At 36.7% G+C, this 144179-nt stretch overlaps 1 protein-coding gene across 1 annotated transcript; it reads right to left on the bottom strand.

Annotated features, from left to right (window-relative positions):
* Window positions 1-47786: 47786 nt before the first annotated feature.
* WDR72 (WD repeat domain 72) lies at window positions 47787-142969 on the bottom strand. Its single transcript, XM_042779679.1, has 19 exons — window positions 142817-142969; window positions 141695-141801; window positions 138796-138874; window positions 135894-136065; window positions 135320-135396; window positions 133494-133613; window positions 132287-132432; window positions 131827-131923; window positions 129309-129450; window positions 128765-129010; window positions 128029-128249; window positions 126576-126771; window positions 115361-115563; window positions 98669-99486; window positions 95770-95861; window positions 94268-94347; window positions 89549-89660; window positions 53611-53709; window positions 47787-47854 (listed from the first exon to the last, which is right to left on the bottom strand). The coding sequence occupies exons 1-19, from the start codon at window positions 142967-142969 to the stop codon at window positions 47799-47801; spliced, it is 3216 nt and encodes a 1071-aa protein (XP_042635613.1). The 3' UTR covers window positions 47787-47798.
* Window positions 142970-144179: the final 1210 nt, after the last annotated feature.

The raw sequence follows: 144179 nt of genomic DNA, 5'->3' as shown, positions 1-144179 counted from the left end.
GGAGATATTCCAAAGCCACCTGGACACTGTCCTGGGAAACTGGCTCTAGATGGCCTTGCCTGAGCAGGGTGATTGGACAAGACCATCTCCAGAGGTCCCTTTCAACCTGAACCATCCTATGAGCCCAAGGTTAATAAATCTTGCTTAAAAATTTTATTTAAATTTATATTCATTGGGAATTCAGTTCTCAGGAACAGAGTCCTACACAGTGGATGTCCGTTTCAAAAAGGGCTTCACCCAAGGAGGCTTTGCATGTTCACTCATACAGCCCCCAGAGATTATCAGCAAAGAGATCTTTGTAGACCACAGAAAGAGGTGGAAATGTTTTTCTCCTGAAAGTTCTCTGCTGGAGTCCATATATGTTTCTGAGAACATTAAGCAGAGGGTCACAGTGCTAGTCCATTTCCCCTTCCCACAGAAATACTGGAAATATTTTTTTCTTCAGGTTTACACATATTGCGAACTCTGCCAGAGCATCAGCTAAAATGACCAGCACAGTGTGAAAAACAGGAGCCAAGTCTGTTCCTTTTCTTATAGAGCTGCCACATCAACTGGTTTTTTATCTCAGCAGTAACACTATTGGGGATGCTAAGGGAGCAATAAGAAATGTTCTGGTTTTTTATACTTTTGCATCAGTACTAATTACCCTGAGTACTGTATCTTCAAAGGCAAAGAAACTCAGGAATGTCAAAATTCCAGGGACAATTCATAGGAAAGGGGAGTAAAAAAGTTATTCTCATTCTTTATTTTTTTACTAGCTATCATCAAATAAAGATTGCCATAAGAATGCAGACTTTGAATCTGAATTCACAGAGGTAACAGTAAGAACCTGCGATATTTGAACTTGAGTTTTTCTAAGGTTTGCTCCAAGCCTCACTGGTGTTCTGTAAAGAGGATTTGGAATATCCTGCTGTATTTTCACTTGCTGCTTCAAATAAAAAGACGTAAGTGAATGTCCCTTTTCAAAGTGTGGATGCCAACACAAAATCTCACACTGCAACACATTAAAAACCAATTGCTGTATACAACACTAAACAGATTTATTTTGCAATACTGAGACAGAAATTGTGATCCTAGACACTTAGGGAAAAGCAAGCAGGAGTAACAGAAGCTCGTGAAAGAGTTGCAATTAAGTATTTCCCCAAAGCCTTGACAAAGCACTGAAGCAGCATTCTCCTTTAGATTTGGGAAAGGAGTAAATAAAATCTCTATTAATTTTGTGCTGTTGGTCTATGAAGCACAGATGATTACCATTGCCTTCTGTAAGCCAGAGAGATATGAACTTCATCTGACATTCTGAGATAGTTTAAGTCAATATTATCATTGAATGAGACCCATTGATAAACCAAGTGAAGCAGCAAAAAAAAAATGGATTCCAGCTTTAGGAAAAATTCACTTGGGAAACTGCAAGCCTGGTTTGACCTGGCTTGGCAAAACTGAATTCTTTATGCATTGACTGAGTTATAACTGCAGCCTGCACAACCAAATGCAGACAACTACAGCCTAGATTTAGAACCATGCTGTAGTTAAAATAGCTTCCTGACCAAGATTCCACTTACTGAGGTCAGTAGTTGAAGCTTGACCTGGTCTGAGTGGACTGAGCCAATAATAAGGTTTGATAGAGTTATGTGGTCAGACAAAACACTAATTAATTACAGCCCTGCCAGAAGCTTGACTTTCTAATGAGAGGTTGGTTGTAGCATTACAGTTTCCCTAATCTCTCTTGCTTTTTGGTTTATCACACTTTAATGGAGAAGAAAAATAGATTAGAAGCAAGGAGGGGAAAGCAAATGAAGCAAAGGATGGAACTGAATCCCAGCTGGTCCAGAGAGCTCACAGTGGTAGAAGTACCTTCTAAACCAAGAGTCGCTCTTTGTACTGGCTGCCCAGATCTGCCTCACAGACAACACTGTAAAGCTTTTTATAATACCTTTATGGTACACAGATGGCTTATTCCTTGAAGCAGCAGGGAAAAAGGTCCATAATAAATCATCACACAGGGCTCCTTTAAGGTATGTGATAAGTATGGTGAACTAGGACTGAATTCTGGATAACAGTAGTGAGTCAGGAAACAAAAATAATGGTTACATAGCTCAAATTAATGTATCCCTCTCTGTAACCAAAAGTGCACTATGATAATTCATTAAAACATGGATATTTCTTTTAATTTCTTACCTGTTGCACCTATGAAGATGACTACTATTGATCAAGGGCTGTCCTCACGTGAAGCTATTTATTCATGTCCCAGTAAGAAATATTGTAAGCCATTTATTACCAGCTAATCAAATGAACTTTCACAAACTTCCAGTAATTTTATCCCCACCTAAAATAAGTGTTCTATTTCCAGCTTTTGTTTGACTTGGCTGAACAGCAGAGGGAGATTTCAAGCATTATCAATAGCGCAGGTCCCTAGCTGTAACAAATAGCTACCACAAAGAAAGCTATTTTTATACAACAGGCACAGGACTAGAGGTGTTTTTTCCATTTGGCAAAGGTTATATATTTCCTTCATTACCACAGCATCCAGGCAGCTTTCATTAATACATGAACTAACACTACTAACTTGCCACATGCAGTTGGCTCCTCTGAGCATCTCCCAGGAGACATTTGTGTATTCAACATGTGCATGCAACATGAGTTTTTCTTTGTTCATTATTGGCTCTCTTTACCAAGATGGTAACAATAATCTCTTGGCCTGTAATCTTAAATATTCATAATCAAGTGTTTTATCGCAAATACATCCCATTATAATCTAACCTTTAGAAACAAAGAAAATTCAATCACATTTTCTGATCATGCCCACTGTTTAAAGAAATTCCCTCAAAATTTAACTTGCTCCTCAGAGTCAGCAGACATGTCCTAGACTCATTTTTAGATGTTTCTTGTACTGAAATAATTGCAGTAACAATCTCTACAGAGAGGAGAGCCCATTATTCACATTTACAGGCTATTTAAACATTGTCAGCATTAGATAAATGACAGCATGTGCTTGTTGCTGCACATGAGCCCAAATCCTGTGTCAGGGGCCCAAGTTTCACTCTTGACTCTGCTTCAAGTCAAAGCACTGACTTAATCCAGAAAAATATTTAAAATATACATTTCAATTTTGGGCACTTTATTCAAATCTGAAGGTAACTAGTGACAGAAACACCCTAGAAGATTGATACGGTTTGAAGCGTGTTATGTATGGCTTTGCTCTTCAACTTGCAAGTCATTTGTAAAGCGGGTCTGTCCTGACTATGAAACATTGTATCAGTGTGATTGGAATCAATAGTTCCTGCACTGTCATTTGTCACATATTTACAAGCCTGAAAAATAGTTCATTTTGTCCTGATCCTATAACTCAAAAGATTGAATCAGAACCCTGGAGGGATCTTTGAGTGCGACACATTCATTACTGGTCACTAGTCTTTGGTGACGCTGCGATCACCACCACACCAGAGAGGGAACATGACTTAAAATTAAAACAGGGGTGCTCCTGTATGTGTTATCTGTTCTAGTACATTAAAAACCTGTTGGGAAGTTGTATCTCCACTGTTTTGTTGCAGTGAACTTAAAAACAAACTTACAGTAATTTCACGAATACAAGCCGCACCAATTTGACCAAAAGTTTGGTGGAAACCTGGAAGTGCGGCTAATATTCGAGGGCGGCTAATACATGAACAATATTCTAAAAGCTGCCAACACGGAAGTGAGAGCCTGTGGCAGCCCCAAGCCAAGCTGGAGCCCGGCCGGCCCCAGCAGAGGTGGGAAAGCCTGGCAGAGGCGGGGTCAGCAGTGTGGGGGGTGGGCGGCTGAGCCTGAGCCAGCAGGGCGGGGCAGGGGGGGCGGCAGAGCCCGGGCCAGCAGGGCGGGGGAGCCCGGGAGAACTGGGGCTAGCAGTGCAGGGGAGCATGGCAGAAGCAGGAAGGCCGGCGGGTGGGGCTGCCTGGCAGCGGGGGAAGCCCAGCAGAATCGGGGCCAGCAGCGTGGGGGAGCCCGGCGGTGCGGGGGCCTGCAGTGCCGGCCAGGGCGAGCAAACGCGGCGGCGGTGCAGACGGGAGGGGGCGGCCGGCGAGCCTGGCAGCGGCCGCCCCACCGGCAGAGCCTGGCAGCGGCAGCAGCCCTGCTGGCCAGGCGAGCAAACATGGCGCGGGGCGGCCGGCGTACCTGACAGCGGCGGCGGCGGCTGGCCCGCCGGCAGGACGAGCAAACGCGGCAGCGAGGCGGTGCTGACGGGAGAGGGGGGCCAGTGAGCCTGGCGGCGGCTGCAGCACCACCCGGCCGGCCCCGTCGGCAACCATGAGCGGGCCGAGCCTGCCTGGCCCCGCCCCAAGCCAGTAAAGCCCGCTATGCCGCGATCCTGTTACTAATTGGCCAATTGTGAAAGCTGCGCACGGATTCTCGCTACGAACGGAAGTGCGGCTAATATTCGGGGTGCGGCTTATCTATTGACAAAGACAGCAACATTGTTGAGGCACCGGAAGTGCGGCTTATACTCCGTGCGGCTTGTATTCGGGAAACTACTGTATTTGTACTGTATATGGTTTTTAAGTTTTAATTGCCCTTTTCCAAAGAGCTTTCAGAATTTTTGCCTCAGCTTTTTAACATATTCCAGTTCCTGAAAGAGTTTTAGGAGCAAGCTTGAGCTACGACATAGTCAAACTTGTTTACAATTCCTCTTTAACCTTTGTTTGCACTCTTCAAATCAGTTTCTATGGAAAAATTTTGTTTGAAACTTTTTTCTTTCTTGAAATGTTTTTACCATTCACTGCACATCTTTCCTTAATATTGTACTTCGAAAGCTTGGCCCAGTAGCTGAACTTCCCCTTCAATCTCAGAGGCTAAAAAAATCATTTATAACCCTTAAGACAGTGTGGTACAAGTTAGCAGTTCACTGCCATGAGGTAAACCCTCACTTTGCCACAGGAACAACCTCAGATTCACATTCAACAGTTCATGTTCTAAGAACTGCCAGGAACTCTGTGCTGTAACTCTGAACAGGAGGCAGAGGGATTCTGTACCTACCTTATGTTAAAAGGTGAACCCTGATACCCTCTGGGATACCCCATCCACCTCCTGCTGCTCAGCCTGGAAACCACCCTCTGCCTTTCTAGCCCACAGAACAGGAGGGATCACTAAGTGGTGCTCCTTGCAGATGGGGAAAGCTTCTCATGTTTATACATCTAAACCAGCATCCAGGGAACACAATTCCATTTCCCTCCATCCTCTCTCACTCTGCATATCTGGCAAAGTGTTTTTTATTTGGAAGAAAAGCCCTTAGCATAGTCAAAAATTCAAATATCAAGGTTATGGAAGTATGAAAGGCAGTACTGAGAGCCTGTGCTCAATCATTCAATACACATATGGTCTGCAAATACACATGTGGCCTAGGATGATAACAATTCACTGTTGTGTAGTTCTCTGGTAAACCACATTTTCTGATAAAATGGTGATTTTAAAACATTCCATCAGATCAAGTAACTTAAGTGTAATGCAGTAAGACAGTGTCACCTATACCTAGAAAAAAAAGCAGAGTGTTAGCTCTTGGATCAGAACTGAAAAGAGAATCCAACTCTTTGTATCAACAAAGAATTCAGTCACCATTTCAGCAAAAAGTTCTCTTGAAGTTATTTGTGCAAATTAACAAAACTATCAGTCACTTTTCAGACTATGCAGCATAAGACTGTGTAAAAACCTCAGATACAGTAGTTTTGCTTCCCAGTTAATGCATCACAAAGACATAAGAAGAGGCAGCATCTGGAGAGGCTGGATTAATAGAATCTAAAATACAATTTCAGCAGAAAGAGGAAAGATTTACAAAAAAAACAATTTCAGAAAAGCATCGCTTCATTTCTTACACATATCTGACCATCTTCAGAAGTGAAGCAACCAATCCAATGGTGTCTCAGGAGAAAAACTCTTCTAATCAGAGCTGTGAGCCAGGATTCACTGGGCAGACTTTGCTCTGGCCTTTCAAGTTAGGTTATACCAGGGGGAAAAGAGCCCTTTATTTCTCCAGCTCTAACTGTTAAAATACATTGATAACAGCACAACTTAATATTGCCTCAAAAAGTTTTGAGAATTCAGTAGTAACAATCACTTTGGTTTTCAACTTTTACTTGTTGCAATCAAAGGGTGCATAAGACTGTGTAACATTTTCAACAGTATTCTCTAGCCCTGTAGTAGTATTTTGAGTGCAAAAGAAGAGTAGGCAGAAGTTTCCACATGATAGCTACAAGAGGACACCACCTTTGATGGCTCACACAAATTAGATTCACTTTGCATTTTCACAGATACAGAAAGACTCTTCAGAGATTTTGGCCGAATTAAGCAAAAATGAAGAAGTCAGAATAAACATACATATGACTAAGAAAAGAAAATAAGCCAATGCAATCCCTGCACCCTTACACCAAGTAAGGCAGACTATCCAGACATGAAATGAATAGAGAGAGAAACCATCATGAAAACCAGGTTTGCCATTTTACTCCACTTTCCCTCCCATAAGAATAGGAGAGGGTAGCCACAACCTCTCCTCTTCCCTCAGCATTGCACCTTGCTTTGGTGTTGTTTATTATTTCACCAAAATAGCATCCAGTAATCCAGAATCTACTGCATCTCCAGCCCTGCCATGGGGGGCTTTGCCCTTTCCATCTTCTCAGCAAGAATTTCCCAACCAGTGCCAGCCTCCTCCTCCAGTGCCAACTCCTTCCCAGTTCCTTCACAATACATGCCAGTCCCCTACTAGCAGCTGCCTCTCTTACATTTACAGTCTTTTAATTACAGTCTTTTAAGTCTTTTAATGGGGAGTAGATAAAATTCCTCCTATCACATACTTTCTGTTTCTCTCCTGTCCTTTATGTCAGCCTTTTTATCTCCAAGCACATGTGCTTGCCCTTCTTCCTCCCCCAAAACTTCCAAAAATCTTTTTCTTTCAGCCATTCTATTTTTGTTGGGTTTCAAACCCAGTCCTCTTAGCATCTCCCCCACTCTTGAGACCATCTGTATGGGTCAGCCTTCTTGTTTTGGTTTTCTCCCAGAAGTGATAGAGCAGGTCCCAGAAAAAAGACAAGGTGATTGTTACCAAATATTAAGAGTTCTCAGGCACTAAGATGCTTTTAGCTCAAGAGGCAGAAGTATAACTTTCAAACAAAGAAATCTTTATATTTCTGCTAATTCTGCAAAACTTTGGCCATAGTTTTATATTTTACATTGCCTGTAACCATTTTCTCAAAACCCCATATGCCCACAGTAAAGGCCCTTTTCCTTGCAGCTGAAGTAATAAAGGAGTGCCAGGATAAGGTCTACTTCTTATGTAGAAACCAGATGACCCAGGTTTGCCTTTCAAGTCTGACTTGTGCAGTCTTAGTCAAACAGAACAGCCTGCAGGCCACAGAGTGCTTCTCATACTCTGCAACCAGTGCTAGGTGTGTAATAAACGAATTCAGAACTAATAGAGCACAAAAGGAGGGTAAATTAGAGGTATCTAAAGAGCTGGGAGTTTGTCAGAGTTAATTTTATCCTTCCAATGATTTTCAGAGCCCAAAATCAAACCAAGTAGCCCTTGCTCTACCTGTTTCCAGAAGTAGAGTTTTGCCTGTTTCCAAGGTCTTCCTCATCCCTTCAAACCACATTTATGCATATCCTTCTTGTATCACTTGTCATTTGTCAAAAACATTAATAGGATTTAGAGCCAGTAAGCTTTTCTTAATCATCACTCATGTTAATCTGCACACTTCCTAATTCTTCATCTGTTAGCCTTAAATATCTGCTGCAGTTTAAGTAAATCTGCGCCATCTTCATTTGTAAAACCAGATGCAAAACAGTTAATAAGTGCTGTTTAATATCTTATCCCTTAATCTGTACTATAGCATCAACCCCTAAGAAGATCAGGTTTTTAAATATTTGTCTCCTGACTTTACAGCAAACAAGAACTCTAGCAACAGGTGAAATGCCTTACTTTAATTATACTCCATTGCTTCTGAATTCCTAGGCCTTTACTATTCATAAGAAACATCCAAGAATATAAAATGAAGAAACCAAAGCAGGAGAAGGGCACTGCAGCCAGGGATGCAGCAACACAGTCCTGTCACCTATATTGCCACTAAATTCTCTGTATTCTTAAATATATTCTCTCACCAATTGCCTCACTCTTTTTCATCATGGAGCTGTACACTCCTTCAGTCCAGGAGGATTCAGTTATATGAACCAAATCAGGGGTGAGCACCCACAGCACCCAACAGGCTCTTAGCTGTGTCTCAGCCACTCTCTTCAGCCAGCCCAGCAGGCACCACACACCACTCTGGCTTTCAAGTGTCCTTATGCAGCCTGCCATGGAAAGGCACATGATGCCTTTTATCCATCCTCTTTTGTCAGTACAGCTCCTTGAAGTATTTCTTTTTCTGTCCCAGAGTCATTACAGTCACTAAGCTCATAAGCTACACAGAGAGAGCTCTGTCTGAGAATGGAGGAGACAAGAGGCTGCTGTTCACTTCAGTCATGATGGCCTCGGAGTCAGATGAAGAGCCTCAGCCATCATGCAGCCCCACGGCCTGGTAGAAACAGCCAGGAGAAGCTGGGCTTGCACAGCCCACCTTAGCAAAACCTTTGGCTCCTTCATGGTAGCCACCCCTCACTCTGGGGCTCTCTGAGGCCTGCCCCACACAGCTGCAGCAGCCGTGTCACACATGTGCTCAAACCATTCCTCCAGAGCACAAACCAGCTCCCCAGCACCACAGCCAGCCCTGGCAGGACAGCAGCACCTCTGCCCTCAGGCATTTTGGCAGCCTCAGGAGCACCCAAATGCCCACACCCCTCACCAGGTGCCAGCCTCATCCCCCTGAGGGGCTCCTCCCTCAGGGGCTCATCAATGTTGATGGAGGCCCATTAGCTCATTGTTTATTTCCTAACAAGGTGTGCAGGAGCAGCTTGTGACCCCAGGGCCACCTGGGGCAAAGGCCATGCTGTGCCCAAAGCCCAGTCCTGGGGTGTCCCTCAGGGCGTGTTTGGGGTGGCCCTATGGGCCTCAGGGTGAGCATGGGCCATGTCCCCACAGCTGTCTGCACACAACATCTAACTGTTCACTCACCAGGGAAACCATGGGTTTGCAAGAGAGGCAACATAGTTAGCTAATTTTAATGACCATTCGGATTTTTTCTTTTTAATTTTCTCTAAAGAAATTAGTGTTTTGAAAATATCTGAAATGTTTCTACATTTCATCCTACGGGGGGTGGCACCAGCCCTGTCAACAGGCAAGGCCTATAAATATGCAACAACTCTGGCTGTCCCAGCAAGGAATATTTTATCCTTGTCTTGGGTTACAATACAGAGTGTGATAAAAGATATCTGTTATATCACCATCTGTTGATAAGGGCAGTGATCCTTATCTCCATGGAAGATACTCTGCTAATGGGCCATCCATTGAAACCAGGCAGGGCATTGTTCTTTATCTTTTCACAACCCATCCTTCCTCCAGCCAGTCATTTTCTGCTAATGGCCATTGAGTCCCACTGTGTGACTGATAAAATTACTTCATCCCATTGGAAGTTGCTCCAGCCAGGGGAAGAGCCCAACATTTCTTATCAAGATAAAAACAGAGGTTTTGGGACACTAAAGTAGCCCCTTTCTCCACTGGACTCCAGAGAGAAACCAGATTTCTCCACATCACCACTGGACCTCCGGAGGGAAACTGCACCTTGTACAGGAGCACTGCTCCAACTGAGCCACATCTGTCACTGCAGGAGGATGCAGCCACCATTTAATGGGACTGCTACCAACACCCTGCCTGACGGGGTGTACCCTGACCTTGTCAGGGTTTGGAGTTTGTTTCTTTGTAGTACTGTATTTCTGTTTTAATTTCCCTAGTAAAGAACTGTTATTCCTAATTCCCATATCTTTGCCTGAGAGCCCCTTGATTTTAAATTTATAATAATTTGGAGGGAGGGAGTTTACATTCTCCATTTCAAAGAGAGGCCCCTGCCTTTCTTAGCAGACACCTGTCCTCCAAACTAAGACAATCCTGTGTGTTGCTTTCATGAAGCAAGACTTTCTGTTAGAACTTCCTTAAGAATAAATTTTTTTAAAGTCACTGTTTGTTATCATTGTGGGACAATATGAGCAGCTGTTGCAAAACTGTTGTAAAAGTGGCTGAAGATGGCTGTTAATATTCTCTTGGCACATTCAGAAAGAACTTCCTTCTCCATATTCTTTTCTCTAAGTTGGTATCACTCAATAGTAAACCAAGTGAATAGAAAAGAATATTAGTTTTGTCTGAAATTGTCAAGAAACATGAAGATTATTGACATAAGAAATAGTCTAATAGAGATATACCCACATATCCCCCCAGAAAAATGTCATCAATTCCTGACACAGGAAAGGAAATATTAATACTGCTAGTTAAAAATAACTTCTCAGAGTTATTACAGACATAGAAGTGACCTACTAACTTTTTTTTCCAACTGGAAAGGGTTTTCAGTAACATCTGATCTAATATTTTGGACAGTAGATGCCTGCACTGGGGAAAAAAATAGCAATGGTGTCCCATGGCACTGATGTATCTGCATAAAACTTCATTTTATGGAGAAGTAGAGCACTCAATTTATCAAATCACAAATAGCTGACAATGGCAATCATACAGCCAGACAGCCAGAAATTCAACACCCCAAGCAAGCTAACACCAACCCATGAGTAAGATGTATTACATCAGTACTTTCTCTCAGTGTGAACTATTTACTTTTACTAGCTTTAGCTGTGATTTCCTGTTCTTCACATCTGTGAAAGATTTTATTGAGTATTTCATTAAACCAGAAGCAGTGAAATTGCTGTCCCATACCCACACTTAGTCTGGGTGGGGAGGGAGGTTTTGATGAACCTGGGATGATGGGAGGAGGCTGTGACTACTCCTTCACTGCAGTCCTTCCGGACTTTAGATTCTGGTCACAAGCAGCCCCTCAAGGGTGCCAGCAAGGGGTATTTTGCTTGCACTTACTGAACCTCCATTATTTTCTTGTGACCACAGTGATAAAGCTGTGATCACTGTCATCATGGTATAATTACAAATGACATGATACTTGCTATGGCATGCCTAGTATTTGCAGAGGTAAAAAAAAGGGGGATTTTTTGAGATGACCAGATAGACTAAAATCAGTCAGGTATTTTTTTCTTTCTTTGCAACTTCAATAAAAACAGAGCCAATGGGTTTCAAAACCTAAATTTTGTCATATGCGCCAACTGAATCAGTAACAAAGGTCAGTGTGAGCAAGTGGCCTATGGCTACCTGGGTAGACAAGGAGCTGTGGTCAAGGATCATGGCCACAGTGGTAAACACAAGTGTAAACCTTGAGGTTTGGGAAAATGGATGGGCAGTTTCAAGATTGTGCTCATCCATTGTCAGAAAATGCCACCACCTGCTCAGTTCAGCCAGCCTACTGAGGAGTGGTACCAACTGAGACACGAGCAGCACCTTCTACACGTTTCTAACTTCCAGATAAGGCCAAGTGTCATGGCAAAGCCTCACACTACATATTGTACCTAACAAATTCCCAGTCACAGTTTCCAAATTATGCATTTACACAGAAAATGCAACCAGTCAAGTGGAGGGAGAGGGCATTCTCTCTCAGGTTTTGGTAGCAGGACAAGAGGTGTCTGAATGCCAGGACTCAGAAAGCAATTTGTTTTCAGATGCAGTAAACCAGGTAGGAAAACCCAGCAGAGGACAAAGCAAGCAGGAGTGTACTCCACACATTGAATGATGAGTCTACAAGACCTTGGAAAGCAAAACAGGTTTGCCACCTCCTGATCATCACTCAGTCACACAAATACACTGCATCAGACAGGCAAGAGACTTCTAATAGAGAAAGGGAGGGCACAGCAAAGAGCTTCACAGGTTCTGTTTGAGACCGGTACATAACCCCACCCAGATTCTGGTCAGCTATTTGTGAAAGAGAGGCTTTCTTAGGTTAAACAGACATTTCTCAGAAAGTTTTTGATAGGGCAAGCTCTCTAAAGGAAGTAAACAGAAAAGAGAAGACATGAAGAGACAAGGATTCATGCTGAGTTCTATTAAAGGAGCTGAATGGAAGTTTTGTTAACTAAAACAATAATTCCTACCCTTCATTACTCCTGTATTATCTAAGCATTGCTACATTGCAACTTGAAGTAGGAAAGAGTCCCTGTGCTATACAGGTTTATTGACTCCCTGTACTCAAGAGTAAGTTGTGACAGAGCCTGTATTCACATCAAAGCTTGGCTTGCTTAGCTCCCAATGGCTTCTTCTCAAGATTGTGTTTCTAGTGCCATTGAAGAAAGCAAACCTGATACGTAACTTCCTGTTCCCCTCTGCTTTGCAGCCTTCTTTGGGAGTTTGCATTTCACATGTAATCATATCAGTTGCACAGTAGCTTGCATTTTGTATGGCAGGGAGAGATTCAGACGTTTTACAGTGCTGGCCATCTGTTAGTGAAACTGCCTCGCTGAGTCAGAACCGCTCACCACGGGATGTTTGCTGCTGATGAGATGCTCTTCTCCTCATGACTAGATCCATGACAGAGGTGAGAAAGATCCTTGGATTGTATAGTCAATAATTTGAAGGAAGCCTTAGATGCAGGAGTTCACAGATTAGTTTTTACGTAGAGCTCATACATCTGCAATACCTGGGTGTTTAATAATAACGTGTTTTTATGTTTCTTCTGAGTAAATAACATAGGAGAGAGATGAGATATACCTGCCCCTCCATGAGGTATATCTTCCACCTACACTCCATTTAACATTTTCCAAACACATTCAAAGGGGCCTAGCACTCCTGTTTATACACGGTTCCCCACTTTAATATTTGTCACTTTACTATTCACAGTGGGGATTTTGATACAAATAGCGATGCTAAACGACACATGTGTTTTAAATATAGACGTGCTCCCAACAGAGTTGCAGCTAGGAAACTGCAGAGAGTATGTTAACTGAATTTTTATAAGCACATATCTCAGCTGAACAAAAACACAAGGTCAGTTATCTACCGTTTCTGAATGTCCTCAGTCTTCAAGTTAGCCACTTACTGTTCAGATCACAAATGCAGTGGCAGCATCTGTATGCACGAGAGCTCTCTCCCTCTCTCCTCGTGGATCAGGCTTCAGCACACTGTTTCTCAGCCAACTATATTTTTTCACATGAAAACAGACTAAACATTCTAGTAAAAATATTCTTTCTCCCCAAAACATGTGAAGCATTTAATGAATTTATAATAATTATGGCAAATGAATTGGAAAAAAAAATAGCTTTGTAAAAATGAAAATGCTAAAACCTCTTAAAGCCTATTACTTCAGTTAAGATCAAAATAGAAATCTTCACCGTGCAGAAAAGTGACAAAAGCCTCTAAATCTCTTGAATAAAATCTGCTTCCACATTTTGACCCAAAAATGCCATGTCCAAACCAGTATATCTTTTTCATCCCAATCCTTGTTTTGTTGTTTCCAATCTGCAGTGATGGAACACTTCAGTGTACCAGCTCAGGCCTGGGCCTCACCTAATAGGAACTGCCAAATATGCCAAATAGTGGCAATTACCTGATGGCTTTGTGATGTGGACCACTGCCCATTAGGGACTCGTCTTTGACAACCAAACTGATTAAACTTAGAATCTGAGGATGGATTATATAGACCTTCCAAATACAAAGGTCTCTGCTGTTAACACAGTTTAATTGCTGCCATAATCATAAATGCAGACTTAAAATTGTATTGTCCTATGGTTGATATACAGGATGAAAAATATCTTGAATATCATGTCTATTGGCTTACACTTGCAAAAACTTGCAATAATATTTAATGTTAACATTTTTAAACATTCACTATCTAATGGAAAAAATATTAATTGGGTAAGATATTTTCTACTTGGCCTCTTTATTCAATGTGTCATTTAGCTAAAGACATTATCTACTCACTTGCAGAACCCCTGAACATCCCAGCACTCAGCCATGGACTGCTGGGATGATGCTCCTCATAGAATGCACCCTGGGTTTTCTAGTTGTCGCATATGTTTAATTTAATTACAATTAATGAGTTACAATTTACCCTAAGGGAAAACTAGCTTTTGTTGACAAAGAGGTGTTTAGTGAATGGCATTCAAATTCTTGACCTAGACCTCAAATTAACAGGCTGTCCATTAAGAATGCATGAGTAGCTTTAAAGACTGCATTTATCTGTCATAGTCCTTTAAGTCCTCTGTGATGTCTTAAAAACAGACAATTGTAACCGTGCAGTACTACTAAAAAAGATTCAAACATTACTTTTGATGGTACTTTTTTCACTGCAGAACATTATTGAGTTCTACTGGATTACAGTCCATAAAGACACCATGGTGAATTAAGTTCTTATTTTTAAACCCTGTTCTGTTTCTATTGCTTCACAGCTAAATACTGATGCCACTTTCCTTATGCAGGAAATAAAATACAAGGACTCCAGTGAAGCAAATTATCAGCCCTGCTCTTGTCTATTACCTAAGCAGTGGGGAACTGCACTGATGTATTTTGAAGAGGAAGTGTGGGCTCAAGTGCAATAAAAAGGTAGGTCAAATTTCACAGCTAAGTTAAGCAAACAGTTAAAATTACATATCCTCAGAGATTCTCATTCTAACTACTGTACCACAAAACTGTTTTCAAATCTATTTTTTAAAGATGTTAAGTAGGTGTAAAAGTTGAGAATACAAATTCCAAATGAAAGGGGAAAATGTTTTTTAATGGGATTTTAGAAATCTATATTGTCAAGTAACAATGTTCAAGAATCTTTATGTGATGCAGTAAAAGATACAGTCTAAACAATGCCTATTTCATTCATGTATTATTTTCTTATTTCAGGGTGAAACAATATGTAGGATCACATTCAGTGTATGGAAAGCACATGCAGATGAAGGTACTCTAAAAGTGTGTAGATAACTTTGTAAAGTCTTTTGGATTAAGGTGTAGCAAACACTAGATTAAGGCACTAAAATGGAGATTTATATGATTTAACAGTAATTGCAAAATCAGTGCAAAATGGCTGCCTATGCGCCATTGGTGTTTTTGTCTCCCTAGACTGTCTAGGGCTGCCATATAATATTAAGTTTCTCAGAAGCATGTGTTTCTGATTTTTTAAAAAAATTAGTTTGTTATATAATGCTATGAAGTGGCTTCTCAGAGCCATAACTTTATTCTTTTCTCCTTTATTTTGTCTCTTTCTTCTCATTCAAACACACTAAATCATTAACACAACACAAACATGTATGTAGATTCAAGCTGCTAATGTCCTTTGGGAAATTAATATTTCAGTGTTACTGAATTTGACAAAATTTGCCTAAATTTCCCTGAAAGAATATTCCACACCCTGCTGGTGTGGTTTTCTGTTATTTGATTACTGGGAAACTAGAAAGTTAAACATTGTCATGAGTAAGGTTTGCAGGGAACAGCCATGGCGCATCACCAGCACGATTGGGAAGTACCCTTTTGTTAGAATGCTACAGAACTGCCATAAGAACAGTTCCTGCCTGGATGAATTGAGAAATGCTTTGCATTTTCTTTCAGCTCTTTCAGAGGATTCAAGTTTATTGATGCTGGTAATTATGTGGGTGTTGGCAAGGAGAGGTGCAAGCACAGGTGAGGGCAGGAGGCATTATCTGGAGGTGTGTGCTGACCTCATCTCTCTCAGAGTGGGGTTCTGGATGCACACAACTCATCATCTGGACAGAGATTATCACAGAGGCTTGGCAGTCTGGTCACAGGCACTTCTGCAATTCAGTGGCAGCAGAGAAACACACAACAAAATCGGTTTGATTTTGCCAGATATAAAGTTGATTCTAAATTTTCAGAAGAGAAAAAAAAATGTTTTGGGAAGCAGTAAAATTCCTTTCAACCTAATTTGAAATAACTTCAAAGTGTTTTACAATTTAGAAAGTTATCATGCAACTGAGATATATTCAAGTTGAATTTTCCAAAGAAGTAAAGCTGAGATGCTTTTATATAAAATGCTCAGCATATGGTATTCTCGCCCCAATATTTATTAAGTATCCATATTTTTCCTTTGATTTTAAATTACTGAAAATTAACAGTATTAACTGTAAGTTAGTTTTTGGCTGTAAAAATCAGGCTGATGATGGATGCAAGTAAGAATCCAGACACTTGAAAAAGATGGTAGAGTACTCTTTAATAGGAGAGTACTGTTCTAATAGAGAACTTCTACTAATATGTGGATCTTGAAGTACTCTGTTAAGCCTGTGTGAATGGAAAGTAATAATAAAGCAGGAAAATGAAATTCTAATCAGCCTGGGATAACTGAAAAGAGCCAGACAAGAAAACAGAGCAATTTGTGATGTACAGCATGCAGTAATTTATGTTCAGCAAATTCCTATACCTGCTATGTCACATCTTTCCCACATTTTTAACTGAAAACTACCTAATTTCCTAAATTACCTAATTCATTGGCTTGTTAAAATACAGTATCTCATTTGGATATTGCAGAGGATTTGGTAAGAGAGATCTAAGCAACAAAATTCCACCAGTTCACCCTATTTCCTACATATTCTTGCTTAGAGCAGTGCAGATTAAAAAGGAAATTCAGGAATTGTTCAGTGTGAATTTATCAATCAGTGAGAGTCCATTGTGTTTTAAGCTCACACACATATAAGGCTGCTGTCTATATTGGGGAACCATTCTGAGAAAGCTCAGGTTAACTGTTCTCTCAAGATATCCACTAAGAATCTCTAAGTGTCTGAATGGCAGCCCTTTGCTATTTAGATAGTGAGAGATAAGATTTCTTCTTTAAATATTAGCTGTCAAACTGTGTTATGTCTTATTATGTTTCATCAGATTGGCATTCAGCATGATGAGGTTTAACAGCACATGCTGATAACGCACAAACGGTGTAACATAACTTAGGAATAAAATTAAAGGGCAGAAGACTATTTTCAGCTCAAATACCTGCTTATCAATGTTTTGTGAGAGAACACAATTCAACCACAATAGGAAATTTAATTCATGTCCACAAAACTGGCAAGTTCTTTCTCACTAACCAGCTAATTTTGAGCAGAACTCATACAGACTATATTGGGGTTTGTGAATATTTTCAGTCACCACAGTACTTGCACAGTATTGTCAAGGTGTGTATGTTCTGTAGCTCCCAGAAGAAAATACTGCCACCTGAGGTGGATTCTTTAGGTTACATGTTTTGGGTGAGTACATAAGGGACATGTTCTGCGTCCAGTACAAATAACAGTTTGAGAAGAAACCAAGAGAAGTTTCTAAACACTTCAAACAGCCTACACAATCTCTCTTTAATTCTCCATTCTAGCGTCACAGATCATACAGCAATAAACCCTTTTCATCAAGAAGGAAGATTAGCAGTCCAGACATAACCTTTGAACGTGAAAGAGACAGACTGCTGATTTTAATAGATTACTCAAGTCTGTAGCAAAATTCTTCTTCTAAACCTTGTTCCAGAGTTGTAAGAACTCAGTTGGACCCCAATTTTTACTACATTGCATCCATGCTAAATTTTATTTTCTTCTAGTTTTGACTGCTAATTTATTAATGTCAGATTTTTTTTATCACCTTCCCTTTCTCCCCCAAACCTCAATTACAGGTTGCATTCCAAAAGATGAATATTTGTGCATGGTTGAGAATTAAAATGCTGACCTTCGGTACACTTTTTTTCCCTCAGTGTTTTTCCGACTATCTGCTCTGTACCTGACAAATGAGGCAGTGAGGACCCTCCATATTCTGTTTGGGGTCTATTGGCTGAGGAACTCTTGGTCATCCTACCTGCCTGACGTCTAGGATCATGATGAATTGTCTCCAACTCCAGCCTCAGATTGTTTTTTAACATTTAATTTAGTTTCTTCCTGTGCTTGGATGAACATGGCCATGTTATGGATTTCTGCTCTAATGTACACCAGCAGGTTGGAAGAACAAGCCTCAGCAAGCTGTGGAAATAAGAGAGGCTGGATCAATAGTCAAGGTCACGACCCTGGCTCTGATTCTGTACACTGTCCTGAGATTTTCTCCCCTTAAAAGCCTCTGACTGCTTCTAATGTGGATCCAAGTGCATATTGAAAAAGAAATTCTTAAAAATCAACCCTCCAAAAGGGTAGGTGTAGCAGGATCCTCTTACCTTCTGTATCTTAGACACAGAGCTGACAAGAAGTGTGCCTCTGAATTTGGTCTAAAAACAATGTCTCATTTTAAATATCTTCCCATACAGTAATTTTGATAAAAAGATAGGCCATTGCAAATTTTGTCATTTGGTGCTGTAAAAACATTCATTTATTCATTCATTCATGGAGAGATTCTGATCCTACTAGAAAAAAATTCAGATGGATATTAATAACATGACATTTCAATAAAGATGCATAATTGTTATATAAAAGAAGACAAAAAAATACTTATTTCAAAAGTATACCTTGACTTGTACCAAGTAGAAAATGCTGCCATAAAGTGTTGTGATAAAGGACTAAAGATGCTAAGTCATTTGTTGAGCCTGCCTTTGTGCTGCAGATAGAGCTTTGAGTCTTCAAATATACAACCGTAATGCAGTAAGGCACATTTCTGAATGGTAGTAATTTTCCACTGCAGGATATAGTCATGCTGAGATTTAGTGCTTAAGAAAAAAGAGAGAGAGAGAAAAAAAGATAGAAAGAAAAAAATAAAAGATTGCAAAGGTATTTAATGTATCACAACAGCAATCCCCCCCATCCTTGATACAGATAAATTGTCATATCTGTTAAAACCCAGCCCACAATGATGGGCAGTCAATACAATAAACAATTCAGTCTCCAGTAGAGATGAGCAAAAGAATTTCTCATCTACAGAAGCAACCTTTTTGTTGTTTCTGCAAAAGAGTGAAAAGAATTACTTTTCAGTTGGCCCCTGTTTCTGACTTTCACTTAGCAGAACAGAAAGCTGTATATTGCCACGGAGGGGAAGGCTGAAGGTCAGTCAAGAAATTCAGCTTGTTGCATCACACTGCCCTGGTCTGAATCTGACCCGCATGCTCAGCAGCAGAGGGACTGCAGGGAACTGCAACAAATAATCCAGAAAACAAACAAACAAACAAAAGAAATCATTGCTTACAAAGGTTTCCCATAATAACTGAAAATTGTTTACATGTTAATTTGGCATCCTAATCAAGGGAACAGGAATTTATAATGATTCACGTGGTAAAAATCAGGAGTTTGCTCAATGTGAGAAAGAGGAAGATAAGTGAGCTTTATGAATTGGCACAGTAAGGTTGTCCAGAGGTATTTAGGTGTCTCACGGGATTTTCAGTCAATGTAAATTAGATGTGTAATGGTTTTGAAAAATCTCTCTCTATGCCTATTGCATGTTGAAGTGCCAAATCACTTCTAATAATAATCAGTGAGGCCTGCTACCCATTAAAAAGTAGAGGACTCTGCCTGAGCTTTGGAATCATCTCTTTGGTTCCAACCTCCAACTGTGAATTTAGGAATTTCTCTTCTAATATGTTGAGGAGTAAGCTATCAGACTTGTCTCTTGCATGAGACTTTATACCTAGATCCCTGATGCTGGGACCACCAGTCTGTGCTCCTTAAGCAATAATTTAACATTTTACTTGCTCCAATTGCTTCATCTCTATCTACAGTCTATAGTATAAGTATGCAGCAATATTTCACCAAATCTGATTTATAGGATTAGGAGATATATCTGGATTAGCTGGCTGAGGAGAAACATGGAGAAATAAATTAAAAATCATTAAAGAAATAAATGAAGAATAAATAATTTTATTCTTATAAAAGGTGCCAAATTCTGCACTATTTAAAATAGATAAACAAGAAAGAGTATAGAGTCTGCAGTTTCCCAGCAGGATACAAAGACAGCTATAACATTGTTACAGTGGAGTTAAAGTTTCTCCTCTGCCATGTCCCAATTACACTAAGCAGACAGGGCTTAGTAACCTCACAGATATGATAGGAAATCATTTACATGGATTCACATGGATGTCCAATGCAATTTCCTGCACTGGACCTGTGTCACAGATGGAGCACTCTGCTGCAGCGAAGGATGCCCCTGGAAGAGATCCTGAATAAGTTTTCTTATTCAGTCATTCAAATGTTTTCTGAGGAATCTCTTGATTCTTGCCTTGGCTGTGCCAACCACCTCCCATCATTGCTCAGGGCAGCTCTTGTTTGCCTCATAGTTTGTTTCTCATTCACCAATGTATCTTGTTTCACTGATTCACTTGGCTGCTAAGAGAAATATGTTTTGGTAACATTATCCTGTACTGGCAAACTGCCTGCTAGGAAATATAGCTGGAAGTATTGAGCATAAAATAGGAACAGTTTTGTTCTTTGATTCTGGCTTGGAGGATCTATATTTTAGTCAGACTCAAATTTTCAGAATCAACCCAGTTGGGCAGGTCTTAGTTCTGCATATTCTGTGTTTGATTTTCAGGAGTTAATTTTTTGGCATTCTTGAAAAATTGAAAATATCTACAGATGTTAGTAAGACAGCATCATCCATGTCTCCTCATGGGATTCTCAAATTGCCACCATGTAGGTGTGGATTAGATCCTTAAGAAATAGCATTTCTGATGATGGAAAAGTATCTGAGAGAAAAAGTGGGATCTGAAAAATTATACATCTGTAGAGATATATGTAGGGAAATACAAAGGAAATGAAAAGGAAGGACAAATAAGTCTAGTAGAAACAACAGAAGATTAGAGAATGCAGATTCCATAAGGAAAATATCAGACAAATATTAAGGATGACAATGGCAAACATAATTATCTTCCTTTACAGACATACTCTAAAATGTGAACTCAAGTATAATAAAGTAGCACTTTATGAGGATGTATAAAAATGATTTTTACTTTTCCAGAATGTCAGTTTCTTATCCTTTCAATTCAGACTTTGTTTTCAAAGCATTTTGTCCCATTTCCACTATGAATACCAGTTATTTATATCTCAGTTTTATTCAAAGAAACAATGCTTTTTGTAAAACATTTGCCAGTTGAAATTTTCCTCCAGTAAGAGCTGTTGTAATTTGGTCAGAAAAACCTGGGATCTAGGTGCTTAAAGGTGATAAATTTGAGCTGTATTAGGAACATCCAATAGTAGCAGTATTGTTTGGTAAGGTAAATATTCATCTGGTTTTTCCTTTAAAATCTACCTGCTGGGTGAAACTGAGTACTCTCCAGTACTGCAAGGAACCCTGAAGAATTGTACTTTAACAACTGCATTCCCTATCTTTTTGAAAAACCCCTAAGAAATTGTTTCATGTTCTGTTAAAGAGCCAGAGGCCAAGCGGATCACAAACATATTTATTGATTTGCATACCTGTTCCTTTCTCAGTTACGGTGTGTGAGCTCTCTGAAGTGAGCACAATTGCTCAGATGCAGCTCCTGATGCTCCTGGTAAGACCTGCCCTACTCAGTCCTGAGAACAGCTGCACAATGCTACATACTGACCCAAAATGGTTTTGCATTTACACAGCAATGAACGATGCTGAGGAGTCTCCCTTGAGAAGTCCTGGGAATAAGAGCATAGTGAGTGTGTATTATGCATAACCACATACTCTAAGATTTTCAAGCACATCTAGCTCCCAGGTACTTTTTTTCTCGGAATTTCAGCATCCCAGCAGACACAGTTTCTCTTTCCTGCCCTATTTCTCACCATCCACTCTCAGCTGTAGTGGATGATTGCTCCCAGTGTTCCACAAACCCCAATTCCCAATTCCAAACACTTAACAAAGGTTTGCAAAACACAGTGCATGTAAAACACGGTTGTCAGTCTCCAAGAGCAAATAAAGTATTGGCTGCCCAGGAATTTCAGTGTTTGAGTTCTTCCTTTCACTGAGAGAGGACAGCAAAATGCACCAATAATGTCACTCCTGGTATCAATGTCACTTCAGAGTCTAACATTTTCATTCTTATACTATCTTCTGAATTAATATTAAAGAGGAGAGCACAAAAGCATGTCTTCCAGGAAGAAAAAGAAAAGCCCCATTCTAGCATGTTTCTGTCTCTCAAGTTCTTTTTATTCTACAGAGCTGGTTCTATCTGATGAGACATAATGTCATAATAAATCTGTCTGCCTCTCGCTCACTCCACCAGAAAGTAGATCTTGCTTTTTATTGTATGTTCTTCCCACTTTTGTCAGTGACTTTTTTCCAAAACTTCTAAGCAAAGTGCAGAAGTCCTTTTGTTCTTCCCTTGACACTAGTTCTACCTGTGAATATAATGTATGGGGGAACTTCTGTGCTGTACCTCAAAAAAAAAATAAAAATCAAAAATCAGCAGCAATCTCAGAAAATTTGTCCAATCTACTCTCTCATATACCATGCAGAGAACACAAAATGCAAAATTCCTCTTATAACTATGCCCTTCCAATACCAGCTCTGCAAAATGGCCTTCTTTTTGCTGCAATCTAATGCACTGAGGTTAAAAATAAATATTAGAATGATGGTTTTATAATTATGGTATTAATAAAAATACCTTCCATGTAAAAAAGGGCAAAATTACTTTTCTTGGCTTTGGGAAAATTACTGTCTCAGAAAAAGCTCTTGTGATTTTTTTTCAACATTATCCTTGTTTCATGACTTACTGCCTCCTCTTTATGTCCCTGGTGAAACAATCAGAACCCAGAATCTGAACTGACCTCCATCTCTCTCCTCTCTTGAGTACAGATGAAATAAGCAAAGAAATCAGAAGATTAACTCTTCTGTCAAATGCACATCTTCTGGATGCTGTGAACAATAAATACACAATATGCAAGGCACTTCTAAATCACTACCCTCTTTTGCTGTTAACATCATCTCAGCATCTTAATTAAACTTCACACTCCTGCATTCCTTAAGTGCTGACTGCTTGCAACATTTCCCTATTTATAAGCAAAGGAAAGCCAGGAAAAAAGCCATGTATGAAGAAATGCAGCCAAGGAAAAACTGCCAAACTCAAACTGAGTAAAGTCTGTCTCACTTCTATGAAAGTAGGAGAAAATTTCTCATTTACCTGATACTGTATTTCTGTCAAAATAAAAGCTATTCTTTATGTTTGTCTTCAGGTACCAGCTCAGACTCATAGGGTAAACTCTGTTCATGCTTTGTCTCTAGTTCCATAACTCCTTCACTGTAAATTCTGGAAACACAACTTTGGCTGGGCACAATTCCCTTGCCACTCCACAAACCAAACTGAGATGAGACCAATTATGGGAGTCTTTCATCTTGTAGAAGTGAGATATCAAAGAGTGTAGTTTGATAGAGGCAAAAACTTCTAGTGAGACATTATCACATGCATTACACTCACACATGGGACTATGGACATAAAAGATCAATGCAGAAAAGTACCAAAAGGTCAGTTTTCAAGATTTCCTGAATATTCAAGGATTCAGCATAGATTTCTTTCTGACTATTGAACAAAACCAATTTAAATGAAAAACCCTGCATGTGGGCTGCCTGGTCAACTTCCCAGACCTTCCATACTTGCTTTTGTAGAGAGTCAAAATAAAACAAACATTTTTAAAAAGTCCGTTATATATTTAAATAATTTTCAAAAAGAAGAATAATTGTTAAACAGATTTACATCTCATCAGCCAATTTTCCCTGAAGTGGTAACTTAATAAACAGGATTGTCTAATGATGAAAGAGATCATCTTTAAAAACAAACAACCAAAACAAAAACAAAACAAACAACAAAGAAACCCCAAAAAACAAAACCAAAACACCTCCCCCCCCCAAAAAAAAATCCACCCACAAAAACAGCCAAATGGTAGAAGAGATCCTTCTTTAAGGGAGAAAAAAAGTTTATTTACTGGGTTTTTTTTTGGTGTACTGTGATTATAGTCTCTTAAAAAATGTAAAATTTTTGCATTTTTAGTTATATAAATAATTCCCAAACCTATTCTTCAAAATTACACAAGAAAATCAGGCAGTCATACATAAAAACAGGTTATTGTGAAGTGTGGCTTTACCTAGAGTACTTTTTGAAAAGGAGAAGCTTGACCAAAAGCTAAAAATAGAGTCCTAAATTTTCCCTGAGAAAACAAACAGTTGTGTCCAGGAAGAATTTGTAGATTTGCAGAACTTCTTAAAGCAACTTCAATCTTTCCAAAAGCTGCTTTTTGCCTCCTTTCTCTCTCCTTTTCTCACCCAGAAACACACATGCACACAGAACAGACAGGGAGATGTTTGTGAAAACTGCGGTTTCCGCAATCAAAAGTACAACATTTACTATGGCTTTTATCAAAGATTTCAATTCCCTCATCTTAAGGAAAATGACCCTTTTATTTTGTTGTGGACATAAAATTATGGCTCAGGGAAAATTGGAAGCATTTCTGTTGAAGGAAATCAATTTTCTCACTGCCATATATGATCAACATGTCACAGCCATCACCTAGATAATAATAGTAAAGTACAAGTAAAATGGCTGGTAATACTGGCTTCAGGAAAAAAAAAAAAAGAGCAAGATAACACCTTTTTTTCCCTCAACATGTTTTCAATAAAAAAAAAGAAGAAAGAATGCAAAGGTTTCTCCTGTGATCATAGCCTTTCAGAACCAGAATGTTTTATTTTGTTTATTGATAGTCTGAAGTGTTGATGAATCTGATGAGAAATTTGGTCTTCCTGGAAAATAGTCAGCGCTTTGTGTAAGCTGTGCTGAGCCCTTTTCAATCAGCTTGTTAATGGGTGGCTAATGGTAAGGAGAAGTGACCAGCCTGAGATTACCCAGGAGTATGTTTATGTAGAGGCAACACTCAGAGCAGAGAAGCATCTTCTTAATTTGGATACTACAAACAAAGGAAACATCAAATTTGACCTTGCTGGGGAAATGTTAATGGCTTCTGCTCATCCTCCTTCTGCCACTTAGCATCTCTTGTGCCCCCACCTTGGGAAGCTTCCCGGCAGAAGTGTGCATTAGCAGAACTCTACCCTCTACAAAACACTGGTCCAGGCAAGGAAAAAACATTACAAGTGATTAAATGGTCTTTTGATGTTCACTTCAACAGATGTAACAGGTCACCACGGTTAAGCACATCTTCAGTGATGCCATAATAGTATATACAAGGTAAATCAGAACTCTGTAAACAAAAGGAAATAGTTTCATGTTTCAGGTTGAATTTTCAATGTTGTCAAGTAAAAATTAAGAAACTACAGCTGCAAAGGTCAAGGACTGCAACACTGGAAATGAGAATACATACCAACACTAACTTTAATTCATTGAAGAAATGCAAATGTGACAGAATCCTTCAAAACCTGGTGGTAACTGAGAATAAATAATTTCTAGAACATAAAATAATAATAATGTCTGCTCTTCCATCTCTGCTGTACTTTGAACTTGACAAAAGTTAGAGGAGATGATGTCATTCATATTATGCTTCAAGAATGGCAGTGGGCTTTATAGTATAGCTTTTCCTGTCATACCTTTGCCAACAGTTTCTTTTAAAGAAGCCTCTATTTCCACTCAGCACAAGTGAAACTCGTGCTTTGGCTGCTAGATTCCCATGAGAATTCCTGTGAGAGGTAGTCAGAGAAAGGACCTAATTTGTGTTCTTATTAATGACAAAAGTGAGGAAGAGACATTCTACTTGGGCTTTCAGGCAGCAAAAATATCTAATTTAAACACTCTGGTAGTTCTTCACTAAACTGCATAAAACAAAGCATATATTTATATTTGTTGAAGGACTTATTGTGAATTTCATGAAAGTCTACTATGTCCTTGATATGGCAAAATGTTTAAGAATAAAACTAGTGTGACTCCTAAATACTTAAAATCAAGCATCTACTTACTTAGGTGAGGAGCTCTGTGTAATAATTGATGAAGGTTAAATTTTAAATCTTCCAAGTCTATCTGATCATTCTAAGAATATGCAATGTCATGACATGCTTCAAATTTAAATACAGTCTGGATGTGTGTGTCTAAGGAATAAAAAGTACAACTGAAATGTGCTAAAAATACGGTGAAGACCTTCCAAATCCTTTTTTAGCCTTTAATCCATTATTTAGCACTTCATTCTTTAAAAGAAACCTGCAGAGCTATATCCTCACAAGCACAACCTTGAAACAAAGTGTTTTTAGACATGCACAGAAAGCATTAGCAGCTTTCATTGCAAAATGACACCTGTGCGCCCGTATGTCCTGATCCCTGAAGTCATACTTCAGAGTATAGACTTATTCATTCAAAAACACTTCATCCGATTTATATCAAAGTACCTGCTCCTGTCTACACAGACTAAGTAAATGTCCAGCTCAGACAGCAAACATTATTGTCTTGAAATCTTTCATTATGGTGTATTATCATACATTTATCATTATGGTGTTTCATACCCACATACACATAAATATTTGGTTTTGGTTGTAGACAGACCTGACTGTCATGGAAAGCTGATCTGCAAGTAAGTAAGAGAAAAATCTTATCTCTGGCCTTGGAGAAAGGGAGATAAAAATGAAGGGAAAGTTTGAGCAGTGTGAGTAAAACTTTTTTTAAAGGTAAATTAAGTAAATGTCCTGTAGTCAGTTATTAACTTCACATGGTTAACGCTGCTGTTTGGTCTAGGAAGGTTATCTGCTGTAACATTTCTTAACATTTTCATAATGTTATCAAGAATTAAAAAGGCAACATTTATCAAACATTCACAGTGTCTGTAAGTCAGAACAAAGAGCAGTCACACAGTTGTGATAACGTCAGGCTGTCAGTTAGAAGTGAGTCCAAATACCTTGGAGATATTTGCTTTTGGATGATGCATTCTCTGTCATGTAAAAATGTAACTTTTTAGAGTACACATGTTACTGATTAAGTTAGAGTCAGAAAATCTTATTTCCTTCTAATTACTTCTAAAGCCATATGCAAAAGATGGAGAAGGATAATCAATGGGATGATCCAGATAAAGGAGCCTTAACGTGAAGAGAAATCAAAGGGCCCAATCCTCCAAATCCTTCTATGATTAGTCTTTAATCTGCAGTGAGATTGCTCATGTGAAACAGAAGTTACAGGACCAGATCTTAAATCTCCCAACTGCATCTTCCTAAGAAAAGAGGTGGATTAAAATCCAGCCCTAATGTCTCATTGTGTCTCGCAGTATCAGAGAAACAATGGCACCAGCCATTGAGTCTAAAAGACTTGTACCATTCCAGCAGGCTTTGATTTGGACAGTTAGGACTAATCCTCAATGCTGAGAAGGGAAAATTTTGATTACAACACTTTGTATTAAGACCCTTACCAACGAAGCAATTGAACCCATGCAAGTGATCATGCCAAAGGCAGCCAAAAAGCTGAGACTCACAAACCTTTTCACTACAGCAAAGAGCATAATCTCTGATTGAAAAGCTTACTGTCATTTCAAAATAAGTGGGGAAAAAACCAGAAAAAGCTAGTTGCTCTGCCTTGTTTTTCTAACATTTCCATCAATGGTTATCAGTGCTGCCAGAATGCAGAGGCTCAGGCTAAGACATTGTGTGCTGATTATACATGTGGAGGCTATTCCAAGAAACAGCAACATGCAAGTTAGGGAAGGGAAAACATGGCTTGGAAAACATGGAACTAAACAGCCTTGACTACAACTCAGATCTGTTTTAGGTTCACCTCCAACCATTCATTCCCCTGTTCAGGTCTGGGCAGATCATGGCACTTCTGTATTAACAGCTCTCATCCAGACCTATTTCTGGTCAATAATAAATAACTTGGAGAGAGTAAATAAGTGAATAGAATTTCTAGTTACAATCTCTAACAAATTAAAAGGCATCAAATCAATATTATGTTTTAGTGGTACTCCCCACTTTCCAATTCACTCAACACTCCCTAAAATTATAATTTCACTTGTTAATCAGGGATTATTTAAATTATGTGCTAACAGTGGCTTTTTTGTCAGTGTGTCTTCCAATATGTCCAGTAAATCCTGCATCAGGAAGGGGGACTAGAAGGATGAGAGGCACCTGCTGGTGTTCCTTGGTGTGTAGGTACACACAAAGGCTGGATTCTTCCTATCTCTCCTTGGCTGGCAGCCACTCTTATGGCAGGAGCCAGCAAACAGATTGGCTCTGCCTCTGCCTCAGTAGGATGGGGATATGGACAAATAGAGCAGCATAGGACAGCTCCTGCTACTTCTACCTGTAGGCTCCCTAGGACCCATAAATGCCCCCATGTCTCAGGAAAGAAAACATACCTCTGCTCTACATTTTCCTTATTTCCTAGATTTGATAATATTTTAATGTAAAATATATCAAAATTATAGATGATTCAATGTCTTCTTTCTGCTTCGGCACAATGTTACCAAGGCTTCCTGATGTCCTGACTCCTCTGTGGAATAAAACAAGTCTTAGAATAAACCTTTTACTCAGGCCAGGAGACATTACCAATTCTGGTTCCATTCCTGATAGGCACAATACTAAACCCCTGCTCAAAATACATTGTGGGTTTTGGAGCAAAATGCAAAAGTAGTAGACCAACATTGTAAATTTATTGGGTTTTCCAATTATGGAATTGAAAATATTTGCTATTTTATTAAATACTTGGTATTAATTATAACTATCTATATTCTCATTTGAGAGCTGCTAGTCCAGGGTGAGCAATCAATTCCAGGCCAAATTCTGATTCAGGTTATAACCAGCAAGTACAGGATGATATTTTGATTACAGTGACATTGCTCTACTCTAATCCAACCAAGATCATTACCAGACTTTCTTTAAAGACATTGTTCTCTCAGATGCCTTTCCAGATTAATTGGCACAATTACATCTTTCTTTCTCTCTTCCCCCTCAGGTCAATCTGTATGTCAGAGGGCTACAAGCCCTGTTGATTCAGAGCTCAATGAGTCCTGTAGGGAAATGAGGTACAATGATCCTCCTCATCTCTAAAAGCCAAACTCTTTTGGTTTTGATGTAGCAGTCACAAAAATACAGTAATACTTCATTCACCCAGACTTCCTTTCCTTCATTTGAAGGGTGACAGACACTTCCAGGATGCAATGGGCTGTCTCTTCACATGTGAAGCACCTCACGAAACCCTTACATGCACTTACAACTTCTTCAGCTTCCAGAGTAAAAAGACTATTGGCATTTACAGGCAGAAGGTAATCTTTCAACAGGAGAATTGCTAGGCCAGAGGGGATAGCTTAGTGATCTGAACATCGAGGATCAAATTAAGTCTTGGTGCAAGAGAAAGCATCTCATCTGACTTCGATGGAACTGAGCACATTTACATCAGAGGTGCATTTGTCTGCATGGCAGCAGAGATTCCAATCCCAACAGCCACAGATAAGTGAGGAGCGGATTGTCAACTCAGCAATATGAGAGAAGATTTCTTATGAATGTTATCTTAGGAATGGCTACAGTGAACAGAAGTGGAATCCTTTTGTGAAAGATATGGCACACTCAGGAATGAAGAAGGCTTGGCTTGGAAATATTTTGCATGGCATATCATATAGAAAAAAATTCCACCCCCCTTCCTTTCAAAATTTCTCATTTCTTTATTTCCTCCAAATATTATTTGAAGATATCATTAGCTTTCAAAAATGTTTATCAAGACATCTTACCTAAATGTATTCTAACAGGGATTGCTCTTGTATGAAAAGTTATTTTATCTAGTAAAAAACCTCAACAACTAAGCAACATGAAATGTAAAGAGACATTTACAGTTTGCCATGTGTTTGCCTAAGTCTAAATAACAGCAACCAGAAAGATACTTCTGTTAACTTTTCCTGAAATCTGTTAGTAATGGGCTTGTGATAATAGTAATTTTTCCTGTTCTGTTTTATCACTCAAACTCATTAGCTAAATAGCTGACAAATTTTCATCAGAACAGAAAACACTGCTAGATGTATTTCAATTGACCATCTCAGGTGGATTGTGAATAGTGTCAATTAAAAATCCATTAAATAAGCATTTCTGAACATCCCCCACTTTTCTGTACAATTTTTACGCTGTTGTTTCCATTATGTTAAAAAATGAAATAAAATCTTCTTTTATACCATAAGGGAGCAATTAATACTGCCTTTTTTTTTTTTTTCACTGCACTTTGACTACGACTATTCATTATTTCATCATGGCTAAGTAATCAATATTTTCATTTAAAAATAAAGACAAAAATCTTTTTATTAAGAACATAAATGCCATTTTTAGACCTGCTGTATCAGATAGTCTGAGGGAAAGCAGGAGAAATTAATGGCACCTCCTATTCTCTCCTCTGCTGTTTAAATTTCCAGGGGAAAAGGCTGTGGGTTAGTTGCATTCAAAGACAATGTTCCAATATTAGAAATCTCCCAACCAGAAAGTTGTATTTTGGGCTTGTGTTTCCCAGACCTCTGCAGCAGCAAAATCCCTCATTGCTCTTAGATGGCAATTACACTTTAAGCAAAAAGATATTGCAGATCATTGATTCCTGCAAATCTCTTCCCCTTTGAAGCAGCAGCACTTGCTTATGAATGAAGATACACACACTTTCACCTTGAAATCACATCAGCCTATTTTCTCCATTTAGTCCTGGAAGCACATGAATTAGATGTGCCAAATTGGATACATCTCATCAGAAGAAAAGAGGTTTGGTCCTGAGAGCCTCCCCTTAAGCAGGTAAGATACTTGTGTGAGGAGTCTTAGCAGCATGACTGACACTCTTTGTGGGAGTGAGAATTAATAACAGGAAGCTTGTCTTGGACCTGAACACTCCCAGCTCCACGCAGGCAAGGAAGATCCAAGTCCTGCTGAAGCTGTCTGAATGTCTGTGTGTGCAAGGATTCCTTGCAGGAGGAAGGCTTGCACTACTCCGCTGTGTGAAACGACGTAGTTGATTGACAGAGAAAAAATAGTTGAATTAAGCTCTTCTTTGGTTTTACAGAACATTGACTTCTGCAAATGTGACCTTAAATTCAAATTGATTTGATCTTAAATGCAGAAGATTTCATCTACCTTCCAGGCAAATATGCTCCATATGTTAAATACCAGTAAATATAGTTAAGTTCTCCATTGTCTATGAACAGAATACAGAACAGCTTTTCTGTAAAGACCAGATTCTCCCTTAGCAGCAGAAGATTTAAAAGGTCAGAACTGGTAATGATCAGCTGAAAACAAGGGCTTGCCTGAAAGCTGTTAGAGTTTGCATTTCCAGTAGGTCCTAAAGCCCAGTGCTTGACAGTCCTTACAGAAAAATTCAGATGAAATGGCACCTTGTGGATTTTTTTTATCCTGGGGATGATTCTTTCTTCTTTACCTTCTGATGGTAAACAGGAAAACTTGAATGCTGTTTTTAGGACACACCATCAAAATTGAGGTATTTCCTCTGAGAAACTGCCACAGGTTCCATATTTAAACTGACCACTACTGCAAGGGGTAAGGAAATAACTTTGATTAGTTATCTCATAATAGCTTCCTGTAAGGTTTTGTAATTTTTCTTAAGGGTATTGCACTGCTTGACACCCAAAGAAGATTTTTTTCAACAATTTTGGCTACTTATTTGTTATGCAGCTCTCTGATATTGTTCTGAATAGCCTCTATTTTTAGCTCTAGGACCATACATCCTGGGGAAGGAGAGTGATTCTACTCTCTCTCCCAAAGATAGATTGCCCCTGAGTGCCAAAAGCTGGCAATGGAAAAAAACAAAAACAGCAGCAAAGTGCTCATGGCAGAAGGCTTGATGGAAGCTTTAGGGGACTAATTCTGATATGTTTACTTTATTTTCTTTTTAATGGGTTGTCAGCTGAGGAGAACAAACAGCTCTTCCTGCATCCAGAAGCATAAGCATTTATTGGTCCAGATAAAGCACAGAGAAGAAAAATTGTTCAGGGTGTACTATAAGTCATCACCATGTCTCTTCAGGTAAAATGCCAAAGTATTTCAGCTGTACAGTTTTCACTGTTGCTCCTTTCAGCACAGATTAGTACCAGAATGTACCATGGCCATTGGAACAATGCAGAGTTGAATACTGGATATAACCTCTGAATCTCACCCTGCAACAGCCTCTCAGCTGGAAACACTGCTGATATCATTAACAGAAAAAGCAGTTCCCTTGAGTGTGTGTATATGTGTGCTTTCAGGAGAAGGGTATACAGTCCTGTGCACACTCAGAGCCCTCCTGGAGCTGGGAGGGGTTTGGGAAAATTTGAAGAGTCAAGGATTGTAGTGTCCCCACTCTGACATGCCTATATTGGGAAGCCCCACTGTCTTCATATTGTTTAAACCAGTCCTTCCCATGCAAACAGAACTTATATTGTCCTCTTCACAATCCATATCACCAGTAAGTCCTTGATTTTTACACTGGCACTGGATCAAGCAATTGGAATACATAGAAATAACTTTCAATAACTTTCATGATAAGGATTTAGCAAAAAACCACAGGATTGTTTTCAAAATGCTTGTGAAAGAAAATCACATTGATACTGTTTAGCTGTGTGTCAGTAAAAATGCAAAATTACATTTCCCCATGCCCACACAGGAGGTGTCTGGTAAATGTACTGCTGAGCTGACATTCAGTGTCCTTGTAATGAATCAAGTCTGTGTCTTTACAGAACCTGGGGTTTACAGCAGTGCTCTGAGTTTATAGCTGAGGGTAGTCTTAATGATCCATGTTTCCTTTATGTATTTCAAATTGATTTGAACCATAAGCCTTTCTTTGCAAAGAATTCTCTAGAAAGTAACCATCTTAATCACCTTGTATATTCTGGACTAGGACTTCAGCTTCCTCAATAGGTTTTATTACAACTGCACCTGTGTTCCTGTGTAAAACTGCCCAGAGGGAGACCAGAATGGAAAATAAATCTCATTGCCCAAAATGACTGTTCTGGTTGGCTTTGGTGTGGTTCTCTTGAACTGGCCAGTCTTGAAACTTCTGGACACTGGTTCTTTTTATGACCACCAGTATTGTGCATGTCAATGAGTCAAACACTCTGAGCAGCCTTTAGCTATCTGATGTGCCTTTTTGGTGACAACGACATTACCCCCAAAGGCAACCCAAGGACATTCCCAGAATGTCACTACTTGAGCAAACAGGTTTTGATGGTAGCCTGAACACATGCTGGTGTCAGGCTCTCAGTGTCAGCATACAGGGAATCCAGGGAATTGCTGGAAACTTGTCAGAAACAGAGAGAATACAGCCAACAGAGATCACCAAAGCCAAAAACTGGCTGAGTAACTCTTGAATTCCACTGTTTTAGGGATGTGATTTATCAACAGCATGTCCAATAATTCCAGTCCCAGATTCTGCTCAGACATAATCATTCATCTGTATCTGTTAATGACAATTTAATTGCATATCCTTACCTCATAAATACGGAAATATTTGTATATAGTAATATCTGCTAAAGAACACATTGAATTTCAGTTTGCCATCAATTTCAGTTTGCTATTTATACACAGCATATGGATTTCAAGTTTTCCCTTGACACTGGCATTGTTGAAACAACCACTTGATCTATTAAATTTTTTGAGTAGCTCTTTAAATTATAAATAGTACCTAGTTGTTTATTTCAAGTGCTTTCAGTACTCCAAATGTGGTTTAATTGTATTTGAAAACTGCCAAATATCAATGGAGATCAATCCTGTCCCATTGATCTGTTTATGCAGTTAAACATGTAGAATATCAGATTCAGGCTCTAACATATTTAAATACTCCTCTATTGATCAGCTGCTGCCATGATCCAGCACAGATGATGGCATAGATGATTACAGGAAACTGCCTGCTCTGGTTTGCTCAACTGATACCTCCATCTTTCAAAAGGCATCATGGAAAAACTGACCTACAGCTCAAAACCAGAGGGTGAGTCAGACGGACACACGAGTTTTCCATACAAAAATGTTTAACATCCATGGAAAGATTTTAGCATTTGATATGGGAAAAAAACATACTGAAAAGCAAAGTACAGTAATTTCATGACCATAAGGCGCACCGGACTATAAGGCGCATCTCTGGGAGTCAGCAAATTTCACAGCTTTGTACATTGTATAAGGCCAGTGGTGAGGCTTCAGTGGAGCAATCAGTTTGGTGTTGGTATCGCTCAGTCAGCAGAGGGGAAAGAATCTCACATATCCCTCAGACATTCAGAGAGCTAAATAAAAGCTGCAAAAGGCAGAGGAACACAAGGGTTTAGATCTTGGGAAAAGAGGAGGAGTGGGATGGATTAAAAAGCAAAATTGCTCTAAAGGATTGGCAGAGCCTTTCTAGGTAAAAAAAGAAAGGAATCTCATTTATAGTTCCATAAAGTGCCCCATGCATGTGACAATACTGGAGAGAGAGGAGTGATTCAAGGAAGTGTCAGGAGTGTGGTCCTCCCATTCTTAAGCACAGGGCCTCAGAAAAAAAACCCAGCATTGCTGTGGATGAATGAGCAGAGTTCAGGCAGTTCAGTAGCTCTTTCTGAGAGCTGAATGTTTTATTTCTTGCGTTTCTTTTGAAATTCCAGCTAGCTGTGTAATACTATGGTGACAGTGAAAAACAAATAAATATAAATTGCTCTGTGGTGTTTCAAATGGTGAGTGAAATGCTTGGAATGCAACCACCCATCATTATTATTATTGTGCTTTGTCTGCTAGTTAAGGTAAGTAAGAAATTGTCGTTGTCAAGTTTTCTTCAAAACTGACCCTTGCTTCAGGCCTTAAGTAAACAACCTTTCTGGGAAAGCTGCACGTGGTACTGTCGTTATCAGATAGGTACTTTTTCCTGAATTGTACACAAGACAGTGTTTGAACAAAGTCTAAATGTTTTTCGACTTCTCCTTATAGTTCAGAGTAAGACTAAATCTAGTTTAAGGTAACTTATATACACAGTATGACATTCTATTAACTAGTCCTGAAATTAATTAATATGGTCTCAGATATGAAGTAAGAGGTATTGTCATTATTAGAAAATTATTGTTTTGATTACAAGTTTTGAAGACATTACTGCATCTGGTTTAGACACAGGACTCCACAGTTGATGACTGTCTTCAGCAGGATTTACATATTTCAGCAGCTGGTGAAAATGAATTTTATCAGAGATACACCAGAAGTATTTTGCACATTAAAATATGAAAAAAGGAAAAGTAAGATTGTGTCGAGTTTAGAAGACTTCCTTCGTATCAGGAGTCAAGCATTGCAGGCAATACACTGCTGGTAGCAACAACTTGAACCAGCACTCGTGAATATTTCTAAATTACTAAGAAGAATCTGGTTAATCATTAGTTTCTTTACACCTTCTGGCAACCTTGCAAAGATTGCTATGAGTTAATATAAATCCCATAAAGTTCAAAAATGTCCTGTGACTACTGGAACTTTGTGGGAAACACTAATAACCAACCTAGGGGTTACACTACAGACCGTTTGTTGAAGGTACCTTGGTATCTGTGTGTGACTGACAGGGTGATGAATGATGATTGCTGGGCTGGCTTTGAACAAGCGTTCTTCCTCCAGCAAAGTCAAACACACCTTGCAGAGGAAGTTATGGAATTTGCTTTCTGTTAAGGCAACTCAGAGAGTAAAATCCATATGCCAACACTTGAAAACCCAGAATCCAGTTACAGGAGGGGATGATTCTTCTCAAAAGAATCTCCCTGGAGCTCTCTTGTCATTGTTATATATTAGCTAAAAACTTTGATACCCCTGTGCTCACCAGCAGAGATGTCACCAACAAAACGCAGCACAGCATTCAGAGAAGAGATGCTGCCCTATCCTACCTGCCTATGATTGCTATAAATATTTGACTGTGTGCTCAGCAGATTCTTTGCTGAGAGCTTCAAAGTGGGCAGACAGAACATATGTGAATGAATGTGTGAATTTGAAAGCCTCAGTTAAAATTCACCATTTATGTTTAAAGGCTTAACATTCACATGATGCCTTTTCTTAACACAGCCAATACACATCATAGGATTCATTCATAAATGCAAGCAGACTGTCATAGAAACTGGAAAAAATAAGGATGGAAGAGGCTAAAATATGCAGGAAGCTATCCTATCCCCCTATGGCCTGAAATTTGCTCAGGGTATTATACATGTGATTAGCAACTGCCTGTCAACTAAAGGAAAAAAACTTGGGAAATTTAAGGAGGATATGGCTTTTCCTGAAGATGCAGTAGTCAAATAATAATGAAATATATAAAGCAGCATTGTAAATTTCAGCTTGAAAGATGAAGTCTTTGAAGACAGGAAAAATAAGTGGTAAGATTCTTCTATCTTTTGTTGGCATGTTTGTTAAGACCTGCTTCATAATGGGTTAACATTTCAAATGTGAAGCCAAGTCTATCAATTGTGTTGTTGTGGTCTGATTGTCAGGACCAAAATGAGACACACTTATCTTTAAAATACTTCTAAGACTGCTAAACATATGTGTGTATATAAAAGTATAGAAGAGTTTGATGAGGCAATAGTATTGGTGATGAATGGACATGGGCTAATACACATAAAGATTGGTGTGCAATATGTATGTGCAGAGGGAAGAGTTAAGCATTGCCACAACCTTTCTTTCTGCGGTCCTAGAGCTGACATTCCCTAATATAACTGCAATCTTCACGTTCACTATTAAAAAAGGGATATGCAGTAGTGCATATAAATAAATGCCTACACATACACAGGCTGTACATGGATACAAGGCTTGACTCAAAATACTTTGGAATCAGTAAGCCTGTTCTAGTGGGCCACAGCAAATAAATGTGATGTTGTTAATGTAAATTTGCAACTTTAAATTTTGATGCATTTTAAAAACCTAGTAAGCATTTTAATTTAGTATCTCTAATAGGAGATATTTTACACCTTCACATATAAGTTTCATAAACCAGACATTCATCATAAGCATGTATAATTTTGTCTCTCTGGCCACAGGATTTTCTGGATTTATATGCAGGATAGACTCTGATAGTCTATTCACACTCTAAATTCTTAAGATGCCACTAGAATACCTCATAGTGGATTCACAGTTATGGCTATTTCTTCAGGCTTTACTCAACAGTTTATTTCAAAAGTACAATGAAACTTCTTAGGAGAAGGAAAATTAGATTTAATCTCTTAATATATGAATCATTTTACCTGCATTTGTGCCATTAAAGAAATATAACAGTTTAGTTTCAAAAAGTCAGTAACTTCTGAAACACTCTTGATTCTCTTTCTTGTCCGTAGCTGAGAAAGAGCAGCGACCACTCTATTCTCAGCAGTAACGTGGTTCTGCCTACTTAGCTAATTTCCCCACACACTCCGTAGTTCACTGGTGACATATGTACAATGTTTCTCCAGATTTAAAAGAAAAGGAACTTACATTTTGCCAAAGAAGAGCCAAGACCACAAAGGAGATGAAATAGAAGATAAAGTAGTAACACTGCAGTGGAGTGAACCCAAATGGGACCTTGATTTTTTTTAAAGTGACATATTACAGACATAAACCCAAGTTGGAGAGATCAAATCTATATCAGCAGCAAAAGCTAAGCTCTTCAAAATTTAGCAGGGCTCAGATCTCCTGGCTGTGCTTGCTCCCATCCTTCTGTGAGATGAAAATGTAATAGGAATCTCTAGCAAGAACACGTATTTCCAGCTCCATGATTTGATTAATATTGGTAGAGCACTTTCAAGATTACTCATATTGCATACCATGCATTTCTCTTGAAGAGGATTCAATCCACTTTTATACTGAATTTTATCACATTCAGAAATGCACAAATACTATGCTTTACATACATTCCATCATCCTGTGCATACCCTTTGTATATATATCTGTAATAGCAGTGACTCTCAGACAGTTTCCTGGCAATAAAGTCAACTGCCAGTAGAACTGAAAGTACGTAAGTTTGATTGAAAAATTATTTTTCTCTCCAGAAAAGCATGGGCATGTTCAAACACTTCCTCTCAGACACAGTCATCAGGAGTGTATTAGTTGTTGTAGGCCAAGAACATGGAGATTGTTCCATCATTTTATCAATTTATGTAATTTTCCATACCTGAGAATGCTACTTCACTCTAATTTGCCAGTACAGATACAGCATCTGTTTCTAGAGTCAACATACATTGAGTCATACCTACTCATATAAATACACAGCTATGGTACTAAAACCATGAAAAAGAATAGAAATACCTCATAAGGAAAAAATAGATCAGTACTTAATTTCACAGTGTTGGGCTCAATAGACCAAGGTTGTCAGAGAAGCACAGTTATAGATTAGTTACGCCCATTTTTGTCCTATAAAATTTTAAGCATTTTATTTTTGTTATTACTTTCTAAGGATAACTCCAGACACCAGGTTTACTGGTGTGATTTCATTAATAGAATTTAATTCATTGTTAGCATTTCAACTGATAGTTGTAAGAACAGAAACAGAATGGAAGTGCTCTTGCTGGGAAGGAAGTGTCTGAGGGCAGAGAAAGATGAGTACCTGCTGTTTTTTTTTCTGGTTGCCACTGCAAAGTTTTAGCCAAGGACTGCCACAGAAGACCTTATGATACTTTTCACAAGAACAGTTCAATGCATCTCACTTGGTTGTCACTTTTTTCAAAAACACCGTTGTGCAATGGCAGTGGTGTGGAATAGAAGTTGAATTTCACTGTAGAGATAGCTACATTTCAGTGGTAGCTGAAGTGATCCCAGCAGACTTTGTAAAGCACTTTGGGATTCTTACAGATGAAAGGTGCTATATAAATGTCAGGTATTGTTATACACCACTTAGGAAAAATGTTCCCATTTATTCGTCTGGATTTACTGTTCAGCATTTAGAGATAATCGTCATTGCTGATAATAACAGTAAGAATCGTATCTTGAACGCTGCAGACTGTGCAGATTGTTCTGTATTCTCCTTGTCTGTAGCAGGAGGTCGCATACTGATAAGAAGGAGGAATTTTTTGACAATGTGATTATAGAGAACAAGTTATTTTTCATATTATATGGTCAAAGTGCCATTGTCAGAGTTATTTACATGGCTGCATCATTTACAGTCCAGGATTATTGAAAAGACTCAGCTGAAAGGTAAGCTGCTTTCATGACGATATTCAAAACAGCATAGTACAACAGCTCCCTTAGTAGGGTCATTTGTTTTACTGTATTCCCTCTCTATACTTGTCTAAGTTCTACTCATTCATTTTATTAATAGATTTTATTTAAATGCATGATGAATGTTTCTAACAATGCTTACCCACACACTGATTAGAATTTGTTAGAGGGATTCCAGTGTTTATCCTAACATGAGCACCTTCAGATTTTGGTGCTTTGTTTAGGGTTGGGGGGGCACTTCTTTTTAGCATAACAGAGTTCCAAATGTAGTTCAGTATTGATTTTAACAGGAATGTAAAAGGCAGATAGCTTTTGCCAGGTAGATGAGTAATTTCAGCAGGGCACTAACAGATCAAATGGTCTTTACAGTACTGGAAAACAATCCTGCCCCAGCAATCCTCTCAACTGAGTAACACCTGAATATAAAGAAACTCACATTTTCCCTTCCTCTTCTGCTTCCCAGTTGCTCCTCTCAGATTTCTGTCCTCCAGTTAGGGTATCTCATTAACCTGCAGGCTCTATCCCTGCCTCATTATCTTCTCCTGAACATCTGAGGGAGGCAGAAGTGAGGCTGTATTAACCCACTGATTGCTGCTGACCGAGAGATGCCCCTGAGCCCTTTTGGAAGCAGCTTTGGCTGAATAAAAACTGCTGCAGGATGTGGTCCAGGACTGGCTGCTGGATAAGTAGAGGAGTAATCTACAGTGGGGGTTCCTTTTATTAAAACCTTGGCAAAACCTCTGTGTGGAAGGGAGCTGAGTCAATCTCTGAGGAAGGCATGCAAGCTTCCCTGCTATTCCCAATGTCTTTTAGTACAGAAGCTGTAAAGGCATTAAAATTTACAGAACTACCTCCTCTCCTTCCTGCTAGCCAGCAAGGGCACTTTCCCAGCTAATCCAGAAAAATTACCCTCTGGAGGAAGACTAAATGCAAAAGAAAACTTAATGTTGCTGACATTCCTTTTACAATCCCATACCCCTGTCAGAAATGCCACAAGAGAGCTCAGTGTCCAAATCAGCGTGGGCACCGTACCCAATACCTCCAGGATTGTAGTTATGGCTCTATGTATCCTATGCAAATTCCCAGAAATTCCCAGTCTTCCCAGAGTATTGACATTTACACCCACCTTCAGAGCACTGTTCAGAATTATCGTAAAAGATCAGAGTGCAGCTTGGAGGCCAGTGTAATCATAATTTGACCATGCTGATATATTTACTCTAGATAATAGAGTTTATTTCTTCTTATTTTTCCTTTTTGCTGCTTTTACCTTGGTCTCTCTCTGTGGAAGTTTAACCACTGACTACCATGGGAGGAAGAAAAACACAGAATTCTGGAAAAAGATAGATTTTTCCCACACACAAAGGAAAATCAGCCAAATAGCAGGAACAGAGATTAGAATATATAGATTAAGAGGGGTAACACAGGATGCTACATGTTCCATGGACTAAGCAAAAATTTAACACCAATTATATGTGCTTAAAGAACTTACATAAGAGAAGGCATTTTAAAATGAAAAATCTAGAATAAAACGTGAAGAACTTATGCAGTTAGTCAGGCATGTGACTTAAGATATGAGGAAAGACATTTCTAAAATCTCATACAAAAAACACCAACACAAAGTTTAAAGTTTACTCCAACAGTATCATAAATTCTCCTCACACAGGGTTAGTACAGGAGAAACCAAAAGCATGGAGTGTCTTTAAAATATCAACTCTTTCCAAGTGAGGTAATATTCTTAAATATTTAGTCGAATAAACATGTACACAGCGAGGACACATGTTCATCATATGATAGGTGGTAGATCCATCTAACTCTTTCCAGAGATTTCTTTATGGAAACCACCAAAGAACCTCTGCAATTTAATCACTGGCTGCTGCAACTGGCTGCCTGCCTGTTAATTGCTTGGACAATACTCAAATTATCAGACCAAAAGACCACCCAGTGATTCATTGGGCTGTCACTTCGTATAACCAAGGCAACAAATATAAGAAATGCCTGAAATGAGTCTTTGCTTGTGATGTCTTCTCTGATATTTTCTCAGTATCCAATCCATTAAAATTATTTATCATCTTCTTTAAAAAGCTTGAAATGTTATTGCTGCAAATCTCAAGTAAGGAGCAGTTATACTCCAAAGTGATTCTGCAAAAATATCTCTAAGGAAAGGCAGTTTGGTAGTCCTAAGAGCTTTTATATTGTACTACTCAGGTGATTTTGCTGCTTAAGCTCAGTAAGTTTGGGCAGGGATAACAAAAATTTACCAACATTTTATTATGGAAATTTGCTTTTGTATTAACTTACAAAATACCATGACCATCCTTTTATATATCCTTACAAAACTGCTCCAATGTACTACACAGACATTACACTTACACAGTGATGGTTATTTTAAATTCCTAGGAGCTTTTAAAATATATTTTCATTATAGGTCATGAATAATCAGCACTAATATAAATTCTAAATGTATGCTTGATTGCAATGCATAGAACTCTCCCAAAACTACACTGAGTATACTACCAGTGAAGTAGAGGGAAGGTGAAAAGATACTTTTTATTACTTAAGCAGTGGCATAATTTTGAAAATACAGGGGGAAAAAGTAGATTTGGGAGACCTTGAAGTAGTTTTTTGACAAATATATGCTCAATGGAATGAAATCTAGCATTGATTTAATGGATGCTATGAAGTGAGAAGTAAAACCCATCAAATCTTCAAACTATATCCTAAAAGCAGCAAAAATATATTTGCTCTCAGCATGTATTAGTCTGGAAGACATTTAAGAAGAGAAGTGCTTTTCCCATTACCAATGTCCAAGGCATTGTACTCAACAAGTGTAGGAGAGACAAAAGCTGCCTACCCCAGTGCTTTGATGCAACATGTGTCCAGTTGCTGCTCCTTTCTCATCACTCATCTACTTTTTCTGTTGTCACACATTTTATCAGCCAAGAATTTCTGCTTTCCCTTTGTAAATTCTTTGTCTGAGGCAGCAGTTAAGGAGTGCTGTCACTCCAGGACATGTATCATCACATCTGTACCATGTTTTTGGTCATAGCCCCATTAGACATTAGAGCATTGTTAGGTCAGAGCCCATCCACTGATTGCAGTGTGAAGTGGTGACAGACCCATCCATGTGGAATCCTGGCCTCTGCAGACTGCCTGACAAACAGCTGGATGATCCCCAATGCCAATAGTTGCTATTTCACACCACACAGCAAGGGCAGTTGAGGGATATCAGCTCCCCTTTCTTCTCAGCTTCTGCAGAAGGTTAGAACAGACCTGCCCAAATCTGCAGCTGTGGCAGTTGGCTGAGGGGGGCTCAGTGCCACAGTCTGCCCACTTTCCCAGTTATTTTAACTGATCCCATAGTCAGTGTGGATTAAACCCCCACACAATGCAACCTCAGACAGGATCCTGTGGAATGAGACGTGCTGTCCATTGGATATTTCATCTCCTTCTTCAGCTGCTGCTGGTTTAGAAGTATTGAGGGAGCTAGTACTGATCTACTTTGTATGACAGCTCACTATAACACTACAGTTTGCCCCCAGCATTTAAACAATATTTTCTAGTTCAAGTCACTACCATCATTATGCTTTCTTGTGCTAGCTTTCTCTCTGTGCACAGTTACACGTGTAACACCTGCTTTTAATCTCTGAGGGCCTGGAGATGATCCCATAAAGTCTCCCTGAGGTTTCAGCTGATGCTGCAGAGACTAAGACTGCTGGACAGCCTTGATTCTGGGTCTCAGTTTTGTTGCTTCTCTTTCAAAATCTCTCTACTTCTTAGCCAAAGTAAATGTTATGCAGACAGTTCTACACTATGCAAAGATAAAGATATTTCGACCTTCAAAATGCTTTTTTTCCAGATAATTCACGATGCTTTCTATAAAGCACTGTAATTAGTAGAACCTGTAGCACAAAACCTTACACTGTGTAGCCCACTACCTTTATCTGTCCTTCCTCTTTGTATCTTTGACAAGGATGTCCACAGTCAACAGCTTTCCTGCCCAGACTGTTGCTCATTCTGCAAGGAAATACAAGTTTGAACTTTCAAAAATATCCTGTGTGTCTTGCAACCCAGTGCAGTAGGAAGAATTATAGAAATTTAATATACATGGAAAAAAAATCAAAATGCAGAAAAAATTAATAGTGGCAATTACATTAATTCAGACTGATATGACTTACTGTCTTTTAAACACTGATATTACAAAGTTAAAAGCTTCTTTAGAGGCACATGTTACTGAACTGATATCCATCTTTAAAGTAATCAGGCTTTCAGTTCAGTCTCAGCAAATAATATTCTTAAACATGTTTTTTTTTAACAACTCAAGAAAAAGCTGGAGTGAATTTCAAGGCTTGAGTGCTGCTGCCATCTACATGGCAGGAAGACTATAAACCAAAACAAACAACAAAAATCTGTATGCTACATTTACTGGTCAGAGCTGCAAGTCTGCAGATCAGTGTCATGATAGAAAATACAGTTCTGAAACAGAATAGGATCTTTTACTACCCTGAGCTTCTGTTTGAAAAATTTATGATAATTTAGGGTATGATTTCCTCACAGCCATATTATCAAAAAGATCATAAATTATTTAGATACAATTTAAGCATAAATAAGGAAATTATCACTATTTTACTAGTTTTGGACATTGTTAATATTTTCCTGATGCGTATTATGTTTTCAAATGCCAAAAAAAAAGGAAAGAAAGAAATAAAATCTGCCAGTTGATGTAAAACCAGAGGGACTAATGTACTCGATGAAACAACATATACTACTTACATATACTACTTACTCCACTGAGACTATTTTTCACAACTATCTTATTAAGAGTATTGCAGAGGAAGAAAACCAGTTTTTATTGCTATATTTGCATGGTACAATGTAAATTCAGGCAGCACAACCCTAATCTGAAGTAAAACCTTCTTGAAATACACGAAGGAAAAAGATAAATGCAATTAAATTTGTACTAAGAAATTTTGTCACGTGCGCAGTCTGCTCTAAAAAAACTTTACAGATGTTTGCTAAGTTTCATAATCTTCCACATTGTTTAACAACTCACAGTGGCTCACCTTGGCAGCTCTGTTTCTACTCACCCATCACAGGCACAACCATCAGAAGACAGGGAAGGCGCTCCTGCCGAGACGTGCCTCTGTCCCACAGCACAGCTCTCAGACACACTTTAAACTTTCCAGCAGGTGTCATTCAAGAAACAAACTGCTCATGAGCTCCAATAAGACAATCTCAGGTTATTGTGTGAATCTTATGTTGCATGTGAGTTCAGAACTACTTCTCCAAAAGTAAAATTGATGGATTTTCAGTTTGGAGATCGATGAATTCAAATGATACCTCAACTCAAATGCTAACAGTAATGCTAAGATCTTTGTCCAGCAGTTCAGACTACATATTCAATGAGGAGGGAAAAAGGGGAAGACCAGTCCTTGAAATTCCGCTGCATCCTTTTCTCATCCAAGAAGTATGGCCTGCAAAATTCATTACAATGGAAATATCCATTACAAGAAGCAGGACTTTGTCTCCACAGATCCCCCATCATGGATGTGGGTACAGTGCTACTCAGCATTAGCACAACGACTTTGGGGTTTGTGCTGGAGCTCACTGTCCTGTCTGCCTTCAGATAACTTGGTCTTTCAAAAGGAATAAAATCCTGGGCAGAGGTAATGCTGCTAACTGAACTGTCCTCTTCTTTTCTGAATTTTCAACACTTCAGCTCAGTCAGACTTGCAAAACCATTTCCCTTGCTAATCTGCAGCTGTTTGGAGCTTGTAGTCCCATTGCATCATGGTTTTGTTGAAGTGTCTCTATTTCAAATACAGAATCTCAACAAGTTCCATGCCAATGTGCTTTGAGAACATCTTTCATTGGATTAGGGAAGAGCATTACTCCACAAAGTACAATTCCAAAATGGAAGCAGTTTATTGCAATTTAAAATTTAAAATATGTAAATGGCACAAGAGATTTCAAAATATAATGTTTGGATTTGGAGAAATAAACGAACAGTTCAAAGTTTAGGGAGGTTACCAGACAGAAATCTAAGTCAGTGACCACTCAGCATGACCAGTCAGACTAAGTGTTAGTTATTTGGAAAACTTTAAATCCCTCAAATAAAAGAGATGCTGAAGACTTTTGATTTCATCTTATACTAAAGCAGTAAGTGTCTTTTTTTTTTTTTTTAATAATATAATGAATTATACATATAATGTAAAAAATGCTTACAGGATGTGAAAGCCTAAAGTCTACGTTTAAGTTAAACATCTGCACACAGCACACTTAACTTCAATTTCATGCTCATTTTTTGTGAACTGTCCACATTTCCACTCTGGTTTGCTTGTTCCGCCTCTGGTCTTTGCACTGGGGCCAGTGCTTGCCTTGGCACAGCCTGGGCACTAAAGCAGTAGTGCAAACAGAAGTGAGGAGACACAGAAGCCTGAGGCTGGAATGGGGAGAAATCCCCTTTGACTGTGAAACCACACCTTGAGCTGTACAGGTCATTGGGCCCTGGGTTTCTGTATGGGAAAAAATTCATGCCAAAACAAAACACCACATTCCTTAAGCAGTTTAGGTATTCATTAATTTTTTCCCCATATATAAAATTTAAGCAACTACTGAAAAATATTAGCATTCCTTTTGACAGGATTCCTTCAGAGTAACACAGTAGAAAAATATATTCTTAATTGCCTTAAGACTTTTTTGTAAACTCCATCTCCATAAGCATGAATGCAGTGTACGTCAGACCACACTCATAAAGTGCTTCTTCAGTTTGGCATACAAGAAACTATTGCAGGAAGTTCATCTGTATTTGTGTATTCAGCTCTGAATTTGTCACTTTGTTGCAAAAAGATTTTTCTGAGTGAGTTCATTGCGAGCACATATTATAAAGTTGGTTGTTTGAAAGGCATCCAGAAGACAAGGGGAATATATTTGCTTTACTGGGATATAAATGTACCTAATAAAAAGTTCCTGCCTTACCTTACTGATCTTGTAATGATAATTAGCACAAAGTACGCACAAGCATGTGCCAAACACCGATCATCACTGCACAAACCATTCCAGAGGGCTGGCTGTATTGGCAGGCTGCTGATGTGCACTGCTTTGCAGAATTAAAGACAAGCAATCAAATATCATGTTGCACAAATGTAATTGCTACTATAGCAGTACTGGGTGTTATGGACAATGCCAATTCCTCGAGCTATGAGACCTCGGTGAACACATCCATTTTTGAAATACCTAGATGAAAGAGTTTTCAAAAGATTTGTTATCCTGGCCCAAGTGAGCAGATGCTGAATCAAAGCAATGATGCTTGTTGTGAACAGACTTTTAAAAGTCCATGGAAGAGACTCCTGCAACAACTGCATGTGGCTGTTTATATGGAAGAGGAGCAAAGAAGGGAGTCAATCCTTTGTTTGCAATTTGTTCTACTGTCTGCAAGGTTCCTGTAGGGCTACTGAGTTCCTGTGGATACAGTTACAATTTTATTTTTACCTTCTTGATGTTTGCAACTCTCATTCAGCCACAAAACTTAAGAGGAGGATATATGTCAGCTAAAGACACGTTCTGCTCTCAGTTATGTTGCGCAAGTATAAATACACCAGAAAAAATACCATTAATTATCTTTATCTTCTCTGGATTGCAGCAAATTTGAATTACATATTCTTTAGTTGAATAAAAATTGGAATACTTTTCACAATACCCTTCCTTCACCCAGTGTGTTGGAAGACCATGCACTGCACTGAGGGATGTGGAATTAAGGGATATAAAAAACCAGAAGGAAGAAGTTTTCATGTCTGCTTCATTCAAACCATATTGTGGCAACAGAAAGCAGGTTTTATCACTCCTGCAGCCATGACAATTTCCCATAAGGAAAAAAAGAGATTCATTGCCAGAGAACCTTTCCACACTGAAGAAAAATCTCTACTCTCCTAGTTAAGGGATCTTACAGCTAATGTGACAATTAGAAGGGCTCAATCAGATGAGCATTTCCACCATGAGGTACAGATCCATAAGGAACACCCTCAAGACCCTTTGCCTTCAGTAGCACTCCAACTACTGGCAACAAAGAAAGTGATTACTGCTCTGAGCAGCCATTATTTGTCAAACAAGCTTAAGTCCCACAGAATATCAGGTGATAAATGGGTCGAATCAGCTGCATATATTCTACAAATACAACAATATAATTTTTTAGGGAAAAAAAAGGTATTGCTGCTTTTTCCAATGAGCACAAGTTAATATTCAGTGAAGTATATCATTTCAGAAGAGGACCTCAATGGGCTTCTCCAGTTCCCTACTGGTACTGCATTTCTACAGATGATGGTAATGGCAGTTTATTGGGGAAAGGAAAATTTGCATCCTAGACATGACCAGATTTGACAGCAATTTCCAATTTTCTCCTGTGCACAGAACACTCTTTGTATTTTAATTATTTCTAAATATTTTATGTTTCATTCAAATTGTGAATTAATTTTACTCTTTTCAGTGAAAACTAATTTTCTAATTATTTGAAATGCATATGGTTTTGCTGAGTGTTAAAATGCTATTGGTAAGAAAAGTCAGAAGGATAGAAAGAGAAAAATTAAAATTTGACATATGTAAAAAATACTAAAATTTATATAATTGTTTAATGGCAAAGTTGTAAAGATCACTACATAAACAAGTGAATGACTTCTAAAAATGAAGAGTTGGTATCTTCTATATCAAAGCTACTCAAATTTAGTTGAATACAAATGCAAATCTATTAGCAATGGAAACATGAATTGAAGCCAATAAATCAGCCAAAAGTAGTTGATCTTGTGGAAGGTATTTCTTCTGAAAATGAATTGTTAAAGGTACCATAATAAATACAAAAAGGCATTTCATGTCTACCACACCACATATGTCCTCTTGCTTGGCTGTCTTCTACATCTTCTAATTCTTTCATCTCAGAGGGTTTTTTCTAACACACCTTACAGGAGCACACCTTAGATATCCAGGGATGTGGCTTCATGTCATCTGCAAGAGAAATGAATGATTTCTTAATAATTTACAATTTGAGGCTTAATGAATTTACAATATGAGGTAATAGCTGACATTTTGTTACTAAAATATGTGTTATTTTACAGTCTTTTTATAGAGTAAAACACTATAATTTTTGTAACTTTTCAGCACCCTCACACTAACTTTAAAAGATCCAGAAATCTACCTCCAGAAGACTGTTCACATTATGACTGATATGGCACAGGAAGCAATACAGAACCTGAAACAGCCCAAGAGATGTATGGATTCCTCTAAACTCTTCTCCTGCACAGACTCTGCTTCTTCCTTTCTTTTCTTTTAGAGGAAAGCGCTCCAGTGGATCAGCAGAAAGATAATATCTATCTTAAACTCATAGGATTTTATGTTTCCTCTACAAAAATTTTCTCTTAGCAGAAATAATCCTACAATAGCCATAAACAGAAGTAATGTTATATTATATTCATGTTATATTATATTTTAATCCTTTCAAGGCATTTTAGAATTCCACATAAAAACTTTCAATGACAATTTTTACCTTCAAGATTTCTTTTAATTTGATGTACAGTAATATTTACAATCTGAATTTTAATTGTAAAATTATTTTTAATGTTGCAACCTGAATTTTTATTACTTGCACTAGAAACACTGCTCAAACAGGTACCACCACATCTTCCATGAGTATATGAATACTGAGAAATCAGCGAGCATTATTTTATTCCAGTCTAATGAATATTTTGTGAATTTATCATATTATCTATGATCTTTCTGCCTATCTGTATCATAGACACAGAGACATATGCATTTTCTTGATGACAATTAGGCAGTCTTCTGAATTTACAGTTTAATTTGCTATTAAAAAAACCCAACAAAACTGAAAGCAAAAAAAGAATCACAAATCAAACCAAAACATATGAGTCACGATTCCAGTAACCCAGAACACTGAGAGGATACGACACTACATTGACTGCAGTGAAATTATGATGAATTTGTCCATGCCTATGCTGGAAATTCCAGAACTTCTTTCTGGAATAATTCCTGGGCACTGACATTTTATATACAGTCCCCAGGCCCATCAGTGCCTGTGACCAGTGGGCTGCCCCTACATTGCATCTTCCTGCTTCATGCATCCTCACCAGCAACAGCCTGCAGCACCCCATTCCCAGGTCAGTCCTCATTTACTGCCTCCTGCTTCTCATGAGGATGCAAACACAGAAAATCATTTCTTTCTGGGGTGCTTCATACCTGGAAATTTACTGATTATATATTTTTACATTCTGCCTGTGTTCTGATCAACAGCCGTAGAGATGACACAATGCTGATTTTAAAAACACTCTTCAGTGGATGGAACTTGGAGCAAGTAAGTGAGTATTTCATGCAGTAATTATAACTTGCCGGATAACAAAATAGTCACACTTTCAGTGCTGTATTTTTAAGCACACTGTGGCTAATAAGAATCTGCTGTTCTTCATACTTTTTTATTTCTATTTGCTGCAGTTCTATCTCTCACACCCTGTATTTCAGGGACAGACAGAGACCTTTGCCATCTTTGTGCCAAGGTCTCTAAATAGGACAAGCAATTAAACAAGACTGGGGAAAACTGCTATTATCTGTTATGCACCCAGAATTACATTCTGTCCTGAAAAAAAATGAAAAATTGAACAGAAAGAATTTTTAATATATGCAATGGTTTTGGAATGAAGGGATGGGAGAGATCATGAGCTGCAGAAGGGACTAGGCCAAGACTAAGGCAGAGATTGTCTGATACTTAAGGCCATAAGCAAACAGGGGTTTTACCACTTACGTGGTTTCTATCCAAAAGATGGAAAACACTACACTTTCCATCTACAGCTTCCAATTCAATCTTCCATTAGTGAGGCTCAGTTTCCCTCTATTACCAAGTGAAGTAATAGTCTATTTCCTATTCTACTGCAATGTGTCTTTTGGGGAAAATAAGAGGGAAGAGACATCTGTGTCTACATGGTTTCTTGTGACTTCAGCTCAAATCTATTCCTTTTTCCCCCAGGAGCTGTACTTGCAGAACCTTCCTTAGTGGGATTGCCCCACATATGAAAGCTAAGATACTTCAAGCTGTGTTTAGACCCACTTCAATCCTCTTAGATTTTGACTTACAAAATTCAGAGCATTTTCAATCCCCCTAGGAACCATTTCAAGCAACTCCCTTTGGACAAGAGGATCTGCATCTGTAGGTGTAAATTTTCCACCGCTATTTGTACAAGAAAACTCAGGTGAATAGCTCAGACCTAGAAGTCTAACTAACAAACACATCTCAGCTTCTTTTTCAGTTTCCTTAAATGTGGAAAATTTGTCTGATAAAATGGAAAACTGCTGGGAATATTTATTTAAAGAAAGAAGCACTTTAAGGGATAGTGCACTCTTTATGGGAGATTGATATGATTAAAAGTCAAGTTCTACAGAAAACTGTTGCGATTCTTATCTGATTATTATGTTCAAGGCCAGAGCAGAGACAAGTTTGAAAAGCCAAGGCTTTGCATATCAAACAGGAGTAGTCCTCAGCATGTGGGGGAAAATGGCAGTGACAAACCTACTATTAGGCATCTGGGAGAGAAGCCCAGCATCTCCTCTGTGTGGGGCCTAAAATAGACATGAGCCACTATCACAGATAATGGCAGCCTGTAGCCACATGAAGGGAGAAACTAAAATCCATTTCACTTAGACAAGAAACTGCAGTCTGATATTTACCTGTGTCCATCACTTGTGAAAAGTGTTTACTGTGAATTATCCAAGAGAAAAGTGCAGGTTGAGGGGTTTCATTACCTATCTGAGAGTAGCTCAGATCACACATTAAACACAAGAAATCACAGGTAAATCTTGGATTGGTGTCTTGGGTAGTCAAACGGATTCCTGCTATTCATCTGAGTATCTGCCTCCTACACTTGCTGGTGGCCCACGTGCAGAGCACTGAGAACGTGTGCAGACACAGAAAATGTGAAAGTAAAACAGAGTAAGCTTCATGTGATTTTTGATAACAAAGATCACTTTCAAAATAAAGCTCATTCTAGTGTCAAGGAAAGACACTGTGCCTTTCACCACGAAAAACCACAACGTACACATAGATGTGTTAATGGCTGCTCTACAGCCTTCCTGAATCAGGCAGAAATTGTAATAAAGAACCCTTTCTAGGAATAGTTGGAACTCCTTCCACATGTATTGTCATATTTTCACCTTTTCCCCATCACAAGAGATAGTAAAATAAATATCTTTCTTAACATCACTTTTGCACCTATGACAACATCTTGTAAGTGAAGCACAAGAGACTCTTTATAGATTCATTAATAAAGTCTTATAAATTAAATTTGTTAGTTTGCCCAGACTTTAAATATGTGTGAGAGAGATTCTTAAGTCACAGGTTTCACCAAACCAAATGCTGACCTCCCAAGCATTCTCAGGTTCCATGATTCCAAGTTAAAGCACCTGAGAAAATCACAGCCAACTGAATGTCATATTATTGTTTCAATGTTTGCTACTAAAAGTAAATGGTAAGCTTTAAGTAAATGTATTGTGTTACCAAATCTTTCCTTTCAAACAAGCACTTCTGTCAGAAGTGTCTTAATTTCTTATCACAGAATTTCATCCGCACAAGGAGCAATAAATAATTCATGTTCCTAGCTCTTTGTTGTGTGTCCCTGAACTGCACAGAGCTGGAAGGCTGACAGCTGTGTCAGGACAAGCACCAAAGATCTGACATGACAAGTGACTAACAAGTTTCTTTCAGTCTATAGTGAAAGAAGACAATGGCATAAAGTGCAAAAACGAAATCCTGAAACAAAATGAAACTGTTTCTTTCTCTTTACCTAAGTGTTTGCTATGAGCTTATTTCCGACCCATAACCTCTGGTCATTTTATAGTACTGCCCAACCCCCTTTACTCCTCACATTCGCCTGGCCATTTACGCCTGTCCACGGATCAATATGAGCAATTCTTGGAGAAATACGATGTCTCCATGACAACCAAGCCACAAATTCTCAGTGGAAAGCAGTGAGACCAGTAGTGAAATCTCCTGAGGTTTTCAGACCTATAAGACAAGATGTCTTAAAATGCAGGAATGGACAGAAACAAAAGCCAGAGTAATTCATTGTTTATTACTAGTTTAATGATGTCAGATGGACCGATTGGAACTCAGTTTTTAAGTTTGGATGCTTTATCAACATGTATTTTTGCCAGTCAATATTCACCTCCTGACAGGCTTTTATTATTTCCATTACTTTATCTAGATATGCAGAGTGTAAGTGGATATGTAAGTTCCCATCCAAACATGTACACTTTGTGTGAGAGAATTAATTTAAGGTTAAAATTAGTGTTATCTTTAAGATACATTAATTCTCCCCTGAACACTGTAGTGCCACCTTGCTTTAATCCTTTCTCCCTTCAAACCTGATCAAATCTTGGACAATTCATATTTTGGCCATAATTGTTGTTGAAGGGACTACAGACGGTTTCTAAATCTCATGTTGGTTTTTGCTGGACAACATTGAGTCCAAGTCTACGTGGCTTTAAAATGAATAGATATTTACAATTCATTGGTTTCAATTATTGTAACATATACTGGTGTTCATTACTCTGGAAAAGATGAAAAGGGAATGTAGTTCAAATCAGGTATATGACAGTAGTTGAACTCCCAAGGAATCTTGGAAGAGTGGAGTGTGCTGAAATATAATCCCCCAGACATGGGTCCTATCTGGGTTCTGAGATGACTTAGGGGACCTGACATGGATTTCAGACTGCACCCTTTGACTGAAAATTAAATCTCAGCAGTGTTCCTTGGGGAAGGATCAGGGGACTGTTGGCAGCTGCCCCCTGTCAGCACAGGCTGCAAGATTTGGAAATCTCTTAACTAAGCTGACAGGCCGCAGAGACGATGAATCAAAAATATGATACACGGATCAGCACACAAAGATGCAGGAGGGTACAGAGAAACCAGATAAAGCAGGAAGGAAAATACCAAGTGAAAAAAGATGTTTAACTCTTTCACTAATGAAGACTATGTGCAGGTTATGTGTTTTGTGTATATGGTTCAAGCTCACAGTTTGCTTAAAAGATTGTAGTATTTAGTCGCACAGAATGTTTTTAATCAGTTGTGACTTGATACAATTTATATTTAATTGTTTCCTTTTGGGATTCATTTAATAAATTTCGTAGATGTTCCATAACGAGAAAGATAATGAAACTACATGAAGATAAATCTTTCGGTTACCAAAAAGGATGCACTTTATGGATGTTCCTGTATTTAGCTGAATCAATGTTAAGAGTCATTAAAATGAAATAATGATTGTGAGCTGATTTAAAGGAAAGAATCAAGCTATTTAATGCCACCAATTTGCTTTCCTCCAGAGATACAGTGTTTGAATGTCCACTGCTGCATTCAGCTGCAGTATATACAGTACTTCTAATTTTTCATAATCTTACTCTACCTTCAAAGGGTCAGACATTGTACATATATTAAGTAAGCAGTGTAGTCCAAAAGTAATTATAATGAACTAGTAGTGTCAGCTTTCTTTTTGGTCATAAAGCCTTTATCCTTTCTAAGACCTGAATTCCTGATGAAAGAGGAAAGGATAACAGCTCCACACTGTGACCCCTGGAGGTGACCATTAATTTGACATTGCAGCTGCTAAAAAGGAAACAGCATTACAATGTGCTTTTTTTTTACAGACCCAAAAGCTGTGTCAGATTTATCACTTGATACTTGGTGGCTGTCTTTAAATGCCTCTCACCTGGACTCTCAGACTCTTCCAAGACACATCTGTCAGGCATATCCTCCACATCTTGGAAGTTTGCCGAGTTGGAGCTCTTGTCATGCTTCAGCACACTGACTGGAGCAAGAAAGAATAAAAACACAGGGAGGGAGAAAAGTAATGTATGCAGAAATCAACACTTCCTGGTTTTCTGCAGAGCTTTCAATGCTGAAGACATAATTTGTAAACACAAATAATAGATTAAAAAACCCCAGAAATACAAACTACTTATATGCCACCACAGGACAGTTGAAAAATTTATACACAAGAATGCATGCAGGGTGAAGTCTGAGGCATCAGCTTAAATCAGATCTCTTTGAAGTAGAAAACCAGTTTTTTCTTACAGAATCCTAAAATAATAAAATTATTTAGAAGTCATAAAAAATGCTTGTCTGTTTCACCAAAGAAGCCAGTAAACAACATAAAAGATCAATTAGATGGTTTTGTAATTACTGGAGTCACTCAGCAGGAAGAGAAACAGTGTACGCTTTAAGATGAAAATATGTTGTATACAACAAGCTGGAATGTAATAAAATTACTGATAATTCCAAAGTGCAGTGAAACACAGACAGAGTTGCAGTTTAAAGATTACCAATTTGGTTACATGTCTTACTTAATTGCTAAAATAATTTTCATTTCAGAGCATACAAATATTTTCAAGTAAACTATTATCTGTATATAAATGACTTTTTAAATTCACTTGGCTTTGGAACAAATCCCACATAACTTTTCCTGAGCAGAAGAGAGGTATTTCCCCTGTCAAAGTCCATTTCCCTCTCTTCTGCTTCATATCTCTACATGGAGCCACAAATGCAGCTTGAAGATGCAGTACCATTATTAAGCAGTATTTTATAGCATAGCACAGTAAAGACTAGATCTCGATTTTTCTGTCCTGTTAAAACTCTTAGCTGATCCTATTTCCTAAGATAATAGCAGTGGCTAGAAAAAAATTTCTCTTTTTTTGTAATATCTAGAAAAATAAGCAAAGTTCCAAACTCTGGGGATACCAATGGCTATGCAGAATCTTAATGTTCTTCTGTGTTCTTTCCAAAAAAGGAAATTATTTCCCTCAAAAATTTTGATGGATTTTTTTTTCCGACAAAATTAATATTTGCTGAAGGATTATGTAATTTAAACACCTATTTAAATTTTCCTAGATTATGAGTGAATCAACAAGGCCTCAGGGAAGTATGCAGACATGAGGAGCTCAAAAGACACATATTCCACTTCAGTGCTCTCTGCTTTCCATGGGTTTGCAGCTATTGATCCCAGGTCACCAAAAGGTTCCATCATTCTTGACTCCTGCAACTACACAGTCTGTTTGAAGCAATCTGGGCTTCAATATTATTGTGGAATTAGAACCTTTAAAACGTAATATTAAAATATAATAAATAATAAAATATATGACAGTGACACCATGCATTTCATCTGAAAAAAACCCAAAAAACCCAGTAAATTTTGCTTAAAAGGTTTGCCTTGGATAGCAACAAATCAGTATGTAAAACCCTGCCCAGGTAAAGCAGGAAGCATTGACATGATAATCTCCACAGGGCGTGTTGACATTGAAGAACAATTGCAGTAACAAATAACAAATGTTCTTGTTCACACATAAAAAAGTTACAATATGAAAAGGAAGAAAAGTCTTGAAAGATATCTGTGCTTTTCTCTTTTTACAACATTTTAATAATTTTCAAATATACTAAGTGAAGATTCCCCCTTTGAAAGAAAAATTGGAATATACAAATACTCATATTATATTTAAACACAAAATAATCTTATGCCAAAATTTTAGAGCACTTTTTTCTAAAACAGTTCTTTATACAGTGGAGTCAGCTGCATTGTTCTGACTGATAGATTGAGTGATGAATTTAAAAGTCAGAATTACTCAGAAGTAGAACAATAGGAAAATTTCCAACAGAGTGCCCTGTGATGAAAGAGAGAAAACAAAAAGTACAGCTATACCTTTGGAGAGAAAGCAAAAAATCACAAGGCCTGTCTGTTTTTGTCTAATAGTAGTCACCAAAAATTCAGAATCAGCCTTTCAAAATGAATTGTGTATTCTGGTCCAGTCAAGAACTCTCATAGTGAACCAAAGAGGGAAGACACTTCCACAGCACCAGAAGCAGGTCCAGATAGGAGCTGGCAGACTTCCCCTACTGCCAGTCTGTGCTGGAACTGCCTTGCATGGGACAGACAAACCTGCTCAACTGCTCTGCTCCTTCCTAGGCCATGGCAACACAAGTCAGATAATTTCAACTGACCAGCTGGATTTTACAACACAGCACTGAACAGTGTTCTTAGTGATGTACCAGATTCAGCTGAGAGGTAACTCAGAGCATAACAAATAAAACCCAACTAGAAGCAGGTCCATACACAGATGAGGTGCCTCACATGGAAGATGTGAAATGAATAAGAAGGAAACCAAGACAGGACAACAAATGCTTGGACAAAGCAGGAGGATTTACAGTTAATATATCTGAGTAGATACTGCAGAGATTTGGGGAAATCTGGGAGAGGATGGATTCATTAAAAGCCAAGAAAGACAAAAAATGAGAAGAAAAGGAATGACAGGCAGAGCTGATAGAGCTGAAAAATGCCAAAAAGCATGAAACACTTGCAGTAATAGCTGGCCATTAGGAACAGTTTAAAGGAAGTGGAAAGCAGGGGTGAAAAAGGTTTTTATGGGGATAGAGAGACAGAACTCTGGACAACTTGTGCAAAAACAGCTGTCAAAGGAGGCAGTTCAGCAAGCGTGAGTGAAGGGAGGGAAGTGGTTGTTTCATTAAACCAGGAGACAGGCTGGGACGGGCTGGGATTGGGTCACTGGTGCAAGCAAGGCAAGTTTCCCTCAGCTCTGTCACCTGTTCAGAAGTACACACACCTCCATAGACAAAACTAGGCAAACAAACTTCACAAGACTCTCGTTTATGAGGTTACATAATGAGTGCATGCAGTGAGCAAGGAAGGGACCAAGGCAGGAACCTTCAGATCTTTCTTTTCTGAAACATCACATTATATGCTCAACTGGAAAAGAAAGGTTTCTTAAAAATATCATAGAAGAACAAAGGGAATTGAAAAGTTAAAAATAAGGAAAGTACAGTCTGGCCCAAATAAAGAGTGACAGTAAAAATGGCATTATGTAATCAAGGAAAAACAGAAAAAAAATCTCAGCACTAACGCCTACTTTACTGCATGTTCTCTTAGGGGAATAGGATTTTATGTAAAAATATCAATAGGAGAAAGAGTGTTCTGAATTGCTTACACTGAGGATGCTAATGGAATTTACGTTATTTAAACATAAACAGTGTCATCTTTATTCAGAAGACACTCTGTCCTACTTTGGGTTAAAATGGACCTTAAAATTACTTTTGCTTCCTTTTGAAAGGTAATCTCTGTAGTCAAAGTGACATAAATAGAGTATAAATGAGCCCCAAATCTATGAGTCATAAGTGAGTTAAAAACATTCATGATATTATAACTCCAATAACATTTTCTTTCTCTTCAGTGCAGTGTCATTTCCATTGTTACAGGGACAGAAGAGATTACCTTTGTTAGCATGGAAATAAGGTAAAAGGACATATTTCATTGAAGCAAATGACCTTGAACTTAGCATATAAAGATGACATAAATCTTCATTGCACAGGATCAATCTTGAGAATTGTAGTATTTTTTTCTGATGCATCCTAATGAGCTCTTAGGACTTGTTTACTGAACTTGATACCATTCTCTTACATTATTGAAACAGAAAAAGTCATTAAAATAGATATGGGATTTAGAATAGTAAAGGAATGTCATAAGATCATAGTATTTAATGAAACATTTATGTATCTAGTTTCAAAATATTTCAAACAATTCCATACAATAAAAACAAATAATTTCCAAAGAGGTACCACAGACTTGTGATCAGTTTTTAAAGAACAATCTTTGAACACATTGTTGAAGCTGTTCTTTGTGAATGTAGCCTAATCATAAAATACAGCAACAACTCATCATGATCAATTATTTCTACATGTTTGGTTGAAACTCTGAAAAGCCCTGTTCCACTCTGGAAATATCCTACACTAAAGTCCAAATAACGTGCTCTGCACACCAATTTTTAGAGGGCAGACATACTGGAGAAAGAAGTTTGCATAATTCAGGCAAATAAAACATTTAGCATTTTCTGATAAGACGTCTGTGTTATTGATAAAGTGGATTAGTGACTTAAAGACAGTCTGTCTGCAGGGAAAACAAGAATTTATTTGTCATTCAAAACAACTGAATAGGGCAATAAAAATTATTTTTCATTCTAAGATGTTAGGCAAGACAGGATACAGGTGACAAATATGTTTACGGTTCAATATGGAATACAAAGCAACCTGAATCTAAATAAGACTGCATCAAAAAAACAACAACGCTGTAAAGGGAAACAAAATGGTGGTAATTTTTGTTTTTTGTAAAGGGATAAAACAATTGTGTGCAATGTCACTTCTAATCTGTTTGGATTCTACAGGCACTTATACCTTATACCTAAGAAGTCTGATGGGGCAAAAAATGCTTTCAGTACTATTTTAAAAGTACATTTCATAGATATCATAAAAATATTATGAAAAGTATAAGAACAGCCATATTTGCTGAGACTAAAAAATATCAGTGTAAGAATCCAACAAGAGTCCAACAACCATAAAATAATACTTTACTAGAAATTTCTCTTAAAGTCCAATTTGAAACTCGAGAAATTACAAAGAATTTTTCTTCCTCCTGTAATAACTCACAGCAAATTTCTGTTTCACTAATTTCTTAATTTTTCCTAAAACGTGGAATTTTTGCAACCTTAACATCCTACACCCTAACTCACTTTGTCATGGCAAACTCCATAGTTTTATCACACACGAAGGCACCAAATTTTGTTTGTATGCCATTCCTTGTTAGCTTAACGTGCAACTTCTTGTTTGAGAAAAGGCACAGTACGAGCCCAGCACCCTCTCTCCATGACCCCTGTGGCTGAAATCCTTTGTTTTCTCTCTTTTCCAGACTGATGGGTCCTAATCTACTTTGCTTTTTCCATGTATTTCCAGCCAAACTAAAAGGGTAAGATTATTTGATATATTTCATATATCAAATATTACAAGAAATGCAGAACATATTCATAAGCTGCCAAGAGAAATATCAGCAGAAACTCCACAATGCCAGCGACAGAGGAAGGGCAGACGCGGAGGTGGCACCGCGCAGATGGAGCTCCCACCCTGCCCCTGCGGTGGGTGACGCTCCTGCCCAGCAGGCAGGAGTCTGCCTGGATGGGGATGTGCCCCTGATGGCACCAGTGCTGAGCACAGCTCAAGGATCACTCACAGATTTTCCAGGTGATACTCCCTGCTATGGTGCTTGCCTTTGTTGCCACACCAGGAATGCTGCCAACTCATGCTCAGCTTGCAATCCAGACTTTCCTGAGAAACTGTTATCTTGCTTTTTCTCCCCCATCCTGTCCCTTTGCAGAAGATTAATCCTACCTCAATCTAGGTGCCTGTCCTCATCCTTATTGAATTGGACCCTTTTTTTTTTCCTAGACCATTTCTCAGGCTCTACAAACCAAAATTTCATTTCGCTGACAGAAGACATCAGATGCCAGTTATTTCATAAATTTTAGTGTCACTTGAAAAAATCTGTACAGATGTATGTAGTTGTCATTTAATTCAGAATAGCTGGTTATCTTCTGATGATTAAATATCACACTGGCCCAGTTTTCATTACATTTTTATTTTAAAAATAAAGATGAAGATATTAACCTAGAGAAACACATTATTATTCTGCAGTGAATGCAGCAGTATATGGAAGATGAAATAAGCCAGCATGGAGCCAGTCAAACTGGAAGGTCTTGTAACTTGAATCCATTACAATGAAAGCAGAAGTAGAACCTGACATGACGTGTCAGAGCTCAGTTTGCAGAACAACCAACCTATGTGCTTGGGTCTTGCACTTCAAAGGCAAACAGGCAAACCTGCAAACAGAACTCGTTCCGCTCACCAAGTGAATTGCAGCTAAACATTTTTCCTTCTGTATGTGAGAACGGTTTTAATATATCAAAAAACCTCTCTAAAGTCCATTTTCTTCTCTCCCTATATCTACGAGGGCAGAATTCCTACAGACAGAAAAATTGAAATTTTCACTTATTCTTTTCCCAATATACCTTGAAGTTTTATTCACCCAGAGGGACTTCCCTACTTCTCTCAACTAAAATGTAATGGCATGTAACAAATTATGCTCTCAAAGGACATCCCATTTTTGTTTCATTAGTGCAATGAAACATTCACTCAATTTTAAAGCAGTTGTCTTGATCTTAGTTGTGATTTATAGTGGATTCTGTCCATGTATTCTGTGTAGTATATATTATAAAACACCTAACTAGTTAAATTTGTCTCTATGGGTTCTACTGCAAGAAATAAAATACTTTCCCATAAAATTCCACACAGCATCTACCACATCTCCAAAAAGCAAGCTTCTGTAAAACTTGGGAGGATTTAAAAAAGGAAAATGCAACCTGAAAGTGCCTTTTATTAATTCTTCTGTTGTTATATATTGTTTGTTCTTCTCAATGTCCTCTCTGACTAGAAAGTCTAAATTACGCTTTTCCAGTTTCCCTATGTGTGTCTTTTAAGCAAACATGATCTAAGACTGAATTATTTGATCAACATTATTTATCCCACTCTCATTTTTTTTTCCAACCAGTGATTGGGTGACAATAGGGAAGAGTAAATAGTTACAGAATTATTAAAGAAAGCCAAAAACTGTTAATTACTAGATAATCAGTCTCTTATAAAATTAAAGCATATAGCATTTTCTTGCCTATCCAAATTTCCAGCAGTATCACAGAATATGCTGAGATGAAAGGGACCCACGAGGGTCATTAAGTCCAGCTCCTGGCCCTGCATCCGAGAATCCCACCCTGTGCCTGAGACCATTATCCAAATTCTTCTTGAGCTGTTGGTGCTCTGACCACTTCCCTGGGGAGCCTGTTCCAGTGCCTGCCCACCAACCATCAAGGATGAAGAACCTTTTTCTAAAGAAATGCACCTAAATTCCCCCCAGTTTCTGTACATTGGACCAATGGTGCTGCAGAGCACACAGTGCAGATGTGAATCCTATCACTGTGTCATTAGCACCTACAAAACCAACAAAAATACTTCTTATCTTTAAAACTGCATATCTGACAGCATTGACATTATTATTTTCTTGATAGCAGATTGATTTGGTATTCAAATACAAAATCATTAATCAGGAAGCTTGCAGAGGATTCTGGTTCAGTTCCTTTCTTGCCGTAGATTGCATCAATTTACTTTTAAAACCAAAACTAAATGAAAGTGTGCAGCATGGTTATGACACTGACACATCCCTGTGCATAATATGAGTGTTACAGTTTTCATAGTCTTCCCATCTCTCGATCAAAGCTGTCCAAATAGCTTAATCCATGGGAAAAAAAAATACACAGAGCCTCTTTATTAACCTCTTCTGGCCAGATTATTGTTATTCTTTTGCATTATGGCCTTGGAGATGTATTACTGATAGGGAGGTAAAGCCAACTGCAGCACAGCATGACTCTGCTGAATGGCTGCTGTAGGAAAGTGGAAGTACTTATTTCCAAGACATTTCTGTGATGCTCCCTACTGTTAAAATGTTATCTGACTTTAAAAGATTTTCAGTTCAATTGTAAGCAATAAGTAAACTCAAGCAGTACAGAACTGTATACTGAAGAGTTTCACTAGCTGGTCAGACAGGCATTATTCCAAGAAACTAATGTTGTATAGGACTGCTTCCTGGTGGCTGAGACCTCTGATTGGCAAAAGACAGTGGACTTTTCAGTCAGCAAGCTAGTTACCCATGGATGTGGCTCAAGGCTGACACACAGATTGACTGGTTCACACTAATTTACTTCACACAGATTCCATTTATCTCCTAGAAGATCCCCTGGCAGCAGCTTATAATGGCATATCCTAGGATGCCTGCCTGCATGAGTTTTTAAAGCGGCAGAGCTTGATGAATCTAAGTCCAGAAAACAGTTCACAGATTGAGGACTAGGTGCAATCAAAAAACATCAAGTAGCACAGCTGGGACTTGCTAGCTTGCTTGACTGGTTTGAGCAGCTGAGCATTAACTACGCTTGCTTTCCTGCTGGCAGCCCTGTGTCACTAGGACAAATCGGAGCAATACCCGACAGAGGAGGAGAAAAAGAAAAGAAAAAAAAGAAGAAAGGAGAGGGAAAGGAGAGGGAAAGAAGGAAAGGAAAGGAAAGGAAAGGAAAGGAAAGGAAAGGAAAGGAAAGGAAAGGAAAGGAAAGGAAAGGAAAGGAAAGGAAAGGAAAGGAAAGGAAAGGAAAGGAAAGGAAAGGAAAGGAAAGGAAAGGAAAGGAAAGGAAAGGAAAGGAAAGGAAAGGAAAGGAAAGGAAAGGAAAGGAAAGGAAAGGAAAGGAAAGGAAAGGAAAGGGAAAGGAAAGGAAAGGAAAGGAAAGGAAAGGAAAGGAAAGGAAAGGAAAGGAAAGGAAAGGAAAGGAAAGGAAAGGAAAGGAAAGGAAAGGAAAGGAAAGGAAAGGAAAGGAAAGGAAAGGAAAGGAAAGGAAAGGAAAGGAAAGGAAAGGAAAGGAAAGGAAAGGAAAGGAAAGGAAAGGAAAGGAAAGGAAAGGAAAGGAAAGGAAAGGAAAGGGAAAGGAAAGGAAAGGAAAGGAAAGGAAAGGAAAGGAAAGGAAAGGAAAGGAAAGGAAAGGAAAGGAAAGGAAAGGAAAGGAAAGGAAAGGAAAAAGGAAAGGAAAGGAAAAAGGAAAGGTTATTGCATTGCATTGCTACTATTTACAGATGCAGGAAAAACTCATTAGAAGATTTGATCTCTTTTCAACCCTAGGATTATTAAAGAAAATAATGCAAGTTTTGAGGTTGGAAATTTGGAAAATTTTCTTTTGGTCACAGTGACAGTTCCTGGGAAAAAGACCTGAATGAAACTAAAGTTGTTCTCATTTCTTTCTTATCAAAAACAAAATATATTCAAATCTAGTAATTCATGTACAACTAAAAATAGTTACCAATATAGTTGATTATTCATTACAGCAATGTCAGCTATATGTCAGTGCATTGCCTTGCCCCCATGGAGAACAATAGACTTCATACACTCAAGTCTGTAAGCAGTATTTTTAAAAGGACTGAAAATATAGTCTTACACTCTAGCTCTCCAAACTCAGATAGATAGAGCCTATTCTAAAAAGTATTTTTTTTAGAAATGAAGCAAAAATTAATATTATCAGAAAATAACATTTGACAGCAAATGTATTGTAAGAGATCCAAAGCACATTTAGTACTTAGAAGGTTAAAGACTCAGCTGTAGTGCTAGTTGATGAAAAAGTAGGATTAAGGCTTTAGTATGAGTCTTGACATGATCATGTTGTCTGCCTGCTGTCTTAAGCTTTGAAAAACAGCTGGGATCATCTTCTTATAAGCTCCAACTCAAAGATGTTTAAGCAGTTCCAAATCCAATTAAACAGAGGTAAATATAAGGAAGGGCCCTACTGAGCCAAATCATCTTATTTTTTAATGACAACCAGCATAATTGCAGGTTACACAACTCCTTAATCTCACTTTAAACCTAACAGACTGCTGCCTTACAGTGCACATGGCAAGTCTAGTTAACCCAAGCATTCTGTATTGGTGTGCTTAAATTTTGATCATTATCCTTTATTATGTTACTTGTAATCCTAAAAGCCTATGATTGTGTCCAGATATTTGGCAAGGATTGTACCTGGATATACAGGGATTCCTCTTCTAAGAGTAATGGATTAATTGGATAGCACTGTAGATGGTTTGCAGTGAAACTGCTGTGCAGTTTTTAATTTGTGAACTCCACTACCTTCTCCTTCTGTGCCCATCCTTTAAACAAATTGCCTTTTTGAACATTAGCAGTATTGCTGGAATAGCCTATCTATTCTTGCCCCTAACATGACAATGGATTAGAAATAACACTGCCATTTTGAGTGGGCTGCTTACTAAAATCCTCTTCATAAAAATTAATGGAAGGTATGGAAATTATATTTTTCACAGGGAATTGAATATTCATTTTAGAAGTGGCTATCTTATGAACATGACTTAATCAGACTATGATTGCTTAAAGGCTTAGAGCATTAGACCTTTCTTTTTCCATAGAGTCAAAAGATTTTTGAGGTGATCATAATATACCAAGGTATGTATTTTTGACATTAATACATTTAATACCCTAAAAGCAAAAGACACACATCAGTAATCCTTCTACTTTGTCCTATAAATATGTACAAGGACATTCTCCAAGGATGAAAAGGAAAAATCTCATCAGGGACTACTTCAAATACAAGCTCCTCATGTTGGTAAGAGCAAGAAGGAAATTTAAATGATCAGGAGCAGAGTGTTTGCAGTAGTCGTGTTACATTATGCATGATTCTTGGCTGCACAGGATTTAATTAATGATTTCCAGTTACATGGATAAGATTTGTAGTGAATTGGTGTTCAGGGCAGCAAACTAACATCTCAGACCATAATTCTGTGTTTTTTCCCAAACACCAGTTACTAGGGGTTGCTGTCCCCTTTGTTATTTTGTAGCAGGAAATCAATTTTGTATATATGGAAAATAATTCTGGGCTCTGTTATAGAAGCATGAGTTTAGATAAATTTCAAGGCAGTCATTCTCCTGATGCAACTTAGAACTAAATTTGGTCTTTTGTATTCTCTGAATTAATAAACACTATCTTTTGCTATGTGTAAATATCAGAAAGGTGCTTGTTGAGCTGATGGATGATACATACTTGTATTGGTAATGAATGTGGATCATCTGTCCCAGTTACCACAAAGCGGACAAAGGTCTTGGAAACAGGCTGTGCACTTCAAGCAGCATTGGATGTATGTCCAGAAAATGAATATGGCACTCCCTCAAATGAACAGATAAGCAAGAATCTGTGAAGTACTTAATGGGCAGAAGTTGACCACTGCCAAATACTGCACTACACCTACACTCAGCCCTATTCTTCAGGCTGGAGCCTCCCCTTTGAGACAGGTAATAAAGAGGCAAGACAGACACCACAGGCACTTCCAAGAAGCTGGACATCGAAGGAGGTGACTGACAACTGTCACTGTGCTCCAGAGGCTGTGTGAGACCACATGTGTGAAGAACTAAAAAGTCTTGCCAGGTAAGACATTGTACAAGACTACATTCTTACCAGTTAGGGACCATGGTGGGATAAAGAGCCAAGGAATGTGAGCTTTTCCATAATCTTTTTAATGCATTCAAGTGCCATACATGTGTGAGGCAGAAATTATCTAGATGGAGAAGTGGCAGGATATTTTAAAAGGTCAAATTCACTGCACTTTGCTTGAATAAGTTTGGTCAAATGTAACAGGAAGATGCTGCTCAATGCTGCCAAACTTAAAGGTCTGTAATCTGTTTTGGTATTGCCCACTTTCAGCATAGGATTTAAACCTACAGAGGTATGAGGTTAAAAAAAAAAAGAAGAAAAAAGTTTCCTTTAGGTTCTTTTCCCCACTTTTGTTTTTAAGTGTTAGCATTTTGGGGTGTTGAGCCTTTATTCCTCAGGAAGAATACAGTAATTTCATGAATACAAGCCGCAGCAATTTGACAAAAATTTTGGTGGAAACCCGGAAGTGCGGCTAATAGTCGGGGGCGGCTAATATGTGAATAATTTTCTGACATTTACAACCCCAGACGTGCCAGCCAGGGTGCCGAGCCAAGCACCTGCCAGTAAAAGCCGGCATTCCGCGATTGTTACAGTGTTACTGTGTTGCCCTGGCTCCCTGCAGGCAGCACGGGGGGTGGGGAGAGAGGCAGGAGAGCTCTCTTCTTCCCTCCTCTGCCACAGCCCAGGGGAGGACGGGGGGGGGGGGGGCGCGCAGCCATTGCCGCGGCGCGGGGAGGAGGCGGGGTGCTTTGTCCGCGCCCGCCGCCGGCGCCACGGGCGCGAGAAAGCTCCGTCCCCACCCGCCGCCGCTGCCGTAGGAGCGGGGGAAGCTCCGTCCCTGCCTGCCACCGCGGGGTAGCGCCGACCCGGGGTGACCGAGCCCAGTGGCAGCGGCGGCCGGCCCCGAGCGGCAGCACCGGGCTGGGCCACCTGGCCCCGTCAGCGGCCCCTAGCGGGCCGAGCCTGCACAGCCTTAGCTCAGCCAGTAAACCCCGCCCTCCCGCGGTTCTGTTACTAATTGCATGCGGGTCCTCGCTGCGAACGACAGAGCGGCTTATATTCGGGTGCGGCTTATCTATGGACAAAAACCGAAATATTTGCCAACACCCAGAGATGCGGCTTATACTCAGTGCGGCTTGTATTCGTGAATTTACTGTAACTTGCTACAGCAATAATTGCATATTATCACCTTGCCATATGAACTGGGACTTTGGGGAAAGAAAAACAAGATATCATAAAATTATGATGGTTACTGAAGCATTACATTCATTGGCTGTATTTGTATTACCATGGTAGCCAAATCATTGATTAGAATTTGATTTTTCATTAATGACTGATCATTAGTTTCTTGTTAGTTCTGAAAGCAAACATTTCTATTGCTTTTTGTATTATACCTTGTCAAAAGTATCTGGAATATCTTTATTTAGGCATTCTGAAACTTAAGTCTACTAGGGTGTTGTTCATTTGTGCACACCTGTATTCCAATTCACACATGGAAAACGTAGGTATACACTGACTGACTATTGGGAAATTATCCAGTCCTCCATGAGAAATTCCATATGGAAGTGTCCTACCAGTCTGCTGTGGATACTTCAAATTGTATTGCTGGTATTCTTCTCTTTTACTGGTTGACTTGTTTCTGTTCATATTTCAACTACCAACTTGTCTGCACATTCAGAGGTGAATCTAGGGACAGACATATATATCCTTGTTCATATGGAAGGGTAAAAACAAATTTAATGTTTCAGGATACAAAACTGCCAGTTCAGGAGATCACTGAAGGTTGCACTCCGGCTTGTAAGATGAGTGAAGTGGAAATGCCAAAAGGGCTCCTGCACAAAAAAGGTACAAATGTGCAGCAGGACCTTGACTGCAGTTTCAAAAGCACTGTGCAATGGCTGTAGCATAATTAACAGAAAACACAGCAGTCTTGTAAAATAAATCACAGAATGCTCACTCCCTTCTTCACCTCTGTGTTGACTAGGTGCACTTTTATAAAAAGCAATAGACCTGCTCTTGATTTAGCACAATCTGAGTTCGGCCAAGGTGACCGAGATGAAGCAAGCAGTGTAGAAATTCTAACAGATATATGAAAAGGATTAGAACAGATATTGTAAAAGTAAGATGACATTCCATAACTATGTTCAGAAGAACAGAATACAAGTTCACTTACAACTGGCACTCAGGAATCTGCACAATATTTTCCAAAATAACTCAAGTAAACTGTGAGCTTCAAACAGAGCTTCAGACTTCCTATTCCAGTGATTTGAGACTGCACGGCTGTAGCACTACAGTGCAACTGCTTTCAATTGTTCATTAAATGCACAGAGCCCATTGAAGCTCACAGGCACCCCTGTCTTTGCACATCCTTTTCACAAAGGACAAATGCAGGTGAACCTCTAGCCACAAATTGCTCCCATAAACCAAAGCTTTTTCCAGAGGAGAATAGCTTACCTCTGGCAAGAGAGCTCCACATCTTTACATTGCTGCAGAGGTTCCAGAATTTTTGTGGCAGTATGTGAAAAAATACCTACAGTGCATGTGGCCTGTTGGACTTCAATAGGGTGCAAACAGATCCACAGCTGTGTAAGGCATTAGTACTTAGGGGTACTAACTTAATTAGAGACACTATTTTTCCTAGAAAATATGAAAGGCTAAAGAACAGATGTAAATAGTTCTTACAATGGGAAATATTAAATTTGGTATTAAAAAATTGGGTTCACAGCAGTATTTACCATACTGTATTATAAAAAGCATTGCCTCTATCTACCTGATACTTTTATAGTTGCTGCCACTTCAGGTTCCATTCCCAGGGAATTACTGATTCAGAGCTAAAGGAAAGTGAAAGTATGTTTTAGAACAAATTACTCGATTTGTTTTAGCTCATGAAAACAGCTACAGGTTACAAATGAATAGGCAGGGCTCACTTTCCTTGTCCTATTTTTCACTCTAACAATGTCACCTTCTAAAGAGCAGATTTTTTATTGGTTTTTTGAGGCTGCACCCTCTTTCGGATACATACTTATTTTCTTTACTTTTGACTTCTCAGGGAGCTTCACTTACCACTCAATGTAAAGACAGTACAGAGGTTCTCCTTTCTCTTTGTTCATTTGGTTGGTACTTGTAAAGACAGGTCAATCTTTGCTCAGTTAAATGTTTGTTTAAAAAGGAGGATGAAATTTATTTTTTCATTAATATGTTAAGTAATGTTTTCTATGTATTTTTCTGCTCATTATATGTCTGCAAGTATTATTTGCTTTTCACTTTAACTAGCAGTATTACTTTCTTTCATCCAGTAATTGGATGGCATTCTCTAACTTTCTTGAACCTAAATTTTAGGATCTTTGAAGTGTTTTTATGACACTATGAAATCTAAATTTGGTCCCTTCTGTCCATCTGCAAATTATCTTTCATGGACATGTAGCATTCATAATATGCATAAGGAAGAATGATAAATGCCTTTTTTCACTTTGAAGGTTGGAGTAGGACCTGGGGTTAACTTGCATATGGCAGCACATTGCCATGTCTCTAGAAGATTCAGAGGGAACACTCAGAACTCTCCACAAAGCTCATCTGTATTAAAACTAGGTTACTTGTTTGGGAGCACAGTGTGTAGGTAGAAGCAAACGAGTATGATATATAAAATTACAAAATACCTGCAAGATACATAACTCGTAAACAAGAAAAACTCTGCACTTCGAGCACTCACGGGGCTAAATCCTGAATTTCATTAATACCAAATGGCTTTAATTTTCAGTTTAAAACAACCCAACCACAAAACTCTTAATGTGCCATCAAGACCATAAAGATATGACTGCTCTTAAAGCTAAGGAATTTGTTAAAAGGACTACTGCACCATGTTACAACTCTCCCCACAACAAGTAGACTTTCAGCTTATCATATTAAGAAAACCTTCATTCCAACCAAATGTTATGCGCACCTTAACAACTCACTAGTACACATTTTTTTTCTCTCCTGCTGGAAATACCAAAAGAGAAGAGCTGATAACCTTACTGAACACTAATTAGTGACAGAGCTGCTTTTACAAAGGCAATTGACTACAGGCATTCGAAACACTAAAATACAGTTGGTATTTCTACATTTCTAAATTTACAACAATTTGAGTATCTATATGAATACAGATACAGAGGTTTTTTTAATATAATTTTAATTTATCACTACTTGTTCATAGCAATTTTCATAATTTATGTACATATGATTGGTCATATTTTAGATAGGTAAAAATTCTGTTACTTAAAGAATTTATTTTACAGCAGCATTTAAGAAACCATAAATTTATGACAGTATTACTAGAGGAAATCTACTTCTATGAAAGCTGTATATTTGCAATACCTTGTTGAAGTATATATTACATTAATACTTCACTGTGCTTCTAAACGTTAATATAGGTTATTTGTTTATTGCTACATCAAGGTTATTCATCATATGCAGTGTCAGAAAGCACAACCTGACATCTCATATTGTCTGCTTCAAGGGCAAGACCAATGTGACCTTTGGCTCCTTCTTTTAAAAAGGATGAAATCATTCCAGAGGGATAATGCTGAACTGCACAGCTCCCTTTAAGAATCAATCTGCCATTTATGGTTTCCAATTTTCCATACTGTAGTATGGCTTGTTAAGGTCTCATGGCTAATTTTCTCTTCAAAGTTCAGTGTTCTAGAATTCACCAAATATGTTTCTTACTGCAATGTCATTTATGCTTCCTATTTTAATAATCACAGAATTAAAATTCCAGATCAATAGTTCTTTTTAATTTTGCCAGGGTGCTTCTGGATTGTGTTTGAACTAAAGTTATGCTGGCCAGTGACTTCCTAGATCTAGATCACATCTTGAAACAAAAATGTTTTGAACTCCATGTATTTTCTTTCCACATTCTGTTGTAATCACCAAGAAAAAGTGTTTGTATTTATTGACTTTTCTTGCTTTACCATGCTTCTAAGTTTTTCCTACATTCAACTGATACAGGTGTGCAACTGAAGGTAGAAGATACAGTTACCAGGGAAAATACACTAAAAATACAAACAGTTAATAGGTAACAGTGCAAGATGTATAGGAGTGATAAAAATGAGAGGTAATCAGTTAACTAGAGAGCTCTGCCTTCAGCTGCCTCTGTACCACACCAGGGGAAAGCAGATGCACAATCATATCATGAGCTAGATTTGAAGTTACATGTGTTATTTCACAAGGATGACAAGATGCCTCCATGATCTTGAAGCAGACATGTTTGTACAGGCAACTCTTCCAACTTCATCAACCTCAAAGTGAGTACATTTTGGAGAGAGAGGGATGAGATTCACGTGTATTGGTAATTTTATTATCTGTGCGTGACACTGATTTCAGTATAAAATTCAACCAAGGAGAATGCAGCATTCTTTGACCTAGCTGATAAAAGGTCAGAAAGCAATTTTGAATAATAAATGAGACCTGCTGACCTCATGACCCAAGTCTGGCAGGGTCAGCAGCAGCCCTCTCACCAGATGCTGATGGCAGATATACAAATGCAGACAGCTCAACTAATGAGCTTCCTGGATAAAGGTTTTAGATCCAGTGACATTTAAGTGCTATGCAGTATATAAAACAAACTTACAAATAATCTGTGCTATAAAAAATTAAAGTGATATTTACAGTGAGGTGCAATATGACACACTTTGTAATTGTCACTACAATGATTATTTTACTGCTTCTCCTAGGTGGCCATTAACCAGAAAATATAATACCTGACTAGCATTTACTCTCAGGTCTTTTCACGCTTATACGGTTCCCATTCAGTGGACGTACTTTGAAAAGACAGAATTTGATAGCGTATTTTCTTGGCACCTCATTTAATAAAAGTCAACAAAAATTACTTTTAAGACAAGTTTGAATTCATTTTATTTAAATTCAAACTAACACATTTCTTCCTAGTGAGTAAAAGACAAGCTTAGGGTACGCAAGACCAAGAACTATTTTCTTCTCATTGCTTCATGAACACTTCCACACAGAGATGAGTTACACAGTACACAGTTCATGAAGAAGAGAGGGAAATGTGCCAGAATTCAGTCTCTCACCTACCTTACATTTCACTCTGCAAACGTCTTACTCCATTTCAGACCTCAGAAACCCTGATTTTCAACTTCACCCTGGGTGCTGGGTCTGAGACCCACAAACTGTCATCTCATTCCTCAGGTATATTATTGCTGCTTGCTTGAATTCGTAGGAATAGAACTATACATTTATGTTCTGCATGCATTAGCAGTGAAAGACTGAATTTCTAAATATCATTTTTGAGAACTGATTTGTAAGGAAAAATAATTGATTAGGTTCTCTTCATCTGCAAATAACTCACTGTGAATGCAATTAACTACAGGAACCACAAACACCAGCTTTTCTGCCCTTTTAAAGTCAATATTATTAATTCTATGGAAGATGTCTTTTAGCCACTTACTGAAGTCTAGAGACTACATTAAAAATGCTACAGAAAAGTTATTGTGCTCTATTCAATTCTCTCTTCCTTTGTATAACTGATTTTAACTTACACAACAACTGGTATTTAAGAATTCAGAAAAATTAAAATATTTGCTGCAGATACAGAAAAAAATACTGTCCCATTTCATTGAAAGAGGAATCTGAGACACTGGGTTACATGAAGAAATACTTTCTTTTAGACTTCCTAAAGTTTCAGCCTTTCAATTTAATTGTATTCCTGCATGTTCTTGAATTGTGAAAAAGGATAAAGAATTTATTTAATTTTGTCAAACAATATGTATACTTCTACAATATTATTTCCTGTTTATCTACTCTTTAAGCTAACCAGCTTTAAAAATTACACTTTTATTGTTAATTTTTCTTGCCTGTCTCTAAAGTGTCCTGTACTTAAACCATAGCTTTTCTGACTTAGTAAAAAAGAACATGACCTCTCCAAAAGGTCTCCCAATCAATGTACATAATAAATTTGTAATATTTGCAGTGTTATTTACATTCTTCTTATATTTTCACAGTACATCAGCTCTTCTGAATGCCACTGTACAACTTTTGACTGAAATGTTACCCCTGACATTTATAGATGGAATTTACCTACCCAGTGGTGACTGGCATACCACTAGGGAGAGAGCATCTGTATCCTTCTGATCCAGGGGCTGCCAGGAGCCATTTAGATCTTTTTAATCAGTCCTGATTAAGGCAAGTCAGATGACTACCCTCAAATTTATCACTGCCTCTAAAGACCTTGTAGGCACCGGTAGCTTGGGTAGCTCGCGCAAGGGATTGTCTTGGCCACTCGCCTTTCCACTGCACTTATGAGGACTTTGCAAGGGGAATTACCCACTGCCTCTACATAATCTATCCCAATTTTTCACTGAGTCAAGTGTGTGCCCAGAATACAATTTTGGGACTTCAGTACTGTGTGTAGATACCAATTAAACTCATTGTTAGTGAACCCAGCTTCTAAATCTTAGTGCATTCATTTAGGGAACCAGTAACAGTAACCAGCTCCTGCACTCTCAGCCTGCATGCAATTGAAATAGAATTTGATTATAAATAAATTAAATTATAAAAGTTGCTCAAAAATCTGCCTGTAGCTTTGCCTCATTTATTTAAAATAACAGTAGCTTCCACTACCAAGAAAGATTTTCTTACTGCATCCAGTGCATCAGTAAAATGTACCCAGTCTTGCTGCTTTAATTTCTGTCTTGCCACTAGACAATTATGTGTATTGTTGTAAGTCTGCTAGATTTCCTAGCATTACATTTAATCTGTCTTAAAACAGCTTCTCCATTTCATAGCTATGAGAGTATAAGAAACTTTGGAAATCAAGAGTTGTTCACAGTAGCTTCATATCCATTTTCCCCCAAGACCCTACAAAGCTATGCACCAGTGGAAGCTTCTGCCTAGCAGAGTAAATCTTCCATTAAACAAATCAGCTGGACTTATGCTAATAATTTACCGGTGAAGGAGTGTGAAGCAGAACAGTACAATCTGGAGTTAGATTCAGGATTTGGAGATACATCTCTTAATGAACACCTGAAAATGTTTTAATTGAAGAGAGAGAGGAGGACTCAAGAGATCCACCCAGTGGGATCACCTCTAACCAGAAATTTAACTTTGCTCAGCAGGAGAAAACAAATGCAAACGACAGAGTGGATCTCACTATAGGTTTGCAAGGATATATGTATGAAAAGGAGAATCAGAAAAATTACTGTACCCAGCTGGTACTGTAATAACAGGAAACAATTCTCTTGCAGAAAATTGTCCTAGATAGGTTCTATACAGTAAAATTGTTAAACAATTCTAGCTGTGCTTTGATGTACCCTCTGCCCTTGGACCATTGTAATGACAGCTAATGCATGGTGGGCTGCTCTTTTCCATTGTTTGCCCTGGTTTTCATGCAATACAACACCAACATCCCATTTCATTTTTTATTCTGCACATTTATGCTGTGACTACATCCACCAAAGGATCCATTTTACCTCTGTACTCTAAATGAAGAATGTGTAAATTAGTACTCTTCACTAAAAATCAACGTGCTTTTCAGAGTGTACAATATTTATTCTTCTTAGCCTGGAATAGCGTATTCCCAAAAGCAATTAACATGCCTTATGCTCTTTCCTCTTCTCCTCCTAAAATCACCACAAAGAAAACTAGAAATTAGATCTTCATCTTGGTGTGTTTTATCCAAATATCAAGTCCTAGTTGCAAGCTTTTTAGCAAAATTATGCTTGATAAGAGCCACATTCATATATTCCAGCACAGTTTCTGCTACCTGTGGTTTTTCTTTTGAGCAATGAAATATGCCACTTTTCCTTGAAAATATTGTTTTGTTCTGAATGTGTACTACAGTTTTGAAACTTGAATGAACTAATCAGCTGTGAATTTTCTAAGTAGAACTTGAACATTACCACAGTAATAAGCATGCTGCAAATATTTTTTTTAATTTCAAAGAAATAATTTCTCTGCATATAAGCTCCAAGACGTCTACCAAATGAAAACATAAAGCTTTTACTTGTAATCTTGTTTAGGACCTTAATTACTATGACAGATTTTACAAGCATTTTGTCATAAGTCATCATATTTTCTCAATCCTCAAACTGCACTTAATTTCAGTCTTCTTTTTTGAATTTCACTTAAGACTGGCTCACAAATCAGAGGCAAAGAAACAGTGGTCTTCATACATACTTGTCTAAAAAGGTATTAAAGATTAATATTTCTTGTTCATATAGATTCCCTTTAATTTTATTCTTAATACTAGGCAGCTTATTCACCAAGTAAAATCTAGTTTTCTAACAGTCCATTGAATGCAGGGCAGCTTTCAAACATTACCATTGACACAGGATAACAGAAAAACAAGAGAGATAATCAGAGCCCCTGGAATAATAATTGGCAAAAAAAATGTTTCTGATGAAAACAATTAGTTACAAGCACTACGAGTTGAAATTCAGTTCAGTGTTAAAGAGACAGTTTAGAAGCACATGGTACATTTATCACAGCTCCACAGACAAGTTATTGAGCTGTCTGTGAAAAACAGAGCCAAACAGGAAAGCTTTCAGCAGAAAGCAGTGGTTGAGGTCCTTGATTGATAGAGTTAGATGATGCAAAGCTGTCTGATGGCCTTTCTGCAAAATAAAGTGAAGGAACTCAAGGTCTTTCATGACGATCTCTGACCACAGATGAACAGCTACTTTATTACAGCGCAGATTGAGGTTGCACCTTAGTCCATATTCTGCCACTTTTGGATGCACACGGTTAACTTTACCAACAATCCACTGTGTTTAACATAAGTGTCTGCCATCTTTATACGATTTTAAAAGGGCAGCAGATTGCAGTAGTTAAAAGCTTAACCTCTCTTCTGTTTAACTGTGGTGATTGAAAAAATAGAATCAGCTTTATCACAGGGTTCTTATTGCAGTAATAGGGCTGATTGTTCAGGGAGAAGTACCTCATTTAAAAGATACAGCAAAATCCCTGCTATGCATAAGAGCCAAAATCTACTTGTGCTGCCTTCCTCAGAAATGAACTGATTTACTTTTTCCAAAATGTAAATCCTATCTTCCTAATGACTTGGGGGTGGTTCCATTCTTCACTCATATGATGCTACAGAATACATAGAATCATCTATGCATATCTATCATAGAATACACCTTTGCAAAGCCTGAGGATGATTATTAGCACATCTACTTTTAGCAGAAATTGAATACTTATCTCCATGCTTGTGATATTTAACAAACATTATTTTTTAGGAAAAAACACTAGGCTATCAGACCAATATGAAATACTTACAGCCACCTAAACAATCCTGACTTGTGGGGCACAATTCGGCATGAGCAGTGACTTCTTTTCACAGCTGAAGCTATTTTGTTTGGGGTTCTCACTGTCGTCTGTGATTCACACTGGCTAAGGCTGTACTGCCTCTTTCACTTGGAAGTCCAACTTAGAGCCAAATCCTATGACCCAGTCACTTCTGATTTTAGAAAAGTGAAAAATTCCAGAAAGAATTTTTTGGAGTACATGAGTTTGACTCTGGGCCATAATTTAATTAAAGTTCCTCTTAGCATAATTCGTTAACAGGGTTGTTAAAGCAACTTTCCAGAAGTTACTCTAATTCACTCTCTTCAACTGCCTTTAAAGAAAAATATGTTTTCAGATATTTAAAGTCCTTACTCCTTAATTACAGGTCTCTCTCCCTCATTGACAAGGCCAAAGTAGTGTCCTGGACTAAACAATTGTGGTAGGCTCCTTCCAGACGAACTATTCCAGCCTAGTACATTTTGTATTTGAAATGCTTCAATTAATCCTCACATACATTTGTAGACTTCACTGTGGGTTACTCTTTCAGCTTTAGTGCTCCACTGTGAGCATCCTCAGAACAGAAAGAGTTACAGTAAAGCTGTAAACATCTCTCCCCAGGAAGTGTCTCAGCAAGCAACCAAAGTGTCATTGACTGCAAAAACCTCAGTTCTAACAAGGACAGGTTCATGTATTCAGACACTGTCTACAAGAATTATTCAGTTTTCTAACATTTTCTGTTCTGCAATGATGAGTCTTGCTAATGCTAACACATCTACTCCCCATGTCTTTGACAGCCTTGGTTTTAAACTCTGTTAATCACTACTCCCTAAACTCTTTTCCTCAGAATAGCTTTTTCTTTCCATTACCTTGGTTTAATATTTACTTTAGAGGCTGCTGCCTAAATTGTCTGGTTATGGAATTCAGTGTGTCATCTATCAACAGACTGACAAGAGGAAGCTTACTCTGAAATTCTGACTTTTGAGTGGCAAGTTTTCAAATGCATTTAGAATTACAATTCTAGCACTTCTCACTGGCTGCACAATTCAATATGAAAAATGTTTTATTTTGGTATTACACCACAACAGTTACCTAACTAGGCCAACATAACAACTGTGAAACCAGTAACTGATAAAGTAAAGAAAATAACTTGAGACAAAATTAAATAACAGCAGAATAGATGCCAGAATTCAGAGCTCAAAATAAACAACGGCTTACTTCAGGAAAACATTTAGTTCTATGAGGTATTTAATCAAAGTGCACGTAGTATCTATGCTTTTAATTAAAAAATACATACACAAAAATCGGGTCATTAATGACAGTCTGTGTGAATATTTTACAGAGTTTGAATTCACAGAACTGCCTAGCGCTTTTTCATGGTTAAAGCAGCATACAGATATTATGACCTATGTAGTCAGCTTTCAAATGAGTTATTTTACCATTTTTAAAATAACATACACCAGTAGTATTTTTAAATTGCAACATTTCAAACACCTTACTTGATAATATTTGGTTGGATCTATTCTGACTGCTGGCACAAATGCTGCATGTCTTGAAGGGTTTTTATGCAAAATAGAATTTAGAGTATTATCTAGGCTTTTCCTCCTATATCGTATGAAAAACTCCTCAGTACAGTACTACCTTATAAAAAGGAAGATACTGTCAGTTTCCTGGGTTTGCTATTGGTCCAACAAAATTGAGGAAAATAAAAACAACACTGAGCACTGTCAGTAGAGACAGGCACTGGGAATAAAAAAAATTCAGTCTTAAACTTCAAACTGATGTTATGTGTTTCTAAGCACAAAGCATTTAATATTATCTCAAAGTAGTCTTCCTCTCTGATTAACATTAGGAACACTATGTTTTGACATATTAGAGGTTGAACTACAAAAAGGATTGCTTTATTATACCTTGATTGGGTAAGTTCAATCTTGAAATGAAAAAAACCCTTTAAAAACAAAACACCATGTCTGGTTGATATAAATAAAGGTGTTTTAAAAACATGTATTGACTTTTCCATGTTATTAAGCTTTTTAGGTGAATCCAGTTGTTAAATGGTTGTTCTAGTAACTGGCCTGTCATCTGGAAATGTTCTTAGATTGTTTTTTTGACACAATGTCCCTGCAGAAAGTTGGGCAGTGTGACACAGAGAGCACAGGTTTGCCTATCACACTGATTACTTGATGTAATAGTAAGCAAGCTTAAGTGAACTGTGTGTCTTCAATCTTTCCAATCACTTAGGGATGGGCACCAGAGGATACCATCCATCATCCATGGCCTGAAACATATGGTGCATCAGCAATCTTAGGCTGACCTAAATGATAGTAAAAGCTGCTATGCTGTTCACAATAAGGAATTGTTGTCCACTGAATTACAGGATTGTGATTAGATTGCTAACATGGCCAACTTGATGTATAAGTGAAGTGTCCAGGAAAGATATTCCCTAGATCCTTTGAAGATTAATTTATACCCTTGAAATGTGCACCAATCACAGAATGAAAAAATATGTCAAGGTATTTTTCTTGTGAACAAAAAAAGCACTGCAGTGGTAACAGCTATTAATTTATTTTTGGCAGTTTTAGCCAACAGAATTCAATAAACAATGTTCCTAAAGGTTTTTGTTTTGTTGCAAGGTTTTTACTGCTACTCCTAAAAGTACTGAGTTCTACAGCAATGACTTTTTTAAGGGGGACAGTTCCCCTTCAAATTATATTCTAAAATCTCATAAAGAATTGTAAGTATTCCACAAAGACAGCAAGAAAAAGACTGGAATTTTTCATTTTGTATTATTGTACATCTATGTAATGGATATATAAATATATTGCAATAGTATGCATCTATTTTTAAGATAAAAAACATACACATCTGACCACTAATCCCAAAATTATCAATTTTGTCTCTCCATAAATTAGATTATGCTTGTCATGTTATTCATTCATCAGTTCAGGAAAAAATTACCCACATCACAAAGCTAAGGCTTCAACTGCAATATCAACTTCGGTGTGACTCAGGGCAGGAGGAAGCAAGGAAAAGGGGAGTTATTACTTCAGAGTACCTCTATCGCTTAAATCCTCTTTCAGTAGCAAAACACAAATAGTGAAAAGCACATTTTAGAAGAACAGGCAAAGAGTGAAAAAGAACATTATAATAGCTATGAGCTGTATTAGAACATAAGTAAAAACCAGCATACATTTGTGCTGACCACCCAAGACCATTGAAAAACCACCTCACTCCAGGCTGAGGAAACTACTCCCTTATAAGACATGGAACTTTAAAGAGATGTTTTGCAAATGTCTGCTATATGCAATTATCATGAGAAGACTGAAACAGTGGTCTTCTCTGCCCTATCTGCCAGTCTATTTTATTTTTTTTGGTGACTTGCTTTGCTTTTCCCAGAATGTCTGAGGTAGATATGCCTGCTGTGCCTGTTAGCTCAGACCTTTTGCTGGTGCTTTTACTTTATTTCTAGTGTGCTTGTCATTAGCATAAGTCCTTAACCACATACAAGTCCTATTTCAAACATTCCTAACCAGCCAACTAAACGAATAAATTTCATTACATAAAAGCATGGGTTTAAAAATCATAGTTTTTTTTTTTTTTTTTTTTTAACACTATTCCCTAATATAATCTGCTGGCAGAAGTGTAATTCTTGTAATATACTATATATCACACCTTGACAGAGATAACAATGGTCACTAGTGAAAGGGGCTCCTATTGAACCTTTCAAAGGGACGTACTAATTAAATAATAAATTCTTTCCTGTACAATGAGAATAGCCTTAATCTGCTAAAAATACCTGAGACACACCTATTAGAACAATCAGCCTAACATATTAAAATGTTACTTTTCAATGAAAATACATGCTAGGACCAGTGTCTGCTTAACTTATATACAAAAATAGATTGTCAAGACAAAGACTTATATTCATTGCCAGAATTAAACTTGACAGTTTGATAAGATGCAAAACCCTGACAGTACTTCATGTCCTAATGAAACAGAAACATTTTAACATTAGCATATTATTAATACATTAAATTGAGCATGCATGCTTTAATTATGTCAGATAGGTTTTACTTCTCTCTCTTTACACTTCTGAAGAAAAAAGGAAAGGAAAAAGGAAATCCAAAACCTATTCAGATAAAAGGGTGGTAGAGAGAAAAGAATACACAGACAAGCTACTAAATATTCTACAGGAAATATTTCCTGGATTCAGGTTCCTACTTCACCCTCTTCACTAGGCTATCTGAGCGTCTCCCAGTAGTGCAGCAGGTGATGTGACTAACATCCATCACAAGAGAACAATACAGGCACCTGTTCTTTAGGGAATTAGTGATACATATCTTAAGTGTGTTATGAGTTGGATTTTTCCAAGAGTATGGAGAAAAAATTCTTCTGCTGAAACACTTGGAATTTGACAAAAAATTTCTTTGGATACACCAGAAAGGTTTCTCTATTCTTTAACTTTTGAACAATCATCTTTACTAGCAATGCAATTGAAAAACAAACATGATGAAGCAAGGCAGGATACTTGGTGGACATAACTTTGGTTCTTAAAATAAAACATATAGTAAAACATTAAATATGAACCAGTCATGAGAGAATACTGAACAACTTAAGTTTCAGAATCTGGGAGTCATCACATGCTGATTGGTTCTGTGCACCATACAAATACGAAATATATTTCTATTAATGATGCTCATTTGCTGAGTTTACTTTTATATAACAAAGAGAAATAGATTCTGTACACATGAGACAAGAAATACAAATAGATGCATTAAGCTGTCTAAAAATGTGTACAGGTGCAGAAGTGTGCCCAGAGATAAACTCATTGTCCATCCTGAAATTTAACAGTGCTGTTGAGATACATTCTAGTAGTGATGGATAAATATGTACTTCCAACTGGTTCAATATTTTCTTGATAAGCTTGGTAGGCAAGAAGGGCTTCTTTTGAGCTATTTCATTTTTTGTTTGCCGAGACAGATACCTTGATCTCATTATTAGAGACAAGCACTGTTCAGTTGTGTTAATCTGCTGTGTGTTAGCAGGGGCTCTCTACTTCCATACTAATAATGACTTGTATAAATAAAGTGGTTTTACCTTTCAACATGTTTTTCATAAAACATGTAATGAAAAATTTCCATATTACTGAAAACTATTAAGAGAAGCTTGAAGCAATTTCTCTCTTTCTGCGAGTTTATTTTTAAAAAACAAAACTTTTAAAATATTAACTTGTTTTACAACCAGATAACATTAGTAATACTGTTGGTTCAATATTTGCGTGATCTTAATTTTATAATTTTCTTCCAAATAAGTTGGTCAGTCTGTTATTCTGGAATTCAAGGACAGAAACATTTCCAATACATATAGTTATAGACCAGGTTCAGGAACCCATTCTGTATCTCCTAAAAGTTTAAAAAAATACAAGATGCAAAATTTGAGGGTACCTTGCTTCATATATCATTAAAAAGAATCCCTTCAATAAATCGTATTCTAATTACATGACAGAAAACTAACCAAAGCACGACAAAACTTGTTAATTGCACACTGCAGATTGTCCTGCCTTCCCTACAGCCCAGTACAAGCCATAGGTAACTGCAGCCAAAATGTGTCAGGAAGATTTTATTCCCCATGACAAGGAATATTCAGGCAACAGAGCCTGAAAAAAATATTGCCAAACACTTGCAAGCCTTTTTCAAGCATGGCAGCAATAGAACCATATAATGTGGAGAAGAGAACTTCTGCCTGGGGATCATCCCTTTTTGCATGCTGTTCTGAACCACTACTCCTTTCTCAGAAAGGCATCCAGCTTTACAATCTTTCTATGGTAGAACCTATTTAAGTCTTTCCTGCCCTTTGGTAACCAAAGTGTTGTACATGAATATCAAACAGCAAAGAATTAATAAAAATAGTATCCGGAGGTGAGAGACTACAAAACATCAATATAGTACAGAAGAACTCTAGATGGTGTCTTATAAATATGAACAAGGTATTCTGATACTGTGTTGTTATCTATGGCTGTTAGCACTGAGCTCAGTTTCAGTGTATACTATACACAGGAGAACCTTCTCCCCACCTCAGCCTGTTTCTCATAAGAGACACATCTAGAAAATCTCCAGCTTTGCAAGAACTATTTACACAAAAAATTCTAGGGGAAATGCTAGAATTTAAGTACTTTATTTTTGCAATTTTATTCACAAGGTTTTACAGAAGCTGGGTGAGCAAAAAAGGACAGAGAAATAGGGAAGCATCATTAAGGCCTATGTGTTCCTTAACAGTGTATACAATAAAGAGGACAGAGTTGGAGCAGCTAGAGATTATTACCAAGTTAAAATAGCAGAAGGACAAATTTCAAGATATAACTGTACCAAGGTGAAAACCATCAGGTTTTGTTCGTTCTACCTTTGTGAATAGAAAATTAATTAACAAAACAAAATTAACACTGTTATACAGACACAAATTGATTAAAAGGGCGAGTATGACATACAAGAAATTAAAACATTACTGTGTAACTTATACACTTATTTCTTATGGTATGTTCTTATGTCTTCCAGTTCTAAGGGTTTATATGACCCATGGCTCCGTGTACTAAATTAGTCACAAGAAATCCAGGGCTCCAATTAAACTATAAGGATTACAGATTATATTATAATTATTATATTATGTATTATTATTAAAGTATATTAATTGATCATTATTAATATTATATAATATTATAATATATAATATTATTATATTATTATTAAGTCTGAACACTGTGTTTAACTAAGAGCAGTGATTCATGTAAGGAGACATTTAGACTAAGGAAACAAGATATAGCAAGAAGCAGCTCCTCAAAAAAAACCCCCAAACTAGACAAATCCAAAATCCAACTAAATAACAAAAACAAAAAAACCCAAACCAAAACAAAAAAATACCCAGTAGAAGACAGTCTTAGAGGAGACAAAGTAATAGGGAGTATTTGCAGCTCCTTCACTTATTATTTTGAAGCCCCAAGTCAGAACCAGCAATGAAATCTTTCTAAGATTAGCGTTGCACTTCGCCTCACCAAAAGAACTTCTAAATAAACAGAAGTAAAAATGAACCAATGATAATTTTATATGTCTGTATTAACAGCTCTTCCTCCCCCAAAGTATTTATCTTTAAAGATTTAAATAGAGCATTAGAGATTCTCTGCATTGAGTAAACACTGTAAAAAGCACATGGGAATCAAAACCGTCTAAAGTTTATCGTGTATTTGAATTTAGAATGTATGAGATCCTTATGCCTCCTTGACCAGTGAATGTTATCTTTCCTAATGTTTTGTAGGAGTCTGAGATGGCGCCTTTAGAATTTGATTTTGTGTAAAAATACACACCAAATCTGATTTCTGCTACATTAAGGAGTCCTCTGGTAAAATACATGAAGCATGAAATGAAATAAACTATAGTTCTAGAATGAGTCCTTAAGCTTACTTCCTTCAGTATTTGACCACTAATATTAAAGACTACTGGATCAAACTACAGTTTTAATTGGATATATAGGACATGATACAGTGGTATAGTTAAACTGCAAGTTAGATGCTAAAATAAAGCATTGATTTGTATTCTTTTACTGGAAATATCTGTAATATGAAACTAGGATACAATACACTCATTTTTAATGCATATTCTGTACTGGGGAAAGCTACTGCTGTCATCAGGTTATGCTCAAAGTCCATTCATCAAATAAATGTTAGATTAATTGGTTTGCTGTTTCTCAGTCTAAAATGAGATTACAGATTAATCTAATTCTCATTAATAGTGATGAAATGTTGATTATACATTTCTTACACTGCTTATTGCTAATGCATACACACAAAAATGGTCATATAATTTTTTAAAATAGCCTGATGCCTAATAATTTCATGAATTGTTATGTATAGGAACTTGCCCAAGAGCAAAAATATCAGTTCCACCTAAAAACATTGTTTTATTGGATGAAATGTTTGCATTAATAAGAAGATCAGATCAGATAGAGAAAAGAAATTTCATTTTGGAAATAATTTTTAACATTCTTATTTCTTGGTAAGTAGAGAAAATCAAAGATGGGAATGTAAAGGAAGAAAACAGGCTGGAAGAAATCCCGGTGGAAGATGTAACATTCTAGAATCGGGTTATACCGGAAAAATGTGAGAGACGTCAGATAGGAAGATAACTGGAGCCAAAAGTCAAAACAGCTAAAAAGTAAAAGCTGCAAGAAAATATGATTATAGTGTTGGGTTTAGATGTGTTCTAAAACTAAAGCTTGGGAATATTTCAAGAGAGACTACATAGGAAGAGGGACAGTTTTGATAAATTTCATTTGAACTACTACATGCTTTAATCACAGGCAGTGTGAGGCTCAGGACATTTTATTTATCTATTTTGGAGGATCCACCAATAAAAAGAATTCCTGAAGTGTAAAGATTTCTTCATGTCAGCATTCTCAGTCCTATTTTCCCAAACCTGTGCTTGTCTCTTGACAATAGTAACCTTATTCAGATTTCAACTTTTTTGAGCAGGATTCAACTTTGACCTAACCAGATAACATAGAAATTATGTTCTTGAAAAGAATTTTGTGTGGGTTCGTGGAAACATAATGCCATGATTAGTAACTGCAATACCTATCTGTCCTGTCGCACTTTTTCCTGAGCAATTTAGTTCCTTCAAGGCAATAAAATCATGAAACATAGAATAAATCACCTTGGGTTTCTTCAAAAAACTGCATATTTAAGAAAAAAAAAAAAGAAAGGTAAAATTTTTGTGTTTAACAAACCTGACACAAACACCTTGCTTTCCTTTGGGACATCTGCCATAATGAGGGATGCTTATTGTCTTTGATTTTTGTATGGACAAGTGAAATGTCTTTTCATTTTTGAAGTGATTTGAATGAGCTAAAAAAAGAGCATTTGCTCTTATGCTCTTCAACACTCATGCTGTTAGGGTATATGGATTTGGATTACATAACTGCTTGTGCATTTAATGGTCTTTTTTTTCAAATTCTTTTCATCCAAAATAATGCACACTGTGAAAATTTCCTCATTTCAGTTAATCTCAATAACCTCTGTCACACCAGAAACGGGATCAAATTCTGTTCTTCCATTTTTCTAAATCAGCAACCAGACATGATTTCCACTGGAAACGGGGCACTGTTCTGTACTTGTTCACAGACAGATTGCCATGCATCTACTATAATCTTCTTCTCCACATTCCTACGTTTTCTTTTTAACCTTGTTCCTTTGTGTTGCATTCTCCTCCTCTCTTTAGCCTTATGTTTATTAGGAATGCCTCCATGACTTTGTGCATCCTGTTAGCTTCTCACCCCTCCCCAACCATTCCTGATTGTACAAGCAAGCAGTCAATTCACAGGAGAAGAGGAATTTCCCAAGATCTACACTGGTAGCTTTCATTTTCTGGTTATGTGCATTTCTAGGACTCCTATGTATTTTGCCTGGACACCATTTTGCAGATTGTGTTTGATTACTGGATTCATAATTGATGACTGGCTATGAAACCCAGCCCCAGCAAGGCAAGCAGTTCAAAGATTGAATACATTACATAAATCACCAGCCCAAATCCAAACTTGAAATGTAGTAAGGGTGACGTAAGGACATGAGGACAGATGTACGTTTATCTGATTTCAAAGTGTTAGGTCACAAACTGATTCCTCAGATTCTGTTGGAGTTTTCTGGGCATTTAGCATCTCACCAGAACACAAACAATATAAATAACATGAATGTGTTTATAGTAAAAAAGTGTCAATGCATTTACACTCCAAAAAGTTACTTCCCTGGCAGTCAGGCAACAGAAGTTTTCATTAAAATTTTGTGTAACCTTTGTTGGTATCAGTGATCCAAACCGGCTAATGGTCCAAGTTAAGATTATCTTTTGGGTCTTTGTTTAAATACAGTGTCAGAATGTATATCTGGACTAATACAGAAAGGCAGTAGGTTGTAACCAGATGACAATGTGAAAGAATATATCAGAGACAGAACAACCCTTCCCTTTGGCTGCACTTTCTTGATAAAACCTTCAGACTTAGCAAGCAGGCAAGGAGTTTCATTTGCTATATAGAAAGAAAGACACAGAATTACTTCCTAAGAGCTGACATAAAAAAGTCGTCTGTGACTGGACAGATTTCTGAAACCCTGACAATGGAAGTGTTCAAAGCCCTGTGCCGCAGGTCACTATTCCTCTCTAGTGAACAGGAGTGGTTATATCCCTCCTTTCATTGATTTACCATTACTGAACGGATTCCTCATTTTAACAAAACATATTGTTATATTCTAGATAAGTCTGACAATTCTTTACACTAACCTATGGAATTCAATTGCCACCATTAATTTCACTCTGGTATTTATCAGCAGAAGCTTTTTTCCTGCAAGAACCAATTTATTTAATTGAATAGTTTAAAGGGCTGCAAAACCACATACAAAAGATGAGGTTATAGCTAATAGCTTTCAAATATACTTAAAAGCTTGAATCATTAGCAGTTGCTTAAACTAGAAAATTTTAAGTGCAAGTCAGAATTTATTGCAAACTAGTCTTAGTGTTGTGATTTTTCACATTTCATTTTTCCACAAATACAGGAAGCAGTAAAAATATGCTGCATTTAGGAATAAAGCCTGTACTTTGCTGTCCTTTCACTTTTCCAGCTTTTGGCATTCCTGAAATATCACATGCATAATTTCTTCAATTTATTATCTGAGTATGAAGTTCTTAAATGCATTTATTTCCACGATTTTATTAAAAGGTAAATAAATCTGGTTCCTCTCAATTTTACAAAAAACTGAGGCACGCAATTCCAGAAGAACTGGAATGCTGTGATGGTGTTCCAGATAAGAAATTTTTGGCTCCCTATGCATTAGAAGAAACAAGCATCAAAGGATGGCACATGGGAAGCTGCTTTAGTGCAGTAGGTATTAGGAGATTGCAGTCCTAGAGACAAAACGCACCTGGAGGTGAGAGAATCTCATTTCTAGGTCTTATCTATGCAAATATTTTGATATTTCCATGAAAAAAGAAAAAAAATCTGTAGATGGCTCATTGCTGAATGCCCTGAGGATAAGCAATGAGCTACCACTGAGAAAAAGACAGGTTCAGTTCTACTCCAGGAGGGAATATCCAATTTCTTTGTGTCCAATCAGTGGGCTAGGGAATGACAACAGTGGTATTATCCACACTTCCTCTGATCAAAGAAGTTCTGCACGTGACTGGGTATGGATTAGGTATGCATGTCATAAGATCAAACACCACAAATGAAAAATGAATGCCAGCATAGCTCCTCTTAGCTTTATGCTAAGTGGATATAAAAGTGGATAAATAAATTTTCAAAAATCACTGCCTCTGACTCACATGAGAGTGGAAACAAGACCACACTGACAATCTGTTAATTGGTGTTATTAACCTGAGATTATTGGTATGTAGAAAAAGGCAAGAAAGGATACAGTCCAATGTACTTTTTCAGAATTATGATTAATGTCAAAAAAATTAGGGAAAACCCAAGCTTCTTTGAAGAACTGAAGAAAATCCTGCAGAAATCAATAGTAAGATTGCTATCAATATGTTTGGAACAGGTCCAAAATTATTATCTCTGACATTAACATAAAGAAATTGCAGCTGTTTGCATTTATATTTCTTTTTAGCAACAATGGGAAAATGTACTAGGACAGACCAGACTTAACCCTTTCTCTGGCATGCTTTAAATGCACCATTTTGGGGTTATTTTAAATTCTTTATTTTGGTTTCTGGAAAAATATGAGTTTGGTAACTGGGATTTTCTTTTGGTTTTGTTGTGGTTTTTGTTTGTTTGGGGTTTTTATTCAAATAAGCAATTCTGTCTGTACGAAATCACAGAAAAATACGGCATTTTAGGTTATTCACCAAGCTGTTGTCTACATCTGATCACCCTCAACCATAAAGATGCAGAAGCTTCAAAGAAATAAGGACCTCTCTGACAAAAACAACCCCCCAACAATTATATAATATACTACAAACATTAAAGATTAAAACTGAATGACAAATTCTAAAAGTTTGTCTTAAAAAACCCCAAAACAACAACAACTTCTATTCACTTCAGTGGAAATTTGTTGAGGTAAATAAGACTAAACATCTCTAGATCTAACCTATTATTTCCAATTACAGAAAAATGCAATACAGTGCAATAGTGATGGCAGCCAAGGTTCAGATTCTTTTACTTTGGATCAGAGGGCACAAAGCCAGTCTTGAATTATAACTTAAAACCCAAAACAATATTTAACCTTTACCTTGGTATTGAACAAGACGCCAACTACTGTACAACCCATAAATACAGAGTATTTAATAAAATATGACATACCTATCAGATAAATTACTAAATCCAGATATAATCACTCATCTTAACAATTACACTGGTTGGGGACTTACTCATGGGTTTTTAATAATTTCTCCATATCATTACAAGCCAAAACCAGTTATACTCTTTCATAGATTAGAAATTACAAAAAAAAAGTTCAATTCTCTCTGAACTTATCAAATTTTATGATACATATGACAAAATCATACAAGCCAAAACAAGAATACTTCTGCTATTCATATGCCTCGATAAATAATGCAACACACATGAGTGGAAATCAGAACAAAAAGAAATCTAATATAATATTAAATACAGTGCAACATTTCTTTCACAATCATTCTGTACGTTTTCAGCTTCTTTCAGACTACAAGAAATCCACTTTTCCTTACAGCATGTATTTATGTAGTTCAGATCATGGAGTATGAAAAAGGCATAGCCAGCAGAAATGCTTATGCATATGGTTCTCCTAGCAAAGCAATTTTCCACTTGACTTTTTAATGACCATCAAATAATTAGGCTAAGAACAAAATGACAGTAAAAACCATCCGTTACTAGACATACAAACAAATCCCCCTTCCAGAGAGTAGAAGTAACTCCCTTGAATCCATAACTTGCTTGAAATATAATTAGAATTAAACATCAACTACTAGAATCACAGTAGCAGTTTTTATGTAAACAGAAATTTTTTTTCATCTAGTATAGAAAGTTTTGAAATATACCCAAAAGATCTAAACACAGTTGGAATTTGGAGACATCTGCATTTGAAACTTTCAGTTAGTTCCATTTTAGCTGTAAATCCCTGTCAAAGTGTTTCCTTGAAATACACCCTGAAAATTCAGAAAATTGGAAATCAAGTCCATACATGAACTTTACAGTTGGGGTTGCTTTCATTACAATGCACCTTGGGCCAAACCATAAAACAAAATGATTTGAAACAATCTTCAATGTAAGTAAAGTATAAACTCATATATGACAACCATTGAAAGTGTTTTGCATTTCAAAATTATAGAGACACTTCTTTGTATTGTGGCCTGAAGCAAGTATCACTGATCATTTTTAGTATGCTGGAACAAGGATATTGGTAACAAATTTTCATGACAGACACACACACTCAATGAGATAATAAATTAGTTTCCCAAGTGAAGGCTCACTAATAAGATTGGATCTAAAATTTAGGTCACTTAATTTTAAGACTCAGCTAATGGGCTAAAAAAAAAAAGAATATAACTTCATAACATAAATTCAGGTTCAATCTTTTTTATCATAAACATTAGCACCATTGTAAAGTTGCAAAGAGTAAGCTTCTTGTAAAATGAAATGATCTAATTGTAAAATGCATTTGATATCTCCTTGCTGGGAGGTTATTTCTAAAAGAAAAATAAAATATTCTGTATTACATTATGAAGTTATAAAATTTAAGCAATTAATTTTTAGAGCTGTGTAAGGTCTGATGTCACTGGAAAGATAGATTTGTAAAACTTTTTTCCAGTATGATTTATTGATTCCATTTCAATGACAGTGCTCCTTTTATTCGCAAATACCAAACTTACAAATTCAATCAAAGAAACTTTACCTTTTCTTCTTTAATATTCAGAGCTGAAAGTCCTTTAACTCCTTGACAATCACATGAGAAAACTCCTAGCCTGATAAGGTTAGATATAGGCCATTTGGCCTGTCTCACACAGAAATAAAGTATTGTGAACTCATACTCCCAGCTTGTTCTGATTACTAGAGGAAGTTCTTTTAAAAGAATAGACCAACAGATTTTCCATTTACAAGGCAAAGGAAATGTTCTGAAGAATGTTTTACAAGGTCACGTAGTGATAGAACAAGGGGTAATGCATTTAAACTGAAAGAGGATAGATTTAGCTTAAATATAAGGAAGAAAGTCTGTTTTGTAAAGGTGGTGAGGCACTGGAGCAGGTTGCCTGAAGTTGTGGATGGCTCATCCCTGGGAGTGCTCAGAGCCAGGCTGTATGAAGCCCTAAGCATCCTGGTCAAGTGGAAGATGACCTTGCACATGGTAGGCAGTTGGAACTAGATGATTTTTAAGGTCCTTTCCAACCCAAACCATTCTATTATTTTTAACATATTGCAAATCCCTCTCAGTCTTTGGCAGTGCCCAAAACTTACCATTTCCATTCTCTAATATGGCCAATGGCTCTCTGCAAATTGCTGTCTTTCTCAAGGGATTAATAGTCCTCTGAACTTCTGCCAGCAGCACTGCTTGCATTGCCTCAACAATCTGTCATAAATGCAAATTATTATTGGATGATATCAGTACCTCAACTATTTATCTAAGTATTTGACAATTTTAACCAAATAGCACAAAATCTGGAGACTGTCCTGGTGAATGTCATTAGAAAGTCAACGCTTATTAAGAAGTCTTTCAGACAGTGATAATCATGTCTCTCTACATAAACACTGAGAAACAAAAGGTTAACTAGATAGCAATAAAATAGTGTGAGTTGTCAGTCAGGACTGCTTCCCAATAACCATTCATTTTCTTTAATGTCAAATCTAGAATCAGTCACCTCCTGCCTCCTTAATTTCAAGGATAAACAATTACTAACAAAATATGCTATTAAAGCACAAGGTAATACCAGCTAATAAGCACCTTCATTCTTTTTCCCTGATGTGTGCAAAAGTGCTTGATAGACTGAATAATGACCTTGGGGTGATGTTTTAGACTTTCTGGCATCTAATCTCTTTGATAAAATTAAAGAATCTTTCATTATTAGTGGTGATGGTCTTTTCAGTTAGCTCAAAAATAACACCACCACATTTTTTTATCTAACACAGAGAGCAATACCATTCCTCAAACTCCTCTTATGCAAAAGGAACATCTCCTGGAGTTGTGAGCAGCCTGTAAAAGGCACTTGGAGTAGCTGATGAACCTCATGTGGACACTAGGACAATGCAGTGTGAAGACTATCTCACAGAGCTTCCTTCTCTTTAGCAAAATGGTGCCAATAACTAAGGACATTTAAAGATGCAAAGACACTTATAAAGCACACGAAGGCCTTAGACAAAAGACCCCAAACCTTTGTAACTCTTAGTCTACATTTCAGCATGGTGTACTTTCTCTGCATTTGGTATTTCCTTCAGAAAAAAGAATACAATTTTTCTCATTTGGGAAAGTATTAATTCTCAAGTACAAGAACTTTCCTTAAAAACAGGGTGAAGGTACGGTTTCAACCTCAACTTAAATATGAATTTAAATCTAACACAAAAATATTAATCTATTCTATAATAAAAATTTCAAGCTTATACACTATTTATATTATTTAAAAAGTTATTAAAATTATTTTAAGTTTCACATGAATTGAAGTTGATATGCAGGAACCATGAAACTGCCTGGAAGAGAGATCATTTCAACACACTAATCAAGTACCTATCCTCAAAAATATCTCTAACTGCCCTTGTAAATTCAAATCATTAAGTGGAACAAAGGCTGTGGGTGTCCTTTGTGACAAAATCCTTTATTGTAGACAAATATACCATAGTCAGGTCCACAGTGTCAAAGTTCACTGCAAGTGAACTCAGCCCTATGTGATTCAACATAGCACAAACCTTCATCTTGTTATAATAGAACTTTATTTTGCAGGGAACACCAAAGGCAGTTTCCAGTTCCTCACATCTATACTGCCCTGAGCTCTGGGGATTACAGATCCTGACTTTGCAGCAGACTCTTACAATATATCTACAATAATTAAGAAAGAGAAGGAAATACAGACATGTTTTCATTGTCCTGGGGAAATTTTTGACAAAATAATTCTTACAGAGGTACTCAAATCTGCTAAGAGACTGTCACTAATCTGGATCAGATGCTCTTTACTTGTATCACTGCTGTGCATGCCAGGCAGCATTTGCAATAACTTCCTCTAACATCTTAAAGCACAACATGGTATTATTGTAGAGGCACCTGTAGATGTCTCTGCATGCTACTCCATTGTGTCTTTGTTGTTTCTGCATTTCCACAGTGCTTGGTGTGGTGGTTTCACATTTAGTTTTGTCTTCTCATGGAATCTTACCCCAAAATTTACACACCTCATCTATCCTTATCACCAAGTTTAACAATCTCCAGTAGATTTTCCTGTTTCTGACACATAACAAATCAACATGAGTACCTTTAATTTTCTCTGATCATTTCCACTTTATCTTTAGTGTCCTTCTGGATATAAATTAGCTGCCTTATTGGCTACATTTCCTTTCATTTTTCCCTATTATTGTAATTGCTGTTGAAAATACAATATGTTTTGTATTTGGGATTCTTAAATATGACAAATTATGCTGCTTCTTTGACTGAGGCAGCCTAAATAGCATATGTTGACCATAAATACTGATATTAAATGTGAAAGGTAATTGTTTGACTCTGAAGCAGCAATAATACAGAATAATTCAAAAAGACAAGTGAACAAAAGTTGAGGTAAGTTGTACTGTTACATCTATACTAAGTTATCCTGGCTTTCCTTTCCACACTTTATCAATTACTTCCAAGGATTACTATTCTCTTTCTGATGAGTGGGTTTAAGGAGAGAAGTCAATAGATATCACTCCTGGATATTGCTCAGGCCATAACCTCTACAGGTCTGAGCCTTGCAGAAACTGCCTCCCTGGTGCCTCCATAACACAGTCACATCACAGGGCAAAAGATGCACATCAAAACAGTAACTTGAATGATTCAGTCTATTTTGCTCTAATTCTGCACAGTAATTGTCAGGACAGTTGTCTAGATACTTCTACTGAACTATAAATTTTTCTTCCTATATCTATCTGGAAAGATGAACACAGAAGTCATTTCTGGGTGGGATGGGAGTGTGACAAGGAATGGCTATATTTTATCTGAAAAAACAGCAAAACAGGTGAAGATGACATTTCTTTTCAAATCATCTGGGGAACAAAAAATACTAAAAAATATTTTAAAGACATACACATTTTTAAAATTTGATTCAGAAAATGACCTCCCCACAGCCTTCAACTTCAACAAGTCAGTAGACCCTTGATAAAATATTTGCAGTAGGTTTTTTCAGCAGTTTTTTCGGTTTCATTGTTTGCATAGAATCTGTTACAGTGCTGTAAGGAGATGAGGAACAAATAGCTAGTAACTCTTCTGGGTCATGTCTGATAGTCAGGATCCTTCATGGAAATCACAATTGAAAAAGTTTTTAAAAACAGCCTAAATAGTGATACCTTTGGTAAATGCACATGAGTGCTTGATCAGGTTGCTCAGGATTAATAAATTGGCCATTAAACTATGATTGCAAAAATGAAGTTTCAACAAAATCATCTTATTTTCAACAAAACATATAATTTTATATAAACTACTGGTCACTAAATATCATACCCACTGCCAACATCTTTTTTTCCTTTAATCTTAAAAGTTTTATGGCACTTTGGTGGCAAGCAAACCAAAATCTGTGCTACTAACTGGTTAACAAAGCTTAGTGGACTACAATGTTGTACTTGAATAATGTTAAAATTTGAGAAGCATTGAGAGCACGATATTTGCAGTATGTGACAATTTCAGAGTCTTAAAGTCATTTCAGGTGAAAAAGTGTGAGGCAGCATATTCCATACCTTATCTTCCAGCACACTAACCTCCTGTGCTAGATGAGACCAGTATCAATGTATACACTGATCAGTTGCTAAATACACTCAAAATTAGAAATACCTAGATCTCACATATACAGTTATGCTACAAACACAACTTCCATAAATATATTAACTACTCTCTAAAGAGTTTCAGTGGTTGACCAGGTCAGCAAGAGATTATATGCATTCCACATGACAATTGCAGTTATTGAGGTTTCAAAAGAAAAGGAAAATCTCTTACTTTAAGAGAAAGGGGAGAGTCAAAGAATTCCGAAATAATATGGAAGATGTGCAGACAGAAGGAATACAATAAACAACTGATAAGCCCAAGATGAAATGCCGGAATCAATTGAAAGTAAATAGTTGCAGAAACTATTTTTGTCTAACAGAACAGGGGACTATTACTGCTGCACCCTTGCAAAACTCACCTCTGGAGAAAATTCTTTGCGTTTGAAGTAGGAGAGAGTTGCATTCAATTTCAAAAGTAATATAATAAACTAGATTTGTAACAGGTATTTCCCCTTTCTTGAATAAAATCCTTTGGGGTCAGAGTATAACATTTTGAGTTATCCCTGAATATTAACTCAAACCAACTCTATTTAAATATATATTTCCAAAATGAAAAATTATCTCTAGATTTCACTGCTTAGATTGTTTCACCGCTGCCTGTCAACTCTCAAAAAGTTATTTATCTCTCAAGACTTCAGATTCTTCAGTAATAATAGAGGTGAGCATTCTATTGGGTTCTTTTGACTTGAAGAATCCATAATTACATGACTTGCAAGTTGTTCTGAAAGACTGTTGTAATAATTAAAGACTCAGGACTTTTGCCCTTCACTAAGGCATTTTCAGTTTCTTCTATAATAACACATTAATATAGGACACCGCCCTTATTTTGCCCTTTTGTTTTCCTGGAGTCAAAGACGGCATTTTTGATGTAAGTTACATGTGATTGTTAGAGAAGAAATAACTCATTTTTAAAATAAATGCTATGAACAAGAGCACTTAAATGAAAGATCAGTAGGAGAATTACTTTGTCACATCTAAACATTTACTTTAAGGCTAAATAGCTTTAAGGAGTGGCATACTTCATACTGTAATACTAATCTGCTTTCCACAGACCTGAGTGGCATGACTTATGTAATAGTTTCCCCATAAATTATGACTATTAGGTCACACTACTGATTCCAAATACTAAATTACAGCAAATGGCACTTAAGCATTACACTGCTACAAATGACACAGGCTAATTCCTACCTTTACAGATTGGTCATTCCAACAACAAATGAGTTTAAGCAATGAAATGCTCCCAAAGTCTGGGGAATATCTGCTCTTACCTGAAAAACACATGTATAATTCATGAACTGACAATATGTAGAGAAGAACACAAACAGAAAAATATTTTAGCATTTACAAATTTTTATTTCAGCCACATACACGAAAAGATCAGAAAAAATGTTCTTAGAATATGCGCTCATCTGATACAATAAGCACAAAGTGTTCAGACAATCTATTTTTTTAACATTTATTGTCATCTTAAATGAGTGTTGGTTTTTTTGGTTTTTTTTTGTTTTGTTTTTTGGGTTTTTTTGCTTGTTTTTTAAACAAAGAACTGATATCCCATGGAGTACTCTTCCATTACAATTTTCTAAACATATCAAGAATACTTTTGGTTTTGGATTACTTAACCATGCATTCCCTGTTCTGATGTCCAGTGTGCCCCTGATGCTAAAGAACAGGCTGTTCCTAGAATCTCCAAGATCTGCAATCTCAGATCAGATTTTAATTTGTAAATCTGAACAACTGTATGAACTAAGAGTTATGACATATGAGTTAGATTAACTTAGAATTTTTGGGTCACTCAGTAAATCTATTTTTATGTTCACGAACATTTTAGTCACCATTTCCATGCCTTTCCCCTGCTTATTTTCTACTGTCACTTGATTTTATGTTCCAGTTCTTTTTTCCAATGGACATTTCTGCTGTCATTGCAAGTTCTACAGTTGTGGTGCACATTAGACTCAGAGAAGGAAAGGTAACTAATTTTTGATGGGGATATTAAGGTTTACCTACAGAGCACAGCATCAAGATTTGATGTAAAAGAATTTTGTTTTCAGTCTAGACATGGCTAATTCTGTAAGAGGAACACTCTGTTTGTCAGGTAGTACATACTGACAAATGTCCATATTCTGTCTAAGTTTTCATTTAAATGTTCTTTGATTAGTTACATACTGTAAACAAACCAAGGCTGGCTTGCAAAGCCAAGATTGACGAGCGATGGCCTGTGGGACATTAACAGGAACAGATTACTTTATTCTGCCCTGAGCCAGAAGTCTAAAGGCATTATTGAACAGTCAGGATGGCTCTTGTATTACTAAGGCAACAGTTTGCTTGGAGGGCTGTATATATTATTGGGTGGGCACGTAATGGTGATGAGGGAGATGGGGGAAGGGGGTGAGGGCAGTGTTTGTCTTATTACATTGCTGTTTTTCTGATTGCTGGGAAAGGTCTTTAGAAAATCAGCTAAATGTCTTATCATAACAGGAAAAATATCACTGATTCCAGTAAACGCTTTGTTTACACATTTTTCATGATACTCACAGAAGAAACAGAGTAATTCAGTTTCTCGGTTTGCAGAATGGACAGTATAAAGAGCAACACTTTTTTATCATTATTGAACTTAAATTCTATATTTTAGCAACAAAAAGCATGCAAAACCAGAACACTTAAAAGTTAATACTGCTAATTCACATACTTACTGTTTGGTAAGTCTCCATAAAAACTGGGGCATGAAAGTGTTACTGCTTCTACATTTTGCCATTTATCATGTACAGATTCTGGTTTCTGAGGACTAAAAGAATATGAAACTATTAAACAAAACCTGAACACACATATGAAAAATTTTTTGTATTAAGGTAGGGTTGAGGTTTTTTTACAGTAGGTTCTCTGATAGCAATTACTATCAACCCAAATCAAATTTCTCCCCAGAAATCACTTGCATTCTTTTTTCCTAAAACTTGGTATTGAAACATTCACAAATATACATCACTGAAGAGTACAATCTAGATGCAGGAACTTAAGCCTAATAAGCCGCTTTACTTTGCAATAAAGAAACAAATTCATACGTAAAGAACTGAAAAATGCCATTTCCACAGAAGAATTTGTCTGGGTTTTTTTCTAATATACAGGACAAAAGTTCAAGGGAAACTAAAAGCCTTTTTTTATAGGTTTCCTTTTTTTTTCCACAGTGGTAAATAATTCAGAGTATCATTACAATACTTGGGATTTCAGTGGATGGTTACAATTTAAGACTTGTGTGTACATATGCTTGCTCTTTCGGAGTCACGAGCTCAGCAACCCAACCCTTGAAAACAAAGGATATGGACAGTGGAGAAAGAAAGTGAAAAAAAACACTCCAAACCCTTGTACAATTTCTTTTAAATAAATCGCTATCGTGATCTGCAAAAAATACATTTATGCATCATTTAAAAAATAATATATTTAACTTTCAAATTCACTACAATGAACAGTGAGTCATAACATTTCAAAAGACTTTACAATACCAAACAACCCTGAAAGGTTGCAGCTTGAGATTTTTAAGTTAGAGACACAAGTGTCAAAAAGCAAGAGAAAAATTCTTTAAGATCCTTTCTTCCTAGATTCTTCCTTCTTCTGTCCCACTTTTATGATCAGACACATTTTTCTGCAGGTTCCTTTATTTTAACAGGCTGTGTCAAGTTGCAAAGAAATGACACATAGACACCAGAACCCGTGAGAATTGCCCTGCTAACTGCTGCAAATACCATGGTGAATTAGAATGCAGTATGTAGGTTTCCTTCCCATTAAGCATACTGCAGTTTTGGATAAAACAGCTGTCCAAAGAGGTTTGGCTGCATACTGTACTTTTTGAAGGAAAACTCACCAAAATAACATTTACTAAAGATGGTAGGGTTTATGTCTTTACATATCCTAGAGAAAACTTGAAGTTAAATAGCATTGTTCTTAAAAAGAAAATTTTTTTCCTTGCAGCAACTTTAATACTTAGAATTTTACAGGCTATATGTCCCAAAGCCAGGATGTGCACATCTGGGAAAAATGTTTGCTTCTGGTATACTAATTAATTTCAATTACACAATGTCTTTCCAAAAGAATGCTGCACAAGGCAAGCATGAAGTACTTTTTTGCATGAAAAAAAAGGAAATCCATGTTCAAGGAATTCACGAAAGGAATTCACATTCAAGCTGAAATACTGAAACAAGTATCCATATGCTTGTATTGAGCATGGCCCAATAGGCAACATGATCAGCAGCAAAAGTAACTGAGAAATGTGCATTTATCCTGTGGGATGGTGCACATGTCTTGAGAGATACCAAGTGCCTAGAGCTTTGTGGGAGATGCAGATATTTGCTACAAAATCAATATTTCCTGCCCCCCCACCCCTTCTTGCCTTGGGGCCATAGCATCACCAACACTGAAGTTAATTGTCCCTAAAAAACTAAATACAGACCAACACTATGTTTGCCAAACAACAAAAAATCTGTGCACAATATCCATTGCCTGATTAGCATGCTCTATTTGGCTTGGTCAAATAATGTTGAGCACGTTATTTTTCCTTTAATGCTGAAAAAGCATCTAGTCAATAAATTTGCTTTGAGTAACATAAATGCTGTTCGGGATGCTCCTCACAACATAAGGGCTGATGAGGCATTCGTTCCCCAGTAGCTGCCATCATTACTGGGAGCACGTTACCTCAGACAGTATAACTAGGGCAGACTATTCTTGTCTCTTATGGGTTTTTTATCTGTGAAGTCAAGGATTCCATGGAAAAGGAACTGTATTGCTTATAGGGAGTGGAAGTTTAAACAGCACAAATGTGCTTAATGCACTTCTCACTATGTGCATAAAGAGAACTCCTTATTCTACTTTGTTTGAGCTGCAAGGAAAAGAGGGGCCTCTGGAAAAACTGGGTGTGAAGCTGGGCAATTCCAGTTCTTGCTCTTATGAAAAAAAATCCTGCAACAGTTCTCATTTGCTAAACAGAAAAACATGAAGACAACTGTATTCTGATCTCCTTTTCTTCAAAGAACATCTGTTAAAAAGCTCCAGAGAAAAAACATAAGCTCCATTAAAGTACATATTTAAGAAAGTTTCATTTTTCAATTTTTAAACAATACAAAGGAAGAGAAGACTCAGAATATTCTTAGTTGGAAGGGACCCACAAGGACCATTAAGACCAACTCTTAAGTAAATGGCCCATACAGGGATTGAACCTACATCCTCAGTGATATCAGCATTATGTCCCAAGCAGCTGAGCTAATCTCAGCTAATACAGAAGCTGAAGTATGGAGCTATTCTTGGTGAAGATCCTCTTCCCAAAAATATATGACTGGCTATGTGTTACCTAATAAGCTCTTCAGAGGCAAGGTTTGGGGCAGGAATAATACCAATTTAATACTTCATATTTAGAGATTGCACTAGTGTGACTTGTTCTTTGAAATCAAGGTAGCCACTTGGTGTTAGATTTTAAGGTATGCTTCATTTTTATGTGTTTTCGGGACAGAAAAGTATAAACAAGTGCATTAGTGTGACTAGGAGGAATTGGGTTTGGATGTAGACACATTAGAAAATATAATCCTTTCATAATGAAGAAGTTCTTACCTTTCAATTTCATCTGTAACTGCTGAAGGTGTGTTAATTATCCTGTTGATCAAAGCTATTCTACTAAATAAGAAAAATATATTTTCCAAGTCCTTTGTTCCATAATCATTATTCTCAGGTCCATCCTTCCTTCCAGATTGTCCTTCAGTTGCAGCAAGGTATTTGTTTGATAAATCAAGAACTCTTTTTGAAAACAAATTGAAAACTTCATGTTCTCCTAGCACACCACAATCACTACATCTCCATCCCGGCAACATCAGTGAGAGGTGGCTTTCATCCGACATAAGTCCAAAAGAAACAGGACACTGAAGCCTCAAGATATCCAAGTGTCTTGCACAGAGATTGTCTATTTCTTTGTCTACACCCCATGGTAGGAGACATGACAAAAGCAGTTTAGCTGTATCAGTGGCGATGTTCACATCAGTGTTTCCTGATGGTTGCATTCTGGTCTTTCTTGAACTCTTCATTTTTTTCCGTCTTTTCATGCCACCACTTTCTTCCACAGGCCTAGTTGCAGTATTATCCCTATGAACTTGGTCTGAACAATCAGTCTCTGCCTGCCCATCTACATGAGGCACAAAGGCAGCAGTTTTATTCCTTTTTAATGTCAGTGCCCTTTTCTCAGTAGTACTTTTAGCTCTTTCTAGAGTGCGTTGGTTTTGGAATGATTTTGATGACTTTAATCCATTGAGTTGAGATGAGAGAAGTTCCTCAAGTTTTTCCAGGTCAAATAAGAGAATATGAAAGTTTGCATTGTTCCATTTTGTCTTAGCTGGTAAAATTGTAAAGGGCTGTTGGATGCAGCTCATATCAGTCAACTGAAAGAAAAATATTAAATGTCCAAACAAAAATCCAACAGCACTTTGTAATTTTCAAGATATTAACATAGAATTGCCTATGGAATAGACAAAATCTATTAACTCCATTAACTTCAATTTAATTATATTTATTCAGTTTTGATTACATAAAAAAGATTTCCCTCCAAATAGCTTAAGATACACAGAGACATCTGTGTGTAAATGCTATACAACAGGCTCCTTAATGTCTTCAGTTAGACAGCCATACTACAGATTGAATGCATCTTTGCAGAAACTCTAGGCTGGTATCTTTTTAAAGTCTCATTTCAAACTAAAAGGATTTTTGGAAAATTTTAAAGCATAAAACCTTTTTTTCCCCCCAAAATACAGCTAGAGAAGTAAATCCTACAATGTTGCAAAATTCTTGCAAACCTTGAGTATCTGTATGCCTTTTTGCAATTTGCTATATCTATATATCTATCTCTCTCTCTCTCTATATATATATGGGATTTGTATGGGATAAAGACTATGCCTCTGCTATTTCAAAAAATGCAAAGCTACCTAAAAGTTACCTCCTTCTGAGATAAGTCACACATCAAGAACAATAAAGAACCTAGGTAAATAAATGACACACAAGTAATTATCTTAGTTGAAAATAATTAAGAGAAAAAGGCTACTACAATGTTTGTGAACATCTGACTTTATCTTGTGCCACCCTATATCCTACCTGAATCTTTCTAGAACTCCCCATACTTTTTCCCCAACTTTAAAGCCCATTTACAGTAATGGCAATTAATAAATTCTACATAGTTACATGATGAATTTACATGGCTAATTATTGTTGCTAATAAATGCAAAAAAACCATAGCTTTTGAAACCAGAAGTTTTGAGAAGAGCTGCAGCTGCTCTCAACTTTAGACTCACATGTTAAACTGTAGAAGTAACTTAATGATGATAAACTGTCAACTGAACATTAGGCAATGTTCAAAATCATCTTCACAAAAAAAAATCAACTTATTCCATTTTATCCTTGAAGTTTTATTTAAATGACAAATTATCATTAAGAAGAAAATTTTACATCTTTTCTTTCACCAGTGCACTTGCCATAGGGGAGAAGTTATGCTGCGACGAAGCCCAGCACAAGAGAGGTGTCCTGGCACTTTGAAAATGAACTGATGAGTCCACACAGTGACACAACTCCTTATATCACAATCCTGCTGCATCTACTAAAGAAGTATGTTTTACCTTCAGGGAAACACCAGAATTGAGGGAATATAAACTCCTTGTTGACACTTCTGCCCTTTTCTTTAAGCATTTATGACTAGTATGTTTTTATTGTCCTGCAAAAGCTTATGCTCTCAGCACTATACTTAGCCTATTTCACCTTTACAAGCAGAAAGACACATCAGGAAGTAACTTTTCATCACAGTGATACTTTTTCGAATCATCATGTTGGCTTCCATATCACAGGTGATACAGAATTTTCCAGATCACTCTTAGTTTTAATTTTCTTTTGACAATTAGAAACATTCCACTATTGCAAAGAACTTTCTGTTGAAAATAGTTAAATCTCAAAATAAACCATCAAGTGTTAGTAAACAGGGCAACAATCAGCTCTTGCTGGAATGCAACATTATTTACCTCATCTCTCTCATGGCCACCTTACCTAACTCCTTTTACATTACACACAATGATTTTATAGGATTAGCTATTTTTAAACTGTTGATATTGTAGTACAAATAACACAAGAAAAGAATTGACTGCATAAACTCTATGTCACATGACTATTTAGTCTTGGACAGTAATTTTTTTGTTATTGTGTTATTTAGGGAATGACACTCCTAAACAGATGAGGATGTACTCTAAATAGATAATCTCATTTAAAGATCTCCATAGGGAGTCATAAGTAAGAGATTATAACTGTTTGTTCAGGTTTTCTTTTTATCCCTTTCCTTTTTCCTTTTAAAAAAATAATACATTGTAGTTAAGCACTAGGATTATTTTAATCTTTAATTATGCTATTTCCTAATAGACAGGGAGAACCCCATGGAATGCAAACAGTGGTATTCACAGGCTAGGTTTGACATTAATTGAAGCTATTATTATTTAGCCTATTATTTTCTCTTTCTGTACACTTATATTTGCTTGATTAACATTTAGAAACCTTAGTGAAATCACTATCCAAACAAAGGAAAACAGTGACAATGTCAATCCATTGAGACATCTGCTGATGCTACTACATATGAAGTCACAATAAACATTCATGGTTTATTGGCAATATGAAAGCTTATTGACATTGATTCTAAAACTGTCTGCCAAGTTATCTTAGTTCTCTGCCACAGGCATTTCATCCCAATGAAAGAAGGTGGGCATACAAACTTTAGACGTAAAATGCTCTTTAGGACATATGGGCAAGTTATTCTCTGTTAATAGAAGATTACAGAGAATGCAAAGGCACCCATAAAACTAACTACAAGCTAGAGAGCTGGAAACTGCATTTTTAAAATATTGAAAAACAGATTTACATATATTTACATTATATATTGGTTAAACTAGAAAAGGAAAAGTACCATTTCTAGTTATAAAGTTTATTTTTGACATGGACAAGCTACTGTTAGCATTAAAGCAAAAAGTCTGACTACCAACTAAAATTATATCCTGAGACTTGTGTACCTCCTGTGCATCACTGATCCACAGCAGAACAAGCTTTCTATACCCAGGAAAGAGCAAGATTCAGGGAGGTTTTGAAATGCTAAGCTATTTTCTATGCATGGCCAGGGTTCCCTAACATGTCTCCAGTTTGTTGCTGAAGGTGTTTGAACCAGGATCAGATGCGAGCTAGAACAGACTATTGCAGTTGGAAGAGACCTACAAGGATCCTTGAGTCCAGCTAGACTCTCCAAACACCCCTTAAACACTCACTGGCTTGGGGCATTGTACACCTCTCTCAGAAGCCTGTTCCAGTTTTCTGGCATGAAATTCATCACTGCTCCACTACAACCCTGCTTCTCTACGTCTTTTCCCCTCTACTCATTCTTAGCACCCAAGCAGAAATTTTCCTGTGACGATGGGAAGGGGCAGCAAGGGGCTGTGCTTACTGTGGCCTCCAACTGCATCAATACACACCATAATCTTTAACAGATTTAAGACAGACATATCACATAAAAATTTCATGGGAAGTACAATTCAAGTGTTATTTTACCTAGCTGCCTTCTCATCTCTAAAGGCCTTTTTCCACTGGGATTCAACTTGTTCAGGGAATGGTATTCCACTTAAAATACACACTTCCATTAGCTGATGGGGATTCCCATACTTTTTCAGCTCCCTCGTACGTATGTACTTTCTCCACATATCTGCTTTCTTTACCAGAAGTATTCTATTGTGGGTTTTGTACTAAAAACAGACTTGACAAGAGCAATCTTGACATTCATTTTACATAAAGGAAATAAAGTTGCAAAAATATCACAAGGCAGAAATTTTAGAAGGCAAACAAGACTCAAAATACACTTAGAGGCTGCTTTGATAGCACTGCATAGAAGTTGCTCCGTTCTCACAGCACAAGTAGTATAAATTCCTATGCCAAGTAAGTTGTGAAGTATTAAATGTGGCTTTTCTTCCAGAGTTTTGGCATTCTTTATCCATTGCACTCTCACTTGATCCCAAACATAGAAGAATAAAAGTGGCAGAAAATTGGTCCCAAAGTTCCCAGTGCCTGCAGAACAAATCATGACGTACAAAACCTGAGTGGGAGCTATCCTGTTGATAAGCTCATATGCTGATTCTAAGTAAGTTTTTAAATTATGTAATATTCAAGGGGTTTAATTCTGTTCCTTTGAGTTTTCCCCTTTGAAAATATATTTTGATTCATTTACACTGAACAAGTTCAATCCCCTCCTTTATCCATTGCTTGCCACCTGCAAAGGCTCAAGAAAATATTAGACAAATTGAAGAACTTACTTTAATGGGAATTTTCAGGCAGATTAGGCAGGGGGAGACTGGGGAGGGGAACGTGTGGAACTTAACTGAAATAATGCTAAAGAGGCTGGAGGGTTCTTTTATTCATAGAACATGCACTGCTGTTTTATTTTTCTTGGGGTCAAGGATTTTCTATTTCTGATTTGCTCGAGAGGTTTTTGGTTTTTGTGAAGGTATATACTTTTCTATTTTGACAGCAATTAGGCCATTGGGTTTTAATACAAATACAACACAACAGCCCACTGAAGTACACGATAAGAGAGTAAGTCTTATCTGACAGACTTTTAAAGAGTGATTGTTTCATTATTAAGTATACTTACTAAATTAATGCAAACTACCATTAAAATGCAAGCATCCTACTGTTCTGCTCAATAAAGATATTTGGTGAATATCCACTTGTACTCTATGTTTTCAAACAAAATTTTTAAAACAAAAATATATATTTTTAAAATAGAATAATCAAAACCACCATATCTAAAAGACTCTAGGAAGTTTTCGACACCATTATTTTTGAAACATCACAATGATGTTTGATAATACAGTATCAATATGCTTACTTCAATGAAATTAACAATTGTTTTTGTCATCTGTCTTTACTGTAGTCTAACTTTTTGTTACACTACGAAGAAAATAGAAACTTTAAAGACACTATATATATATCTGAATCAGTCTTCATCAACTCTAACAACCATTAACATCAACACTAAACATTTGGTTTTAGAATACTAAATTGTAGAGAACCTGTTACAGAAATGAAAGAGGAGTGTAGTAGAATTTGTCAAACAAAATTTATGATGGTTGAGAATTCTGTGTCTTGATCAGGCCAGTCACTGGATTGTCAACAGAAGTTCAGAGGTCATAACTTCTCAGAATCACATCTCATCACTGATCTGGCTCTGGGCTCACAAAAAATAAGTAAATCACACATCTGTTTGTAAAAGCTATTTAGGTACTCCTACTCTCCTGTTACATTTGTGCTTCGTGGAAATTGAAGAACAGCTAACTGAAGCATGGCTACCACACCTAAGGGTCTCACACATTAACTTACATTGCCAATGATAGCTCTATTTTATTCTACATGATGATGGTGGGAAAGAATACCTGTGTTAGCTTTTGCTGGATTTGGGTTTGCATTTTTCCAGCTGTTTTTAACTACTGAATAGGTTAAAAAGCATCTTTTCTTGCAAAGATATTTTTCTCTTCAACCTTTTTAATGAAAATAGTAGCATAATAGAAACTACCTGCAAACATGTCCCCAAAAATATAAATCTATCTTATGCATAGTTTTGCAAAACATGAAACAATTCAACTGTCTCTTGAATTGTCACAGAAAACAAATACATAAACAATGCACAAAATGGCTGGCACAGTGTAAATTAAAGCATTAAATTTATTTCTAAATCCTCGGAGCCATCAGTTGCTAGAGATGGTAGTCGATAGGAGTAAAAAAAATTGCCTCCTTGAAATGTGTTTGGTGAACAGCAGCTTGATGATTGGCAGCACAAATAGAAGACAAACGAGAAAGCCTTCAATCTGCAGCTGATGCACAGGAAGAACATGGGGAGCTGAGTTTACAATAGAGAAAACATTACCAAGCTAATGGCACAGGCAATCGTTTGACCACCATGCATCTCTGATAGCAGCAGGGCATCCATTTTCAGTTAAGTGTTAGAGTACCTTTTTGCTTTCTCTGACCACTGCAGGGGTAAAACAACCCAGTGCGTGAAACCCACTGACTGGTAATAAATTACTATATTGGATACTTTTTGTTTTCTTTCAGCAATGACTTTACTGTGTATTCTTGCTATCATTACCAATTAAAGTGGAGCTCACGTTAGCAAGCTGTATCTAACTGTATATCAGTCCCCACGCTCCAATTGCTTTGGCAAGAATCACGGGGTCAAGAGGCTCCTTTGACCTTTATCAGCTATGTCTCTCTGACCACTCAGTATTTGAAGCAATCTCGACTGAACAGATGGACACTTTTGCAGACTCTATAAAGCTTAGAATATAAAGATAAATGAAATTGTGTTTGGGGTTTCAAACTGGTTTATGAGCATAAAATATAGTTAGCAAGTTCCACAAAAAGCTCAGATTTCAAATAGCACATCTTTAGCCTATGCCATGAACAGAACACATCTACTGAGAAATTGTATTTTTTGAATGTGTCTTCCACATAGTAAATCAAAAACTTGATGTAACTTACACAGTTACTTAGCATTGAGTCACTTCCAAATTTAGGAAGCCTAATTTACTTTGATCATTAAAAGACAAGCAAGAAAAAAAGCTAGTATAACCTTTTCCCATGACAGCACAGCATATAGCACATGATCAAACATCATTTAGTGGAAGAGTACTAAGACAGAGAGTATAGATCACGCATGTATTTTATGACTAGAATTTTGATGCAATAATTTAAAAAGCAAGGACTTGAAGAAATGTAAGATAGAGCAATCTGAAATGAGGGTCCAAGTCTTCCCTAAAATTCTCAAGGTCATGCTTCAAGAACTGCTAATAATTAGATAGAAATATGGTCTTTCAAACCTATTTAGGTATTTGTAAATTTAAAATAATCTAAACATTGAATGGTGTCTTATTTCAGATAAATCCCATCAGCAAACCTGCCTCCTTCAGTTCATAACCTTTTTGCAAATAGACAGCTATCTTGTTTTCTTGCTCTGCTGAAAGGACAAGCAATCTAAGATGCATTTATTTAAAAATAGTTACAAGCAGCAGGTATATAATTGAAATAGCACTTAAACATACACCATACACCATCTCTAAAAGAACCTGCTGAGGAAGAAAGGATGCAAATTATTGGCTACACTTTCATCTCCACATAAAAACGATATGCACTTCCTAATCCAATATTAGCTCATATCAGCAGTCCACGTATCACACCCCTGCCTAACTCTGCCCACCTCCCAAGCTTCAAATTCAGGGAGCATGCAAAGAGTTTGTCACTAAGAGTACCCATGGTCTCCCAAAGTGCACAGGGAGGCCAGGCCTACCTGCCAAAAATCAATGCTGGCCTCGTGCACAGGGTGATCGTCACACAGTTATGGTGTCACTATCCCAAGGTCATGCACTTTCCTTACCTTCAGACACTTCACCTAGTCATAGGACAGAGAACCTTTGATGGGGACATTCAGAACTTTTTTCTTACTCATTTGCTCTTTTTATAGCTCAGTACTCACATATAAAAAACTATGTGCAAAAACTCTGGAGTCAGTAGTAGTGCCCCAGTTTGCTTTCACATGCGATTTATGCTTGACCTGAGGCTTCATCATTTAGACAATGCAGTCCTAAACAAATGTGTCAATTCATGATGAATTTTCCCATAAGAACTAGTATAAACAAACTGTTTTGAACTTGCCTTGCCTTACTTTTGTTATGGTATTCATTACAACTCCAGTCATATTACTGAAGATGCCCAAATCCTCCTAAAAATCCACCTCCAATGAAGAAAAAGCTACAATTTTTTTTGAGTTTGGACCAGCGTTTATCTATCAACTTAATTGCAACATAAGCAGAGACACCCTCTTCCCTCCCAACACTGCAATCTTTCTTTTTTCTTTTGTTAAATCCCAGTGGAAGGCTTTACTATCCTCACAGCACTTTGAACAGTAACTGTAGCATCACTGCTGATGCATCTGTGGCACAATGTAAGTAATTAAGCCAAGGAGTCTTCAGGCTCAAGCTGTGTGATGAATAGTCTAAGCAACTGAATAAACCCTCTTTTTATCATGTATGGAAGGCCACTGTCAGGCAGATTGTAGTCCAGATGGATCTACTGGGCACAAAAATTTCAATTGTTCAGGAAGAATTGCTAACATGTCTATTCTATTGCTCAGTGTAGAAGTCTGGTATGAAAATGTAACATTTTGCACGTTTTCTGTAACACTCAACTTACAGTTTTCTATTGGATTTAATTAAAGTGTACATATAAAAGTGCTTCTGGAGACAAATCTTTAAAAGGTATCAAAAAATAACAGGCAAGTAAAATTAACATCCTTCATAAAATTTCAACACTAGGAAACAAATCTACACTTTATTTTTAGTCAAATATTTGAAGAAATGTATAGGCTATTTTTTACAGACAACTTTTGCTTTTTTCTAGAATTCGTTATCACTGCCTGCCTGGGCACACTATTAGAAAGGCAATTCTAAACAATACTTTTGACAAAATCTTGTCTAATAATTTTATCTTAGAAAGAATATAAAAGTGAACTGTAAATCCACTCATCTGTAGCTAACACCCATTTCTGACACGGACAGTCGCAGTCATGAAAAGTTTAGATAAAAAGAATAAGACGGCATTTAAAATTAAGTATTTATATACTCAATATTCAAATGCTCTGCCTACATCTTAATGTATTAACTTATTTTGAATGTAAAAGCAAATTTCCTAACTATATCTTCAGAAATATTTACAGCTCAATGCTGAGTGGTAGTGAAAAATTTTCATCCTCACTCAGCACTTCAGAAAAAAAGATGGAACATCTCCAAAGTTTTCTTGATCATCAACTGGACAAGAAATACAGCAATCCAAAGCCACAGACTGCTGGCTCAGGATTTAGGAATTATCATATTGAACAATTTACTGGATGAACAAACATCCAAATATCTGTGAGATACAATGCTGAACATAGAGATACTGCCAACAGGATTTTGCAGGAGCTTGAGAATATTGCTTTGTCGTAAGAAGAACTGATGTACATAAAAATTAAGTTAGCAGTACATGTCTGAGTGCTGACTCCAATGGAAACAACATATTTTCCCTGGGCAGCTCTGAGTGCATTTCCCATCTTGAATTATAAGAGCCCCACCCAGAAAATTTATCTATGTAAAAGTTCTAGATCAATTCATAAGCAAGTGACTGATGAAAAAAAAAAAACAACAAAAAAAAAAATCATGTGTATTCTAGAAAGTGCCATTCTTGAGATTTTAAGACTCTATAACATTCTAGGATGTAGTATCAGGATGGTAGCTAAGTTTCTGTATCCATAAATTTCATACTGTTCTTTTCTTGCAAGCTGCTCAGTCTTTCTACAGAGGGTTCCAAAAGGACAGGATTTGGAAACAAACAAGCTCAGATGTCTGCTTGGATGATTCATTCTTTCTCATAAGTATTGAAAGAACCAAACCAGATCACCAGAACAAATTAAGGTTTGAGTATTAATGTACAAAAATATACGAAGAGAATGGACATATAACCACTGCTCTTGCTTTGTTTGAAATCAAAGCACAGGTTAGCCAAGGATTTTATTTCTGCTATATAACTGAGACAAGTGTTTTGTTTAGCTATCAGAAGGAACCTAGCATGTAACAAGTCTTTCTTTTGCAGCATAAGGTTTGTTTGTTGCAATTCTTATTTCTAAAGTTGCATGTAAGATGATGTGTTTCTGAAAAAGTCACCACTGTTTTTTTAAATAAATATGTGAGATGGAAACCTAGGAAAAGGTCTCACACTGAATTCACTCTGAATTCTTGTTAATATTTTTATTTACTAAAATAATACTAATTAAACTAGGCCAGGGAATGGATATTTAGAACAGAAAAGATGATTATCAGAACAGTAAGCATTCCACCATATCACTATAATGAATTATGAAGAATTTAAAAACACCATTGAAGAACACAAAAATATAAAGGTTATAATAAAGATCATGTGATTTTAGAATTAGGCAGAGCACTTAGAAGGAAAATCAGTTAGGCTGATCTACAGAACAAGTCACACCTTCCAGACTACAAAAGCAGTAAAGGTAACATCCAAGATAGGAAAACTCAAACTGTGCCCAGTTCCACACCCAGACCTAAAAGAAACAGTCCAAAGTGGCAAATATGATATCATGAACACCACTTCCATAAGATAGAAACTTTGTTTTTAATTATAAGTGTATATCCCTAAAAAAGCCAAAATGCAAACTTTGCTAAGGATTCCAAGAGACAGAAGGGAATTACGGCACAGTAGAGATATGGGAAAAGACAAAGACAACAATAGTTAGGTTAGCACCAATAAATCATCCTTCAACAGGAAATACTTCACAAGGACTGTTGATATTGACCTTAGAGTTATTTCTAGTAGGATATTATAGCAGCCTCTTTAGCTTTATTACACAGTCCAATTAGTTGTCTAGGAAGGGAAAGAAGTTTTAAGTCAGTCACCTTCAGTACAGTCACAGAGTAGAAAATAATTAGTGTCAGAAACATTGAAATAAGTAGTTAAGACTTATTATCTGATTTCTGTCATCCTGTGTTAATTGCTATCCACATGTGTAAGATTAAAATGTGCTACAATATCATAATGGCAACTTTTTGGTTTCATTTTGCTTTGAGGCAATCAATGGAGAAAACACAAATCAACAAATTCTTGACTTGGTGACACAATTCAAAAACTACAGTAACTTCCATCAAAAGTGGCATGTGGTCAAAGATATCAGTATCCCTCAGGATCATGGTTCTTTTAATGGTCCCAATTTAATCTCATAAATCCCAAGTTATTACTTCACTGCAGTTATGTTGCTACCTTGGTCTCTTGATAAAATACTCAATTGTAAAATTTCACAGGAAATGTAGTATTAAAATGTTTTGCAACTGAATTACACAGAAATTTTGTATTTATTGAGTCCTTTTTCCTTCACTCATTTTCCTATCATGATGACTGAATAAATTACTAAATATAGCTACTGAACACTAGTCCCAGAAAAAAAATAAAAATACTCTGGTAGCAGCAATGTGATGTTATCAGTTTTAAGGAGAAATATTTTACTATTGTCTGTTTTACTTTGTTCTTATTAATCTACTTGACATAAATCATCAATATGTGCAATTCCCCATAATAATGTTGTAAAATTATAAATGAAAAGAAATTAAAGGAATCCATGTCTGTGACATCATTGTTTATGGTATCACTCCTGATTTCCTATTTGCCAAGTATTATTTCGTATTTGTGCTTGTACCTTATTTCCATTTTTCTATCAACTTTGCCATCAGTAAGATTTAAACTAGCAGTGATTTTCCAGGCTTCCAATAACAAATTTATTTTCATACTGCTTCCCTTACTATGCTAAAACAAATAGCTGCTATTGTCCTACAGGCTTCATTCTCCTCTTATTATAGGCAGCAACAGAGTAGATAGTCCTTTTATTATTTATAACTTCTGGACATTCTTGCCTTCACATATTTCTGTTCAGAGCAGAATATGTATACTATTATGTAAGTGAATATCAAGTTCTAAGGGACTTCATTACTACATATTTTAAGAAATTGTCGAGTTAATATATAAAAAATATATATACTTCTAGAATTCCACATATAAATGAATGTTTCTCACCCCATCTTTGCCTTATCTTACATACACAGTAAAAAAAAAATCTCTTTTCTGATCTAGATTTCCAGAGTATAATTTAAGAGTTCAAGCTTCAGCAACTATTGCACAGATTTTATATGCTGTTTTTCCCGCCAATGTTTCTATCCAGTCCATTCTGATTACTTTACTGAAATCACTAGAAATATTAGTGCATTATAAACACAGATTTATATCCAAAATACTGAAGCTGAAGAGGTAGGAAACTTGCCAAAATGAAGGGTTTCTGGAACATGAGGAAAACAATTCCCAGATGCATCCAGATTTTTATGTGCATCAATGAAATCTTCATACAACGCACTGAAGCATTTCAATTTTTTTTAAATCGGTTTTTCACAGAGCTCCAATTTTCAAACAGAACTATGACTTAAAGGGATAATGAGAGCTAGCTCCATATAAGCACCATGAGCACAGTCTAGCGTGCATTCTATTGTAATTAAGACCAGTGATTCAATACCTATTGCTACTGGCCAGGTATCATAGCAACCTTGTGTCACTGAATACTGCTGGAAAACTGTTCAGCACTAGCAAGACCATGCTTCAGGAAAATCTACAATGGCACTACAGATTGTCAACATCTGTGGGGGTTGTTACAGGGAGAACAACAAAGAAACCTGCTTTAAAAAAAACCCCTATAATTAAGAAAATTGACAAGGATACTACAGTAGCACTACAAAAAGAAAAAAAACCAAAGAGGAAGGAAAGAACATTTTTTTTGTCATTAGTTACACAACTTATGCACCCACATCCTAACATTTATCCCTATAAACAGAGTTGCAATAATGCTGTATCATCACATCATTTATGTATATCCACAAAGCACTGTCTTTTTCTTTCTAACTGAACACAAGCATCATTCACCACCAACATTAATCTAAAATAAAACAGCCTCACTTTCAAAATAATATTTAAACTTTCACAAATGAACTCTAGATAGTCTTGTATAAATCTGAAAAAGAAAAAAAAAGAAAACAGGTTACTATGAACAAGAACCCAATATTGATTTTTCTGCGGTGCAGTAAAGCATCTCCATTCTATTTGGCTGCTGTCAAAGCCACTCTTTAACAGCTGGAGTCAAATTGCACTATTTACAGCAAGAGCCCTTGTCAAGTGGACCATAAGTATTCTAACAATACACTATTCAAATGGCACTTTGCCACACAAATTGCTGACTTGATGAATACCCTATGTCAATGACTAAGGCCAATATAAAAGTTTCATTTTTATGAGAGGTTTTACATTCACATATTAAGTAAAGCTTTCTTGAAGAACTATTAAGCTATATATTTTGGGGTTTTTTATATTAAAAATAATTAAAATCTGTTTAAATATATCAAGAGGATTTGACAACATTAATATGGATCTTGTGTTAACTGAATTTGTCACAGTCATCTGTTATTGGTACTCCCACTGGCACGTGCAGCACAATAAAAGAATTAAAATGGTCAAAACACCATGAAATCAAAACATTTTGCTTTTGTATATGTGATTTACATCATGGTAAAAGTTTCAAAAGAAAGCCTTTGAAACTGGACTACTATGTTAGGATGTTTATCTTTCTTAGAATGGAGGAAAGAGACCATTATTTTGAAAACGTTCTTTCATCTCAAATATAATATGAATGATAAAACAGTGTGATAATGGCAATAATAAATGCTGAATTTAACTTGACACGTCATGTGGGTCAGTCATTTTACAAAAGTATCACCCACAACTACAATACCAACAAGACAGCATAACTACCCACTCATTTTTCCTGTCACATAAATCTTCTAAAATTGAGTTCTTTAATATATGCTAAAATTGATGACGGGGTTTTTTGATAGAAAAGCTACTTAAAATTTAGTATGTTGTTAAATTTCTATTACACAATTTGCCAAAGAAGGAAATTGATAATGAAACACTCATTCTATATTAAAACCCTCTGATAATCTGAAATTTTTGTGATAGTTTTACCTGCGTAATTAATGACATGCTTTGATTAATGGGGCATAGAATGTTGAAGTCTGATAACCACAGTCCTCTCACTAACTACATGTGATCTGAAGTTCTAGAATATTTCAAGATGCTAAAGGACAACTATGCAAAAGAGTCCATAGAGCACTTTTAGAAAAACTTAAAAAAATTTTTCTGCACAAAACTTAAGAAAAACAGCAGACTTCATAACAAGCCTTCAATTCAGCAATAACAGCACAGTGCTAAAAATGCTGCAGAGTTCCACTCTCCTTTTGTGTAGCCAGCACTGGGCTTCTGCAATAGCATTAAGGGGACTTCCATTGTTATGTTTTCCCCAGGTTCAGCTACACTAAATACATTCAGGCTCCAGCATCTCCCAAACTAATCTACAGAACCTTCTCCAATGCAAATGCAAGTGGGAAGAAGCTCTGAATGTACTGCATGACACATTTGATGAATGAAAAGTGCTTTCCCAAGTACAAAATTCATTATGAACTTAAACAAACGTAGCAGGTTTGTAGTGACAAAGAATAAGAAACTAAAAAAATGTATTTTGGACAGAAAACATCTAAGAGACATCAATAGCACTCTTAAGTTTGCATTTAGACAAGATAATTAATGAACAACATTTAAACATGAAAATAGAATATTATTTTGAGAAACCAGAGCAGAAAAGATGTATATCAGATCAAAAAAAGTGCTACAAATCCTTACATTTCCATGGTTTCCTAATATTGTAATATTTCTCCTAAATTAAGATCATAATTCCCAAAGCATGTTAAACACCATGGTTCAAAGTTTATAAAAAGCTCTTTTCCTGCATTTCATACTCAGCACATTTTCTTTCCTCCAACCTTGTTAAATCAATACAATTTTCAATTTAATAGAAATACCTAAAACTACTTACCAAACAACTACCAAAACTTTTTTCTTTTGTTCCTATTTAAGAAGGCAAGAAGAAACTATTCCTTTTAACAAACTAACAGGGAGATCAGATTCTGTGTCAATGGCCAACTAGTGCACCATCTGCCCCACAACATGCTCAGCAGGATTACACGCTAATAAGACTTTTCAGAAAATGGGATCAAAAAGAACTTTAGAAATCAGACTAAGGTTAGTAAAAGGTCAAAGAAAAATATTAAAAGTTAAACTACAATCATTAGAAACTCAATGTTATATGTAAATTTAAACATACAATGAAGACCATAAAATTCAAGACTGAGGACCTAGATCAAGCTGTACTTTTTCATTTTTTAAATACCTGCTAGTTCATTTCCTATAATTATAAAAGCCAGAATAAAGGCCAGAGACCATTCTGAAGGTTGTTTCTATGTGTGATTGAGGGAAAACATTTGTCACTCCCAATAGTTGTGATAAAATACCTTCTATGTACATTGAGAATTGAAGAATAGCAGATATGATTTTCCCTGTTTATTGCAGAGAACAGAATTCTCAAACCCCATTAATTAAAAAAGTGGTAAGCAAGAACAAACAACATGAAACCCCTATTCTTAAGATACACTCTTATCAAGATTCAGTGACAACATTACCTCCTGATGCATTAATATGGTTTAAAAAAATAGGTTTGTATTATTTGTTTCTACATGAAAAAGTTAATACCCATCTCATTGAATTTAAGACTGTATTAAATTAGAGACAGTTATAAAAAACAGCTTTAAAATTAACAAATATCTACTATATTAATTTTCAAATATCTACAAATAACTAATAAAGTATAGATAGATCTAGTCCACAAGAAAATACGGTGACTATTATATTTTCAATCTTACTTCTCATGATTCGATGCCTCCGTACCAATTTTCTCTGTTTTAACGACACATTACCACTACTTTAAGTATATTATTTCCTTCTATTAGTTACTCAAAACAAAAAGACAGAGCATATCTTCTCCATCAGTCACAATTAGTTGATTTAATGATTTCCGTAGAAAAGCATTTCTAGATAAAGCTAAATACAATTCTCTCCTGAAGATGGTCAAGCCTATTTGCAGCCCAGTGTTTCACAAGAGCACTACCATCTTTTTTTTCTTTTTAACCAGTAAGGTGCCAAATCTAATCACACTAACACAAAATAAGGCACTGGTAGTCTATTCTGAGATGATGCTAATAGAAAAAACACACCCAATAAAAACTATCCCTGAATGACAAGACAGATCTGTGGTCTCATTTAAAAGAACAATAAGAGAAAGACCAATAGCATCAAACCACAATGTGCTTGCTCTCAAGACCTACTCATTTCAATGGGTGTGAGCTGTATTCAGCTGTTCTCAGGGTACTACTGACAGGTGCAGCCACAAGCTAGAGGCATGAGGAAATAGGATCTACCTACAGGTAATAACATCTGAGAAAGTCCTTTTGAGATTATCTACTAATGACCTTGCATAAGGCCCTCTGTCCATTTTCCTCATTTGTATATGAAATGGAGTTAAAGGCATAAAAACTGAGCCAGTCAGAAGAAGTTTTATAAACTTAAAACCAAGCCACTATCCCACTTACACATTAGAGGGTGAACGGGAAAATAATTGGAATCACAACTAATTGCTCTGAAGAAACATGCTCTACTCTTCTCTCTTACCTTATCTGAAGATTTCTCTGTAAGAGCAAGATAAGGGCCCATGCCATGCTTATACAAGCTGGAGTGTTTGTATCCAGAATTCTTGTTCCGTTTTGACTCCTGAGACACAGGAAGTGGAGCATCTGCCACTAAGTATTCTGAATCTTCAATTGCAGTAAGAATTGCCCTTGCTGTTTCACCAGTTTCGTATCGTTCCAGTGTGCCTAGAGAAACACAACAGAAGTTGTAACTCTTTCAATGAGTGGTACTACCACATCTCTACGTAAGTATCATAGTATTAATATAGTACACTACATGCGAGAAAATAGATCACAAAATATTTACAGATGAGGCAAATAACTTTTTTTAAAAATTAAGAATGCATTCTACACTATTGCTATTTGAAAAATAAAGTTTAATTTCTAAAGAAATTACTGCAGCAAGTAACTTTGTTTCAGACCCCAAGCAGTTCCAGATATTTTATACTTGCGGAGTGAGATGCAGTTTTCAAAGGGAGTCAAGGATATTTACAAAAATATCACTCGCCCTAACTGTTCAAAACTCTAACTTGTTTTCACCTTGCAAAGCCCTCCCACAGCATCTATATCATTAATAGAGTAAACAACACATTTATGTAATATTTTAGTGCTGTCCTCTAGTGTTCTGGATTACAAACAGCAAGAGAAAGTTAATTTTTTTTCATCCCATTCCTGAAAATTGTCATACATAAAGGAGGTTTATACATGAATATACATGTAGCTTAGTCATTAGGGATACGAATGTGATGTTTCAGACTTTTTCATCACTTGTGTGGCTCTCTGGAATCTAAATCCTCTAGATGTTATACCCAGTTATATTACTTTAGTAAAAATTTTATCTACTAATAATTTTAGTAATACTATTTTAATTATAACTAACATTAAAGATATCAAAACTGAGCTTAAATGTATTGGAAATGAGCTACTGTTATATGCTACACATTTCCTATAGGAATTAAAAGAAACTGCTGAAAAAGCATGTTTCCTATAAATATCAGAGATAAAATACATCTGAAGAGTTTTTCAAGTATTAAATATCAGCTATAACATGAAATGTTTTTCCCTTAAGTTTGAATTCTTTCTACCCTCAAGTAATACAACATGAATTTTCCCTTTCACTGCTACAAGAAAAAAATGTGTAACATTGAAGTTCTATCAGTAACACCTGCTAAAAATATTGGACTGGGATTGAGGGATCTCATACAATAAGTGTTTGTGTGTATATGTGTGTATAAAATCTCTTTATCTGAAATTATTTCTCTGAAACTCATCCATTTCTGTTCACTGCAGTATCATCTCTCCTACTCATATGACCAAGTCTTTGAATTCAGAGCAGAAGAGAAAAGGGCACCTGATTCTTTGTCCCCTATAGAAATCAGCTGAATGCCACAGATTACTCTAATATTACACTGAAAGAAATAAGAATCAGCCCCAATTGTTTTTAATGTGCCATTTTTAAAATTCCTCCCCAAGACTTGTAGCCAGCGCCAGGGACCATTACAGAACAGGATGGTTACTAAAAGGAAGCCCAAAAGGTCTTCACAGTTCAACTGTCTACAAAGCTCCCAGCACTGACACATTTCAGTATTTCAGGAACACAAAAATAATGTTTATAGAAGCCTACAAGGGATGATTAGACAGTTCACATTAGACATGAGCAAACATTGCAAATGCTGTAGTACTTTCAAGAAAGTGAAGAAGTTTGGAAATAGTACAGTCAACTCAGCTAACATTATTTTGGCTTTATATATGTAAAGTACCCTTGCAAGCTATAAGCATGCCACAGAACTCTGTGGATTATTCAGAGCAAAATATGAACAAAATTCAAAGAAACTATTGTTCTTCCTACTTTTAAGTGGATGGGCTGAAGCTTTCTCTATCACCTTCTGTAGCAAATCCACAACACAGTGAATATTTGTATGCATGTATATACATACATATACTCAACCTTATTTTCTGTAACTCTTCTTTCAGTGCAATTCACTGCTGGAGTCCTCAAGACTATCACAACATCCCTGTGAAATTACCAGGGATCATCTTTCTTTTAAGAGAATTTACAATAAGTTTTTAATAAATCCAAGACTTTTGGAGGCATGGTACTAAGTTTCAAAGACTTGATTATGCTTAGTCTTTGGAATTAGACAACTTCCAAACACGTTTTGGTAGCTACAGAGGCATATGAGTGCCCCAGAAGCAGTCATCCCTCAGAGTCAGACCATTTTGTGGGATAATCTAGTGGATATATAATGGAATATAATTTAGTTAAGGCTTTAGTTAAGTCATACTACAGACTTGGGTTACTTTTCATATATCACAGCTTTTGTCCGGCAACAGCTTCAAAGTAAATTTTTCAAGTTCTGGTTGAAGAAAAAAAAATTAATTGAGAGAAAAAGAAACATACCAGAAGTGGTAAAAGGTAGAGAAAGTGGGACAGCAGAATTTAACCTTCAAAGGCAACGGCCCAAATGGAATATATGGATATTCTCAATGTACATGAAAGTGAATTCATGTTTTATGTATTTTACACACATTTTAAGCAGATGACAGATATGCTTCTACATATTGTAGACTTACCAGATGCAAAGTGAGAAACCAACAACAGGTTGTTGGGTCACTGAACATTTCCGCTGCTAACAAACTCTAAGTGCATCAAAACAATGTCAATGCAACCACGCCATTTTTTGAGTAGTTTGGAGAAGAGAAAATTAACATATTAACTGAAAAAAAACCTTTCTGAGTTCATACTAAGTAAGAAACAGTGCTTGGCTTCTCAGAGAAGCTACAATTCATTTGGGGGTTTTTTTTTTTTATTTTTAAAGCACATTTTTTGAGAGGAACATTGAATAGCAAATGCCCTGGACAACCAGTTTATCTTCTTACTAAAAGAATATTATGGTACCCCCTAAAATCAACTTGAAAATCTCCTGTTACATCTTTAAATCATTTATATATCCCTCATAGCAGCTATCTCAAATTCCTTTTAAGTAGTACCTTCCAGAAGGTGTCTATTTTCTTAAAAAATCCCCATCATTTCTTGCATATACTACCCAATACTGTTCTCTATTATGAACATCTGTATGTACGGGTTTGTGTGTATAGCTGGAGCTGCAATAAAATGGCACAAAGTGCATAGGAAAGTGTGTGATTATTAAAGTATTACAAAGTATTTATATTATATGCTTAACTTTGCTCTTCTGAGGAGCCCACAATACTCATTTACAGAACAAATAGTTGGCAGAGACAAAATAAAGGAAGAGACCCATATGCTGTGATGCCTGAATACATCTGAGAAATAAACAGGGAAGATGAAGGGAAAGGACTTAGAAACCTGTATGTGTGACATTCACTGTCTGACCACTGCAAACAGTAAAAATAATACTGGGTGGTTATTGTTCAGAAACTGTAATTTTTTGGGGATATGTTGTCTCTGATTTTAAAGGAAATAAAAATAATGAGTAAGAAAAGACAAAGCTTGTACATCAGAGTACAAGAAAGAGGATACAAATAAAATTCACTCTCAAACCTCAGGTATTTAAATACAAATAAGCTCAAAGGATTTTGATTGAGGGAGCATAAAATAACAATGGATGAACAGGAAGAGCTAGGAGTGTCTACACAGCAGCAACACCACTGCTATGACCCCCTACTATACATACAAAATACAGGAAAAGAAAGTCTTTATCTCTCTAAAGCTGTGACCATGGCAACCAAGTCTCAGGAACAGACAAGAGTGGAGTATTTCACTCTCCTGGGCAGCTCTGGACCACCAGATGTGACTGGCTAGAGACTGCTACAACATCTTATTCTTCCTGTGGGCCAAGTACTACAAATTGTGTCTCTTGGTGTTAGTGCTGTCCACACGATTCTCTGGGTTCTGCATACTGAAGGATGCATTTTTACTGGAGAGGTCACGCATATCTTCCTGCCTCAAGACAAGGCATTCACTGTCATCACATGACCTGTCATATCATCAGGCTCCAGTGCTTTCTGTTTGCTGTCACAGCTAAAGTATCAAAAAGCCTCAATATTGCAGTGCTGTTGTGACCTAGTAACTCAGATGACTCTTACAGCATAACAGTGCTCTGTGAATGAGAAATTATTTCAGAATTGATTTTATTCAAAAATAGCATGTGGTCAAAAATCCTTTTCTTTACTAGTAGTCAAAACAGAAATCTCACCTTTCAGAATAAGTACCATCTGTAGCATTAGTTGGTTTGTTTTCTGTAACAATCTTTCCTATAAATATCTATTTCACCTGAAAAAACTCCTCCTAACACACTCGCTTCTATGATGGTAGAGTAAGGCACATAGAAATTTTATGTTCCTTGCTACAAAAATCCTTGAATTTTACAGTTCTATAGTCTTGCTCCAAGACAGTTGTCACACACTTTGTTTCACCTTATCTATTGCTACCACTTCAATATCAATTGGCCCAAAATAGACAAAACAAATATTGCATTAAGAATATATATTCCAACCAATACCAAGACAAAAGTAAATACTATCTAGCAAATAGAAATGGGATTGATTACACAAAATCCAGACTATTAAAATAATCAAAAGGAATTTTATTTACAGGAAGAGACTAAAAATTGACATGCCCTGTGATGTGTCTTCACATTCTCCTTACTTATTTTTGCATTTGGAAGATTTGTCATGTCCAACTGTATAACTGACATCCTTCAGAACACACACTTACAGAAGAGCATTAGCAAACTACTGTCAATATCCTTCAGCTGAAAAAAAGCAATGAAGAATAACAAAGAAAACTACTGAAATTTAATTTATAATGGTAGTTTATATATGCGGGTAAAAGAGCAATTCCCCAACACAGTCAGTCCTTACCTCAGGATTTCTGATGCAGGCACAAGACCCCAAAAGAAAGGACACTCCTCGGTTCTCTCCCTGACTCCATCTAAGCTATTCTAAACAGTAAAGGACAATAATCCTTTGAATGAATTGTTAAGACACAATAAATGTGCTAAACTGTGCTAAATGGAAGAAGTTACTGGCTCTGAACTTGGAAGATACGCAAGTACAGTAATTTGATGATTACAAAATGTACCTGATTATAAGCCGCACTTCCGGTAACTTTTTGTTCTTTGTCCATAAATAAACCGCACTGGATTATAAGCCGCACTTTTGTTCCCAGTGAGGATCTGCGGGTAACTTTCATAAAGTTGCCAATTAGTAACAGTATCGCATGATCACAGGGTTTACTGGCTCGGCTCGGGACCGGGCGGGCTCAGGCCACTCACGGCTGCTGCGGGCTCGCACTTCCAGGTTGGCAAATTTCTGAACTTCATCCATATATTGGCCGCACCTGATTATAAGCCACACTTCCGGATTTGGACCAAAATTTTAGTCAAAATGGTGCTGCTTATAATCGTGAAATTACTGTAGTTTTCGTATACTCCTTTATCACAAGGTGAAAGATGGAATGAGAATCTGTCCCTTAGTGTCTGGAATGAAGTTCCTCACTGATATGCATTCTTCTGACTGCACTGGATCATAGTTTTCAGTTACACTTCTTATTTATATTTATGCATGTATAAAATCTTACTTATTAATAAGATTAATTATCAACTGGAGGGAACATATACATACAGCTAAATTCCATATATATTCCATCAAGTATACATAAAGTACATAAACGTACATGATTATAAAGATACACTCTTGTACACTGACAAGAGTCAGGTATCCCCAGCTTCTGCAAACTGAGCAGATGACACTGCCTTTGTTTTTTTTTCACTCTGAGACAGACTTTCCCAAGCTCCACTACCCTTTATTATTCTATGTCAATAAGTATTTACTGAACGATGATTCAAATTTAGAGACCTATGAAATATTCAAGTACAAGCTACAGACTGACCCGAGGCTTACACATATAAAATACAAGATGCAATAAAAAGGGAGCAAAACATTAGTTTTTACCTTAAGATTTACAAATTAAAACAAAAAAAAAATGTCCCAAACCCATACCACAAGGCATACTTATTCATTTTTAAACCTTATGTGGAGATCTGCAGCTCTTTAGGCTATGCGAAATTCATTAAAAAGAAACAAGAACATAGTGATTGCTATGACTTTGACCCTACACCACGGCCTCCAACAGATCAAACACAACCACAGGATTTATCAGTTAGGTCACATTCACCCACTCAGATCTAATTCTGACCAATGACCTGAAGAGAAAAAGAGAACAATGGAGAGACAGGGAAAATGAAAAATATATCAAAAAGATTGTAAATCACTAAATTTTACAAGGACAAAAAGGTCACAAAAATGGAATTGTTCTTGATTCTACATTTACGTAAATACTAGTAATGACCAAATTTACTTTGATAGAGTTCTAAGTTTCATTAAACTATACAACATATTTTCTCACAGCCACCTGATAAAAATCTAAGCCTTAACTTTCTAAACAGTTTAATCCCTAATTTCTGTATAGGATGAGAAAAGTTGTCAGACAAAAACAAGCCAATCAAACAACACAAACCTCACCCCTCACACTCTTCAATTCATGTCATACTTGCTGTTTATTACAGGTTTAGACGTCTCATTGTTGGCACCAATTCTAAAAATATTGGAGCATATATAACTACATAAAGCGATCTTTAAACAGTATTTGGAAACCTTCCAGCATGTTTGACCATCAATATGATCAAAGGCTTGATCCATAACATCGCTCTGTCCAGAGTAATTTAATTTTCTCCATGGCAGGTGTGCTTCTGAAACAGCAGAGGTTTTATGCAACATTTAAATTTATCAATGTGGCATTAACACAACAAGAACTACTTTCAGAGAATTCTGAACTCTTCTCTATTTTTTATATAGTTTTTTATGATCATACAGATGGATTTGACCACTGCACTCCATATTTTATTAGGGCAGTTAGACACTGAATATTTTATTAGGGCTGACAAACTCATTAATAGGCTAGTTTATTTTATTGATACCTGTGGAGATTTTAAATGCTTGAGGTAAAATTTTCTATGCTTGACAGCTATCTTAAGGTGGTATGATTTTTTTTTTTTCCTTTCTCAGCAGAAGTGTCTCAAGTCATTTATCATTCGTGTTAAAGTCATGAAACACAAGTGTTTCAGAAAACCTTAATGCCTTAAAGTATGAACTCAAAGCTGAACAGTCACCTTCTGTGAGCTGAACCTCCAAGCTGATAAATGGTTCCCACCACAGTGGCAGCCTTGCTTGAAGCACTGTTGCTTTTCCTGCTTGCTCAAGCAGGAGAGGTCCATACTGACCATTGCACATGGTGGTAAACAGAGGTTCATTACAGTGAATGGAAGTGATAGTCGTTCACTTACCTTTACTGAAAAACCCATGATAAACTCATCCTTATCTCCTTGATACTGATGTTTGCAAAACCAGATAGAAATAGCAAAGAAAACCTGTGAATTGAGGTAGCAGGTACTCCTATGTATATCTCTGGTATACTCAATACATCAAAACATGGCCTGTTTAAAATTGCATACTACCTAGAGTGTTCTCAGAATAATTCTATATAAAACACTGTAATTCTTAGGATTTCTGATTTGCTTAGATGCAGATGTTAGAAGCCAAGACAACTGTAATGCTCCTGCACTTCTAAAGAGAATGGTAGAACTATTGTTACTAAGTACTCAGATACTCTGATAATAAATACGTCTAAATACAAGAAAAAGTATTCTATTCAGGAAAGGATTCAGGACAGTGCACAAACAGGGAAAGCAATACACAGACACTGCAGATGAAACAAAATACTGTATATTTAGTTATTATCTATTATTTATTATTTTTGACCTTTTCTAGTAAGGATTGTAAGCAGAATTAGTTTTGACTATTCAAGAAATCTGACCTCATAAAAATACTTTTCAGGCATATGTTTTAATTTTTTTTTCCATGTTGGCGGTAGCAGCATGCAAGACAGTTCTGAAAATCTGCACTCCCTGGGGGAGTATGAAAAAACCATAACATAGCCAGTGTAAAGCTAAATATGTAGTTTGATAACTGAACAATAAATTGAAGTTTTATTAAGTGATGTTATTCTATCTTTAAACCCAAACTAAACATATCATCAACAATAAAACAATAAAACAGAGCAAGGCTTGCAAGGTAAAAGAAAGTAACAGGAAATTAGGAAGTGACTCATTTTGCAAGTATTATGAATTTCAAAGAATAGATTCACTTTAAACTCGTATACTAATTGAAAAATAACTTCTTGCTGATAAATGAAGATTATTAACTCTGAGCACAGAATATTGCTATTTAAAGTCCACCCATTTATTTCTCACTCTTAATACACATTGGATCTAAAGGTGGCTTGGTAGACACGTTGCCATATGCTGTACACAGCCAGCAAAAATCCTTTGATCTTTTTTATTACTGTATCATATTGTAATGATATTTACTTTTCTAAAACAGCAAAGATACCAGCTGGTTAGGAAAATGTAAAAGCAATACAGATAACAGCTAATTTCCTTATTGAAAGGGATTTCAAGTGGTGGCCATAGGAAGAAATATTCTGCACTTTAATTAGAATAAAATTTGTTATTGATTTTCATATTTGTCTTCTAGCACACAAGTTTGGAGCCTATCCTGTACACATACTATATTAATATTCCAAATGTATGATTAGATCAATATTCATTGTCATGGAAAGATATTCCTCTGTAATGGAAAGTTGCCGTATCCATATATTAAAATTTAGGTAAAATACATTGAACTACACAGATATTTCATGGCCTCTATATTGTTTTCTATATCACTACACACATGCAGGTGCAATATCAACATTTAAACTTAGAATAATTTTACTTTGCTCTGTAAATCAAGGGAATAAAAGAATATAATTAAATGTAGCTTATTACAGACCTGTAAAAGCAACAGGCAACTATCTTTTGTCTTCCTACCCCCCACACATCTTTTTTGAACTTGTCTTGTAGTCAGTGGGGAAGAGATACAGACTTAAATTACACTTGAAATCAACCATACTCCTGGTATTTAACATTTCATAACATTTCATAAACTATGCTGAAATCCTATTTATTTAGAATACATGCAGACTACTGTACTCAGAAAAACTTCCCAGTGATCATGTAAAATAAGGTTATCTTTGTAAATCTCATTAAAAGACTACAAGTTGTACATGAAGTAGCACTGGTTTAGAGTTTAACCTAGGACACAAAATTTCTTCTGCCCCATAAAGTGATGATTACGAAAGCCTGTTGAGACAAACATTGTTATGTCCTTTGGAATGCTTTCTGTACACGTGTGTCAACCCTTACCACAGGAAGCCTGACAATGAACTGTTATGCACAATGAAATCTTTCATCTGCTTTAGGCGTCACCCTATTAATTACCTGATGAAAGAACCATTCTACAGTCAAGGTGGTATTAGGTCTCAAAATTTTTCTAAAGCCACCTGTCAAATTCAACAGAATTATTGCTGACTCTACAACAGTGTAAATACTGAAATATTAATAGAAATTTCTTAATCCACAGTCTGAAATTATAAACAGACTGGCTGTTTTCCCAGTCATCCATTACCTTTTGCACAGGAACACTGTTCAGATTTGTTTTTCTAACTGAACAGTGATACATGAGTCTCACACAATATTCCATTGACTTTAACTTAGAGGCAAAGCCTAAGTCATGAAGCTAACTGCATTGCCAGAAGAAATATAAACTTTTTGACTGTAGAAGCAATAACAGCTATCTTATGCCCCCTTCCTTAATGGAATTCAAGGCTACCACTCAGATTTTATCCTATTTAACTGAGTTAGGGAACATGTTCAGAGGTAACAGTGTAGGCAAGTGGTATTATGTGTGGTTGCCCATTCATTTGCCAACAGATGAAATCCTAATGAAAGGTGCTGTGCTCCTGCAGAGGTGCCTCAGTGATGCAGTGTATATCTGTCACACATTGGAACAATGCTTTGTCTGCCTGAGTCCCACTGAAGAATCTGCATAGCTCTTGATCTAGGTCAGGCCAATTTCAAGGATCAATGCCATGACCTCTGGTGCTCTGCTGCAATACAGATGTAATTCAACATTAAAGCAACTACAGTATATCCTACTAGGCTTCCTCAGGTGTTGACCCTAGATGGCACCTTTTTGTCAGCAATGCATAACAGGAACAACAACAATAAAAGATTTGTTAATTCCTACTGTATAGCAAATAACAGCATCTTTTCCTGGGTACCAGCTACTCTTAAAGAGGTGGTGATTGTGGCACTCATTTCTTCCATGATACTCATAACAAAAGACACACTTGTAGCCATCTGCACCCTGTCTGAATATGCAAATATGCATAAACAGCAGTATCAATTTTACTTCCTCTTTAATCTTGAAATAGACAATGGTTTTATGAGTAAAGGAGGAACAGTTCAAATGTACTCTGATTTTTCCTGTTTATAAACAGTGTAGTGTCTTGTAATAACCTGTAAAATAAATTGTTATCTCAGTGTTCAGCTAGTAAAATTGGGTTTTGATACAGTTTTAACATGCTCTGCATTTCAGTGGCTCTGGAGTCAATGCATCTTCCTCCTCTCAGGACACACAGCTCAGAATTGCTTGGACACTCATACTGTAGTGCCTAATACCATTTCAACTGCTAATAGTTCTGTCTGTCCAAGCTCAAATACCTACATTTATAACCCATATGAATCAGTATTACATTGTCAAATCACCTAGGAATCTACAGTTTAACCTGAAAACACCCAGCTTTGGTTTTGCTGACTACAGAGTTGTTGTGAGCTTTGCAACTATCTTCCACTATTAACTGATTATCAGTTAAATCAAAAGATCTCAGATCATGACTTTCTGGAAGAAAGCAAAACTTCACGCTCCAACTTGGGATGGTTTAGACTGAAAAGTCTTTTTAATAAATTTGATTTTTATTTATAGCTCCCAGGAGTGCTCTACTCAATTCACTGTCATGTCAGCTAAACTTCTGATTGTCAGGATCGAACTTAAGCCACTCCGTTTTACTAGTGGCATACCTTGAGTTATAAGAAAGTTTTATTTCTTTATTGTTTATGTAAACATTGAAGCTCTCCAATTCACATAATGTGCTAGTATCGCTACAATGTTTTGGCCTTCTATAAATTATGCTCCTATAACACTACGTGACAGAAAATCTTCTGGAAAATGAGCAAAACATCAAAACAAATAGAATGACCCCTTTGTGTTATTACCTGTTTCAATTTCCCAAATATAAACTGAATTGTCTTCACATCCAACAATTAGCATGTTCTCAAGAAGGTCAAATTTTATCTTCTTCACAGGAAACAGATGCTTTCTGGCATGTAAGAGACATTGTCCCTTCTGAAGGTGTAGAATTGCTACTGAGTGGTCACTGCACACACAGCACACTATACTCTCATCTTTTAACTGCAAAACAGAAAACCTCCAGTTTGGACACTGTAACCACATTCATAATCACATATTAACAGGTCTAGTTAAAGTATTTCAGTGATTTCTTTCCCAGAACATACTAATTTTAGAAAATTATGCTTTATTCAGCCAATATATTCAACTTGTTTTCAACTCATTTCCTGACAGGAAAACATACCTCCATCTTTGGTTTTTCAGTACCTTAAATATACTAATTTAAATTCCATTTATTCACAATGTTTAGAACATCAAAGCAGTGATTATACAACCAACTATACAGTAGCAGTTGGCCTAGAAAAGAAAGTAGTAAAAAAATTACCTTAAACCAAACTGGTTTCATGTGATATAAAATTACGTCAGGTCTAAAAACAAAAGTCAAGTGTAATGTATTTCTAACAAAAATCTAGGTTGCAAATTTATTTCATAGCATGTGGATCTGATACTGCAGAGCCTGCCTTTACTGCAAAAGTAATTTTTGGTGACACACAGAAGAATTTCCCTACAGAACAATTCAGCTCTTTAAACAAGGTTGAAACACTGGCCAGGCAGGCATTAAATCCTACTCAGTTTTCAGAATAAAGATAAAAAGGAGCCTTACAAATAATAAAAAATTTATTTCAAACCGTATTTTTGACTACTCAATTTTGGCATGAAGTGAACTCTGAGTTATTCATAAGAATCAAACGTCTTTGCAGACTAAGAGGAAAAACAGAAATCCCAGCCTCATAGAATACAATATTCAAAAGTTACGTAGAACATTCAGTACAGTAATTTTTCACCTAAATTTAACTTCAAAGTTCAATTAATTAGAACACAACTTTATATTATTCTAAATATCATTAAATGCAAAGACATACACACAAAGGACCAAAAAGACATATCAGGAACCAAAATGATGTATATATATTTTGGACTAACTGAGAAGATTTAAATACTATATTCAAGCTCCTAGCCTGAGTATGGTTTTTAAATTTCAGGAGGAGGATTTAATCAGATTGACACATTAAATTGATAATCATGACATTAAAAATTGTGAATAGAATGTTAAGAGCTTCAATTTAATATGCCACAAACTCAAGAACTCCCTGCAATCAAAAACAATTTTCAAAAACAACAATTAAGAGGAGGTAAATTGAGCATAAAGTGGTGTGGGTTAAAGTAGTGCCAGATAGTGTTTTCTTTTTATTTTCTCTTGTATATAAATATACACACACATGATTTTTTGGAGACATCATTTATTATGCTTTTACTTACTCTGTAGTGTTCTGGGGATCGCAAGAGCTCTGTCACTGCACCAGACTGCAGATTAAACTGGTGTAGGATACCTCCAGTAAATATATCCCAGCAGATCACAACAGAGTCCTGGCTCCCTGATAACAGCCAGCTTGGATCAAATCTTACTGATTTGTCATGTGGATAAAGTAAGCAAGTGACTCTGCTACTGTGACCACTCAGTACCTTATAAGGTAGATTATCTGAAACAAGATAGTACATACATTATTTTTGCTGTTTAAAAATAGGAATTCCATATTTTACAGCACATTTCCTGAAAGCCAGGATAAATATAATCAAGCTTTTCATGGGATCAAAGAATTTTAGACCTGTTCATAAAAGGGAGAACAAAAGTCTGCACTCTGAGTTTCACTACTAAGATGCACCCTTCACGTTCCCTTCAGTGGAATGATCTTTTAGAAAGCAAATACAAAGGCAAACTGCCAATATAGTGACATGCCACATATCTCAGTCCTAGGGGATATCCAATCCCACAGTCATCCCCAGATTCCTACTCCTGGAAAGCACTTGGTAGTACTAAGCTATGATCCAATAGATCAGTTATGGAAGGAGAAAAATCATAATCTTCCATTTTCCTCATTCCATTCCTAAGCCATACTTTTCAGAGAATTTTTACAGGGATCATTGGAATGGATGCCAGAAATATAAAGTCTTCTGTGCTTGACTGAGATAATCTGAACAAATTGTTAAAACTTACCTTTAAGAAAAGATATGTTTTCTAAAAGTCTTGCTCTTGCAGTTTTTAAACCTAATGTTACAAAAATTTTCCCATTTTCACATCCACATACAAGCTTATCAAGACCAGGTATGTACACAGAGGAACTGACAACTGCACTTTCAAATCCATCTTCAGATCCACAAAGTTGATCAATAATGCCTTCTGACATGGAATGATTTTTATCAAAATTATCCTGAAGAGTCCACATGGTTGTAATTGGGATCTCTAGAGGGTGGGGGAAGAGAGGATTTTTTTGTTTATGCAAAACAAAACATAAAAAGTCAAACTAAACAAAATACACCTTTTCATCTCTTGATCACTTCCCTCAACTTATCCTTTCTGCAGTCTAGGGTTGGAAAGTCAGCATTTGCTACTCCTCCTAACTACAAGCAATCACCACACAACGAATAAATGAGCATAACTTTCTAGGGTAAACAGTTTTTAATGAGAATTTTGATTTTCATTAAAATTGACCCCAAAACACAATGAAAAAGATGGTAGCTAGGTGCCAAAAGTGTCAAACCTTTTGGAGACCCATCAAGCGTTGACACAGGAACATCAGGAACATGCCACAAAGTGATCCGTCCCGAAGCTTCACCAGAAAACAGAACCTTGTAGAAGGGCTCCTTTCTTTCATTCATGAAGCCCATAACAATAGGAAGATTCTGTGAAAAAGAACATTAATTAATACTCTGAAAAAAAACTGATTATATAGTGTAATAATTAATTGTAAATGTGAAAGGCTTTTTAAATCAAAAGCTGTAAAAATACAAAACAAACCACAGCTGATTCCTTATCTGCTGCTAAATCCTGCTCAGACCAAGTGCACTCTGCCTGGTACAAACCTCTCAAGGATCACCTCTGCTTTGCAAATATCCTTGGCTAAACCTACACCCTAAATAGAAAAGTGGACTGGGAGGTCACCCCAGGTTTATAGTTTCACCAGCATAAGGACCAACATCAGGCTGAAAAAAGAATGCAGTGAAATACTGATAATCTTTGCATGAAAACAACTTCAGTAAAGCTTCAGTCATCACAACTTGCACGACTACAAATAATGAAAGTTAAGAATTATGCTTTTACACTGGTAATAGTCTATAACACCATCATTCAGTCATGAGGTGGTGCAGCATTTCCAACGAGCAATGAAGCTGCTGAAGGGTGTGGAGTACAATTCTCATGAGGAGAAGCTGGGGGAGATGCATTTGTTTACTCTAGAAAACAAAGGAGGTTCTGGAGAAAGCTTATCACTCTACAAATACCTCATATATTGGATATACTTTTTTACAACATTGAAGTTTTAGAGTCAGTTCCAAAATAATTAACTGTCCTGCAAAATGGTTCGGTTTACAGTCTCAAAATGGAATTCAAAACAGATCATCACACAGGTGATTTAGTTCCCACAAATCTGCTATAAATACTATTTTAGGCAGTAAGGCAAACATTAAAGCAGAAATATTTAAAAAGATCAGGTCATTATTTTTTAAAAAGCATATATTTGTGGGGAAACATATGTGAACTTTGTACCACCACTGTAACCCTATTATTTGCTAAGCCACATGTTCTGGCTATTTCTTTTCCCTCACCTTTCCTGACCTTTTGTCATCCTTCAGCAGTTATTCTATCTGATTTTTAGATCACAGCATTTGGGGAAAAGCTGAATGGCTTATGCTATTTCCCTTCAACAGAAAATTAAATCTGTCAGGCTTCACAGGATTATGCAACAAACATGCTTCTTAAGGGCCTACATTTGTCAACAGAAAGAAAGAATGCTGGAATACATCACACAGGTATATATTTAACAGTGTTTCTAGTCAGCTACAAATAAAAATATGTTTCTGTTGCATATCTTCAGAAACTGCTTATCAAGCTGCTTGAGCTGTCACACAAACACTCAAACTAATGCAACTTCAGGCAGGAATTAAATCCACATCTTCCAACAATTACAACTTCATTAACAGCATAAGCAACCAGACTTAACAAAAAAAAAAAAATCAGAATCTAAGCTACACAGAATAATGTTCATGTTTTGCCCAAGTAAGAAGACCTATCACATATCTTTCCTGCCCCACTTCCCAGATTCCTAACTATAATGAATTTTTTACTTTTCAAATCAACTGGGTTTCCTTATTTATTTCTTTGTGGTCACACAAAGCAAAACATAAAAAGTGAGCAAAGCTGTAGATTTTCCAAAACAGTTGCATCCTTTTGAGATACCTGTCTACACAGTATCTATTCACAGTATGAAATTGGTGTGACATGCTCTGCTAAATATGAATTCTCAAACAAAAGTATAGAGATCACCTACTTTTCAGCTTTCTCTTTCCTTAATATTAGGGGCTTTTTCAAGTCAAGAATACATTTCTGAGGAGAGTCACACATGTCTAATTTTATGCACTCTGGGTACATCAGTCTGCTCACAGCACAAGAAAGTTCTGCATAAGATTATGCCTCTGAAGGCACAAACCAGCAGTATTCTGGATAAAAAGCCACATATTCAGACCCTTCAGTTTCAGGTAGATGCACAACCTATTTATGTAGTTACAGTGAGGCATGCATACATTCCTTAATAAAAAAAGAACTAAGTAACTTGCTTACATTTTGCTCATGGGTTGCGCCTTCTTTGATTTTGGTTTTATGGAATGGTTTTATTTGTTGGGAGTTTTTATTGTTTATTTTCTTTTCATTATATTTTATAGATTTCAAAGTAGAAGATTCTAAAAATATTTTAGACCACATCTTCGATAGAAAAATTTTTATTTTTGCCAAGATCAGAAAAAAGAAACAACAACCAGTTTAGCTACAGTTGAAGATAAAGGTTTTTTCCCTGCTGTGAGAAAAAACTAAATATAGCCAAAACCAAAGACAAAAATGTTATGAGCATCTTCAAGTTTGTAAGTAGCAATTTTAAAATTAAGAAATAAATATTAATTATTTTTATAGGGAAATTAAATATGTTTATTAAATTATTAATTCTTTTGGGATTATTCAGGTAAATGCAAACAGACAATAAACAAACTTTCAAACCCTTATGAATTTACCTTATTTTCCTTCATACCCGTAAAGCTGAGTAAATGAGGATAAACTGTTTCCTTCAGTGCCTTCCCATCAGCAGGGCACATGCTTTTAGAAAGGCCACTGCATAATTCAAAAAGAAATTTTAAACATACAAGCTTTAGAAAGTCATTTTTTTTAGAAAGCAGAACAGTAACATCCAAGATTCAGAAGTTCAATTAAAGGTAACCAAATAAGTAATTACAGGAGACTTTTTGAAATCATAGCACCAGCTGCCCAAGTTCTACATGGCTAATCTTATTCCTATGTCCCCTGCTGTGTCAAACAAAGACTGAGGGCTGTCAAACTCAGAGTAAATCTTTGAGTGCCAAAGTGGTTTTGTTCTGGTTTTTGATCATTTGCAACATGCAGAGATTTTCCATAGTAACCCTCCCAAAGTTCATCTTGTACCTGAACTTTTTGTGTGAATTTCCCATCTGAGCCCACCTGTTTAGCAGCTGGTAGATGTAGCTGTGGCCATCTTCTGTCCAGATGATAAGTCTGTAAGCTGCCAGCACTTCCCCACCAGCAAAGCACTGACCACTCTTACAAAACTCAGTACAAAGCAAGGAGAAATCACAATAATCATAGACCTAAGTTCAGAAAAACAACAAAATATAAACAAATAGTATTGGCAAATTTGTTTTAACCTAAACTGGGTTTGGGCAGTGGATCAGTAAGTAGAACACAAGTCCTACTCTTCATAGCTGAAGAACTATTTTTAAAGCCTAAAGTTTTGATAATAAACCATTACAAAGTCAGAGTCAAACCGTACCGTTCAAAGTTAAAGAAACTGACAGTGAAAAAATAAAAACAACCAAAAAGTAGGGTCTTATAGTCTCATAGAAAGTAATAGAAAACAATGCATGTTACAGATATTTTTCCATGAAAAGCCTATCCATTCTATACGTAAACTTTCTCTATGAATGCTTTTGTACAAAATTTAAGTAGCCCAAGAGATATCTCCAGGATAGTCTACAATTACATTATTCCAAGTTGACCCAGGTGTATGTGAATTTTTTTGACCCATTCCTGTCCCCACAGAAATGCTGGAATCAGGTATACAAGTTAAAATAATCCTGAGTGATCAATATAAGAGAAATTTTGGAAAAGAAAAAGATAGAATTTTTACAGTAAATTTCAGTTTAAATACATTATGCTTTCCCTAAAATTGTTACCATTTAAAAAAAAAAAATTTTCTTTCTTAGAGCTACAAGAAAAAGTAATATAGTCTGGGGTCTTTAGTTTTGCTGCTTCTATCAACAAACAAAGGTCCCTGGCTACTGAGGACTTGCCAACTGTGAGTACTTCTGTCATACTTAAACAGGGCTTTTTAATCTTTGTCTCCCTTTCAAATGCACTGTGGAGGGGACTATAATGCACTCATGGTTCTAAAACTGTCTAATACTTAAATCCCCCTTCTATCCAGGCAATTTGGTGCTAAACTTTTAAAGAGGCAATACATTCATAAAAAAGAAAAGCTTCATCTCTTTCACACAGCTAAGATAAGCCAAGAAGTGTTGCAGGCATAATTATATCTGACCATTTGTGAACACTTTCTTTAACCTAAGGAGAAAAACAAGTATCTGCATGTAAAAAACACATTAGCTTTCCACTTAACATTAAAAAGAAACTGTAATGCTCAATGAGGTACCTGCCAGCACATGGAGGACACAACTAGAAGGAGCCTTTCTGTGTAAGCACAAAATCTTACTGCTTGGCAATTTATGCAGTCCAGAGATTTTGATTCCTTCTCACACACACTTTGCTTCTCCTTTACAGCACAGAGAGGAAAAAAAGATAAAAAATTTGTTTCCGATATCTGAGATTTCAAGACAGAAATAACCCACTGAAAACAACTTTAAGATATTTTCAAAATTCAAAGCAACATATAATTCTTAATTAACAATAGAAAGACAACAGGGTTCACAACTAATATGTAAACAGAAGTAAATATTCAGTGTGGCTCAGACTATGACCTCACATAAAGAAATTATAACGAATGGGGAGAAGGACCAAAGGCAGGTCATAAATAGAAACTTCAGTAGAGTATCTGCTAAGCATTCTTCAGTCAAACAACAACTACAACTATAAACTGAGTATCAGACTCAGAAAAGCTGATGAGTATTATATGTTCCCACTGATTTTTGTTGCAACCAGGACAGTCTGAGATGCTTGTGTTACCATATGTCTTGTTTGCTCTTAACACCTTTAAAGGTAGTGTAAAAGTAATTAATTTCCTTAGCTTTGTAGTGCTATATGTACTGTTAAAAACAATGTATGTATTTTCACACTTCTTGTGGGAATATCAAAGTAATCACACTCAAAATTATTCTATTGGAACTATATTTATTAATTATTGATTATATCACTTAAAATGGATGCTCTCTGTTTAAGATACCAACAGTCTCAAAACCTCTCAGAGAAGGGGTACACATGCTTGAAATTATGGCTATAAAACTGAAAGCCATTTTCTTACAACATCTTGTAGCTTCAGTTAACTCCAAGTAAATCCAACAATATTTATTAAAACACTGCTCTTTAGAATTTAGCCAGATTGTTACAAACTCTGTGGCAGTCCCTCCACAAAAGGTGGCCCCAGGCAGTAAAAAGACTGCACTACACCATATGTTCCTCTGACATCTGTAATCAGTTGTTAGAGTCCTCAGAATTTTTACAACATGGCAGTGGGGTCTGCTCTAGGAATGTTGAAAAGATGCACCCACCCCAAAACACCACAGATAAATCAAGGACAACAAGATGGTACCAAACTTGACAGACTCTCCTCAGGGGTTGGATTCTACCCATGAACAAGTAGCACTGCCCACACCCTGCAGTTTGTCAAGCCAGGCAGTGATGAGTTACCAATGTCCAGAGAGGATATTTTGCCATTTCTGTCTCACTGTCAAAGTTCCTTTGTGAATCTAGTTTTTAGAGTACAATTAAAACACAAAAATTGCATCCCAATTCTACCACTTGTTCGTAGAAGGTGACAGCTGCTGAGAATATCAACACAAAAAAGAGTAAGCGAGATTGAAGATAGAAAAATAGGACACTTGACACAGCAATAGTCTTTTCCAAGTGTAGACAGCATTGTGAAAAGCAGACTGAGGAAAACAAAATCTAAAGGACCATTTTGAAGAGTAACAAGGGTGAAGAGAGAGTACAAAGGCCAATATTGAAAGGCTTTGAGTTTAAAGGACAGAGTGAAGGAGTTCAAGGACATTATCAGCATAGCAGGAAAGCACTGCAACTTAAGCATCCTGGAATATGAAAAGACAAGAAGCCCGGTCAAAAGGTAGCACAGTTGTCAAGGCAAAAGCTGTCCAATTGCTCAATTTCAATACATGCTATGAAGACATGTTTTCAGAATTTTGTAACAAAAGTAATATCTATTTAATACACATCCAGAAGATTTAAATTTCTTCATATTCTGCTTCAATGCAGCCTTCACTTGGGAACATTCATGTTAACGCTGACCTGAATGCTATTCAGAGATGAAGACAGGTCCCACACTTTGACAACTCCAGTTACAGACACTGCAACCAAGGAGTCTTCTGTAAAAAGTTAACAGTGAGATAGTCAACTTGAAGCCAAGTTCAAACAACACCTACCTATTCAGCACTAAAACGAAGATTCTGGAGGACACTGGTTAGATGAAATACCAGTTTTATACAAAAACATAAGTAAATTATATACAGAAATACAAAACGTGAGCAAATGGGAAAAATTTATTAACAGAAGGCACAGAACTGTGGTATTGTGCCTTTAAATTCTGATATTACAAAATTTATTTATACTTAAATCCAAGAAATGAGTTGCTTACAGCCAGTATAGAAGATGCTTTCTTTTTGCTAAAAAACATATTGAATAAAACAGGACCAATATTAGGAGCCTTAAAAACACCTCTTGTGCTATAAATGAAATATTAACATCTTCTGCAAAACAGCTCTGTGAAACTATTTGGTATTAAATCAAGTAGGATCATGCCATCTATACAGAAATATTTTATCAAAATTCAACTTGCCTACATAGATACATGTAAAACATATACCTTGAATTCTTGCAGAGTGTACAATACACATACAATTTATCCAATCAGAAGACTGAGATGACAAAGTGTGAAGAACATCCAAAGTTTTAGCATCAATAATAAGAACATCTTGATATTCTCCACAACAAAGAAGCCAGCCTTCACCTGTCATTCGGAATGAGCAATGGTAATACTGTCCAAGTGGAAAGCAGAGAGTCAGCACACAGAGATACACAAATGGCATGCAGATTTTTCACACTGAACATGTCAAAATCAACACTTGTAGCATCACTAAAAAAATCTAAGGCATATGTGAAACCATACACAATATTTCTAGCAACACTAGCAAGGTACATAGCTTAGTAAAAGGTGCTTCAGACTGAAAGCAGCACCTTCCTAAATACTAAGATTTTTGTAATTTTAGGAAAAACATCAGATGATAATTTCCCCTATAAATTGCTAAGGATTTTGAGACTTGTTTCTCTGAGAGGCCCCTCTCCAAACATTTAATAAAGCTCCTGTTATCAAGAGTTGTATGAAAAGGAAAAATCAGGTGAAGGTTCAGAATATTCATAATTAAATTTTTCATAATGAATTTATGATTGTTTTCCAGGAAAGCTCTCTACTCCATAGGATATTTTTCATTCTGATGTTACACACCCTCGTGTTCAGACTCTTTCAGCAGTCACATAAAGGAAGAAAACCAGACACAAAGCAAAGGAACAGAGACAGAGTGCAGAGTGACTAAGGATTTCTTTTTTGCTAGGTGTTTTATATGTGCAAGGATGCCCACATTGCATCTCTAGCTGTAATTGTAAACAATTGCTATAAATGCATAAGCAGCAACCTCAAAGCAGATTTACATTTAATACTGACCTTAAAATAAAGGGAACAATCAAGTAGTCAGACAAATATCAGACAACTCAAAAAAACCTGCAGCGCATTTACAAATTTTCTGTACTGTTTTGCTTATGTAATAATTATTTTTTTTTAGTCAACTCTACTGCAAAAATAAAAGTAGTATAAATAACTGGAAACAGGATAAATAGTATTACAGGTATTATGAATACACAGAGGCAGAAATGCCTAGAATTTACAATTACGGTTACCATTAAATTAAACTTGAAATAGAGAATTTTATAGTCAGTAATTCCTCAGAGAAAATACCACACTGGTTAAGATCCATAAATGTTTAAGTGTTGACCCTGGTGTTAAATTTCATTTCAAACGGCAAATATTCAGTTTGCACTACTTGACATCTGCCATTCATAGCTAAATCATCTACATTGAACAAAAGGAACCTACTAGAGCAGATAGGTTAGTAGATCAATTAAAACCAAACATTAACTACCGCCCAAGCAACTATTCCCTGTGGAGCAACAAGAAAAAAATCTACAACAAAACACAATCTATTATAACTATCTGTAGGTTGCATTTTAAAAATAATTTCTCCCCCTAGCAACACTTAATTTTTCCTAAGAAAGTTTTCCTGTTAGATGTTCCAATTTTCCTTTAGATATCTTGTCAAGTCATTAAACAAAAATAATTATAAGCCACAATTAGGTTTAGCTCACTTCTAATAGAAAGGAAGTATCTGTTTTTATGAGTATTTGCTACACCTATTTGAAGGGTAGGAATGAATATTCTACCTCTGATCTTCACAAAAAAATGTACAAATTTCAGCTAATCAGTTAGGTCAGATTTGCCTACTTACCTGCAGAACTTATCTGTAACTTCATCTATTAAAATCTAATTAGGCACTAGAACATACTACACCTCAAATTATAAGTAATGCTTGTTTGTGTATACACATCCATTTAAGAAGAATATACGCTTTCAGCAAATGCACAAATAAAAGTGTAGAATAATTCTTAATTTATGTTTTATACACATACATATAAATAAAAATAATTAAGAAGTTAATATTCTATAATTTTGTTGGCAACATATCCAAGGTTTTTCCTCTATCCTTCACAATTAACTGTGTTTGAACTCCTCATATCAACCAAAGCAGTATCAGGAAAAACATTTTCTTCTGGAAGCTTTAAAAAACTTTGGATTCCAAATTGGCTCTGCTTTGGAGTTATATGAAGGCTCAGACATTCATCATTTGGAGTCTTAGTTCCACCCCAGTTTTCCTCACTGAAGAAAAACAGCATTTTAATCAACACAGGATCCCTGAGCTTTTCCTCTACTTTTCCTCCAGAAATAAGCCATGTCCCAGAGTCAAACCCATAGATGTTGGGCCCCTCAATCTTACATGTGTATTTCAAACTCTCCCACACTCCAAAATCTAGATACTTATTCTACTTGGATACAGATTCAGCCAGGCACATGAAATTATCTGAAGCAATATTGAAAGTCTCTGAAAATAAGGGATTTCTCCTAAAGATCTGTAATGAATGAAAGTGTATTTCTGAAAATGAGGTGAAGTCTTTTGGAGATTCCACTCCATTTGGAGGTCAGGGGCTCAGCACCAAAACCATTCAAAAGTTTAAAAGTAAGTCTTTCAGCAGATTGTCTCACAATGTTAGGCCAGATTACTTGTACTTTTAAAATGTCATGAAAAAGCCAACATCAAACTTGAAGCTTCCATGAAATTTTAACAAGAGCAAAGATTAAGACCATTTCACTTGGCTACCTGATGCACAAACAGTAAGTTAATCAATACTGCATTTCAAATATTTGCAGCTTAAAAGTAATCAGTCTGTTTTGATTAAGGAATCCAGAGGAACATAAAAGTCTCAATCCTTTTCTTAGAAGAAAAAAAAGCTGAAAAAGAGATAAAAACTACTTATATTGTGACAGGGTCTTTTCTCCTATGTTACAAGCTATATATTTTAAACTGTTTCTGAAAAATACCATGTTAATAAAGCAAAACTCTTGTCATGAACAGAGACCTCATGAAAGTTGCTGTACTTACATGGATTGCTGTGTGCCTATAAGGAAGCTTTGCGTTCTCAATGCACTGTCCACTAGTGACATTCCAAACACACATCTCCCTGCCAAAGATAACTTCATATTATTCTCTGTCATTTCCACTCAATTGGCTTGAATAATTTTGTGCCACCAAGTTTTTCTTTAGTGCTGTATTTAAGTGCAGTCTGGTCATTTATAAAGCTTTTTGTTACAGATTGCTGGGTAAGAAAATGTAGTCATTAGCAGGGGATGACATACAGTATCTGTTTCTTTTTGTTTTGGTAATTACACCCTGTTGCCTTTGCAACCAACCTGACTTTAAGACCAACTCTGGTCTACAACAAATTGTAGGTATACTGCCATTACAGCTCATCAACATGTCACTGTAACTATCTGTCACTGGAACTACATCCTCCTGAAAATGATTCATTTCACTGAACTTAAACCACACGTTTTGAAAAGCATTATGCATCTTCTCCCACATCAGACTTCAGTTCTTTAGAGGAACGACTTTTGTTAAGAAGAAACAGTGCCATCATGAGGCTGCTCCCAAAATCTGCTCTTGATACACAACTACCTGAGCACCTGTGTAACACTACCTGGGCACATTTAAGGTTGTTTGAGAAAGATACTTTGGCACACCTTCCTTATCAACATGTTATTCAACATGCAATGGGACTGGATTACAAGAGACAATCAAATTAAAGGTAAATTTTAAAAGGCTATATGAGATACATTATCATAGTACAGCAACAGAATGTTAAACTCTGATGCTTTTAGATTTTATAAAAAAATACCAAACATTACTTCCAGAGCTAAAACATTCATTTCGTTATTTCTGACATTACATAGCAAGAAACTTTATGTATCAAGACTTCATACATTGGGGAGAATATTATATTATATAAGAGATACTATCTGATTCACATTTTAACCTACATACTTTCCCATTTTATGCTAAACTCTAAGTATTATTTCTTAATATTTTTCAGCTGAGCAATATCAAGATCAAAGTCAGTAGATCCAAAGTCAGAACTTAAGTGAAAGCTTTACACTGCGCTAAACATTCCAGAGCAATGATTTTTCTCCTCGTCTATATCAGTACTCTGTTTTGGCTACATTACTGTGATACATACATACCTAAAAGCATGCACAAATGAGACCAGAATGCCAGAATGTAACTTCAGCTTCTACACAATGCATTCAATTTACTGTGTGTACTAATAAGGAGTGAGAAGCATCACACATTCTATACAGCATATGCTATAGGACAGGTTTGTCACTTATAGGACATCAGTGAGAACTTCAGAATCATTAGATTCATTTCTATACTTCCATACTAGAAGTACAAAAATTATCATTCAATGCTCATTCTTTTGGGATTAGTAGAAACTCAGAAAATAATCTGCAGTGGAACAGGGAAGATTATCATAGAATCATCTTCCATACAATTTCTTCCATCCACACTACAAGGAGATGGAAGCTTGAAAATGGCAGAAGTGAATTATTCACAAGCCAGAAAATGCAGTTTGGCAAACCCTCCATCTCCTGAAGACAAGGCTTCCTATTTGTAATTATCTCAACTTCATGTTGCAACCTTACAGGGATCAGTGATGGATGCTTTGCCCTTATGTAATACAGATGAGAAGTCAGCAGTAATTTGGTAAAAGTGAACACTTAAATGGGCCAGAAGACAATTCAATCCTACCAACACACATTCCAAACAAGTCTAATGATCCCTTCAGAGATAAAATCTTTAGGACGTGAACATCTCTGTATGGTATATCTACAGCTATAGCCTCATTTGTTTCTTAACACTTTCCACCCCAGGTTTTTTTTTTTTCATTTTTTAAATACTGTATCTTTGCTCCCAGTATGATCTGGAAGCAGTGTTGCACTAATAGATCTTCAGAACTGGGATGAAAAGCAGCTTCATCCCAGAATCCTTGAGTAGAACTGTAGAAGGGCAATACAAAACTGGTTGAGTAGATTTCTCACCCTCTCTGCACATAAACAGTACTGTTTACCACTACCTGTCCAGTGAGGCAGTCTAATCTTTCAAGATTAAGAAGCCTGGAATAGTTTTTTTGCAGGTTATCCCTTTCTTGTATACTCATGATTGAATGAGAGAATCAGACAGGGATCCTAGAAGCTGGAAAGGATAAATAAGCTACTCAGTGAGAAACCAGTACCCTTAAGGTGCTGGCAGGCACAGCTTGAAGGACAATTGACAAGAAGTCTTCATGGAAAGCATTTTAACAGAGCTGTCCAGTTAATTAGAAAAGATAAACCCCAAAAAAGAGAAGGGGATATAATTAAGCAGCCAGACAAAATTGCTAAAGAAAGCCCTTAAGAAAGTAAGCAGCTAGCCCTAACTATTTTCAACAGGTCTTCAAACTCCAGCTGAAAAGGTTATCAAATATTCTTAAGTGTAACCTAGCAGAAATGCAGGAAGTAGTCTGACTCAAGTGGCAGGCTATGTTATAAAAAAAAGCTGTAAGATCAGGGCCCTCTGAAAGGATATTCTCCAAAAGAGCACATCAGATTTAAAGACAGAAAATGAGCACATATGCCTTTAACTCATGGTCATTCTGTGTTTCCACATGTACTGACTGACATCAACCAGATCAGAGTACATTAGCCTCTTTTACTGGTTCAGTTCTCAATACTGAACTCAGGAAGATACAGATATTCCAATGCTGTTGAACTTGCTGATGCCCTCCAATAACCCATTAATTTCCCTTTGAGTAGGGTCTATTAACATCGTTGTCATCCTTACTAGCTGCTATCATTTTAATATCATGGAAGCAGATTGAAACATTTCTACAAATGCAACGCCTGACCTACACTTGACACACATTTCATGATTTAAGAAATAAAAAATTGAATATTCGGTTACCTACCCATTTTCAGTAGCACTTACTACATATGGCTGTTTCTCAAACTCTCTTGCTTTTGCCAAACAAGTTACAGAAGCAGTATGGCCAAAGAGAATTTCTTTAGATGAAATCTAGGAGAATAATATAATGATTTATCTTAAACAATTTCTGTATAAACTAAGGATATCTAAAACCAGGAGAATATTACTTGTAGATATATATAATTGTCAACCTGCTTTATATTCTTATGTTCTTCAGTCATGTTTATGGAATGCAGAACAATGTGGATGAATTTTTATGCAGTTTGCATAAAGCCAAGTTTCTGTATTCAGTGAATTCATCTTCTGAAGATTGTATGGAACATTAAGTGTCATAAAACAGGCAATGTGCACAACATCTCTGGTCTTTACCCTACTGCATGCACCAAAAATGGCACAGTAAGGTAGACACTGATAAACCAAAGCTCGTAAAAATGTGTTTCATACCAAGTGGTTAAACAACCTCTCTGATTACCATCACTGCATGCAAATGTTTTAACTGGAAAAGGTAGCCTTATAAAAGTCAAACTTTCAAGCTGTGTTTGCATACAAAGGGGACAACTAAACATTAAAAAAAAAAAAATAGAACCCTAGTTCTAGAAACACAGAAAAATAGGAACTGCTTTCACTCTGCTCCATTCTCAGGAAAATAAATATTAAATAATCAAAGCAATAATGTACCTCTTAATTACATCAAAATCAAAAGTTTCATCTTGGTGCTTCCATCTTGGTATATAGATACGGTTTTTTAAGTCAATGCTTTTTCTTTAAATGACAGGTCACCTTCAGTAATTGATTTACAAAAAAAATCTTCACAAGATAGGAATAATGATAATTATATATATATTTACTTGCTGTCATTTCTCAGAGCACACAGTCTCAATTTATAAACCACAGGTCATACTAATCTATGAAAAATTCTCCAAAGTCTGCAAATAACAGGTTGCTCATATAGACATTTCACTTTCTGCTTTGTGAGTTTCCTATAATAAACATCACACTATCTTTAAAAATTCATCTGAATAAATCTGGATAATCCTATTGCCAATAATAAAAGATAAAACTTCAGTCTGTCTATTTGGTAAACTCTAGCACAGTGGACACAAACCTGTAAGTCTGATGAAAGATCCCAAAGACAAATCTGTCCTTCTTGGCTTCCTGTAACTATGGTCTGCTGGTCATCTGTGATCATAAGAGCAGTGATGCTGTGAGAGGGAGCTGTTCTCCCCCACACAGCCACAGCCGGTACCAATGTCTTCATAGTCAACACCTGAAAACAAACAAAACATGATTATTAAGTCTGAGTAAACATAAGAAAAAAATAATCTTAAAGAGGGGGGAATTTAATCAACATCTGGAAAGGGAAGCTATAAAATATTGCTATAAGAAGCTGATGTGACATTGAAACATCACACTAACAATTTCAGGGACCAGTACTGTCAGAATACTGAAACATCAGCAACAAGAGTTGTGTGCTGCCCCACACAGCCTGGCTTAGCTCTGATGGGCTCACTTTGTTCTCCCTAAATGGGGCTGGTGGAATACACAATGCTTCCCCTGTTCCCTCCAACCAGCAGTGCTGCTCATTGGCAGCAGCAGTAGCCAACTGCTGGAGCAGAGATAACACAGGAGCAGGGTGTCAATAAAGACTCTGTGATTTCTAGAGAGTAAGACAAGAGAAAGATAATATGGCCAAAGGAGAGAACTGGTGGTGGGTCAGGAAGGAAGAGAAAACTGAGGCCCAAGATGGTAAAGCACTATATACCCAACTGTTCTGTGGCATCTCCTAGAGACAAGAACCAAAATAAAGGTGGCAGCAGAGTTGTAAGCTGAGAAGCAGAGAATGAACAGACTCTCTTCATTGCTCAAGACACGAGTCCCTTGTCCAAAAAAATTTATCATATAATAGATTTTTCCCTACTGCAAAATGGAGTTGTCCATCTGGCTGAGGGCAGTTTTGACTCCCACCAGCTGTGCAATAGACAGACAGATTGACAACAGCTGACAGATTGAACCATGTCAAAAATGTTTGTATATGTCAACATGCTATTCTCAAGTGTCAGTGAACAAGAAAAAACAGATTTTGAGCTGTTTCAGATTCACCAATGTCTAAGGCCACTTAAACAAAAAAAAAAATTAATTTATCTTTTCAAAAGTATTGTATATCACCTTTCTTTTAATCCAGATAGCAGTAATTGGAGACATACTTCAGAACAACACATAACAGCCAGTAACAGTGAGTCTAAAGGAAGCAATGTAGGAATGATAAGTGACATGAAGAGCAGCTCCTGTGACAATTCAGGAAAGACCACAGGACAGAAATTGAATACAGAAGAAGCCTTTTAAGTTATGCTTAAAGAAACTACAACACAGCACAACAGCTGAAAGCAGGGATGTGGACAAGAGGTATCTTCATGACTACTACTATTAAAAGCCTTAAGTGACGCAGAACTAAAGGAATGGTGTTGCTT

The sequence above is a fragment of the Catharus ustulatus genome, chromosome 12, assembly GCF_009819885.2.
Source record: "Catharus ustulatus isolate bCatUst1 chromosome 12, bCatUst1.pri.v2, whole genome shotgun sequence".
Classification (NCBI taxonomy): Eukaryota; Metazoa; Chordata; class Aves; order Passeriformes; family Turdidae; genus Catharus; species Catharus ustulatus.
The sequence above is the reverse complement of the archived record's forward strand: the minus strand, read 5'-3'. Positions and strand labels throughout refer to the sequence as shown.

Excerpts from the sequence above, each read along its gene's own strand:
- WDR72 (XM_042779679.1), bottom strand. The coding sequence starts at position 142,969 with ATGAAGACATTGGTACCGGCTGTGGCTGTGTGGGGGAGAACAGCTCCC. Across the intron at positions 141,802-142,816 it reads ATCTTTCATCAGACTTACAG|ATTTCATCTAAAGAAATTCT; the intron begins GTTTGTGTCCAC and ends TTATTCTCCTAG. Across the intron at positions 131,924-132,286 it reads ATCTACCAGCTGCTAAACAG|TGGCCTTTCTAAAAGCATGT; the intron begins GTGGGCTCAGAT and ends TGAATTATGCAG.